Here is a 126,576-nt window from a genome sequence, read left to right as displayed (position 1 = left end):
GCAGGGCAGTTTTCCACAGTGGCCTCATTGTAAACTGTTCTGTAAAAACAGGATCATCACGCAAGTGTGCCGTGGGGTGCAGTGTGCCATGGGTGCGGCTTTGTGCAGACCTTAGCTGAGGTGAGTTCAGAGATCTGCTGCTCCAGGCTGCTCTTCAGGCTCTGCACACGCTCTAGTGTCTCGGTCTTCTCTGTCACAATGCTCTGCAACTGCACACAACACACACCATGTCAACATCCTATAGTACACTTCAACATCCTATAGTACACTTAGATCTGAAGCTTTAGCCATCACAATGGGCTGGAGACATCATGAGGAAAATTGTATAATCATACATTTTGAGCACATAATATTTACTGACAACTACAGAATTAAAAGTTACAAATTTAAATGATTTGTGTTTTGCAAAGTATGACTGAACATTTGAGCTTTTTTTGATCCCCACTGAATATGATGTTTTTTGTGTGTCTGTCCTGTTCCCTTTAGATGACAGATGCTCATAATACTTTACCCAGTATTCCTAATAAGTACAAGAGCATTATATTGGCATACCTGTTCCTTCTCAGCCTTGACCCGCTCTAATTCTGTCTTGATGCTAGAGAATGACGCTGTGACAGAAAGAGAGGATCATTACATTAGACCAGCACTAAAACAGTAACATTCACATGCATTCATTTAGTGTGTGCTAGATATAGTCAGAACACTGGAAATCTAATAGTCCTGTCTAATGGGAAAACAGAGCCTGAGTGAAAGTCTTACGCCTGTAGTTATGTGTCACATGGCATTGTTCTTGTTTTGAGGAGAACTGCAATAAACACTGGATATATAATTCTTAGGATATATCATGTTTTTCCTTCAGCAGAAAAACAGGTGGCCTGAGGGTGTTGTGCTGAAAAATTAGAAACTAAATATTAAAAGGGAGGGCATGTAGCCTCTCCGACTCTTGTTAGTTTGAAAAATGTATAATAATCACAACAGATCTTGGGTTGCCAGTGCCTTAACCTGCAGATAGCGCAACCATTCTTAACCATAGTCATGGCACTACCTAGAGGACAACAAAATATATTTAATAACATGCAATTAATATGTGAATAGGCTCCAGATCACTTGTACAGAAATGCTTGGACCCCACAGTCAAAAATGTTAAAGGCCCCAGCATTTAGAAGACATTCCTCATTCTCAGTATATGGACAGGCCTTGCCTCATGTAAAAGCTCAGAACCTCCAGAATTCACTCACTGAGCTGCAGAGGCTGCACTAGCACTGATTAATGATGGTACTGTGGTTTTAGTGTCAAGTCTAAGGGTCAGAGAGGCCCTTTCAACTTTATTTAGTTGATTTTAGTTGCAGAATTTGGCAACCCAAAGTGAGGAGCTTGCTCTGCTTTCTGACTTGACAGTCAGCTTGAGAAGTAAAATACTGAAAGACAAAATACACAAAGTTTTTAAACAAGTTTTTTTTAAATTTCTCACTGTATTATATCAATGTAGTAAGGGATGCTTGAATTTGTAGCATGAATTACTGAAGCTGTCATAAGCTAAAAAGGCCCAAACTGAAGTCCAAAAAAAAGATGTCCCCTTCTGTAGCACATCACATAAACACCAGTGTGTGAGTCTGAACTTGTCAAGCCACTCCGTGGTAATCAATCTCACATTTACATTAATACATGCTGTTATTTAGGCCAAGCTCTATCCATTCACTGTGAATGACCCCAATCAAGACCAATTGTAGTTTTGTATAAATAAAAGTTGAAGAGCATTATCAGAGTGGGTTAGCCTACCAAACATATTAGTCTGACACAAACTGTGGAGCGTACCTTGTAAGAAGTCTGAATGAAAAAGAATAATGAGAAAAATCAAAAGATGAGACAGAAAGACAGAAGGTACATGTGTATTAGGTGTGGTGCATTTACTGCATGTCACAAGGTACTACAGACTTATATACTTCAGTAAAATGAGTAAACAGTTTACCTGGCATGTCCAAACTGATCTCTCTCTATTTTTTACACCAAGGGATATCAGTCAGGTCACCACTCCCACTCAGATGTTTATTGCAGTGATGCTGTGTCACTGGTGAATCTCCCAGAGTTCAGATATGCATGATTGACAGTTGGATTAGCCAATTAGGGACACACATGGTCCATCCATATCAAAACAAACATGGCTGCTTACGAGGTTCATTTTATTTCTTGTCTGTTGTATTCCATCAGTGCTTGAGTCGTATTTTTACAGAATTAAGTATTAAGTATTGTCATTCAAGGTGACAATGGTATTTACACTCCCCACCACTGTAGCTCATTTTATAGTACATATGACAGGTTAGATAATTTTGGTTAAGTTTAGAATTTGACTTCCATAATTTCTTCCAAAACCTATTTAATTCATGCAATAGTTTTTTATATGCCAAATAAAAATGACAACACCTTAATTTTGTTTGATCAATGTGTTCCTTGCTCTTAAATTGTCTCATGACATATGTGTATTCATGACATATATACTGATAAACTAGTACAAGAACCACATTTTGGAAAATGTTTGTAGAGATCTAAAGTACAGGGTTAGCCGTTTTTATGCAGAAAAAAGTTACATGATAGCTACATGACTACATGATAACTTGCCTGATTCTTTCAAGGAGGCGTGACCCTACTTTGGATCCCCGAATGCAATTTTTATTTGCATCTAAACTGACCACTCTACCAATGACGTTTATGTCAAGAGCGGGATTCAAACTATCAACCTTCAAATTAGTGGACAAATGCGCCAACAGCTGAGCTAATGTCAAAAAAAGAAAAATTCTATAGTGTGTGGTGGGCTTAAGACAGGAGATTTTCTTGTTTGTGGAGCTCTAACTATAAATTCACAGGATTTGAGAACTTGTTCAATGCAATATACAGTTTAAACCCTTTTGTTGTGTCTTGTATATTGGCAGAGTGGTCCTCACCCATCTCCTCCTTGTAGCCTTCAATCTCCAGCTGCAGAGTGTCCTCCAGGTTGTCCTTGAGGCACTGCTCAGCCTGGATCTGCTCCTTCAGGAAGAGGATTTCGGCCTTCAGCTTCTCCTCCAAGTGGTCTGCTGAGGCGCGGAGGGTCACCAGGTCGCCACGGAGACGCACCACCAGGCTCTGCAGCTCCTGGACAAATTCACACAAACATATAGGGACCAGGTCAGAAACATCATCAGAACAGAACCATACTTTGCAATGACATCAGGCTGAGGGTGTTCTACATATATCTCTATTGGCAGAATGTTCAGCAGGTACCATGGTGACACAATCCACACAAAAAGAAAAAAAAAACACTAAATGGACTTAAACAACACATTTTCAAGAGCCTGTGATCAATACGAGCATTCATGGTCATGTTTAGATGTTTGATTTTCAAGAAAAAAAATTGTTGGGTAATGCAAGCTAGCTTGTGACTGTAATTTTATGTGTGAGAGACCATTGAAGTGTAATATAATCTGGAAAGTGAACCCAGGAAGGTGTTGTATTGTTTTCAATGGCCTCTGCTCATTGGCGAGACAATTTTCTCTTCTGCATGACATCCTCAATACAGGCTAGTGCCTCCCACCCATGTGACATCAGAAACAAGCAACGCGTGACCAATCAGAGCGATCACTGCTAGAGTGGAGCTAGCATGGGCTCATAGCGGGGCCAGGCTAAATCTTACAAAGCTAAAAGGTTTTAGGCACTTTGAAAAGTTAACATTTTAAAATGTTCATGTTGTAAACATAGAAAATAATCCCTTCAAAATCAGCCTTTTCTTTTCATGCCCTGTTCATCTAAAGGGAACAGGACAGACAGGCAGTTTGAATTCCCAAAAAATGCATTGCGCGCTATGAGAGACTTTTCTGAGCCCAAGCTCCGAGCAGCTGCAGTACCGATGCAGCGGCTACTAGTCAAACTCACACAAGGACAGAGGAGGAGTGTCTTATCCAGTTCTTTTTACAGATCCATGTGAGAGCCACAAATCATCTCATCTGTTGTAGTTCCAACTAAGTCATCTCTTTCTGGTCAGAGAAACAGAACTTCTAACAGAGTATTACTTTCAGTTTGTATCACATCTCCAGGGAACGCTGATGACATCAACTGAAAAGTATCAACAGGAGCCAAATGTTTTATATGGTGTTTTGTCACTGGTGTAATGGGTATGATTGTACACATGGTGGCGCTGTTGGCTGAGTTATATATGGGCCAGGGGAAATGGGTAGAGAGCAGGTGTTGACCCCAGAAGGGCAAAATATTTTTACCACTTTAGTGGAGTTTTATTTGACACTGTTTACATGCACGAAAAACTAAAGCAAGTGTTGTCTCACACTCTGAGTGCCCCGCATTAACGGGTCTGGAGTTTTAGTAATTATATGTCAGTGTACTAGTAGATTGCCAATTAGAACTGCTGTATTTTCTTGTTATGATAAAATGTATGCCAGTGACACATGCCAGAGGTCCTTGTACCCCTGGTTGGGAAACACCGCATGAAACAACCAAATTAAAACAATCTTTGCCCCAAAACCTGCCAAACCCTCTCTTGCCCCACTTTATAGCAGGTCAAAGAACTGAATAGGTGTAAACGGGGGTCTATAACAATATATTTTCAGACATGCAGGAGCTGCATTCACAAGTTATTTGCTCAACGCAGAACAAATAAGCATATTGAAGTTTAATTTTTACTTTAATGTAACAGAGCAAAACAAAACAAGTGTTTGGTAGAGAGTCTAGTTTGTCACGGCTGTTGATCTAAAATGAGCGAGGACATGTCCACACACATGTCTAATATTTTCCTGGCTGATTCTTGCCTTGTGCAGTTGAACGCCTCTCTGTCTGCACCTAATCCAAATTGGAGTACACTGTTACATACAGGGGGCATCCAAGTACATACCGGCTTCTCTAGATGTGTTATTGGGATCTTTGAGATTTGATGTTCCCGGGAATACATGCATTTGAAAAATCGATTTTCCTGGCGTGCATGTAGACATAGTGACTGTTGTCATGTTTGGTGGATACAAAGCCCACGGATCGTTGTATTTTACACTGCTATGGAATAAACGGATGATATTTGCAACTTTAATCCCTTCACAATATGAGCCTGAGAAGTGCTGGCATGACTGTCCTGGACTATTGGTGGTGACTGTGTTTCTGTATACAGGTGGTCTTATAGAGAGTAGAGAATGTCAAACTGGCAGTCAGTGGTTTGAGCATGAAAACACTTTGTGTGAATCACAGAGTGGGAGGGCGCGAGTGGGACGAGGTGAAGGGAGCCAAACTGAAGCTCAACTTACAAATAGATCCCGGTGAAAATGGTACAACAATATCAAATATAGGGCATATAAGAGCAGTTGCACCAATGGGTGTATTTCTGTAGAAAAGTAGACACAAAATATGACCTATTATAAGTTAAATTTAGTGTGAATAATTTAACTGGCCTAATCCAGTATAAAAAGGAACTGGAAAGGTACTGACACAGGTACTGAAAAAGTACTGATACCTGCTGCATGTAACAGTACAATCCAATGTACATTAGGCACAGACTGGGAGAGGCATTCAACTGCACAAGTATACAGCCAGGAACATATTAGACCTGCGCTTGAACGCGGACTTGCTTTAGGTCAGCAGCAATAATAAGCTACAGTCCCTGCACAGCACAATAGCGAGTTTTGTTTTGGTCCACTACGTTAAAGTGAAATTAAAAACTACCGGAGCTTCAATTGCTAGTATTCATGGTGGATTCAAAAATGTGACACCATACTGGCTGATGGGGGGCCAGAATTCCCTATTAATGATGGACCGTGGTCCACTCTGAGGGCACTGCAGTTACATTATATTTTGCCTTTCACAGATGTTAAACCTGATCGTTTCTATTAGTGAATAGACTCATTAACCTTGTGTATTACAAAAATCTGCAATTTACCAATATTCATTTTAGATGCCCAGCATCTGTGTATTATTGGCTAGTAAATAGTTATGATCTCACATGAAACCCAGCAATCTGTTTATTTCTGTATTTATAGGTGTGTTTATATGCATTTATATTAGCATTTATAGCTGCAAAGTTTGTGCTAATGCTAAATTACTAAACATATCTGAACTTCTTGTAGCCCCCTCTTCCCACCTATTTGGTAATTTGATCTGCTGTAGACTGGGACAAGAGTGGTCTGAAAGCTTTTGGGGAAAAAACTATTTGAATGTTGTTGTTTAGCACACTCGGAGTTCTCTGTGCAAGTAAACGCAGTAATGACCGTTGTGGTGACAGGGCACTTACACTGATGGAGGTGGGCATGCTGAAGTCCTCTTGTTGCTGCAGCTCTGTGTGCAGTCGGTGTTTGCCCTGCAGGTTTTCATTGTCTCTGTGCAGACGGCTCATCTCCTCTACCAACTGCTCCCGGGATTGCACCAGCACACTCTGAAAAATAATAGATTTGCCAGCTTTGTGGTGACATTACAGTGGCTTAAATAGATTTTCTGGAAACTGATGCTAACCTTAAAAGAGATGTACCTGAGCCTGTACCCATTTTTTCCCCTGGATGTGAGCAAAAAGTGTCTTCCCCCAGTATCGATATATTATACAAGCAGCTCTTTAGGTCAAAATAAGTCTGCTGTGTACTGTCTGCATCTAATTATAAAGCGGTCTATTTTTTTTACTCATTGCAGTAAATAATTAGGAATGCATAAGGCAAGTGAGGGATAATTTTAGATCACTCCATTAAAATAAAGTAGTTCAGTTTTTCCAATTTTTAAGACTGTAAAAATCAGGTACAGCATTTTACTTCCTTACTATAATTACTACTTGCCTAACCTTAACCCAAGTAAAGCCATAACTTAAAACCATGTTTGTTGTCCCCATGAAGTGACTGTATAGAGATTTCAGTCCCCACAATGTGATGAAGACCTGCCCACACACACACCACCAGACTGGAACACAGCACATGAGCGGAGGCTCATCCTTCAACAGTGACTCACATTGCTACAGTTAGCAAATAAAAGTTTGTACATTTGTCTGGAGCAATGCAATTATTATTTCATATAGAAAAATATATTACTTAAAGTGCATATGACAGTGAATAGTTCACTCAAATTTAGTTATCACTGTATGTAACGTGCTACTAAAATTCATACCTATCATTTTTCTATTTTTTCTATTATTTTTTCTATTTTCTATTGTTATTTATTTTTTTGATAGGTTTACTTGCTGGTTGGACTGATGTGTGTGATGTGTGTGATATGTAGAGGTAAATCCACAACTGTTACCGATCAAACATAATGTCAGCAAGGGGCAAAAACATAAATGAATATTAGACTATAACAAGAATAAATGACTGCACCTTTATTTTGTTAAATTAAAGTTTTAACTGTCAACTGTATTTTTACACTTTTCTTCTACACTTTTTTTCCACAAATTGCCACTCAACTGATGTAAAAATATGATGAAGTATTACACAGGTACTATCCCACCAAACCAAATCATGATTAGACAAACATGAAAACCTGTCACATGCACTTCATGTATAATAAGGCTGGCTGGAGACTGACCATCTGCTCCTGTGTGCTTCGCTTAGCCTCGTTGAAGGCCTGCTGTAGTGTGCCCAGCAGAGACTCGGACTCCTGCACTCTTTGCGTCAGCGCCGCCACCTACAACGAACAACAAACAGCACAACAGTCAGGAGGAGGTCACGCAGACCAAGGGTCAGGAAGAGAGTGTCGCATGACTCTGATGGAGTCCAGATGTCCTGCCTCTGCTGTGTGAGGATCATGTGAGGTGAGGAGAAGTCAGCTGACTACTTACAGAGCGGAGACACTGCTCCAGCTCAAATGGTGGATACATTCACAACTTTAAATAATTACTGCTTATTATTGCGAATTCTCAGTGGACTTTGCTATCAATTTAGCAAAACTTTGAAATAATACTTTTATTTTAAAATGTTCTAAAAGGATACAGAATCTACAGAACACCAGTGATAGTTGCAAAACTAGATTCTACAGTTCAGATTAATTCACTTAAATTAAATTAGGCCCGAGCCAACTGGCCGGGGCTATTGAAATTGCTCAGTTTCTTATTATTATCATGTGATTCATTCTCATGGAGTGATTTTTACATAAATTTGAAGGATGATCAGGAACGGCAAAAATCCTGTTGTGTGAATTGGACAAAGCCGAGACGAGCCTAAAGCAACAAACAGGAAGTCAGCCATACTGGACTGAAATTTTGAAACTGAAATTAGTCCCAGGTTTTTTACTCAAATAAGTAAAAACTTGGTCCACACCATAATGAGACATGGAACATTAATAATCATCACAGGGTTTTGGATACTCTTAAAGGTTTTTATTTAGCATTTGGGGGAAAAAAAACATGCTTTTGAGTAAGCTTTGAGTTTTGGGAGTAAATGAAAAGTAAATTAATGCCTTTTCACTTCTAAGAATGCTATTTACTAGTACTTGTGCTTTGTTTTTTTGCACAAGATCTTAATAATAAGCTTTTACCAGTCTCACACTGCATGCTTTTTTAGTTGATTAATCGATGCACAGGACTTCAGTCGACCAAGAATTTGTTTAGTCAGATACAACACTAATTCATATTTAAATATTGTATTGTTTTAGATTCTCTAGCATCAGCACATTAAAATGAGGTCAGGAGGATGAATTAGTGAGGGTTGAATTGTAAAATGCCACAGGAGCACAGTGGGACAGAGCTTCTCTCCCCAGGTCAGTGCTGATTGTCATAAAAACATATGGCATGGAGTCCTTTGAACAAAGCAGCAGATGGGTCTTGCTGTTCACTGTAGTAAATATTCCACAGTGATTCTGCTGCTGAATCAGCTGTGATGGTCCAGGGAGCAGCACCGCCAGGACCATGACACAAGATTACCTACACTGCGTCACCATGGCAACACTGCCTCAGGGACACGTTCTGATCTGCGCTCACAGTATAGTCCAAAAAGGAGATGTTATGTACTGGTCTGGCTTTGTAAAAGAGAGGGTATTATACAAAATTGTCTTTTTGTAACTTTCTACTATGTTATAACATTGTTCCCTTGTCAAAAACATACTTGAAGAGGTTTTAGATGTCATCCATGCATGTTTGAGTATTTTAGCGATCTCTCCTGGACACTATTCAAACCCTCCTTATGGTTAGCAGTGCAATTCTGTCCAATGCTCAGCCCACGTCATTCTTGCTCCCACATGGCCATTTTTCATAAATTTACAAACGCATGATACAAAATGCACTACAACTTGACAAACCTGATGCAATGTTCAGTAGTTTCAAACTGGTGACATGGTGATCTATGGGGTATTAACTGCTAAGACTAACATTATAGTCCCTTGCGCTGCAAGAATAACTGCAACTAAATTGCAATTTGAATCGACACAATTTGTAAATTGTCAAGGCTGCAGTTTTTTTTAAGTACTATAATTTTCTCCACAAACAACACAATCTCCTGTTTTATTCTACATAAAAACTGCTAACCCTGTAATTAAGATCTCTACAAACATGTGCTGAAATGTGATTCAGATTTCAGTATTTTTGTCTCCTGGAAGAGTGTGAACTTTAGTATTAGTATTGGTATTACTATTAGTAAAACATAAATCACAATACTTGCCATAAAAACTACAGTTAGAATTATTTTCCAAATCATTCAGCCCTAATTGGTATAACTTCAAACAATGTACATGTATAAAGATGTGTCATCTTTCATCACCCAGGATTCTCTCTGTACAAAGCTGCAGTAATTTTATTATCCAAGTTCCCCCACATCACGTCAGAGGACAGCTGGAATTGTACACACCTAACAGCAAGGCCAAATTTATGCAGAAGACAATACAGCTCTGAATGGAGCAGAGCACCCACACCCAGCCATTGACACAAGTGTAAAACTATGTGAGCAGAACAGGCTTCACATGACCTCATCGTGGCTCGGGTTCAAAAAGGAGGTGAAAATAATGTGTACTGTTTTCATATTTTGAGAAAGCACAATTATTATGGTGTAAAGTCTGATAGGGATGAATTACTGATGAGGCATTAAAGAACACATTATTACAATACATCATTATTTTTTTGACTTGTTAACCATGTTATATTGTTGCGCTCTCATCAAAAACATACCTAGAATTGTATTTTGTTTCATTCACATTTGTTTCATTAATTCATTCACACAAAGTAGTCTTCTCTGAGCCTCAAAAAAGCTCGGCTTGCTTTTGTTCAGTTTAGTTGCATCATAGATAAAACTCTGGACTTCTCCTGCACAGTATTGAAACCAGGGCCCTCCACATAATTTTATGTGGCCCTCAACATGGTAAATTAAAATGTATGATGGTTTTAAAATGTCATTTTATTAAGAGATATGTCATTACACAGCCATATTTTTACATCTATGCAAATGAATATGCAATATTTGAAACATGAATAAGTAATAAATACAGAAACAGTTAATTAACAAGTTAAAAAAGTAATTACATCTATTTTACATCTGGCCCTTTGAGGGCAGCCATTTTGCTCGGTGAAAATGTGTTTGACACCCCTGCACTAATGACACTACTGCACATCGCATCAGGTTTGTGAAGTTGTAGTGTATGGTTTTGTATCCTGATCTTATGTGTTTATGAAAAACTGCCATGCGAAGCAGGGGTGACAAGGCTTGAGGGCTGAGCCTTGTAGAAGCTCATACAGCTAACCATAAGGAGGTTTCGAATAGAGCTGAGAGAAATTGCAAGATACCTCAAACATGCATGGATGAAGTCTAAAACCTCTTCAGGCATGCTTTTTGATGAGGGAACAATGTTATGACATGCTGGAAATTCCAAAAGTCAAATTTTCATAAAACCCCCCCTTTCAAAAAAACATTAGCCTCATCGGAAACATCATCACACTGTGGAAATAAAAACTACAAATACAGATACTGATATAGTGTCGTCCAGAAAAATAAGGGTTGGGTGAATCAATTCATGTAGACCAGAGGTGTCAAACACATTTTCACCAAGGGCCCCCTCAGCAAAATGGCTGCTATCAAAGGGCCAGTTGTAAAATAAATCTAACTCATTTTTCAACATGTTAATTAACTGTTTCTGTATTTATTACTTATTCTAGTTACAAATATTGCATATGCATTTGGCTAGATGTAAAAATATGGCTGTGTAACTGTGTATCTCCTGATAAATTGAGATTTTAAGACCATCATACCTTTTAATTTACCCTGTCGAGGGCCACATAAAATGATGTGGAGGGCCGCATTTGGCCCGCGGGCCTTGACTTTGACACATGTGATGTATCCCGTCTACAGAAAGCTGTTGGCTCCAAAGGTCTCATAATGTCTGTTCTATATTTACTTGAAGAATAAATAACACGTCACATATTTGGATAAGCTGTGTCAAAAAATATCAGCTTTGAGTCTATGTAATGGTATTAAAATAGAATGATGACGGCACAATGCTACTCTACAAAGTTTAACTTTGTGTACAAGCGCAGGAGGGACAGTTATTTACACCAAAGTTCAAGCCAAAGTTCCACCCAAAAATGGTGTCATGATGCACATTTGAGAAGACGATATGGCGACTTAGAATACTGTAGGTGACACCCTCCCCTTTAGCAGCCTCTAGTTAAAATGCTGCATTGTAAAATACGATGACTGATGCCAGTTCTTAGTGTGCATGTTTTTATCTTTAAAACATGCTGCGTTAGCCCAGATCAGGAAGCGCTCACTTGTCCAACAACAATTTGTGTAGCACAATACACAGCAAAATCCCTGATAGTGATGGAATAAAACAAATCTAACATGCAGGTTATTGATTAAAATGTTAATAATAAATGTGAGGAAATTATATTCACTCTGGTGCTACACCTGTACATAAACAATTGTTAAAGAATATTTAAGCAAAAACAAGTCCACTGATGAGATGGGTTACAATGAGGTTGAGTCCAAGCAAAAATGGTCTTGCTGCAAACCTTAGCTGTGGTCTCCTCATTGCCCAGTTTGATGGACTCCTCTAGGCTCTGTTTCTCTGTCATGGTCCTCTCCAGCTGGTCGTTGGCCTGCCGGAGCATCTGCTGCAGTTTCTTCACCTGGGAGGGAGTCAGAGTAGTGTTTAGGATGGTCATGTGAAGTGAGACATGTTACAGTATGAGATCTGCTTTATGAAATCAAACATTCTGAAGTAAAAAAAGAAAGCCAAAAAGAGCCAAAATTCAGATTGAATATAAATGAAAATTGTTATTCAAAAATTGTCATGATCATTATTTTTAGCTCTTATTATACTGTGACCTAAATAACCTAAATAATCAGCATTTTTGATTAATCTAATAAACTTGACATTCCTGTTTCAGACAGAGACACTCACCTGGTCGCGCGTGTCCGCCTCCTGTCCCTGAATGGCCTGGAGCTGCTTCTCATAGTTAGAACACAGCTCACACCTGCGGCCAAGCTTACGGCCAGCGTTCTTCAACTGGGAAAGAGACAGACACTATTTTAGATGCATTCTTTAGGTCTATGCCTAAGTATTTCAGTAGTTTGTTCATAAGGGCCATTAACACATTTCACAGGTGGGAGAAACTGAAATAGCTAAATGAAAGGTATAATGACAGCAAGTTTTTAATATATTGCCCCCATGTCTGCATAGGGTCTTATTTTGTGTAAAAGCTGCTCACCCTGTACTATAGATAACTGTGTAATCCCTCAGTCATCCAGGTCTGATCTATCGCAAAAGAAAAATAAAATCTCTCAACTCGGCAAAAAGTTGTGGGAGTGAAGACGTTTCGCTGCTCATCCAAGCCACTTCTTCAGTTCTGGTCAGATTACTTAAGAGAACAATAGGCCTAGCCAGGATGCTAACAGGTGTGAAATCACTCATTAGTGGTTTGAATGACTATGTTGAGTAGAACTCAGGCACAGAGCACACTTAGGGTAGCACAATAGACCTAGCCTACAAAGAGAAACCTGTAGACCATAAGTTTTGAGTTTCAGTGTAGTTAGCTTCAGGTAAATACAAGGCTGTGTCCACCAGTAATCTGACCAGAACTGAAGAAGGGGTTTGGATGAGCAGCGAAACATCTTCACTCCTACAACCTTTTGTCCAGTTGAGAGATTTTATTTGTCCAGTACTATAACTCTACAAACATGTTCTGAAATGTCCCTGTGTGTCAGATGTCCTCTGTGTCTCCATATGGTCTTATTCTGTCTAAAATTTGTTAACCTTGTACTTTATATCTTTGCAAACATGTTGTGAAATGCATGGGATTCTTGGATTAGTTTATTAACTTTTTCAGACGTTAATATTTTGGGGAAAGTTTATAATATGCAATATGAACTTAATTAGGATTTTAAAACATATTTTTTAATTGTCATAACACTAATAATTTAAAAATGCATATTTTGCCAAAGTTGTTCACCCCTGCCTTAGGTTGGCAGGGGTGCCACAGCCACGTGTTAGCTTCTGTTGCTATGAACAGCGCTAAAATGTTACATATTTGACTGTTTTATTTTATGGTGCAAGTTGAGATAAGGCAAGTAGGTGATACATTTTTAAAACGTAACTTCTGCTAACATTTTCCTCACCTTAACATAATCATGTTCTTATCCTTAACCAAACCCTAACCTTAACTATAACTATAGCTGGTTGTGTTGTTCGGTGTCATACCTCTTGCTGCAGTAGGTTCCACTCGCTGTCACTGACCAGCCTGTAGCCTGCAGGGAGCAAGTAGGCCGTGTCAGGGGCCTGGGAGATACTGGAGAGCAGGGAGGCCGTCTCCTCCTGCTCCGGCGTCATAGCTTTGATGGCCTTCTCCTGGTCTTTGGTCAGGAGAAAATGACTGGCGGTCAGTTTGATGGAGTTCAGAGAGGACGCATCACCAAAACTACTGTCCGCCACGCCGTCCGCCCCCACCAGAGGGCCAAAGTCCGACTCATCTAGGTGGCTGGCGGACTTGGCTTTGTGGTTGTGCCCACCCAGGCCTTGCTGAGGTGAGGTGGAGGAGCCCAGGCTATCTGTGGACTGCACCCTCCTCAGGCTGTCCTTGTACGGGTCCACTGGCGTCCCCGCTCCCACGTCTGTGTCCAGAGAGTGCATGGAGCCGTGTGCACTGTGGTTAGCCTGAGACTGCAACACAGATTTATTTAAAATGGTTCAAACTGGGAGTGGGAGTGTGCTTACCGTTTGAAATGGAACCATTCAAAAGAACCAACTCGTTCAAAAACATCACATCACTAGTCTGTAGCTTCTGTATTAGTTAACTAATTTAATAATAATTACCTTAAATATTACCAGAGAAAATGCTATGAAAATGAAACAGATTATATTTTAGTCTTTTTTCTTAATTAGCAGATTTTACTATACAGTAGGGATGTCAATATTAAGTGTTTTTCAATTACCGCAAACAATTTTGGCCACGGTAGGTTAATCATAAGGGTTTTAGAAGCTACGGAATGGAGGGCAACTCTAACTCAACACTCGAAACTCAAACATTTGATATTGTGACCTCCCTACTACAATGCATGATGTAAGATCAGGTAAAGGCCCTTTTACTTATAAGGCACAGGATAATGGTGATTATAGTTAAAACAATTTTAACTTAGCAAACAGACAGAGTGGAGCATCTCACAAAGGACTGCCACATGACGCACCTCCTCCACGCTCAAAAACAGCTCCTCCGTGGGCTCCGTCATGTCTGCTGTGTCCTCCTCGTGCAGCTCCTTTACCAGACTCAGCCTCTGCTTCTCATCCTCCTCCTGAACACAAACAAGTGCTTTTTTATGCACTATTTCTATTCATTTTCTAACACATTGCCCTTTAAAACTGAATACTTGAAAATCTGACACTAATCGATACTAAAACTAGTATTGAAACTAGATACTCATTTGTACAAGATTCAATACTAAAAGTCACATTCACAGGACAGAAATGAACCTTTCCTGAATAGCTTTAGAATGATCCTGAGCTGTATCGGAACAATAATAGACTGTGTAAAGAAGTGAACTAAGGGAGTGTGGCATCACCAATAGTGTTCGGCTCTAGCCAAATGAAGCTCATCAAAGCTAGCAGTTATAGGGGCAAATTTGGAGCCAAGTCCGACTGCAAATATCATAGCAACCACAGAGCCTTTCCGGAGCAAAAGTAATGCTCCTTCCTGCCTGCACCTCCAGTTTAGCAGAGTAATGCACTTAGTAATGCTGTTAATCAAACCTGTTGCTAACGCTAGCAGGAGCAACCTTTGGTAAAGAAGGCATCTAATTTGTCTGTTATTAATGTTCATATCGTGATTTATGCACAAAATAGCAACATAAAAAACCCTTAAGTACTATGATTTAATGGTCAGATTCACTGGTAATTTTCCCCATTTTTCCAAAAATGTTTATGCCGAGAGTGGGATTCGAGCTGTAGACCTTTCAGTGGATGAACAATACCAACTGAGCTACTACAAATACCTGGTCCTTCTGCTTCATCTCCTCCACCTGGCGCAGCTGCTCTGAGGACAGCACGCTCTCGATCCTCTGCATGTCCCTCATGAGGAGCCTCTGGGACTCTAGGAACTGGTCGTTGGCCCTCTGCCACGTATGTTTGAGCTGGTTGTGCTGCTGCCGCTCCAGCTCTAGCTTATGACACACTGAGCCCACACAAAAAAACAGGGTTAACATGAGAGCACTGGCCAGGGCTCTATCATAAGTGCCTGTGAGGAGGAGACCTTCATGTAGGCCTGTCCTAATAAAAACTAAATCGACTTGTCACTCAATATTTGCTAGATGAACAATATTTTTTCAGGCTCCATATTTACTGCGTGTACCTTTTCTTCACATTAGTGTGAAGCTTTTCCTCAATATGATGTAGTATTAGGCGTGTATGATGACATTTGAGTTGAGCTTTAGATGGTCCAATACAGGACATCAGGGTTGCCCAAACTTTTTTCTCCGAGGGCCATATCTCAAAAAATATTCGACACGGAGGACCACAGACCAGTGGTCAACACAGTGAATAATTCAGATGGGTGCATTTAACAACAGTTTTGACTTCTTACTTTAAAAAAGACTTGAAATATTAATATTATAACAATGCAATGTGATGTGATGTTATTTAGGTTATATTGGTAGGATTACTCAAATTTGCCATAAAATGTACTGATTATGATCAATTGGGCCACATTTGGCCCCCGGGCCATAGCTTGGACACCCTTCACTTACATGATACATTATAGATACTAGAAGTACTTGAGTGTTTCATTGTACTATTTATATATTACTGATTACATTAGGTTTAAAGTGTGTAAGACAGGTTTTGATGACTTTTGACTTAATTTGGTGAGATAATAACTGTTGTAAATTTAAATTCACACACACAAAAATAATTCTGATACTTTAAGCATCGTTTCAACAAAATAAAGGTCTTTTCTTGTACTTTTTATTTGTCAAATAAAAATGGAGGTGTATTTTATAGGAGTTTTGGCCCAGTGTACAGCATGGTTGCTAGGTAACAGTTATGGAATTCCCCATTGTGGTGGTTTGATATTTACAACTAGTAAGATATGAAATCAAAAAAATTGTCAAACTGGGAAAAAAAGGTTTTTTTTTGAAAAATCTTAAATATAATGATGTTTTAAAAGTAATGATGTTTTAGTAAAATGAGTAGTCTAACCTGGCATATTCACTTTAATATGATGCACTTTTACTGTGATTATCCTGCTTTAAGGTTATTGTGAAAGAGGCATAAATTGATTTCAGTATTATCATTTCTCATGATATTTTCAGAATTATATCATACTTCAAAATTTGGTATACCTTCATGAAGCTCTCTGCGCAGCTTCTCTGCGTCCTCCTGCAGCACAGACTTTTGAGTGTTGAGCACTGCCACATACATCTCCAAATCTGTGCGACACGACTTCTCTGCCTCCAGGACATGGTTCAGCTCCTTCACCTGACAATGCAACATTACATTTCCATGTCTTTAATTTGACACCATTATTTAAGTGTGTTGCATTAGAGCTACAAGGTGAAATTCAATCAAAATTGCAATTTGAATGGATTCATATAAGATTGTATGGTCTAGAACTGACCTTTGAGGCCTCCAGCTCCTTGACCCTCTCCTCAGATGAGGCCAGTTTGGCCTTCAGAGCAGCAATCTCCTGCTCCATGGGCATCACCACCGAGCGCAGTTTCTCTGCATCTTCCTGGGCCTATAACACATTTTTACATTACATCCATACATACTAGTACTAGTACTAGGACTACAACTACTGCTACTTTGGTAAGGCAAACAAAGGTTTGCCTTTTTTTTAGTCAGAGGAGGGCAGACTGGTCACTAAAACTGGAAGAAAGCTCAGATTTAGTTGATGTATGCATTAAGTGCTGCTATAGTACTTCAGGTTAGTACGGTTACTTCATAGGCATTTATTCTGTGCTGTAATACTTCATGAAGCATTCTGTCTTCACTCAAATTTGCAGTCATGAAAGAGTGTCCACCCCACAATCATGCATTCAATAACGGAGCTTCTGTGACTCCAGTCTGTGCAGCCTAAGAACTGGTACCTTCTTCATCTCATCCTCCAGGTTCTCCTCCTCCTGCCCCCCTATGAGGCGCCTCCTCAGGTCTCCCATCTCCCTCTCCATGGTCTCTCTGTATGTGTTCCACTGGATCCGCTCCTGCTCCAGACGCTGGTGGAACTGCACCTCGTATTCACGCACAGTGTCTGGAGGAACAACAGTCTGAATGAAGTACCGCTATTTCATGAAACCAGTGTAAATTTTATATTTTTATATATATATATATATATATATATATATATATATATATATATATATATATATATATATATATATATATATATATATATATATATATATCTTCCACAGTATAGCATAAAAAGAAAAAATCTATCCAAATTGACAAAGTTCAAAGTATGGTTTTAACTTCCCATTTCCATGGAGTCATGAAGATGACATGCCACCTCCAGAAACATACATACCCATTCCTACTAGTAACCCCAGCAAAGTGTTTTCAAACCAAAGACACACGCATATAATGGAACACTTTGGGGCTAACCGATTTCAAACTTTCAAAGGTCCTATATTACACAAAATGAATTCTTGTGAGCTGCAAGCCAAATTACAATGTTGTGACTGCCTCAAAAACATAACAATGTGTTTTGTTTCATTTATACTTGAGTAATCCTGGATTATTACCTTGTCTACATCCAAAGCTCAAAATGCTTGTGATGTCATGTAGTGGTACTTTTCAAGTTAAAAGCTACGTTTTTACCTTAAGTAGAGATTGGCAATTTCAGCGCTGAAATTATCCAAATGATTCTAGTGAAGGTGTATGAAGTTTCAAAATACAGTGGAGCAATTTCTGTATTACTACTTCATGACATCAAACTGTTTTGTGTGTAGGGTTTGCATGTTAAACATGTGTGAATGAAACAAAACACAACTCCAGGTATGTTTTTTGATGAGGAACATTATAACTTACACTACCAGTCAAAAGTTTGGGCACATTGTTTCATATATGTTTCTTCTTTGTTTCCGTGATTATTTACATTGTAGATTCTCACTGAAGACAACAAAACTATAAATGAACATGGGGAGTATAGTAAACAAAAAATGAACTGTTTTAGATTAAAAAATAAATAATAGCCACCTTTTGCTTTGATCACTGCTTTGCACTTTTGGCATTTCTTGACCCTGACATGGCACACCTGTGATGTGAAAACCATTTCAGGAAACTTAATCAAGCTCACTGAGAGAAAGCCAATGGGTTTGCAGCGCTGTCAACAAAGCAAAGGATGGATCCTTTGAAGCTTTGAATATAAAAGATTAAAAAATGTTTAGTTCAGTTAATTCAATTTTTTTCTTTGCTACATAATTTCATGTATCTTACTTCATACACTTCATACTTCAATGTCTTCCGCATGTATATAAGATGCAGAAAGTAGTAAACATAAAGAAAAGAAACAATGCATGAGAATTCCTCAGTCATCCATGCAGTAGCCATAGCATAAGAAAATTCAGTTCTGTCAGCTGGACTATTGAATGAGAAGTTTTGGCTGGTATGTTTCAAATCCAGAGTGCTGTGTACCCTTCATGATGGCTTGCAGAGATGCCACCTCCTCCTGCCACTGGCTGCGGACCTGGTCGATGGCCTCCTGTTTGGTATTCTCCGACACTGTTGCCACGGCTTTAATGGTCTCCATCTCGGCCCGTGCCTGCTCTAGCTGCGCCTGCACCGATGATAGCTCCATCTGAGAGGTCTCCAGAGCCAAGGTCTGCCTCTTCAGCTCCTCTGCACATGCACACACAGCACAGTCACATAGCAACTCAATACCTTTTGGTCAAAAGATTATTACAAGATAATTTTTATCTAATCATTATTATTAGTGACACTTCTTTTCTCGAGTGACATGTGTTGGAGTCCATTTACCGGTACAATCCAGATGATGATTCAAGGGCCTGTACCATAGACTGTACATATAAATGGACATAGCTAATCTGCTAGCTGGTGGGTTTCAAATAGGATATGATTATGGGCTGCGCTTCCAGCTCCATCAATTCTGGCTCCAAGTCACTTTACAGTCAAAAAAAGCTTGTCCCTCTCTCTGTAACTGCTGCTGTTAGGCTCATCATTGGGGCCTTAAAATGTTCATATTGACCCTTTCTACATGATCCTGGAATTTCTATTTCACTCTTGTGTCCGTCACTCAAGATATGAACATTAATAAGCGTCAGCTGCCTTCTTTCCCTGAAGTCGCTCCTGCTAGCATTAGCAACAGGTTTGATTGACAATGCTGCTAAACGCCCGCTCCCTGTTAAACCACCGGTGAAGGAGGGAAGGGGCGTTACCTTCCACAGCTTCACTCCAGATGGGCTCTTTGGTTGCTATGATACTCGTGGTCGGAATTCCAAATATGGAGCCTGGCTCCAAATTCGCCCCGTAACCGCTATCCGCGATGAGTTGCATTTGGCTGGAGCAAAACGCTATGAGTGATGTCACACTCACTTAGTCCACTTCTTTATACAGTCTATGGCCCGTACGCAAATTTTTCCCATGTATCTGAGCAGCATTTTTATTTCCCCAGTACAGATACACTGCCTGGCCAAAAAAAAGTCACCACCTGGATTTAACTGAGCAAATAGGTTGGGGTTGCTCAAGTTGGTCAGGTTTAGGTTCAGCAACAGTCTGTGCTCAAAGAATGAGGTCAGCTGACACCTGAATATACTGAATGACCAGGTTATTCCATTGATGGATTTTTTCTTCCCTGATGGCACGGGCATATTCCAAGATGACAATGCCAGGATTCATCGGGCTCAAATTGTGAAAGAGTGGTTCAGGGAGCATGAGACATCATTTTCACACATGGATTGTCCACCACAGAGTCCAGACCTTAACCCCATTGAGAATTTTGGGATGTGCTGGAGAAGGCTTTGTGCAGCGGTCAGACTCTACCATCATCAATGCAAGATCTTGATCTTGCATTGATGATCTGAAAAATGAATGCAACACTAGATGGAAATAAATCTTTGGACATTGCAGAAGCTTATTGAAACAATGTCACAGTGAATATGTGCTGTAATTAAAGCTAAAGCCAACAAAATATTACAGTGTGTGACCTTTTTTTAGTGATGACTTTTTTTTGGCCAGGCAGTATATATTGTATAAGCAGCTCGTGAGGTCAAAATAATTCCACTGTGTGCTGCCTGCATCTTATTAGAAAGCATTTTCTTGTCCAATAATCAGGAAGCACATGTTAGCATGCCAGTTGATGTTAGCATTACCACCATGACAAAACAATGTACTCAATTTTTCCCCATGTAAGTACAAAATGTGCCCACCCCAGTATAGTCTGCATCTAATTAGAAAGCATTTTATTGTCTGATAATCAGTAAGTGTGCAATTTGTGTGCAGAGGCTTGTTCTAGAGTCTTGTGTGGCCTACCTTCTTTGGAGAGGTACAGCTCCTTGAACTTGGCCCTCTTCTGGTTGAACTCTGCCTCCAGCTGCTGTTTGAGGCGGAGCAGCTCAGCCCTGTCCTGCTCCGGCAACTCTGCACAAGTGAAGGGAAAATGTCAGTCAACACAATATACTGCAATGAAATGTTTTTTGTTTTTTTTAATCATCATTGAGGAATCATCTCTAATAGGTTGGGCTCACATGACATAGCTTAAGGATGGCCCTGATCTCAATCCTATTGAAAATGTATGGGCAGACCTGAAAAGGCATTTGCGAGTGAGACTGCCTACAAACTTGCTAGTTTTGTTAAGTCTGACAGTTTAAAGATAATGGTATTAAATACTAAGGAAATGTATGTAAACATCTGACTCTGAGAAAGTAATGACATTTTTTCTTTAAAAATCAGTTCAATCCTTTCATTGTTCTGGCATTTAGAAAATAGAAATCATTTTGGTAATCATAATTGACCTAAATCATGAAAGGTTTAGTCTGATTTCATGTCAAACAGTGAGAAAAAGGCATATGTGTCTTTTCATATAGTGTATGTAACCTTCTAGTTTAAACTGTATATAATATATCATCACATTCTAAAATGTGAATGCAACCAATTGGGAATGAGCCAAATGTGGATGTTATACTTATTTCTTATCAATTGCCAAAACACTTAGATGTATTTATTTAGAGCACCATGTTACCTTTTATTGTTTTGAAAATGCTATATTTGCAGAAAACAACACATTTGCGAGTCCCTTTGCTTCCCGTCTCTCCCCCTTTTAGCGCGCTCACAACACAATCAGCGGCATCCCACTAATGAAACTACTGCACATCGCATCAGGTTTGTGTAGTGTATCTTTTTGTATCCTGCTTTTGGACATTTATGAAAAACTGCCATGCATCAACATAACTAACATAAGTTAATTTTGAATAATACTTCCTCTTGGGGAAAAAAAAATCCTCTTTAATATTGCAACATAATTTGGCACTATGACATTCCTACAGTCAGTTTGGGGTCTGGGCCAATGTTCATCACATGCTCAAAGTCAATTATTTGTAGTCTTTTCACAGTCAATCCTAAGAACATTTACATTTATTTACCAGTGGTAATTACTGAACTTTGCACTGAGACATACACACTATAAATGTTTACATGAGTAAATTGCTACAAAAAAGTTTGCCTGTTTCATGTTTAGGTTGCAAGGCATTGATACATCAGCTACCTGCTTCTGGTACCTGCATGAATGCCCACCCCGCTCTACAGTTCAACTGTTTGAACATTTCTGCTTTCCAAAATATACACTGCATTGAGTATGTAAACTACAGGCCAGCGTGTAGAGGAAAACAGTAAGTATATGAAAGTTGAAAAAAATATTTTATTTGTTATAGATTCTAAAATAAAAAAAAAATTTTTAAAACAATAAATCCAAATTTTCAATTCATGCTGATAAACATCTTTGTTCTCTTTTCCAGACGCCTGGATGCTTTAACAGATGTTGATGCTAGCTGGTGGTGGAGGAGATGAGGATGGACTCAACGATGGCAGTGTAGAACTGCACCATCATCTAAGCGGTCAGCGTGGCTTTCCACAGCTGCCGCAAGAAGTACATCCTTTATTGGGCCTTCTTGATGACAGAGCTGATGGTGGGCTCCCACTTAAGGTCCTGGGGGATGGAGGTGCCGAGGAAGCAGAAAGAGTCCAGCGTGGTGGGGAAAAAAAACAAGAGGCAAACAGTTAGGATGAAGTTGAACGTCACCTGGAAATTACTAGTGAACAAAAAAAAAAAAAAAAATAACAGTTTTAGTCACACAATTAATCCAGTATCTTCATCATTATACAGTCCACTAACTTGGTATCAATATGCACATATTATATATTAGCACTTTGATTATGTGGTATTTGATAAAGTGAGTAAAATCCTTACTGTTAAGTGATTTTGCATTGTGTAAACACATCTTTTCCTCTCAATAATGGCCCAGCATCTAGTTGGCTCTGGCTTGTGTGACTGATGTGATGTGTCCTAAAATGCATGCCAAAGTTACGATTCAGTAGCATTTGTAGACGGAGTATCTTATGAGCATAATAGCACCAGCGTTATGTTCATAATGTAACAGTAACAGTGTCAAATCTCTGTATAATAAAGACACTTGTAATGATCAATTCTTCTCTTTGACTTTTTACATCTTTGTTATCTGTGTCCCTCGACAATAACTATAATGAAGTACAATGGAGTATATGGTGGGGACACTGGACTCAAGTGCTACTTCTAATAAATGTATTCAGTTGCATAGTAATAGGTTGATGTGAATGTACTGTAAAACCATCATTACAAATATATCGTCATATGTCATGTCAAAGTGACCCTCACCATTATGATAATGTTTGTAATACAGCCTATAAGACATGTAACAGATTTCTTTATACAGTCTGGTTACACAGCTATTATGCGTGAGTGGCTTCGACATGAACTTGCATTAGGGTTAGGCTACTTACAGCTCCAGGCTCGTCTGCTCCATTTACTGTAGAAATATTCAGATTGCAGAATCAGCTTCCCAGTAAGTCCAAGTTTAAATAGCCAATATTCTGGAGGCGGTGTTTGGGATGTTGTTCCAAAGCAAATACATTTTGGTTTCATTTCTATTGCAGATTCCCAAAGTCCAACCACTCACTGCGTTTCATCTTTCAGAATAACAAATAAAGTAGTCATTTTCACAACCGAGCGCCCATTTTGTCCAAGAAGTCATGGTAAATACAAACGAGGTAGCAAGTAGTGTTGGAAAATAAGAAGTATGTTTGAGGCAAAGTCAAGCAAAAAGAATGGGGCTGGTAGAGCTTGAGCTGAGAGCACACACTGGGGGCGTGTCTGTCAGAGGAGCAGAGGCACCACTGTCTGGAGGGGCACCATGCAACATCTCCGAGATGGCAGTCAGATGTTGGCTCTCCGAAAGTCCCTCCCCATTACATTTTCTGATCTACGTTATATGTTATGTTGTTTCCTCGTCACAAACATACCTAGAATTGTGTTTTGTTTCATTCACACATGTTTAACACACAAACCCTATATTAGGCTGAGTTCTACTTTAAAACAGAAAACGCCCAGTTCCACGGTATGATGCCATGTACAGGAAGGACTCCACTGTGTTTATAAACTCAGAAAACCTTCACTAGAATCATTTGGATGATTTGAGCCCTGGAATTGCCCGTCTCTACTGAACTAAATGTAAAAGGTAGCAGTTAACTTGAACATTACTACTGCATGAAATCACAAGATGGAAAAGAGCATTTGGAGCTTTAGAGATGTAGACTAATAACAAAAGATCACTCAGACATATGTGAATGAAACAAAACACAACTCCAAATATGTTTTTGAGGAGGTAACAACATTATAACATGGCTTAACGCTCACAAGAGTCAATTTAGTGTAACACAGGACCTTTAAGAATAATTAATTAACTATTTTATTTTCAAGTCAAGTGTACAGATGTTGACATGTTTTCCGGAGCTTATGTTTCTAGACAAAGACAAAGTGCACTTTTGTCCAGACAGATGAGTGGAAACCTTTACTTTGGACTATCATGTGACCACAGTACAGAGCTACCACACACCCAGCTACTATTACAACTCAGAGCATTTGAAACAATACATACATAGAACATCTGGTTGTTAATTCTTATACAGAATAGATAAAAAATGGTTTTATAAAAGTATTTATGCACATTTGTGGTCCTATATAAGTGCCTTGTTCGTATTTTATCAAACCTACCTGAAGTCATGACTATCAGGTTACTGAGTAAGCATTGGAGCTATGAAACAAGGCTGCAGTTCAAATTTCACTATTGATTTCTTGCAGGAGCATTTAGGCTGGTAGCATTGGATGCAAGCAGCCTCCTGGTTCTTTGAGGCTAAGCACCACAGTTCACTGGTCTCAGGCAGAGACATACGGACAAAATGAGCTCCATATGATCCAGGTTAAACACTGACAGGACTAGCAGGCTAACAGTTAGCATATCACAAAGTCAGACCCATGCAATACACCATACGCAGAGGTGGGCAGAGTAGCCAAAAAGTGTACTCAAGTAAGAGCAATATTACTTTGAAAAAATACTCATAAGTACAAAGTATGGTCCAAGAAATTACTAAATTAAGTGTAAAAAAGTAAGAGTTGGTGATCTCATTTATAATTTGAACTGAAAAAAGGAAGGACAAAATAATTAATTCATACATAAAATCTGGCAATAAGGATGACATAAAAATGAGACAAACCAAATCATGAAGGAGCGGTGCAAGAAACAAATTATTTCATCTTGTCAACGTAAAGCTTTTGTCACTTGTCAACTTGCTCAAGCAGTAATACCGTTACTTCAATAAAAATATTACCTACAAGTAGGAGTAAAAGTATGCGGCTAGAAAAGTACTCTGAAAAGTACAATTTCTTTAAATGTTACTCAAGTAAACGTAACTACAGTACCACCCACCTCTGGTCATTCCATACAGCAGTTAGGATTAAGGATTAAACTAGGATTTCCAACAGAACTAGAGACTAGGACTATGATCAGCTCAAAGCAAATTTAAACCAGGACTGTTAGTGAAACCAGGACTTTTTAATAAGATCTTGCACTGGACTACACAAGGACTAGACCAGATCCACTCTGCACCAGGACTACCTCAGGTCTAAACTAAAACTTAACTAGGAGGACTAAACCAGGACTACATCAGGTTTAAAGCAGGGCTGAACCAGGAACCAGACTCTCAAATCTCAGATAGGCAAAAGTACATATACAATGCAGGTCAAAACCACAACTAAATTCTAACCTTTGCAGGGTTAAAGATGGATTAAACCAGGACTAAGCTACAACTAAGCCAGGAGGACTACATTATGTTCAAAGCAGGACTGAACAAGGAACCAAACTCAAATCTCAAAGTAGACTGAATGATAATAACGGCCAAAACACAACAAAGTCCTAATCTTTTCAGCATTGACGATGGATTACACAGGACTAAACTAAATAAAATGTAATGCTGGAGTAAACCAGGAGGACTACATCAGGACTACATCAGGACTACATCAGGACTACATCAGGACTACATCAGGTTCAAACCAGGACTGAACCAGGAGCCAGATTTAAGACAGGTCTCAAATAGGACAAAATAAAAGATAATGCAGGCCAAAACTAACCTTTGCAGGGTTCACGATGGATTAAACCAGGACTAAGCTAGGTTTAAACGAGAACTAAGACAGGAGGACTAAATCAGGACTCCATGTTCAAAGCAGGACTGAATCAGGGACCAGACTGAAGCAGGTCTCAAATAAGATAAAGTAGAATAAAGGATAATACAGGCCAAAACCACAAACAAATCCTAACCTTTGCAGGGCTTACGATGGATTAAACCAAGACTAAACTACACAACATTTAATGCAGGACTAAACCAGGTCTAAACCAGGATTAAATCATGTCCAAACTACGACTTATTCAGATCTAAACTAGGTCTAAAGCAGATGGATAACATGATGGAGATTAGGTTTTCGCATATTTAGTGTATACGGCCGTGGCACGTTTGGCTCTGCCCAAAGCTAACCCAGAGGCTATGGAGAGAGACGATGCACTACACGCTAGCTACGATACCGAACATGCAATGAAACAAACAGATTTTGCAAACAGATCGGGATGCAAACGAGCTAACGCTAGCAGGTGGCAAGTTGTTAAATGCCTAACGCGAGGATCTGACAGCCAGTGACACGTCGCCTTGAAGATGCTAATGCTAATGCTGTCATGGATGCAGAGGCCGCTGGATAAAGTGCCCCGGTTTGAGGAGGTCAGCCCGGGTAGAGGCGTTATTTACCGCCATGGTGGGTCGACAGGGTAGATCCCGAAGCCTCCTCAGCCATGGTGTCCTCCGGGGGCCAGGCTGTCACCGCTGGGGCTAGGTAACGTGAGCTAGGAGTGTCCAAACAAACAGGCTAACATCACAGCTACGGGAAAGCTAGCGCGGCAGGACTACATGCGCTTCCGGTCAGGCTTTCATAATAAGGAAGAAAAAATAAAAATAAAAAAATCATGTAATACTTTTGTAACACAAACATAATACATTTTCACATGGTTGTGTGGGCAGCGCAGGTTGTGTACACTTTATTTACGGTAGAAAATGAATATTCTAATGCTACTACATTTTGTCATTGCCTGTAGAGGGCGCCCTTTGGAGAGCATCTTAAAGTGCATATGACAGGTTGGACTACTCATTTTACTAAAACACAGTTAAGAGCATTTTATTTATTTATTTATTTATTTATTTATTTGTATTTCCCATTTTGGCAATATTTTAGATTTCAAATTTTACTTCCTGGTTTGAAATCATGACATCACACAAGGGCATTCCAAAGCTGTTACTTAGCAATGTAGTGCACTGACCCAAAACTCCTGTAATGTACACAGAAATTATTTGACACATAAAAATATAAGAACATACATTTTGTTTTGAAATCATGTGTAAAGTATCAGAAATATAGGTTTCTTTTGTGCCAAACGTTTGGATATAATTCTCCATAGTGTGATGTCATTAATATGAAACTATCTAAAATAGAACTCTCTACTTCCAGTAATTTTCAACATATTTTTCAACTTTTCTTCATAAATTAGAATTTTTGAGACCAATTACAGATAATACAGAAAGTGCTCCAAGTATTTTTAAACTCCATACAATTTCACTAGAATCATTTTGATGGTTTCAGCCGTAGGATTGCCAGTCTCTGCTGAAAAAAAGGTGAAAGGTCGCTGTTAAATTGAAAACTACCACCACATGACATCACAAGGAAACAGAGCATTTTGAGTTTTGGAGATGCAGATAGACTAATAATCCAGGATTATTCAAACATGTGGGAATGAAACAAAGCACAACTCCAGGTATGGTTTTGAAAAGGTAACAGCATTATAACATGGCTAAAACCTTATTAAAATACATTTTGTGTAATATAGGACTTTTAAGGTATCTGTGCTCTTCATTTGATCCAAACTTCAATGACGCTGGGACAACTTGCTGCAGCAGTGAGGAATCATAAAGCTGGAGGTGTAGCTATTGCTATTGTGCATGTTCTTTGGATAGCTTCCACCCTCATTGTGTGAAGGAGAGGTTCTGCAGGTATTTCAATCTGCTGCTGTTAGACTATACAAAACTGCCAGCTCTGTATGTCATCATCATGTCATCAATCATTAGTACCAATCAATACTGTAGTAGTATAATGTGAATTACCACTATACCACCAGACATCCTCATATACCGTACATTACACCCCTTGTATAATACTTTTTGCTTTACTTTTTTACCCGCTCTCTGGTGTCACTTATAGTTCAATGTTATATCTTGACATTTAAATGCAAGATTTAGTTTTTGAAATTCCAACTGTAATGCTGATTTATTCTTAATAACAAAATCATTGGACATAATGGTTAAGTTATTTATGTTATAATATTGTTGTTTTGGTTCTCAAGCGCATTATCCAAGCAGAAAGCAGGATGAGCCTCACATGAGTCTCTCATTTGAGTTGCCAGTTTCAATGCTGAAATCCGTTTGGTTTAAATCTAAAATGACTTTCTCTGATCTGAATGGTCACTACCTAAGCCCCAGCACCTGCAGCCATTCATTAATTAATCAGTGCTAGTGCAGCCTCTGCAGCTCAGTGATTGAATTCTGGAGGTTCTGAGCTTTCACAGGAGGGATGTCCTGTGCATACTAATAATCAAAATAATTTTATTTTTGTCAAAGTGTCAGATACTTCCAAATATTACACAAGTAAAACCTAACAATGAAACATTTCTTAAGAAAGCTTATCATATAAATATGAAACAGTGATTTTTGTGTCATTTCTGAGTAAAGCACATAATAGCCTCTCCTATAAAGTGAACTGCATGTTACTTTGCATTCTCAACCCTATAGTTTTCACATAGTTTTTGTTATATGAGCATACCGTTGTTTCAGCTTAACTATACAAGCTGATGTGAAACTAATATGAATTCTAATGAAGTTTATAAGGCTCTCAGAGTCACAGTGGAGTCTGGAGAGTGAAGGCGGTTTGTTACTATAAATGGAGCTTTTTTAAATTGCTGGCACATTTTTTGATTTTTTTAAATCTGAAACTAATGTGTTATTATGTTATAGGTTAATCCTTATTGTCCCCATAAGGTAATTTTTCCTCTGCATTTGACCCGGGGAGACGCGGTCTGGAGGACTAAAGAGTTGACTGAGGGGACAGGCAAATATGTGCAAATAGTGAAAATGCCAAACAAATTATGGAAAATTTGCTTATGCTGTTTATTTGTCTGAAATAAATGCTTGTTAGTAGTAATTTCATGGCTTGTGTATTCGTGGGTATTTTTTATACATAGAGATATCAGTCTGGTAACCACTGCCTCATTCGCATTTCAAGCCATGCTCAAACATGAGTGACTGAAACTCCATGTATAGGTTTTTGGTGCAAAAACAATGTTATTGAATGGGAAAAGTGACTATAGCTGAATAAAATATGATGCAGTATGATTCATAGCTCAGTTATTTGTAGAGAGTACAGGAAGCAGGCTGGTTATGGCCAACAGAGATTAGGCTTAAACAACCTTTATGACCAAATAAGGAGGCAATTTATTTAGTTATGTTCGCATATGATTTCACATAAGTGTTACCCTGGCCTAAAATGCAAGATCATCCGGTCAGAGGGAGGAGGATGTGTACAGGAGTTCCCTACACATGAATGGTTTTATATGGACTGACCTACAAGAAACTTCTTGATTGCATTTGACAGACAAAAAAGGGTCATCAAGTAGTGTGATGCTGTCTGATGTACTGCTATGGGTGTGTGTCTGACTTCGCACCACCAGGTGTGTGTCTGACTCCACCCTAATCAGAGCAAAGGTGTGTGATGTCACAGGCTCTTAAAATGCAGTGGCAGAGTTTAACCATAGTTAGCAGCACACACTAACACTAACTGACCCAATTTGCAAAAAAAATAAAATAAATAAATAAATAAAATTATAAGGAACACTGATTAAAGGTGCAGGCAGCAAAGTTCCTTGGTCTACAACTAAACAGCTTATAGCTATGGACCAGTGCAGCTGACTAATCTGTTCCCAAGAGACTGAGAGAGAGAGACCCATCTTTAAAAAGGGGAAGTGCTGACTGGTCTCTAACCCGTGCAGTCGCTGGCTCAGAGCAGAGCTGTGTAGCACAGTGTGTGCATCCAGAGAAGGGGCCCTGCTTTCCTGATTTGGGGATGGCTGATCTGCTCAGGGACTACCTGTGGCTCTGGGTGATCTTGGTGGTCCTTTTGCTCTCCACCATCATCATCCTGCTCTTCATCTGCCTCAACAGGTGGATCACCCGGCAAGGTATGGGCGTCCATTTGCACAACAAAACTGTTGCGGCACACAAAAACAGAAGCTTAAAGGTGCACTATGCAACCTTTCTGGTGAAGGGTGTGTGTTTATAGAAATCATATTATTTTGTTGGAATGTTACATAGTATGGTATGAAACATCTAATTCCATGGATACACCATCAGGCCAGGTTAAAGGTGTAGTACTTAATTTTTACTGTCCTGTAAAATGTGAAAAACAGAACTAGTTGATTTTAAAATGCTTTTCATAATTTCAGAGACCAGAGCAGAGGTTTGGCACCATGATAATGCTAACAACAACTACCATGCTAATGCATACGTCCTGATTATCGGACAATAAAACACTTTATAATTAGATGTAGCCAGAACATAGTGGACTTATTTATTTTTACAATATATCTGTAATGGGGCAAGACACGTTTATGTCAAGTAAATAAAGAAAGTGCCATAGGGAAGATTGTTACAGGTTTTAGTTGCATAAAGCTGAAACTCTGATTCCCCATGTTTAGTCCTGACTCTGGGCACCAGCAGGAGGCCGGACCCTGAAGTCCTCAGAGTGTGAGATAGTTCATATGGCACTAACATGTCAGAGATGTACTTTGGTGTTAGGCCATGGAGAGACTTGTTCACAAGCTGCTTTAAAGTCTTTTCCCTGAGTCACAGGAGCCAGTGCAGAGACCTGAGCACAGGACGCATGTGCTCGTACTTCCTGATTCTAGTCAGGACCAAAGCAGCAGTGTTCTGGGTGTACTGCAGCTGTCTTAACGCTCGTTTGAAGAAGCCAGTGAGCAGGCCATTACTGAAGACAAACGCATGGATAAGTCTCTCCAAGTCTGAGTTAGACAGTATACTTTTGAGTTTTGCAATGTTTTTTACATGGTAAAAGCTGCAGATGTTATTGATTTGATTTATTACGCCTAGATTTCTAGCCTGATTTGTAGGTTTTAGAGTGACTGCTGACACTTTCTCTATGTTTCTGTGGGCCAAAGACTCCAGACTGAAGTGACATGTTAAATATGCAAACGAGTGGTGATAGCAAACTATTGAGCACAGACTTCAGAAATTTCGTGGGTAACACATCAAGGTAGTATGTAGATGAACTCAGACTGGTGACAATCTCTTGGACACTTTTGTCAGTAAGAGGTGCAAAGTGAATCAGCTCTAAATGTCTAGGTGGCTGCTGGGTTGTTATTTGTGTTGTGAAATTGATGGCATTTTTAATGCCCTGAACCTTGTCATTAAAGAACAATGCAAACTCATTGCACTTAGATGTGGAAATTAGTTCTAATGGCAGTGGAGCTGGAGGGTTTGTTAATCTGTTTACTTCTGCAAACAGAACGCGAGAGTTGTTACTGCATCTTCCATGTCCGAAAAATACCTCTCCCTTGTTCTACATAAACTGTGGTTGTACATGTGCATCTTTTCTCTGTAAATCTCATAATGAACCTGGAGCTTTGACTTGCACCATTCCTACTCGGCCCTTTGGCACTCCCTTTTTTTTTTGAGTCATCATTCCTCCATGGCGCTTTCTGCTTATCTTTAACCATTTATTTTAACCTTCATCGGAGCAAGTAGTGTTTACAGTTTTTGTCAACACACTGGATTGTCCCTCAAAAGCAAGATTTACTGTCTTTGAGTTTAGTTGTACATGCTGTATACTTTAAACATCTTTAAACATGTGAATCTAGGGCCTGTCTTTGAGCTGTCTCTCTCTCTCTCTCTCTCTCTCTCTCTATATATATATATATATATATATATGTGTGTGTGTGTGTGTGTGTGTGTGTGTGTGTGTGGGTGTGTGTGTGTGTGTGTGTGTGTATGTATATATATATATATATATATATATATATATATATATATATATACACACACACACACACACACACACACACACACACACACACACACACACATATATATATATACCATTGTCTTTAAACTGTATGACTTGGGTCAAACTTTTTGGATATCCTTCCTCAAGCTTTTCACTGTAGTTTGCAAAACTTTTGGCAAATTCTTCCCCACAGAACAGTTGCAGCTGAGCCATTTTTGTTGCTCACCCATGACTTTTCAGGTCTGCTCATAAATTTTCAATAGGATTGAGATTGTGATTGCCATTCCAAAATATTCACTTTGTTATCTTTAAGCCACTTTATAACCAGTTTGGCAGTATTCACATTCATCTCCTTCCTGAGTGGTCTGATGGCTGGACATTCCCACAGTGTTTATCCTTGGCATATGATTGTTTGAACAGATGAATGTGGCACCTTCACATGGCATCTAGAAATTGAACCCAAGGATGAACCAGACTTGTGCAAGTCCACAATTCTCTTCCTGATATCTTGGCTGATATCTTTTGACTTTTTCCTGATGTTACACAAAGAAGCAATGTGTTTCAGGTTGTGCCTTCAAATACATCCACAGGTGTGTCTCTAATGAACTCAAATAAACCTATCAGAAGATGCCCAAGACATGGTATCATCTGGGTTTTACCAAACTGTTTAAAGTCATAGTAATCTTATAATATGTAAACTTCTGACTTTGAAGAAACTAATGAAAAATGAAAAAAAAAAAAAAACAACTTCTGGTTTCAAATGTACACATTATCATCTTGGGAACTGCTGTAAAAATAGGAAATACATCAACAACACTTTTGCAATAATGTAATTTGTGTTCTTGAAAACCAGACCTGACATTTACACAACACCCCACTAGACATAAGGCTGTGTGTGGGCCTGTAAACATATACTCATTTCATACACTACCAGTAAAAAATGTGGACATTCTTTTCACTTTTGGTTCCTCTTCATTTCCTCGGTTATTTACACTGTTGATTGAAGGCATCAAAACTATGCATGGACATATATGGAATGTAGCAAATAAAAATAAATTCAAAATAAGTCAGAAGTTGTTTTAGATTTAAGATTTTGAAAAACAACCTTTTGGTTTGATCATTGCTTTAATCTTTTGCCATTTCTTGACCCTGAGGCACAGCTGTGAAGTGAAAACCATTTCAGGAAAATTCATCATGAAGCTCATTGAGAGAAGGACAAGTGTTTGCAGTTTTGTCAACAAAGGGTGGCTAATTAAAGCATTTGAATATAAAATATAAAAAATACATATATTTAGAGTTATTTCACAAATTTTTTTCTTTGTTACATAATGTATTATATCTTGCTTCATATATTTGGTGTCTTAGGTGTATATATCTAAAATGTAGAAAGTAGTAAACATAAAGACAAAAAAGACTTGATACTCAATACTGTAGACAATAGAATGTGATTTTCAACATTAAATGGCAGTACTTTCTTTTATATTACGTCTGTGTAATCCCTCAGTCGTTCAGGTAGGTTCCGTAGTGGTCCACGGGCGTATACAAGTCTACGTGGTCTTACAGGTTTAAAAAGAGCTAAAGTGATTGAGAAAAACTGTAAGAGACAAAAGGAATACAGGAAACTAAGTCGTCTCAGTTCAGTTGTGATCGTTCTACTTCTCTTTCTTTCTAATCTTTGTCTACTTCTGCATTCTCATCATATCTCACATCTGGTGCTATCATTTAAAAGCCTGTGAACTTTAGGGTAGACATTTTTTCCGATTGTGTTGGCATTTTTTCTGTAAATAGAGAAGAAGAGAGAGAGGGAGAGAGAGACATCCGGAGAGGGAGAGAGAGAAGGAGAGAGAGAGCGTGCTAGGGTAGTGGGGAGAGAAGGAGGGAGAGAGGGAGGGAGAGAGAGAGAGAGAGGAAGAGAGAGAATATGGTGGGCAGGGGGAGAGGGAGGGAGGGAGAGAGAGGATCAGAGAGAATATGGGGGACAGGGGGAGAGAGGAGGGCAGAGAGGGAGAGAGAGAGGGAAAGAGAGAGGGAGAGAGAGTGTATTGGGGGACATTGGGGGAGGGAGAGAGAGAAGGAAAGAGAGAGCATGGTGGGGTAGTGGGGAGAGAAGGAGGGAGAGAGGGAGAGAGAAAGAGAGAGAGAGTATGGTGAAGAGGGGAGAGAAGGAGACAGAAAGGGAGAGAGAGAGTATGAGTGGGGGGGTAAAAGGAGGCAGACAGGGAGAGAGAGAGGGAGAAAGTATTGGGGGCATTGGAGGAGGGAGAGAGAGAAGGAGCGAGAGAGAGTATGGGGGCAAAGGGGAGAGAGAGAGAGAGAGCATGGGGGTAGTGGGGAGAGAAGGAGGGAGAGAGGTAGGAAGAGAGAGAGACAGAAAGCATATGGGTGCAGGGGGGGGAGAGAAGGAGGCAGAGAGGGAGGGAGAGAGAGGGAGAGAGTATTGGGGAGCACTGGGGGAGAGAGACAGTGAGAGAGAGTATGGGGGGCAGAGGGGAGAGAAGGAGGGAGAGAAGGAGGGAGAGAAGGAGAGAGGGGAATTTGTTTTAAAAGCCCTTCTAGGAACTGGTGTTGCGAATTAGCCGTGGCTATAAACACTGTGATATCCGCATCAGATTACTGGACTGTTAAATTGTTAATCTATGTTTGTTGTATTTGTCCTTATTTAAATAAACAATATACAAAAGGTGTGATTTCTCGGCTTTGACCAATCAGTATCAAGTATTCCTCATTTTTGTGATTTTCCGGTCGCTTTTAGGCGTTACATGTCATTTGAGAATCTCCTAAATCATCAGCTATATTTTCAGTTGTGTGGTTTTTAGCGTTATCTGAACAGTAACACATTTGGACCTCAGTCTCTGAATGAAAAGCTGATTCATGTAGGTTTGCACTTCAGAGGTCTTTTACACCAGTGCTTCTAACAAATCTTCATGTTGTAACTCCTGTGTGTTCTGCTGTGTTCTTTGTGTTTTTAGTCTATGGACTTTGTGTGCAGTGTTATGACCTTCTTTACCTTAAATCTTTACTTGTATTGTTATGGATCTATTTGACCCAACCTTTGTAATGCCATCTGTTGTTACTCACGGGTGTATCTTTTGTTTGTTGTGTTCAGGATCCTCGAGCGACTTGGACTAGACTAAACTGATACGATTGTTTTAATGGTATAAATACGCTGTATCTATGTTTATTTGTCATCTCAGGGTGAGACGACACTATTAGGGACAACAGCTCTTTCACAATGGTGCACAATTGATTCAGTAAACCAAACTTTTTGATTCAAGACAACTTCTCTGTTAATTTTTAAAATTTTTACTATTAGAAATTCCACAACATCAGTATTTAGGCAGAAAGATAATAGTACATGCAAAGAGTGTGTTACATTTGTAATCTGTCAGTGTGTGTTCAAATAGTTGTACACTGTATTTTCGGTGCTGCAAACAGTGTTAGTCCTTGTTTAGAGTCGTCTAAATGTAATATGTCCTTCTTCCACAGGTAAACTCATCTTAGGACTGGACACAAGACCACCAGTGAAGTTTGAGTAGGTCGTGCTTTGTTTACTCTACTATTTGTTGGTTGTTGAGCATTCCTTGACATTCTCTCTTGCCTTTAGAAAATACCATAGTCCCATCGTACAGAGCGTGCCCAGTCTGAAACTGTCCACTCCTCCTCTGCCTTCAAGAATACAGTTTGAGAATGAAGGTATGACCACTCTCTGTCACACCATAGTACATCAGGAACTACAGTGGAGTTTGTAGTGTGCAGGACTGTTGAGCTCTATCTACTATCTAAACCCGTCAGTACATAGGGGGGTAGAGTAGGCACAAATTGTACTCAAGAAAGAGTAATGTAACTTCAAAATAATATTACTAAAGTAGTAGTACAAGGTAGTGGTAAAAGGGATTACTCAAAAAGGAAGAAAAAGTATTTAAGAAAACTATTACTCAAGTAAGAGTAACTTAAAGAGTAACTGCCAGGACATAACATCTGAGTTGTAATTTAAAGTTAACTTAATTAGAAGGGCAAAATATGAAATAATGCACAAAGTTTGGTATTTTCCAATGATACACACAAAAATGAGACAAATTAAATCATATCTGAAGGAGTGTTGCAAGAAACACAAATGTCCAAATCATTTCATATTGTCAGCATAAAACTTGTGGGCTTACAGTGAGCAAAGGTTACTCAAGTAAATGTAACTGAGAAAGTGCAACTGTGTATCTCTGTGAATATTGGGACTTTTTGGGTCTTTTATATGAACATGGATATGGAGCTAGAACTAAACCATTTTAGTTCTGGTTTCATTTCTATGTAGTTATTCCATTTCTGCTTTTGATTAGTGACTACAGTGATGAAATACTGAGAACTTACTGATGCATCACCCCCACCACCCCCAGTAGACTATCCTTATATTAGCAATGAATCTGTATATTGTATCTGTCATGCATTTTTTATATGAGTCATGAATCTATTTTCTGGTCTCTCAAGGTGCCTTTTGGCCAGATGTCCCTCAAAAAAGAGAATTTATTTATTACTTTCCGGTAATATAAATGTTAAAGAGGGGTATTATGCAAAGTCGACTTCTTGAAGCTTTTTACATTCATTGGTCCTTTACCAAAAACATGGTTGAAGAGTTTTTAGATGTCACCCATGGATATTTAAATAATATTGTGATCTTTCCTGGGCACTATTCGAAAGAGACTCAGCCCACAAGCCCCATGTGACGATTTTCCATAAATACAAAAGCATGATACAAAAATTACACATTACAACTTCACAAACCTGACGCGATGTGCAGTAGTTTCATTAGCAGGATCCACGCCGATTAGCCTGGTGTGTGTCTGACTCCACCCTAATCAGAGCAGAGGTGTGTGATGTCACAGGGTCTTAAAATGCAGTGGCAGAGTTTAACCATAGTTAGCAGCACACGCTAACTGACCCAGTTTGCAAAAAAAACATGGCTAGGGAACACTGATTAGACACTGAAGATGCAGGCAGCAAAGTTCCTTGGTCTACAACTAAACAGCTTATAGCTATGGACCAATACAGCTGACTAATCTGTTCCCAAGAGACAGAGAGTGAGACACAACTTTAAAAAGAGGAAGCGCTGACTGGTCTCTAGTCCGTGCAGTTGCTGGCTCAGAAAAAGGAAATTTATCTCAAGGGACTTTCTGGTAAAATAAAGGTTAAAGAGGGGGTATTATGCAAAATAGACTTCTTGGAGTGTCCTACATTCATTGGTCCATGCGTATTTAAGTAATCTTGTGATCTTTCCTGGGCACCATTCGAAACCATCCTTGTGATTTGCAGTACAATCCTGTCAAACGCTCAGCCCACAAGCCCCACATGACAATTATCCATAAATATACAAAAGCATGATACAAAACTATAACAACAATTTGACAAACCTGATGCAATGTGCAGTAGTTTCATTAGCGGGATCCACGGCAATTGGGTAGTGACAGTGCTCTGAAGGGGGAGCAACTTAGTGTGGAGAACAAAGAGAAGGAGGACTCAGAGCATCAAAAAATAATTCAACATTTCAATAAGTTGTTTTCAGCAAATGTAGCTTTTTCAGAACAATAAACGGTAACATGGTGATCTAAATATGTTATGTGGAGTTAATGCCCCATAAAAGTGTAATACCCCCTCAATAAATAAAGCTCCTGCTCTCTGTGCGCTTAATTTCAGTGGATCAGAGCTACGAGAACCTGGCAGAAGAACCAGACTACGAGGACCCTGATGAAAACATTGGTCACAATCATGAGTTGGACCATCACAAGTCTTTGCCAGACTATTTGAACCTGGAGAGTGAACCTGAGCCTTATTGTCCTCAGAAGGAGGAGCAGAAGGAGGAGGAGGAGGAGGCAGGAAACAGTGACTACGATGACATCACAGCTGAGGACCAGAAGGATGAAGATGAGGATTACGATGATGTGGGATAAGAACAAGGACTTCTGGGATATGGAGTCTTCTGAACCTGCTGCGTCTATTGACAGTGTTTTGTAATGACCCTGTATTCTTTAAAATGGGACTAAACACCTAAACTCCACCCACAACCACGTTTCAAATAGAACTTGGGCAGTACTTGGAAGACTAAAAAGGGGAGAGTGAGGTCAGATGCAGGGCGGGGTCTGAGGGTATCCACACTTCAAACTCCGCCCCTGCAGCCAGGTGTTTGTAATCAGAAACGCCTAGTTGTAATCAGGGAAGTCTTTCATAATGTCACCAACTACTTGAAATAGCACAGGTCACTGGAGGCAGCACACACAGGCATTCAGATGTTTTTGACCAGAAAGCTGCACTTTTACTTAGTTTGCACAAAATTTGCCAAAAAAAAAAAAAACTTGGGACAGTAGATAATGCAATTAAAACACCATATACACACTTTAACAGCAGAAAAGTGGATTTATTGTTTAGTTTTACTTTAAGTTAAGGTGGCAAAGTAATTATTTTTTATCATTTCTTAATAGATATTGGGTTTTGTCATTGCTCTTGTATTTGCCCACCTAAGTATTAATTTCAGGTAGATGTGGTATTTGTAAAAAGGATATCCATGTCACATATTTTTTATTTTTCCTTTAGGTTTGTTGCATTTTTAGTTTTCTGAGAGAGATATTGGAGCTCTTTTTGGGGCTTACTGGACACTGAATAAACAGGTGAGTATATTTTCATAGAGTTGTTGATAGAATTGATATCAGTGTCTGCGAATCTGTTGGTGGCTAAATAATTGTAATTGATATTATAGTATTGAGAATTCCAATAGTAGTAGTAGTACCTCCAGGCTGAGATCTTTTGTTCTAAAAGGTATTTCCAATGTGCTTATTGTCATAGTTCTTACTTTTAAAAAATGTCTTCCCTTAATGTAAATGCTATTGATGTATCTTCATGTTTAACTGCAATAAATTGTTGGGTATACACTGAGTAAGTTATATTTACAGTATATTCTTTGAAAGTAATAAGCTGGATTTCGATACTAAGGAAAAGACTTAATACCTAATACTGATTCTGATATTGTGATGATAAAAAACCCCACAAAAAACAAAAACTCTTTATTTAGACAATAGTGGTCCATGGGCGTATCCTAGTCTGTGTGTCTTATACTTGTTCTGATGCAGCTCAAGATCATTCTAAAACTATTCAGGAATGGGTCATTTCTGTCCTGTCAATGGGACTTTTTAATATCAATACCTGTTCAAATGAGTATCTAGTTTCGATACTATCTTTGGTATCGCGTAGTTTCTGATTTTCGATACCTTTGACAACTGTAAAAGTGATTGGAAATTGATGTTTTACAATAAACCTTTCATAACTTCACATTTGTTATTGGTCATGTTCAAAACCAAAATAAAATTTTTGTCAACACATTTTTGAAATAGTTTTGTACCTTTCAATGCATATTCATCATTCCACAAGTGGCATATATGGGGAAGGTTGTGCTTGTAACACATGAACTTGCTGATGAAAGTTAGCTATTTTGATTGTAGTGTGTTGACCTTAAAGGACCTTAAAGGTATTGCACAAAATTGACGCTTGTGACATTTAAGCAATGTTGTAATGTTAATACCTCATCGAACACATATCTGGAGTTGCGTTTTGTTTCAATCACACATGTTTGAGTAACTCTTTGACCTTCAAAGCTCAAAATACTCTGTATGTATGGAGTAAGGTCAGATGTAAGATGTATGGAGTTTCAAAACACTTCCTGTATTACCACATGACATCACACTGTGAAACAGAGTGTTTTCTGTTTAAGAGAAGAACTCAGCCTAAATAAGCAAGATTTGTGCATTAAACATGTATGAATGAAACAAAACATAACTCCAGGTGTGTTTTGAATGAGAAAATAACATTATAACATAACAGAAAAAATAATGTAGTATGGGCCCTTTAAAGTTACATTTCAAGGTGAAATGTAAACCAATGTTCTATAAAAAATATATTGATAATCTACAATAAAGAGTCATGTTTTCTTACACACTCCTGATTCCTGAAGCCATTTGGTTTTATATGTATTCCATGTATGTAGCTCCAAATTTCTTCCAGTGTATGTTGTAGTGTGGTGGATACACTCTCACATTTGACCCATAAGGTCACTAATTCAAACCCAGACTCTGGCCCTTTGAAATCATCATTAAAGGTGCTGTACTACTGTACCATACAGAACTAGTTCATTTTAAATGGTCATCACTGGTCCAAAGTTATTCCTCACTTACCTTATTCATTCAGAGCACACTAATTATTCACCATGAGCTCTGAATTGCTTCCATTTTCATTGCCAAATTCCAGCAGATGGCGCTTAACCAGAGAGCGGTCATTCATTATTATACTGAATACTTAGCCAGCAGGTATTGTCCATGCACACAACTCTTTCTAAATTATCCAGTAGTTTAACCCAGAAATGTATTATATTAGATCTTGATAAATAAAGTAGCCAAGTAAAGTACAGTGTGCCTTACTCTTTTTGCTGTAACAATATATTTTTTCCTTTCTGATATAAATTCTGCTTTGCTTAGTCGCATGATCAGGATCTTTAAACAACACTTTGGATAAAGAGCAATATTTAGTAACTGTGGAGCAGTGGGATGATTCATTCATAAAACAAAGTTCATCCAAATTCGGCTTACAGGAGCGCCAATATTTTCTCTTTTGATGCATAACGCCTCCTACTGGACACATCTAGTGTAGCGTAATAAAGACATTGTCATCCCAAACATAGTATTATTGAAATAAGTATTCCTCCTTAAAAGTATAGCATGTACCTTTCTGGAGGTGGCACATCATCTACGTGATTCTATGGAAATAGAGAGTTAAAATCATTCAATACAGTGGAATATTATAACCAAAGGAACAACATTTACTTGGAAACAAGCAGAAGTCAGGTTTGTGGAGATGCCAGGCAGCTCAAAAGTAAAGATACATTTCCCCCCATTGTTTTTCAGCAAAAAACACAAAACAAAAAACATGCTTTTATTACACTCTGTGCTATTATGAAAATTATAAACTCGCTTGGTAAAATAGAAACTACATTAACTCTAAATCTTACATGCAGATCCTAAACCATCAGTAAAATCTAAAAGAGCTACACCAAGTCTAAACCAGAGGTAATACAAACCAGGTCTAAACTGGGAATAAGTCAGATGAAATTTAAAGGCACAGTATGCAACTTTTTCTAGGTAGCAAGCCGCCTGTATGATTCCATGGGAATAGAAAGCTAAAACTATACTTTGGAACATTCTTCATGGAAACAGGTTGTATGCCTTACCGTGGAAAATTATAGCCAAAGGAGCAGCATTTCCTTGGACACACCTGGAGGCCCTCCTCCAGACCAAATGAGAGTTAAGGTTGTGGAGATGCAAGCCTGTCAGGACACATGTTAAATGCTTTAGTGCAATAAGCACACCCAGAGAAAGCTTAAACTTATTTTTTTAAATTAAAATAAGTTGCATACTGTAGCTTTAAAGGCCTATATTCTATCATTACGCACAGTAAATTCCGTCTTAATATGCATCTTTAGTCAAACTCAAGGCTCTGAAACAAAACCTTATGACAAAATAAATGTTATTTTAACTGGTGTGAAAGGAGAGGGGTGGGGGTCTTCCTGCACGTGTGGGCTGAAGTCTCGCGAGCGGATGTCCCGTGCGTAATGCGTGTGTCTTTACTGCATGCTGCTGCTGCCGTGGGCTCCTCCACCTCCACAACCGTCCACAGCACAGCCAGAACCGCATTCCGACGCGAAGGAGCGAGCGATATGTGAGCGCGGCACGGCACGGACGTCTCCCTCTGCTCGTTAACCCGCATTTAGGAGCACAATGTCCGGCGTCAAAGAGGCGAGTACGTGCCCCGACGGATACCGGGAGTTGAGCACGGAGGAGCTTCGGGAGCTACTGCGAGACGACGGCAAAATGGACCAAATCATACGGCTCAATGAAAAGGTTGGTGCTGGTGTCCTGTCGTATGTCTGTCTTTCTTCCCTACACGAGCGTGGCTGTTTACCGTGGAATGAACCGGCACTAAAGCAAGGCAAAACCAGAACTTGGTCAGTACTAAACAAGGTACAAACAGGGACAAAAACTGAACTAAACCACGGCTGTTGAACGGAGAGTAAAATAGAGTAAAATAATCCAGGTATAAACTTCTATCTGCACAACCAGGACCAAGTCAGGGAAAAAACTGAACAAAAGCAGGACAAAACAAGGACAAAACCAAGTATAAACCAAGTATAAACCAATATGAAGCCAGATCTATAAATTCTGTGTACGGCCCTGGTTCTGTGTCTGCCCCTTCCTCACAAATGCGGAGAAGAATTCATGCTTCTACATTTGCACCTCTGTACGCGCTTGTTTTTACGCCGGGTTATTACCAATATGTTTTTGTCGTTTCGTGCCAAAATCGGATTTTGTGGGATCAGCGTATCGATTGTCTGCGTGCGTGGCGGCGGCTCGGGTTTCCCTCGTTCGCCTCATAATGACAGCGCTGCGCCAGATGAGCTTTTTGCAGTTTGGAGAGAGCGGAGTGCAGGCTGCAGCCGTGCGTTCGTGCGTGGGACTGTAAGGATGTATGCTGCGTGCACGGGGGCTTATTTGGCGCTGTGGTTGGACGGGAAGCATGTTCACGAGGTCCTGCACGCGCCGTTTGTGCTGGTGTCCATGCACCACCACCACCACCACTACAGGGCTCTCCACGCACTTTAGACTGTAGTCAGGGAAAGTTGGAGAAATCTTCTCTCAGCTGCATTGTTTAAACTTCATAAATGTGGTGAACATTTTAACTCCTATTAAAGCTACACCTGGAAATTTTAGTGCTTGCCTGGAATGTTCCACAGGATGGCATGAAAAATATCCATTTCCATGGATCCACCAGACTAGGTTACAGATCAGACCTGTGAAGAGGTGGGCTCGCTCACAGTAGAATGCATGTCTTACAAGGTATTATTGAGAAATAAAAACACCTGCCATTGAATAAATGCATGCAAGATGAACAAGTTAAATGCCAAACTATGGAAAATTCCAAGCGGGACAAAATAATTACCATGGAGATAAGCAGGTGGCGGATCCTCAACCAGAAAAATTATAATACACCTTTAATTTATAATTTAAACTTCTTTGGGTTATTAACTACCAGCACATAACATGTTTAGGTCACCATGCTGCCTTTTATTGTTTTGAAAATGCTATATATTCACTGAAAACAAAGTATTATCATATTTTATAAGTTTCACTTTAATTTTTGATGCATCTGAGATCGTCCTTCCTTTGCTCTCTGTGCCAACTCACTCCCCTTTCAGAGAGCTATCACAACACCATCTGCATGCATCGCAGCAGGTTTGTGAAGTTGTGCACAGTTCAAATACATTTCATGGCTTCTATATAAAATAAATTAAATATATTTAAGATTCATGAATGAAGACAAAGCAGACTTAAAAAAGTCCAGTTTATGTGAAAGCTCAGAATCTCCAGAATCACTCACTGAGGTTCAGGTAGTGACCTTTCAGACCAGAGAGAGTTCTTTTAAGGTTTAAATCATCTGGATTTCAGCCTTGAAATATAAATTGTTCACAACAAAAGCTATATTTGATTTGAACATGTTTACCTCACACCTGGGGACACAGTTTAAGTTTATGAATTTTTAAATATAAATTTTAAATAAAACTCTTACATACATTCTTTTAGATAGGCTAGCCATTTACTGTGACAGGCCTAAGTCTAAACAAGGTCTAAACTAGAACTATTCCAGGGCTAAACTCAGACAGAACCAAAATACCAAAAGCTTTGTTTAGGTTGATAGAAACGGTACACATTAGCTGCAGTGTCTCTTCAGTGCTCGTCCATGTGCTCGGCTGGTTTTACGACGTCACACAGGGCGGCCATTGTTGGGCTGGGACAGGGACAGGGAGGGTCTTGTATTGATCTGAACAAGACCACACACTCTCTTTTGTTTTCTGAGGCATATGCAAAGTACAGTCATAAGTACAGTCTTTAAGGACTACAGAAGGACGAGATGTCACACCTCAGGCATTAGCGTTTCAAGTACGTATAGTAGGTTTTCTAATTATAACGTGGTTTTATTTATCATAATTTTACATCAGTTAAGTGGCAGTTTGTGAAAACAGAACAAAAAGAAAAAGTACAAACATGCAGGAAGTAGTGGTGAGTTCTAAGACAGAAAATTCCATCCAACATGCAAGGACAATTTACACACAAGAAACACATTTTAAACACAAATTAAGTTCAGGAACACTTTATTGCTTTGTGCAGTGACAGTATCATAGTCTATGAGGTCTGATTCTGATTATTCCCTACGGGCAATTCTGATCCATCCTTCATTGCCACTGGGGCAACTCATCAGGAGCAGAGGGCACCACAGTGCTCAGGACCCATCTCTAAAGCTTGCGCTAGCCTTGGTTAGGACTATGTTAACTAGAAGATTTGCCCTATTGTGTATGTTTTTGGGTTGATGAGGGAAACAGGAGTGCCCGGAGGAAACCCACCCAGACACAGGGAGAAGCATGTAAACTCCACAAAGAAAGATCCAGGCAACTTGTGCTCAGTGAAATATCCCAAAGGTGAATTCACTAATGCTGAACCTGATCATTTCTATTAGTGACTAGAAGCTACAACAAAAATCTGGATTTCAATAACATGAATTTTAGCTTCCCCCATTTGTATTAATTAATATTGGCTTATAGAATGCTGTGAAATCATCTGAAACCCAGCAATAGACCTACAGTTGCACAAATGTACTGTCAATCAACCAATGCCATAAGAAACTGATGCCCTCCACACACTGCGAGATGAACGATATGGGGTAGTGTCACTTACTGTTTCTCCCACTCCTTTACATTAGGCACTGACTAGGAGAGGCATTCAACTGCATGGGGTAAGAAACCACTGAGGAAGTATTGGGTATGTGTTTGGATGTGTACTCACTCATTTTAGATCAGCAGCAGTGATAAACTACAGTCCCTCTACTGCAGACGTGCTGTTTTGTTCCGCGACGTTACAGTGAAACCAAAACCTACCTGGGCTTCAAAGTATTTATTTGTGCCGCACAGACCAAATAACTTGTGAGTAATGCAGTTCCTAGCATAACAGAGATGGATAAGATACATCTCATTTAGGCTTAAGTATTTAATGTGTGGTTATATGTCTGATAGTCTTTTTTTTTTTTTTTTTTGCCATTATATCTGCAACGTGTTAGTGATAATGCTAAATTACTAGACACACCTGAATGCGTCGGATCCCCTGTTTGTACCTATTCTGTTCGTTGACCTGCTGTAGACTGGGAGAAGTGGGCTGGCAGGTTTTAGAGCAAAGACCATTTGAATTTGATTGTTTGCATTGGTTTAGATTGTTTCACTCTGTTTCTCTGTGCATGTAAACGTAGTGACTGTCATTGTTGTGGGTTCCTTTCATTCAGTCCTTAACGCTATAATCCCAGTGATCCCGGCTCTCCCTGGTCTCCCTTCACACCCCCTCTTCACATCCTCTGTTTAGTCTTCAGCCTGCGCTCCACCCAGAACCAAGCATACATCACAGTCTGCACATCCGCCTGCTGGGATAAGGGCCTTTCCACTGTCTCTGGAGGTCTATACAGTTTCGCTAACGCTAAGCTAAATGAAAACAGGAAGTGGCTGTTGACAGTATTGGTTAATTAAAAAGGCACATAGCTTATAGCGGTCCAAGAGCAGTGACACCCCAGCTGTGGAATGTAGCTTATTGTGGTTACTTGGCTTAATTCATTCAGTTCAGGTTTAGATTGAGTTGACTTTCACATGTGACACGGTTTAGTTCAGATTTAGACTGGGTTGAGATTCATACTTGTCCTGGTTTAGTCCAGGTCGAGTTTCCTGGTTTAGTCCCAATTTTGATGTGTCAACGCAAGTGTGAACATAGCCTTATTCATGGTTTTGTCCCATTTAGACAAAGTGCAGACAAATGCTAGCTGTGCAAATATGTCATTTTAATTGAGACTTAATAGTTTTAAACCATTAATGAACAACTTTTTTTTAAAGGCACTGTACCAGATTTTTACTGTCATAAAAAAATGAAAAACTGAACTAGTTCATTTTAAATGGTTTGCAGGGGTCCAAAGTTATTCCTCACTTATCTTATGCATTCAGAACAACCTAATTATTCACTCGATGAGTTTATAAGCACTTTTCACAACTTTCTAGAACAGTAATACTAACAACTGGCATGCTAACAGTGCACTTACCGTTTCTCTGAAAATAAATCACTTTGTCAGTAGATGCAGACAACACACGGTGGACTTATTTTGATCTCGAGACAAATCAAGACAAATTTCACTCAAAGATATGGGAGAGAATCGGGTACATTCCTTTGGGTGAAGTAAAAAAAGAATATATTGCTTGTATCATCACTTCTTTGTTTTATAAAGTAGCATAGTAGTAGTGGAGAAAAGCAATGCATTTCAGTATAATGTCTACAGGTTTTATAGAATGGTCATTTGATTTGCAGTTCAGGTTCATTTGACTATGTGTGGATCCCCCAAGCAGCACGGAAGCTTCACACTTGGATAAATATGCGACAGACTGGCACATGTGTGGTTTGTAAAGGCGTCTGTGGAGCACTTGTAAACATTAAAGTTAGCCACTTGTTGTGAGAAAAACCGAACCTTCGTCATCTCACAAGAATGGTCCAGTGGCTGTGTTCCCACCAGACCAGAGAGACTGAGGACATGATCATATAGTTAAAGAGGAGGTAGTACAGTTCTATAGGGTATTCATTATTAACAGATGGAATCACATTTAGATCCCCATGTTACCTTGTATTGCGTTAAAAATGCTATATTTGCAGAAAACAACGTATTAATATGTTTAATTAGTTTCAGTTTTGTTTTTCACTCTGAATCCCCCGTCCCTTAGCTCCTCACCCCTTCAGAGTGAAATCACAACACAATCAGCGTGCATCTGGCTAATGAAACTAATTCGCATTGCATCAGGTTTGTGAAGTTGTTGTGTATTGTCCTCTATCCTGCATTTGTATATTCATGAAAAATTGTTGTACAGTAGCATGGGTGAAGTAGGCTTGAGTAGTGGACAATCATACTGCTAGGAGGGTTTGAATAGGGCTCGGGAGAGATTACTAGATCAAGCATGCATGGATGACATCTAAAAACCTGGCATGGCATGTTTTTGATGAGGGAAAAGCGTTATAACATGGTAGAAAGATCCAAAATGTCAATCTTGCATATGTTTGCCATGCGTGTTACATATTATCAGTACTACACCACAATTTAAACAGCCTAAAATGGACTAAACAAGAAAGATTAAACTGGGGTCCAAACCAGGGCACCAAAAAGGCCAAAATAGGACAAGGACCGTCCTCAAAACACCTTCTTCATACCACCAGAGAATTCCTGTACTGCCAATGTACGTCTACTGCAGATTGAGAACCGATGTAGTGGTTAATTGGCTTTGGCCCCACTCTAAAGGGCAGTGCGTTATTGGCTGTAGCGTTGTGTCCTGCAGCTCTGGGCTCCGGCTGCTGGTGGAGGTACTGGGCCTCTTCTTGATGAGTTTATCCCCAGGGGGTGGCTCTCTCCCGTGGCTGTGCTCATGAGTCAGTGCAGGGCTGCTCCAGTGATGGGGGAGGCTCTAGCAGTTTTCTCTCTGATCGTGAGAAGATACCAGAGTTTAGACTAGGGCTATATGATTTGGGATACATTTGTGGGCCTTCCTATAGATTTTAAACAAATATTGGTTATTGAACGCAGCAGCAGGCCAAATATCTGATGTATCTATATTGGCCCATCCCTATTCAGTAATAGGATTCTGTTCACACTTCACATTTTCAACATGTCGAGAAGAATTGACAAAAAGACTGGAATATGAATTGACAAGCAGAATCACTTCATTTCAGAACATGTTTGTACAGATCTAAACCACAAGGTTAGCAGTTTTTATGCAGAATATGACAGGAGATTTTGTTGTTTGTGGAAGAAATTATGGTATTTAAAAAATTGCAGGTTTTGCGATTTGCTAATTGGGTCCATTAAAATTGTGATTTCGATTTGCGATTAATCTTACAGCCCTTGTTTAGACGTGAGACCCAGGCAGTGAAGGCATATACAGGCTGCTTTATGTGCTGACCTTCACTAGTAGAGATGGGCCGATATGGTTTTGATATGAGCAGCCGATGACCAAAAAGCTCTGTCGATATTTTTTGGCCAATATGCAGGGTAAATTTTTATAGTTTCCCTGAAAATGTATTTCAAATTACTTCTAACTTGGCTTTACTAGGTATAGATACAATGTCTAAGAAAAACTAGCATGGTAACACATGGGGGATCCATCATCTGCTTATCCCATAGAGGTAATGGAGCACAACAGTGACCGCCCTCTCCAGTTTCGTAAAGAAATTTTCCATCCATAGACTTTAAACAAAATTCAAATATTAAGAGTTCCAAGGCATCGCGGAGGCTAACCAGCTACGTGCTAACTAATACCCTTAACGCGGTTGATTTAAGTCCAAAAGGTACATTTAAAACAAAAGATTTAGAAAATACTTTAATAACTTGACAGTTTATAAAGTTTCAGAAACAGATTTTGAATACAATTATAGTCTTATTAGTTACCACATTGATTTAGCCCTGAGCAAGCTTTCAAACTTTTTATATTATGTTTTTTTTCACAAAGTCCCTGAGAAAAATTAATTGGAAATGTGGCCGCCCACCCCTGCTGAACCGGGGGTGGCTTGTTGCCTGAGTTTGAGCATAACATGTGTACGGCAAATGGAGAATGAAATTGATGGCTACGGTTACAAGCTCACCATAATTTAATATCCGATTTCTAGACCGTCATCTTTTTTTTTTTTGCTTTTTGCCATGTTATAATGCTGTTCCCTCATCAAAACCATGCTCGAGGAGGTTTTATGTCATCCAGGCACGTAATCTAGTGATCTCTCCTGGGCCATGTTCAAACCTTCCTTGTGGTTGGCTGTAAGATTCTGTGCAATACTCAGCCTACGTCACTCATGCTCTCACATGACAATTCTCCATAAATATACAAAAGCATGAAAACAGAAGTGTACACAGCAACTTGACAAACGTGATGTGATGTGCAGTGGTTTCATTAGCAGGATGCACACTGATTATGTAGTGATGGCGCTCTGAAGGGGAAGTGAGTTGGCATGTAGAGCAAAAGGAAAAAAAACAAAAGACAAACACAAAAGTGAAACTTTAACATGTTAATACATCCTTTTCTGCGAATAGTATTTTCAAAACAATAAAAGGTAACATGATCTAATATGTTATGTGTTAGGAGTCAATACTCTATAAAAGTAATGTGCCTCTTGCATTTTTATGAATCTCTAGCGATAGCATCTGTGTATATTCAGTCCAAACATAGAAATGTGTTGCTTATTCTTTGTTTGGCGTCTGTGCCAAAGCCTCAATAGGTGTCAAAGGAGGGGTCAAATCTGGCTCTACTGAAACCCAGTCTAACTCCACATTTGTTCCCACTCAGGGTTTGGTTAGTTTCAACATTTCAAATGAGATGTTCTATGTTGGGCAAGTCCCTTTTTTGGGCTTAGAAAGCCTATTAAAGTTGATACAAGGTTTATCACCATTCTAAAGAAAATCACATTATAACATAATGGGATCTGCTTTGGAATACCTGATTTATATCTGATCTGGTAAATGTATGGGATTCTTGTATTCACTTTGCAGTTCAAATTTCAGTCATCTTTTGATTGTTAATTCTCCTGGATGTGTGACCTGAATCCGGCTGCAGCACTTTTTATTAGTCAGACCCAGGACAGCTGTGGCTATGCAATGTAAAGCAGCTTTTAAGAAATGCAAACATGTCGGCGCAAAATGTGCTCGAGCTGAGAACCGCTCCTAGGAGTTCATGAGGCACACGACTACCTCATAAAATGACTATGCAGAGAGTGTGTATGTGTGTGTATATGTGCATGTGTGTGAACATTGTTGCAGTAAATACTTTGATGCAGAAAAACCGTCAAATTGTGCAGATTCCTCGACCTTTCAGTGCAGCTGCTCTGCTCCTCTTGATGAGGCGTAAAATGTGGGACAGATGCCCGTGGCGGAGTGGACCAGGGCCAAATGTCATTTCATTTCATGCACAAAAGCTGCTATGATTTAAGTGCCAGGATGTTTGTCCAAAATGTCCATTTTGAGAGTGTGTGGTGTCAGTGGAGGAGCAGAGTGTCAGTTCAGGGCAGAGCACAGTGCACTTCAATAATAAATGGGTTGGTGTGGTCTGGTTACAGTGATATTCAGACTACATCACACCTCCCACAGGGACTGACTGAACAGCTGGGTGTTATACACAGACAGGACATGGCAACAAGCATTACGTATTAGGTACGGGTGATATATCTGTTCAAGTATCTGTATTTGGCGATATCGATACTTGATGTCGATATTTGATACTGATCTTTTTTTCACTGCCCCACTCTTTGTTTAAACATATAGCCATATAATGCTTTTCTATTTCAATTTCAAATCATTAGTCTGTTCAAACAGAGCACAAATATGTTGGGTCACAGGGCAGCAGTCTAAGGGACTTCCAGACTTCCCTCACCCCAGACATGTCCTCCAGCTTCTCCAGTGAGATCCCAAGGCGTTCCCAGGCCAGCCGAGAGATATAGTCCCTCCAGCGTTGTCCTGGGTCTTCCCCAGGGCCTCCTCCCGGTGGAGTTGGCTCCTCTCGACATGGAGGAACAGCGGCTCTACTCCCTGCTACTTGTATCCGTGATCTTGTCCTTGCTGCACCGATCCGCATGTCAATCTCACACTCCATCCTTCCCTCACTCGTGAACAGGACACCGAGATACTTGAACTCTTCCACTTGAGGCAAGGACTCACCATCCACCCGGAGAGGGCAAGCCACCTCACTCTGCCACTCCACAGGCACTGTTCCCAACCGCCATGCGATCTTGAAGAGGCGTGTCAGCCAAGACAGCCCCGCAACATCCAGAGATTTGAGGTACTCAGGACAGATCTCGTCTACTCCCGGAGCCTTGTTACCTGTTAAAAATAAAGTTTGTCTTTTGCTATGGATCAGACCTGGATGACAAAATTAAAAGCTAAATTGCGATCTTTACTTGAACTTTAGATTAATTTGTGGGTATGGATTTTGAAGGTGAAATATCGGCCCCAGCAGCAGGCCAAATATCAGATATTGGTATCAGCTAAAAAAAAAAAGAAGAAGAAAAATCCATATTGGCCCATTCCTATTAAGTATGAGGAGAGAAGGCACGTGTGCCGACTTAATCAGGAGAATCAGTTCAATCAGAAATCGGCACAAAATTTGCAGTACGCACCCTGCCCACGCAGTACGCACCCTGCCCACGCAGTACGCACCCTGCCCACGCAGTACGCACCCTGCACACGCAGTACGCACCCTGCACACGCAGTACGCACCCTGCACACGCAGTACGCACCCTGCACACGCAGTACGCACCCTGCACACGCAGTACGCACCCTGCACACGCAGTACGCACCCTGCACACGCAGTACGCACACACATTATATAAGCAGACTTGGAGTGTGCCTGGAGATGTGGCACAGATCAGTTCATGTTCACTTGACTGACACTGGTAGGTATTTGATCTTGATTCTATTAATTGCACATCACCATAGGGATGGAATAGTAACTCTGATTTGAGTCTCATATTGTAATAGTCCACAATATTGTTCTATCAGATTACAGAGACCCTGGCCCTTTGCAGATTTCTTTCAATACAAATGAATCTTGATTATCCATGGAGCAATATTGGACCCCACCCTTCATTTGAGATGTTGACTTATTCAAATTCTAAAACACACTTGTGCTGTAACCTGAAAGTTGCTAGTTTGAATCCCACCACAGTTAATACTGTAGTTGTGACTATGGGCAAGCAATCCTGAACATGGGTAGAATTATTAGTGATCAGAGAGAATACAAGCCACCTGTCTGCCCAGGGGCAGCTGTGGTACAAATGGAGCTAACGCCTCAGACTGAAAGTACAGGACTACTTTAAAACTTGTAAATATTATCCTTAAATAATTCTTGAATTACATTAAAGGTGTGGTAACTGATTTTTACAGTCTTAAAAATGTGAAAAATGGAATGGTTCATGTTAAATGGTTTGCTGTGGCCTGAAGTTATTCCACAATTACCTTATACATTTAGTCGGATGTGAAAAGCACATAATTAGGATGCTGAGACCAGACAGATTTTTATGCCATGACAGTAAAGCAAACAACAACTAACCTGCTAGGTGTTAGGTGTAGACAGTACACGGCTGACTTTTGACCTCAAGAGCTGCTTATACAATATGTCTGTACTGGAGCAAGACTCAAATATATGGGAAAAAAACAGATACAGTACCTTTTTTAACAGAACTTTTCTGTTCAGTTCCAGGAGCTCCAGGTGGACCGGGAGAACCTTCTGATGACAAACCGTAGCCTGGCGGAGGTGAGCCTGGCCCAGAGACCGCGCCTCAATACAGGCAAAGTACAGCTCGCAGACAAGTACCAGGAATTGTCCAACCTAGCAACCTCATGCTGGGACAAACAGAGCCAGCTGGGTGAGTGGACACAACCCGCCACACACACTCATTAGGATTCTATGTTTTGTGGGGACATAGCATAGATTTTGGAATCCTAACTTTGGGTGAGTAAATGGTCAGAAGAAACAACTATGACATGGTTAAAAGCTTTGAAAAGTCAATTTTACAGTTATAGGTCCGTTTTAAACAATGTTGTTGATGTAATATTGAAAGACTTGCAGTTTGGCAGTATGCTTCGGGTCATTGTCCAATTGGAAGACCCATTTGTGCCCAAGCTTTAATTTCCTTGCTGATGAATTCCACATATAAGAATTTGCTCCTGCAGCAAAACAACTCCACAACATGCCACTGCCACCCCCGTATTTCACAGTTGGGATGGTTTTCTCAGGCTTGCAACCTTCCCCTCTTTTCACTCCAAACGTAACGATGCTCATTATGGTCAAACAGTTAAATTTTAGTTTCATCAGACCACAGGACATGTCTCCAAAAATTAAGGCCTTTGTCCCTGTGTGCATTTGCAAACTGTAATCTGGCTTTTTATGTTTCTTTTGGAGTACAGTGGTCCCTCGGCTCACTTTTTGCAGTCTCACTGTTTCATGGATGGTTTTTTTTGCGCAATTTTGCATGCTTTTTAAAAAAAAATTTTTTTTACAGTGTATGAAAGTGCATTGTGTTCTGCGTCCTGATTGGCTATGGGACGTGGTGTGTCTCCTGTACAGTACAGAATGCATTCAGCTAAATTTATGTAACCTTTCATTTTTTTGACGTATATAATTTTATGTATTAACATTTATTTGGGTATTAGTATTTTATTTATTACTTTGTAATTATTTTATTAACAATGAATATTATTTATTATATTATGTTGGATACATTATTTACTTTCTTCTACATTATTTACTTTCTTCATAGTAATATTGATTCCTACTTAATGCTGTGGTACAGCGCATTTGAGGAGCGCACCGATAAAAGTGTAACAAGAGTGAACGCGCACAGGGCACGCATGAGATGAGTTAAGTTGTTGAACAAAGATGAGCTGTACACTGTCCTGCTATGTTTGTCTATTTAAGCAAGGAAGACACCAAGAAAATACATCATATTAAATTGGACTGTAACCCGCCAAACCACAGCCTCAAGAGACTGGAGAGAACGATATATTAGGGATACATTTACATAAATGTTCAATGCTAGCAGTGCGACTCTGAAGTGCTGTATGTTTGCAAGTTTTCTCCCTGACAAAACCCACAATGTCGATTAAACGTTCTGCACCAACAAAGGCACTGAGGGAAGGTAGAATTTACACGGCTGTAGCGCTCCATTACGGAATAAATTAATCTTCGGTTCGTCACATAAAGGAGGAAAATAACATAAGGACGACAGCAGCAATAAGTTTTAACAAGGATGCAAAAAGGGCTGTAAATTCCCACAACAAGACCATCATAAGGATGGCGTCTGCTTTGACTTTGTGGATCAGTGTGGATCCTACAGTGCCCTCGTGCAGTTGTCAGTGTGACAGTGAGTAAGATTTGAAATGATATATTTTAACAATTTCACATATAAGATGCATCTAGGTATAAATCGCACCTCCCGACAAACTATGAAAAAAAGTGCGACGTATAGCCTGGAAAATAGGATATCTCAATTACCAAATCACAAAAGCTTTACTCAAGCAATGGACAAAATATCCTTCCTTCCTGGTCCTGTAGTTTAGACATCTACAAACATGTTCTAAAATGTATGCAATTCTTGGATTAGTTTAGTATTGGTTTAGTAGTTCAGATTTCAGTCTTCTTAGAAATATTATTACTCCTTGTCCTGAGATTCCGAATTCACACATCTCCAATACTTTCCAAAGATGTTAGTCTGGTCTTTGGTGAATCTGCCCGAGTTCAGATGGACAAAGTTTACAGATGGATGAGCCATGGATGGATTCTTGGTCTGTCCTTATCAAAACATACATGGCGGCTTACCAGGAATAAAAGGGGAAAAACATAAACACAGAATACTAAAAAACATTGCAGATTGGGGACCAATGAGCTTATTCGGGTCACCTGTGTCACTGAAGAAAAAAAAAGTAATTACATTGTGGGGTTCTGTGGGGTGTGTGCGATAACTTGCAAGTAGTGCAGTTCCTAGTTCTACGTAATTGAGCTTATCTGTTTCAGCAATTATAGCTGCAAAGTATTGTTGTCATGATACTTACTTACTCTGTTTTGGTACTAGGGAATAGACTCAATACTCAATACCAATTCTGATACTACGATGATAATAAAAATAATATGTGATTTTCAACATTAAATCAATACTAAAACTGGTATCAAAGTTTTAGTATCTGATTTTCAGTAGTTCTGACTGCCCTGCTTTAGTACTAATGCCAAAATACTAGGCCAACCTGAACATCTTTGTAGACGCGCACACGCACTAGGCTGGTGGTCAGGAGCGGTCAGGAGGTTGGACAGCCAGCAGAACCAGGGTGAGTGATGGAGCTGGAGCAAACATGGCCTTGTCAGAGATAATGCTTGGATGGTATTATTACTGTTGGCTTTGGTTGAAGGCACACGATTACACAGCGTTTTGAGTGCGCAGTGATGCGGTCAGTGCAAGGGCCAGTGAAGCATGGGCGTATTGTGATGTCTGAGCGGTCAGTGGGGCGGAGAATAGTGGTTATCATCAGAATATGGTCAGGCAGAAATATGACTGAGCTGTCGAATGCAATGAATGGTGACTCATCAAATATGTTCCAAGTCATCAGCAAGCCCCTTCTAACTATCGGGCTGAAGATCGGCGGTTTAGTCCCTACTGCACTGGATATTGCATTTTATGCCAGGGAAGCTATGGCACAGAAATATCGTACTATCAAAATTACTTTGGAGCTTGTCAAATAGAATGGATTTTGAAGGAAAAAAATATACCCTACCTCATTTAATGAAATCAACTAGTTGTGTCAAACAAATCTATACACATTGAAATTACTGCGGAGGGGTAAAAGTGCTTTGAGATAAAAGTCGAGTGTTTTGAGTTAAAAAAGTCCAAGGTGGCTTAGCTCCCTTAGTTTTAGTAGTGTCTTGATCAAATTTGCCACTTGTAAGCCTCATTGTTACTCATGATAACTCTCTTTGTAACCATAGAAATGCTTAATTAGACAAGTATTTAAAACTTACTCAAGTAAATATTAGTAAATACTATGTAAATGTAACTACTTATGTAGTTAACAATGCCTAAATAATACATTATATAAAACGATGCACACATCCTAGTGTAGATGTCCATACAGATACATTGTCCTTCCTTGTATCACTGTGCATGTGTCTGGTCCCAAAGGCCAGACTGCCTCCTCCGTCCTGCCTCATATGTGCTATAGTGTGGCATATTCTAATGAGAGCTGCAGAGGAGCGTACAGAGGGCATGGCCAGACCCACTCGGGGTTAAATCCACTCTAGCCTCCTCTTCCTCTCTCCTCCGCCCTCATTGCTTCAGTCAAACATTTAGCCAGCGCGTCTTTGACACCCGGGGCCTTTGTGGAGCTGTCACTGTTGCCGTCTCATTAGATTTTGGCTTTTCCGGGCTTCAGCGAGTCAGTGAATGCCCCAGCGGGATGGCACGACGGTCATGGAAACTAAACGGAGCTGAGGAGAAGGCAGCAGGAAGCTAACAGCGATGGCAGTGGAATGTGTGAGTTTTGTGTGGGACAGAGGCTTCGGAGGAGGTGTCTGTAAAGCTGATTGGTGGGCAGTGAAAATAAGAAGGGCAAGTGTATCAGACGGGAAGATGACTTGTACATGTGGAAGCAAGTTTTAATACCTACACCTTAAAGCCCCATCGTATGCCATAAAACCTATCTATCTCCATGGTCCAAATATGGTTTTAACTTTCTATTTTCATGCCATCTCCAGAAAGTTGCAAAGTGTTGCTTTAATTAGCTGTAATAAAGCATGAAGAAAGACTTAATTCATAATAAATTTAAGAATTATTCAGGTTTAGTAACTAACTAAATGTAATGTACCTGATTTTTACGGTCTTAAAAACATGAAGCAGAACCATTTCATTTTAAATGGTTTGCAGTGGTCCAAAGTTATTCCTCACAGAACAAGAACTCTTATTGTTCAACACAGAATTGAACTGAATTATTGAAGCAGTTATTTCAATCTTGAATCAAACTCTGCAGTCACACAGAAGGTAAAGAAGTCACAGCTGCCCTGTGACTGACAAAGCCACGACTGGCCTTGTTGCTTTGAGGCACTGTAATTATTATATATGTTACATAACATGTACATATACATGTCATTGGTTAAAAAAGTCATAGATAAATTACAAATATGGGTTAGAGGTTTTACAAACCTTATCTCTTCAGTCCGGTTGTTTCCCAAGCAAAATGAAAATAGCAAAAGTGATACCACTTTTCAAAAATGGAAATAAACAGTTTCACAAATTATAAACCAATTTCACCGTTGCCTCAGTTCTCAAAAATTCTAAAAAAAAAAATTCATTTCTCAGCTAGAGAAGTTTGTTGACAAACATCAAATAATAAATGAGCAAAAAAAAAAAAAAACCTACATCCGGCATATGAGAAACTAAAATAGCCAAGAGCCTCACAGTTATAAATAAAGCAAAACAATATCTTGATCACACTGCACATTATACTGCTCACTGGTTCTTCCTTATTTCATGTATTGTGTTGAAATATGGGGTAATAATTACCAATGCTCAACTAAGCCATGATTCTTATTGCAAAAACGAGCAGTGGGATCATTCACAAGGTTGTTTTTTTAGGACATGCTCACGATCTTTTCATCCAGTCCAGATTATTAAAATTTCCCGACCTTGTAAAATATTATACTGTAATTATGTTATTCTAAGCCTTCAATAAATTGTTACCATGTAATGTGCAAAAGCGTTTTGTCCTTCAAGAAAGAATTTATAATTTGAGTTGATAATCCAGGCATACTATAGAATGACATCACATTCTTGATGGAAGAAGGTTGTGTTTGCTAAAGAAAATATAAAGCAAGAAAACCAGAATAACATGAAGATAATAGAGATTTTTGGAGAACAGAGCAAGTCGATCTAAAACAATAACTCAGACATAAAAATTATAAACAAGCTAAAGCCAGGTTAAGCATTATGCTTAATGCTTTTAGGCATTATAGAATGCCTAGGGATTTAGGAGAAGTATGAAATTAATCAATCTTATCTTACTTTGTCTAAATGCCTTGAAAGTTGAGAATAATGATTAATTTCCTACTTTGCTTTTGACAGAAAGTCTGACATAAACAAGTGACAGGCAAAGTTGATAATATGGCATTCTATAGAAATGACCAGGCAAAGTGTGTTCTTTTGGTGGAGCTGTGGAGAGCATTAGTGATGAGTTTGTGTTGTGTAGGCCGTTTGTTTTGAAATGATATGTTTTCTCTCTGACTGAGGGGATCTAATTTAGCGTCAGTAAGTCCTAATATCCTGCCCTGGTTCATTAGAGATGTCGGTCAGTGATGGCAGGTCAGAGGAATGCTGGACTTCCTGTGTGGTCATGTGATTGAGCAGCAGGAGGGAATCAGAATCAGAATCAGAATCACTTTTATTGATCCCCGAAGGGAAATTCTCTTAGTTACCAGATGCCACAACCACAAGATAGAATTTAAGAATAAAAATAAAAAGTAATTTAAATAAGAATAAAATTTGTGCAATAAGAATAGGTGTCATGCAATAAGAAATAAAGTGTCAGTGTTTCTAAAAGTGTCAGTGTTAAACAAATAAATAAATAGATCACCTCACAAAAATCACACACTATTTACATCTATGTACAAAGTGGAATATTGGAGTATTGAAGTGTTTGGTTACAGAACGGAGTTTAACAGTTTGATGGCGACAGGCAGGAAAGATTTCCTGTGTCTCTCAGTGGAGCAGCGTGGCAGTAACAGTCTGTGGCTGAACGAGCTCTTCAGATTGGCCAGCACCTCGTGGAGGGGGTGGAGGGGAGAGTCCAGAATGGTCCTGACTTTGGTCAACATCCTCCTGTCCGACACAACAGTCAGAGAGTCCAGCTCCTCCCCCACAACATGACCAGCCTTCCTGATGATCTTATTGAGCCTATTAGTGTCCCTCACGCGCAGACTGCTGCCCCAGCAGACCACAGCGTACATGATGGCACTGGCCACCATAGACTCATAGAACATCCTGAGCATCGTCCTGCAGATGTCAAAGGACCTCAGCCTCCTCAGGAAATAGAGGCGGCTCTGGCCCTTCTTATAGACTGCGTCCACGTTTCTGCTCCAGTCCAGTTTATTGTCCAAGTACACTCCCAAGTACTTGTACTCCTCCACCACGTCCACACTGACCCCATGGATGGAGATGGGAGTCACAGCCACTTTGGTCCTCCTCAGGTCCACCACCAGTTCTTTTGTCTTGGTCACGTTGAGTTGAAGGTGGTTCTTCTCACTCCACGTGACAAAGTTGTCCACAACAGTCCTATACTCCCTCTCGTCACCACCGCTGATGCATCCCACCACTGCAGAGTCATCAGAAAACTTCTGAAGGTGGCAAGTGTCACTGCAGTAGCTGAAGTCCGTGGTGTAGAGAGTGAAGAGGAAGGGAGAGAGGACTGTCCCTTGTGGAGCCCCGGTGTTGCTGACCACTCTGTCTGACACACAGCCCTGTAAGCGTACATACTGTGGTCTTCCAGTGAGATAGTCCACAATCCAGGACACCAGGGAGTCCTCCACCTGCATCACCGCCAGCTTCTCAGCCAGCAGAGCCGGCCTGATGGTGTCAAAGGCACTGGAGAAGTCAAAAAACATGACCCTCACAGTGGCAGCCGGTGTGTCCAGGTGGGGGTAGACTCTGTGGAGTAGGGTCAAGATGGCGTCATCTACTCCGAGATGGGGCTGGTAGGCGAACTGGAGGGGGTCCTGCAGATGTTGGACCCTGGGCCTCAGCTGCTCCAAGACGAGTCGTTCCAGAGTCTTCATGATGTGGGAGGTCAGTGCCACAGGCCTATAGTCCTTGGGGTCGCTGGGGTGCGGCGTCTTCGGGACAGGGACGAGGCACGATGTTTTCCACAGCAGGGGGACTCTCTGAAGACTCAGGCTCAGGTTGAAGATCAGGTGCAGGACACCACTTAGCTGAGGGGCACAGTTCTTTAAGACCCTGGGACTCACTCCATCAGGCCCTGGAGCTTTGCCAGCCCTGAGTCTCAGCAGCTGTCTCTTCACCTGCTCTTCAGTGACAGTCAGTGTGGAGGTGTCAGGAGGGGGAGGGGTGGAGCTGTCGGAGGTGTGAGCAGAGTCTTCCCCTGGAGATGGACGGGGGAGGGGGGTGGGGGAGGCTACTGGCTGGAGATGGTAGTTGCCTGCCAGTTCAAAGCGATTAAAGAAGATGTTGAACTCATTGGCTAAGTTCACATCCCCCTCAACGCCTCTCCCTCTGGTCGGCTTGTGTCCTGTGATGGCTCTCATGCCGCTCCAGACTTCCCTGATGTTCTTCTGTCGGAGGGGTGGGGGTTAGTAGAGTCTTGATCTTCTGATATGTACAAGAGTTTCATACATTTGAATTTTTAGTGTCAAATCCAAGTACAATTCATACAGCCTGTTGGAAAAATACATAAAATAATCTATTCATAAATTTAATTCCTGACATGTTGAATAATTTAGATTTTATTTTTTGTATTACAAATTTTTCACCTAAACTAGAGCAGGACTGTGAAATGTCAGTTCCAGAAACATGCAATTTGCCATAGAGATCCCAGCTCCATAATCATTAGTTTGTGAAAACTACATGAGATCTCTGAACCATTTTGCTGTGCCAGTAGAGTGTGGGGACCTGGACAACATTTGAAATCTTGGTTCGATCAAATTGTATGCCAGATTATTTTTAAAGCCTTAAATGCATTTTCAGCCCCTCGAAACCTGTTTTAGACCTTCTGGCATTTAAGTAAGCAGTGTTTCCACAGATTATGGGTGTTTCTCAAGTAAAAATTTGTAGATTTAAGCCAACATCTCACTGCTAACTGCAGTGCTGCTGAAATAGCTTTTATGACAGTTCAGGTGCGTACACATGCCGTTTGCTTCTGAGACTCCAGAACTCTCCAGCACTTGACCTTCTTTTGTCAAATCTAAATGAAAAAACATGGGGAAAAATCTAATTTTGTTACATCAATTTTGTCTTGAGAAATCTTGTCCCATTCCTATTTGAGAACGTTCACTGCCATAACACAATATAAACTTTTGGTCCCAGGAACCTTCCTGCTCTGATGAAACAGCCCAGCAGTTCAGATGTGTCCAGTGATTTAATGACAGCTCGTAATCAAATCATGCCTCACATGAGAAGGTGACACTGTCTCACACTCTATTTCTGCTCCTCTCTGTAGCTGCATCTAATACAGGTCTGCAGTTCTGCAGAGCTCTAGTAACAGGGTTACAGGTGAAAGTCTGTGGTGACTTTTGCGTTGTTTTAGAGAATTTCAAAATTTCCAAACTAAACCAAAGCATGAGTGATAGGTTTATGGATTGACCAGGACTAGACCAGGACTAGACCAGGACTAGACCAGGACTAGACCAGGACTAGACCAGGACTAGACCAGGACTAGACCAGGACTAGACCAGGACTAGACCAGGACTAGACCGAGACTAAACCAGAAAAAAGTGAAGAGGCCGGGTCTAGGCCAGGTCTAGGCCAGGTCTAGGCCGGGTCTAGGCCAGGTCTAGGCCAGGTCTAGACCAGGTCTAGTTTAAGCAATGTAAAGAGATCTTATCCTGATGGAAGAAGAAAAATAATGAAAAACATGACTTCAAATGGATGACAATACAATGCATTAGAGCAGTCATATCTTCTGTCCTCACATTTGTGAAGTGTGTGTAATTGTACAACTTATGGCGATATGCAGGTAATTAGGATAAAGGAATCCGAGGTTCATTCCAAACAATCTTTATGTAGATCCAGAATATTTTGGTGATACCCTGGTCTAAAAGGCAGTTTCACTACAGTCCAAAGTCAAATCTCTCATGATCAGAATCTTTTTAAGAGAAGAAACTTTGAAACAGCTCAACCATGGAAACTGTTTCACTGAAAAATATGCAGCATTGTGTTTGATTGAAATTAAATTATCATATTTCCTTTTTGTAGAAAGTAAAGTTGACATATACTAATTCATACTTGTACTACAGCATGTTTTATGAAAATTTTGTAGGACTTGGATAGATTAGGTAGTATGTATTATCTCCATAGAGAAATGTGTCCTCTACATTTGGCCCATCCTTCAGTGTCTGCAGTTATCCTGTCAGGAGGAGTGGTACTTTGGTCAGGAGTACCTAGCTGGAGGACTTCCCATTATATATTTATATCATATATTTTATTTTTACAAGTTGACCTATTAATGTAGTATTATCACTATAAACATGAAATAGTTCACTACACTTCAACGAGGCCTGTTACAATAAAACTTTGTGAAACAGAACATGTTGCTATAGAGAAATATTCCGATAAACAGCAATATTGAATCTACTTTATGCCACTTACACAATACAAAATAAAGCAGGTTTATCCCTATAAACCATATTTAAAAATACAGAATCATTCAAAAGCCTGAGCTACAATAAATAAATAGCAGAATGAACCAATAACTCATGCTGTGTGTTACTTTTTCATCTCCACAGCTCAAATCTTACTGTACTAAATAAAAAAATGCCAGAAACATCCCCACTATTGCAACAAAAATATACACAGGATAAATGACCCCCAAAATGTATCATTCAAGCTGAAACTATAAGTCGATACAGTAATTATGGTGACAGGCCAAACTCCAAAACATATTAACATTCTCTGATCGTCAGTATTGTGCAGCCTGGTTGACTGTTTGGAGAATAATTATCTCTATTACAGCTTTAGATAAGTGCTCTGTAGCCCTCTTCACCCCGCACTCATGTAGCCAACAGGATATTTTCTTGTTAAAGCATGGTCTCACCGCAGGCATGTCCACTGAGAGGACACAGGTGTGAGAGAGGGCGCCTGAGATCCAATGTCCCCGAGCATAGACCGATCTGCAGCTGAGCAGGCCTCAGTTGAGGAAAGAGTCAGTGCATGAAATAATAGAAAATTCCCCAATATTATTTAACTCGATGACTTAAATGACTTAAAAATGCTGTAACTGATTTTTTGCTGTCTTAAAAACATGAAAAACAGAACGCGAGTAGTGATCCAGTTATTCCTCACTTCTTACTTTATGCATTCAGAGCATTCTTATTATTGACAGCGATGAAATTACAAGTGCTCCTCACAACTCTCAGAGGCCAGTGTGGAGTTTTGCTGTGACGGTAAAGCTAAGAACTACCATGCTGACGTGCACTTGCTGATTGTCTTGTACCTCTGTTTATCCTGTTCATATGCTGCACATGTACATAACAGTCAGAGCCACTTCCTGTAAAAAATAGTGCTGTAGGCCTTTTAAAAAAATGTTATTATACTTCCACTGTGTTGTTTATTTTTAATAGTTATTTATATCGACTTTTGAGAACCTTTTTTATTATCTCGTGCTGTTCTCAAACACTTGAATTTCCCCATTGTGTGATAAAGGCTCTTATCTCAATATATCTGCTCTGGGGCAAGACCAATTCTCTTTATATACAGGGGGAAAAAATCATGTACAGAGCCTTTGAATCAAAATAAATACATGTATTAAAATGCACAAATTCAATATTAAAATTAAATAAAAAACACTAACTTTAACATTAACTATAATTACTTCCAGCCCTGCTCTGCAACGCTGATGCTGAATAGTTTTTTTGCCCCGGATATGAATACAGTCGTTCTTCTATTGTTAAAACATGTGGCGTTATTACCTTACCCATTTAATGTCCTGTTATGTGACAGTGGGGGACGTTCTCGCTACATTGTTTGAACTTGAATGAAATGCTCCATTCACAAAACCACAGGCCGCTGTAAAGTGACCCGACGCATTCCTTTGTGTTCTCCTGTTCCACGTGTCACTTTGAACTCTGGGACTTTTCCTGTGGCCAGAGGAAGAGGAGGAGGAGAAAGAGGGAGAAGGTGAGGGGTAAAGGGAGGGAGTGAAAGGGGGAAAGGGAGAGCGAAAGGGGAAGGCAGAAGGTGAGGGCTAAAGAGGGGGAGTGAAAGGAGGAGGGTGAAGGTGAGGGATAAAGAGAGAGTGAAAGGGGGAGAGGGAGAGCAAAAGGGGTGGGAGAAAGTGAGGGCTAAAGGGAAAGAGTGAAACAGGGGAAAGGGAGAAGGTGAAGGATAAAGGGAGCTTGAAAGGGGGAAGGAGAAGGTGAAGGATAAAGAGACAAAGGGAGTTGGGGAGTGGAAGAAAATAGAGGGAGAGAGAGAGGTGTGAGGGATAGTGCAGGAGAGGTGGAGGGCATAGGGGGCAGATATGAGGCAGAGCGGTGGGAGAGAAAGAAGGGGGTGGAACTGTGAGGGAGAGAGGGGGTTGGTGTTGGTTCCACCTTCTGCCATCAGAGGAAGTGACTACAGAGGTTTGAGGCTAGAGGGAGAGAGGTCACCTTGAATTCAGCCAAAGTCCAACATGGGAGAGGGGGGATGACATGGAAAATAAAGGCATCAGTTAAACGTGCTGTACCTGATGTCTTAAAAATGTGAAAACAAAACTAGTTCATTTTAAATGGTTTGCAGTGGTCCACAGTCATTCCTCACTTACCGTATACATTCTGAGCATCCTGATCACTCACCACAATGAGTTTATATGCGGTTTTCACAAAGCGGAGTTCTGCTGTGACTGTAAAGCTAACAATAACTAGTATGCTGACGTGCACTTTCTCATTATCAAACAATAAAAAGTTTTATAATTGGATGCAGACGGTACACAGCTGACCTATTTTGACCTCAAAAGTTGTATACTTATATCTGTACTGTATACTTATATTTTTCTCAAATATATGGGAAAATTGGGTACAGAACCTTTTAAAGAAGATATATAAAGCATTTCTTCTAGTATCTACTATTAAACTTTCATATTTGTCGATCATCATTTTACATTTGGGGAATTGTAAAATGCAACAGCTAAATGATAAAAAAGGTCCATTGATTTCATGATCAAAACATGCTTTTTATTGTTGAAAAGTCAAAATTTTAACCCTACATGTATGACCCAGTATTTTAATTTTTTGAGTAATCGCAAGGAAGTAGACAGCAGGGGGTGGAGTTAGGGGTTAGGTGAAAACAGACATTTTCTAAGCACTCAAGTATCAAATGCAGGACAATACAGGATTAGTCAAACAATTAGGAAGCAAGTACTCGGTTACATTTACTTAAGTATTTTTTTTAAAGAAATTGTACCTTGTGTGTTCAGAGTACTTAGCAGCATACTTTTACTTTTACTGTTACTTCAATAAAAACATTACTCAAGTCGGTGTAAAAGTCTTGGTTCCTTTCCCCACTGTGAGTAAAAAGCAAAAGCTTTATGTTGACAATTTGAAATGATTGGAACATTTGTGTTTCTTGCACCGCTCCTTCACATATGATTTAGTTTGTTTCATTTTTGTGTCTGTTTTGAAAATGTTATGATTTTGTGCATTGTTTAATGTTTTGTCTTTCAGATTATATTAACTTTAAATTGTAAAACCGATACTCTTAATTTTGTAATATGTTGGACAAGTTTTATGTTCTTCTTCTTGAGCAATGTTATTTTGTAGTAATGTTATTCTGACTGCAGTTCAGTTTTTCTCTACTATAAACCGCTCTGGATGAGGAAAAGCCATTTTAACAGAAGCTCATAAAAGTTGATTGTACAAAATGTGTCCCCTTTAAGCAAGTCATTTTTTGGGGGTTTGATATCTGTGTCGATGGAGAAGTGCAGTTACCTTAGCAGAACATTTTGAAAAATCACATTTCTCCTTCGTTCCATTTGTCTGTGTTAAGGAGCCTGCCAAGATCCAGTACTACTCACAGGAGTCACTTAAAAAGACTCCATCGCTCTAAGCTGACTGCAGAATGGGCTAAAGGCTTACTCACACAGACCTGTCAAGTGAGTGCTCCCTAGTCAGTATTTAGGGCAGCTGTAAAGTGGAGTGCTTTGTGTAGTCTACTGTTTAAATGTGATTTCCCAGGAGGCAGCAGACTAGTGAACAACTCAAAGACGTCCATGTAATTAATGCCTTTTCAGGGCCAAACTGTTACATTGGGATGTTACAAGCATACTCCTGTTTTTGACTTATCTATAAGCACATTAGATACGCCACAATTTTTTCTCCATAGAGATGTTTTTGCTTTGCCTCGTATGTTCTACCGTATCTATGGCATTTTATAACATTGCCTCATCAAAAACATGCTTGAAGAGGTTTTCTATATCAATATCAATATCTATATTACAATTGGCAAAATTAGGAAATTGTAAAAAGTGAAATTTTGAATAAATAGAATGTCCGAAATTTGTTATAGACCCTAGTAATTGTCCCATTCCTAGTTAAAAGTCCTTGTTTTTCCTCCGGTCCCTTATCCATAGCTGATTGTCCTACTGCCGGTGCCCTGTGGAGCATAGTCTGTGTGGAGACATGCTCTCAGGTTGTTTGCAGGACAGACATATGGGACAAGGGGAGAGGGAAGGGATGGGGACGGCATCCGGCTGCATGACTCCATGGCTAATTGTGAAAACCCAGGACACATCCGTTGCACTACCCTGACCTATATGGGAATGCTCCGCCTTTCTTTCCAATCCAGCCTAGTTAACGGCTTTCACAGGCATTTGTTTATTTAAGCATGCCTATTTGACCGTGGAAATGCATACATGATCAAAAAGGAGTGAAGAGGGGCAGCTTTTCTAGTCCCACTTCTTAATGATTTTATCCTTTTAATTAAGACTCCAGGTGATTTTTTTTTTTTTTTATGCATTTTTATGGTGATGAAATGTTTTTGTTTTTTTTATCATAGCCCTGGGCAATGTTGACAAAAAATTAGTAAAAATCAGCTACAACATATTTTAATTTCTTAAAAACTGAACTAGTTCATTTTAAACTGTTTAAAATGGTCCAAAGTCATTCCTTACCTAATAATTCACCTCCCCTTTGGTCCACTTTAGACATCTCAAACAGGGCAGTACGGTTCACGTTAGACAGTGTAGACACTTGCGACCCATACTGATCTGCTTCAAAGTGAACCAGTGGAAACAAAGCTTTAGGATGCTAATGTGCACTTCCTGATTCTTAAGCAATAAAACACTTTATAAATGGATGCAGCACAAAGCGGACTTATTTTGACTTCAGGAGCTGCATAAAATGTATCTGTACTGGGACAAGAGAAGTTTTGATCAAATACATGGGGGAAAATCATAGAGAGCCTTTAATCAGGTAATTTTTTTATAGTGAACAGTATGCTCAATAGTCTAATGTTCTCTAAAATTATCCCTTTTTGACCTTAAGTTTAAGGTGCACTTAATTGTCCCGGTGGGGAAATTTGTCCTCTGTATTTGATCCATTCTTCAATGACACTTGAGCAACCTGTCAGGGGCAGTGAGCGCCACAATGCTGCACCCTGGGGACCCATCTCCACATTTGGAGCTAGTCTTGGTCAGGACCATCTTAGCTGGAGGATTATACCTGTACGTTTTGAGGTAATATCTGTATTTATTTCTTGTGTGAACCCATGGAGCTGTACGAATGCTAAAAATGTGATGTTGTAATGTCCATATTAGCTGGAGGCCCAGAGGTTATGGATGGGTCTATGTAGGAGTCATGTGATCCTTGCCCACAGGAAGTGATATATTCAAAATACATAAACGGCACATTGTTGTGGTTTGCGTGTGACCTTTTATTGTCCTTCTGAGCTAACTGCCGCAGGGTTGGGATTAGCATGTTTATTTCCGTGGTGTTTGTTGGGTTTATGTAGATAAGTCAGATGATGAAGTAATTAAAAGTGACATTTTGAAACAATGCAAAATACAAAGTTGCAAGCATATTGGCTATTGTTCAGAACATAACTTTTCACTGTTGTATATTTAATCAAATGTGGGATCGGCAAAAATTTAAATATTGGACAAAAATGGATATCTGGGAATATTGGAAGTTGTATATTGCACATTCTTTGGTTTTCATACCTTTAAGAGAAAATCAGGTAAAGCACCTTTTAACTAGGATTGCTATGTCAGGTATTGGCGATATTGGTGATGATGGTGTAAAACGGTCCCTCGACTTCAGATGCCTGTTCTTATATCAACGCTGTGTCTCCAGGCTGCATGTAACTGGCGGTGTGTGAATGTCGGACATGTCTGATCCTGTTGAGTGAGTGTAGAGATGCAGGAGTCTATGAGAGCATTGTGGAGGTATGTGCGGTGCAGTGGTACTCCGGAGCCCAGCCGGTGCTGTAGTTCTCTTGTTGTGTTTTATGGAGTGGGGGAGGGGAGGCGGAGGAGGGGTGTAATACTGAACAATGCTTCCAGTGTATTTGTGCACTGCTGCTGTCAGACAGTGCACAAATACATTGCTTTGATGATGCCTGCACTTGGATTTAAAAACATAAGGTTCAACGTTGAGTACAGGAACACAATCTGTTCAAACATCTGCATATGGTACTGAATTCACCTGGAGAGGCCAAGATGGATACATGTGATCGGAGGTGCAAGAAATGGTTATTTGGGGCCTAAGCACTAGTGATAATGAAGAGGAGAACAGGCTGAAGAGGCTGATGGTTCTGCTGCTGCAGTGGACATATGACAGATGGTAGGATGATTGAGCAGTGGCAGAGTGTATTTCTATAAATGGCTTAAGAGATGATTGGTTTAGAGCAGGGGTCAGCAGTCGTTAACACCCAAAGAGCCATTTGGACCCGGTTTCCACAGGGAAAAAAAACAGCCACAAATACTTTTTGACATCTAAAATGAAAATAACACTGTATACTGTATATTGTTTTTTTTACCTTTACATTAAATAATCTGAGTTTTGTTTTTGTTTTTTTGTATTTTTGTCATTTCTCAACTCGAAATGGCCCTTAAAGCTGCTCAGGGTTTAGATGCCAGAGAAAAACATCTGTTCCAAGAGCTGGACAACCTCAAGAAGAAAGAGACCGAGAACAGCACCAGGCGGAGAAGTTAAGATACTGATTAAAACAAAGATGATTATTCTCGCTCATAACACTCAGATGGAGAGAAAGGACAAAGAAACCGAAGAACTCCAAACTGAGCTCGACAAATTCAAAGAGGAGAATGGACTTTTAATGAGAGAGTCTGAGAAACTGAAATGTACCATTCAGTTAAAAGATGGAGAGATGAACCAACTTGTGGAAAAGCATAAGGAGGACAAGTTAGAGGTCCTTAAGAAAATGAAGCTGATTATTGAAGCTCATAAAACTGAAAATGAAAGAAAGGACACAACAATCCAAGAACTCCAAACTGAACTGGATCAAATGAAGGAGGAGAGAGGAGCACTTCGAGACCAGTCAGAGGAGCTGAAACACCAGCTTCAATCCAAAGGTGGCAATATTGAGGTACTACAGAAACAGGTCGCTCAAATTAAAGACATGTTGGAGCAAATCCAGGAAGATTCCTTCCAAAAATCTAAAGAGTGGGAGACGGAACAGCAGAGTTTCCACAAGGACATTGCTGTTCTCAAATCAAAACTGCAGGAAAAATCTTTGGAGAGTACACAGCTGATGGAGCAGTACTCTGAACTGGAGTGTGGTCTTTCAAACCTTGAAAGTGACATGCCTGCTCTGGTACAGTTCTTCAATGAAGTGGAGATAAAACAAAAAGAAGAGGCTGAGCAGAAGGTCCAGATGCTCCAGCAAATGCAAAACAAAGAGGCACAGGTCCGAAAGATGGAGAAGGAGAACGATGCCATTTGGAGGACCTGCGAGGAGCTGAAGGAAGTGCTGAAGAGGTCAGAAGTAAAGTGCTCCCTGCTGATCGCAAGGAACATTGCACTAGAGCAGGAGGTAGAACAGAAGAAACAACTTGAAACTGAACTAAAGGAAGACAACTGTTTTAAAGACCTGCGAGGAGATGAAAGTAGAGCGCTCCCTGCAGAGTGAAAGATGCCAAGTGTTAGAGCAAAAGCTGAAGAGCACAGAAGAACAGCGCTCCCTGCTGGAGGAGATGAGCCGAGCACTGGAGCACGAGCTGGAGAAGAAGAGAAGGAAGTGGCACAGGAGACTGATCTAGACCCTCTCTCAACCCCCCTCACTGTTCTGCACATGAACAATAAAGCATTGCAAAAAAAAAGTTACATTAGCGTTTGAGTTTTTGTTTCATTTACACTGAAATCTATTCATGTTTTTGTTCTGTTTTGAGTCAAACATTATTAATAATTGGTCTAATTACATATGAATGTGTCCTGTTCCCCCACAGGAACAGCTGTTAAATATATAAATACATTAACACTTTCCTATACATTCATACATCCTCACATACGTGCACATGCACACACATGCGCACACCTTTACGTTTTGTATAAACAAATATAGTGTGTTCCTTGAAATCCATGAAGTGCTACAGAGACTTCTGCTCTTGAGCCTCTGTGCACAGCGTCTGCAAATCAGGACTGCAGGCTGTCGTCTGTGAGGAGTGAGTGGTGTTTGTTTTTAACATTCAAGTGTGGCGCTTATTTTGAACAATGAAAAGTAATACAATGTAGTTTTATTTTAATATTTCAAGATCATAATAAACTAACACTAATAAAATACACTTCAATTAAATATAATTTATTTTCCCAAGACACACAGAGCCGCAGTATAAGGATGAAAGAGCTGCATGTGGCTCTGGAGCCGCGGGTTGCCGACCCCAGGTTTATAGGAATGGGTAGCTAGCTCCGATTGGTGTCTGATGGTAGAATCGTAGACTTACTATATTGATATTTGACATATTTAGGCCATTAACCGCCATCTCTGAAATAGAAAGTGAGTGCAATTTGGTTCACACTCAGTTATCTATTGCCCCTCTCTCGGTAACTGCTCCTGTCATTTTGGTTTTAAAATGCTTTTATTAACCTGCTTTATATCTTGATTTAGGGACAAAATAGCAGGATCATGTGAACATTATCTGCATGTTCACATGATCTCCTAGTGGAAGCATCAGGTTTGATTGATAGGGTTGCTAAGTGCTGGTCCCCTGCCACACCAGCAGTGTGGGTGGGAAGGGGTGTTACCTTTAACCATTTTGCTCCTGATTGGGTTTGGTTGTATGCGGTCAGAATTCCTCACTAAATATGGAACTCTGCTCCAAATTAGCTGCTATAACTGCTAGCCTCAATTAACTTTATTTGGCTGGAGCCAAACGCTGCATGGTCTAAAAGGTTCTGACAGGTCACTTGCACCAGACGTATCTTATGGTCATGGTGGATTTACAACCATATTTAAAAGACTAATAGCCTAAAAAGAAAAAAGATCCACCCCCTTTTTGCTTTTTGGTTATGGGTCACGTCACACTCCCTCAGTCCACTTCTATTATACAGTCTATGTAGAAACAGGAGTAAATGCTGTCATTGTAATGTATATGCTACAAACACTTGCTAACCCCACAAGACAGATGAGGCCCTCTTTACATACATATCAGAGGCTGGTCCGAAACATGCCATTGTGTTGTCATAATCAGTAACCACGCTTCACACCTTTTTTTTTTCAACTTTGACCTTGTCCCAAATGCTCCACAAACACAAAGATCACCCACATTAAAAAGGATGTCCGTGACTCCTAACCTCACGTTTCTATGGCAACAGCAGCCTTGGACCCCCCCCATCATTATCTCATATCTGCTCCACTATGGCCGCACCACATGTAGTCAGTGAATGTAGGGCATTCAAGCTGCTGTCACCTCCCATTACTCTGTACCACCCCCATGTCCTCCACATACAGCTGTGCCTATCTGCACTGGGAAGATAATATTGTGCTAACCTAAATGTTACAGGTGCGTAAGTGTCGCAGCTAATGTTGATGAACTGTCCATGAAGAAAAAGTCAATTATTTTATTTGTAATTTGGTTCCAGGATACATGGGTTGTTGTACACTATACTTGACCCAAATCATTTTAAAACAATATTGTAATTTTCAACATAAAATAATAGTATTTGTTTATTATAGGTCTAACATTAGTTCTGAGAAAGGTCGAAGGACAAACAAGGACATTCCAAGCTGAAGTGTACCTCGCTGCCTGGTGGAAATGGGGCTATAGTTAGCATCTTTAAGAATGGAAGCGGAGTGTGACCCTGCTGTAGCACACTGTTAAAGAGGCCATGTTGACAGCCTAGTGCTACGCATATTGTCTCCAAGGCCCTCACTGTCTACATGCAGATTTCTCCCAGGGCCATACTGACCTGCAAATGCCCCCGTGGTGAGGGGGGTGGGGGTCTGGGGGGTCTGGGGATGCAGCCTCTCACTGGGACAGGACACACTTCAGGGTCAGCACAGGTCACCCGTGTTGCTAATGTTGTCTGCTGTGTTACCCTCCCCCAAGCCTGTATACTGTACTCATGCATATTCATCAGTCTGGCACATGTCCATAAGGCTACAGTTACAGCCAGAGTTGCCAAGTATGCTGCTTTATATAGCAACTTTGGACTTCTTTTTTGGAAAGTTGCTTGTAAATTTTATATGGTGGGTTGCATTTTTGGGCTTCTTTCCAATTAGCACTTTCACGTCATAATATACATTTTTATATTCTTTTTTTTCAATTCTGTTTCACATTAATTTACTCAGTATTGGCCATATACAATCTATGGAAATGACTGAAATGTAAGCGGTTAATGTTTTAAAGAGGGGGTATTATGTAAAATTTACTTTTTAGAGCTTTCCGTCATGTTATAATGTTGTTCCCTCATTAAAAACATGCCTGAAGTCATTTTATATGTCATCCCACACCCTTTTTGAACCCTGCTCATGGTTAGCAATACGATTCTGTCCAATGCTCAGTCCACAAGCTTATGTCACCCATGCTCCAACATGACAATTACAAAACGATACACTACGACTTCACAAAACTGATACGATGTGCAGTAGTGTCATTATTGTGATGCACACCAACTGTGTTGTGATGGTGCTTGTTGTGTAACTGTGCATCTCCTGCATAGTCTTAATGTAAGGAACATGGTGGTCTAAATATGTTATTTGTTAATAACCCATACAAGTGTAATACCCTCTAAAGCAGTTATAGATGTTAAATATGCTAATAAAATATACACAGCTCACTAGTGCTTGTTGAACTGTAACACACATTTAACTAGGTTTGAGCTCGGGTCACTTGTTTCCAGCTTTTTTTTCAAAGGCTTGTTGCTGGCAAAAATCTGGCAACCCTGGTCACAGCATGATTGCTCTGTGTGGAAAATCAAGGAAGGCCCTATCCTGTGGATTATTTTAGGAAAACTGATTTGAATTTCATACTCACTCACTACTGAAGAAAGAAGCAAAGGTAGAAATGTAACAAATTACATGTAAAAATATGAAAGAAAAACAAAATGTAATTTAAAACATGCTTACATTCTGGGTACAAACATAATATTTGACATTAACATTTTTGTACTATTTTTGGCTTTGTCTGCTTGTTTGCTTTTTGAAAAATTTTAAAGGTCAACATGTGAAATTTGCATGTGGAATGTCAGCCAGGCTGATGTTATATCATTGTCAATCAATCATTGCATCAATAACTCATCACCTGCTGAGACAACGCCTTCATTTTGTAACTCAAACTTATGTATGTATGCATTCAGTAAGAGTGGAATGTAGTGTACCAAGAGAGTAAATAATGCACAAAAGTTGATGTTTTCAAAGAATAGACTACAAAAATCATATGTGAAGGAGTGGTTCAGGAAACATGATAATCAAATCATTTCATATTGTCGACATGAAGCACTTGTAAGGTTAAGGTACAGTTTATTGTCCCCTTATGGAAATTTGTCCTCTGCATTTGACCCATCCTTCCATGTCGCTGGGACAACCTGTCTGGAACAGAAGGGACCCATCTCCAGATCTTGAGCTAATCTGGGTCAGGGCTACCTTAGCTAGAGGATTTTACCTGTCGTGCATGTTTTGGATTTGGTTGACTTACTCACAGTGGAAGGGTAACCAGCACTTTTAGTAAAGATACTGTTACACTGTCAAATATATTATGACGCTAGGATAAGACAAGATAAGAGAACCTTTATATGTATCTAGTTAGGAGTAAATGTAACTGAGAACTAGACATCTTTCCCTACTAATGACACATCAATGCTACTTCTGGATTTACGATTGATAAAATGTGTTTCTAATTATTTACAAATAGGATACAGTGTTCTGATTTTGAATGTACTGGTCAAAAAATATTCCACTCATCTTAATGCTTTATTTCTTGTAGTAAACAATTTGGCATTATATCATCATTTCAGTTTACCCAAACTGCCTTTCACTTTGTTGACCTATTCTCTCCCACGCACCTCCGTGACTGTCCAGAGGAGGGCGCAGCATTAGGTTTGTGTGACAGTGAAGTGGTGTTGTACTAACTCTGTCAGAATAGTCTGTGTATAGTCCTGTGAAGGCTGAGTCAGACCTTCTTCCTCTTCTTCCTTCTCTTCCTCCTCTTCCTCCTCTTCCTTCTCTTCCTCCCCTCCTCTTCCTCCCCTCCTCTTCCTCCCCTCCTCTTCCTCCTCTTCCTCCCTGCCTCCTCCTCCTCCTACTCCCCTCAGGTCCAGAGACTAACACAAGCTGTCAGCACTCATGTCCCATCCAGACTCACGTGGAATGACCCTCCTGGGCCTCTTTACTAGTTGTTTTAAATGGACTCAAGAGAAGAGTAATGTGTAACTTGGCAAACCAAACAGTGAAGAGTAGATGAAAAAATATTGAAAATGAACTTATAATTGTTAAGACGGCATACATTGATTTGATGGGACTTGATTTGATGGCATACCAAAACTAAGACAAATGTTGTCCCCCTCATCAAAAACATAAATATTGTATATATATTGTATTTTTGTTTCCTATCCACATTAATCCACATTAATCCATTAATCCAAAATCATCTTATTTGAGCCTCAAACATGCTCTGTTTGCATTTTACCTGGTTAGTTGGATCACAAGTAAAACTCCAGAGTTCTCCTACTCACGTTTTAAGTCCAAAAACAATCACCGGATTCTACATTCAAGTTGTGTTCACAACAAGCACACAGCTCTATTAGCATAGCATTCACAGGAGATAAGACCTTTTGTTTACGTCCCCATTGTTCATTCCCGTGGCTGACAACAAAGGGGGCTCCAGTGTCTAAATGCTTCATTGGAGACGGAGGTGAAGTTTTTAAAATATATTTTTCAAAAATGGTAGGTAGAAAATATGAAATACTTATCCCAAGGTGACCAAAAAATATTATTATTTTTTAAAGTCAGATTATTGTCATCAGCATGACCTATACAAACAAAATTCATCTTTGTCATCATGGCCCAACTCCTAGAAAAAGTAGTTATAGTGACAATAGTTGAAGTAGTAGCAATAGTGAGTATTAATAGTAGTTGTATATCACATCAGAGACTGAGCCTCCTGGGCCTCTGTAGTTGTAGTTTTGAATGGACTCCAGTGTAGATGCGGGGGTGAGTGTGTGGCCAAGCGGAAAACAGCTGCAGCCACTGCACTATTGATCCTGCAGTAATGTTTACATGAATCATTCAACATTTTGGTCTTTTCATTGCCAGTAGTATGTAAATGGCATGTTTCATCACAGGGAGGTGTATTGTGCATTTTGTACTTAAAAAGGCTGTTTGTCATGTAATAAACTAACATTTGTTTGGTCCAGTACAGATGTGTTGTAAAAGCAGCTAAACATGAGACCACTTTGTGCTGTCTGCATATAATTAAGATTTTTATTATCTGAGAACTATGAAGTGTGCCGCTAGCATGCTAGTTATTCTGAGTGTTGCCATGACACCCAAGCTCTGCTCTGGCCTCAGAAGTGAATCATGTTTATAAACCCATTGTGGTGAATAATTGGGATGCTTAGAAAGCGTTAAATTGGTCAGATTCTGTTATGCTCAGAGTTAGTCAGCAGTGAACTGTTAGACGAAGCAGGTGCCTTTGGTTAACTCAAAATGGCAATCCAAATCTTCTTTGTATGTATGAATTGTTTTTTGCTACTAAACTGTGTATATGGTATTCACTTTGACTCTTGTTCAAAGTCTTTTTTTTGGCTATTTTATGGTCAAAACGCACAAGACTGTAATCAGAAACATCTGGCTGTAATGAGGGCAAAGACCTGGCTGCAGGGGTGGAGTTTGAAGTGTAAATACCTGTTAAACCAATCACACTGTTCACTGTCCTCCAGGTGCAGCCCAGTGTAGCAGCTCTGTTTCCAGTATAGGAGAAGAGCCCCACTTAAAAAATAAAATCATGGTTTTCAGTTCCAAGTTCAATAATGCCACTGTATTTTCATTCTCATCTTAGGTTTAGCTGCAGTCTGCTAATTGTTGCATACTTTTAATAAAACCAGAAGGGAAAATATGGATAACTGACTGATGCTGACTCCAGTGGTTCTGAGTGGCTCATTCCAAAGAAGATGCCAGAATATTTTGTGGTGTTTTCAAATCCAACAGGGAATAATTACTCTAGCGTCTATATCCTAGCCAAGGACCAGCACTCACTGAAATGTATCCACTGAATTCTAATGTGGAATGGTCAAACGGGGGCAAAAGCAAATTAAGTAGTGAAGACTTATTCTAGCCTACAGTCAAAGGAGCAGGCTGCCAGATGGGATCAAGAATTCTGTCCTGGCCCGGAGCGCAAGTGTGGATCAGACAATTTGTAAGATTTATTAAATTATTTATTTGTACGTCTGTGTGTGTGTTTGCAGAGGCCAGAGGGCACAAAGGCAGCGTACAGAGCGCCCAGAACATGCTGCAGGAGGAGGTGACACGGGCGGAGGAGCAGTCAGAGGTAATGAACACAATAGAAACGTCTTTATTTCAACCATGGTAAAAAAAAAAAAAAAGTATATAGAACTCTCCATCCATCCATTGTCTTCTGCTTATCTTTTCATGCTATAATTATCATTGTTTTTTAAAGTGGTTAAAAGAAGTGACTTAGGTCTAGTTCTTATGGGGTAAAGTGTATGTCGCTCACCAGTCCCGCCCACTTCTACTTAGCTGATTAGCCCAGGGCAAACTTCCTAAGCACAAACACTTTAAACTGGCTCAGACTGTTAAAGGAGACATGCTCTGCTTAACCAGCTTCTGAGTGAAGATCTCTGTCTGCCCCAAAATCCATTCCTCATGCACTTTCATTCATGCATGGTCTGTACTCCGTCTCCTGACATATTTGATCATATCAGATCTTAAACTGAAAGTGAAACCTATCTGCTCTTCACTTTGCTCATTTGTGCTTCAAAGAGTAAATAACCGGAGTAAATCCTGCCACACACTATAGGATGTGCTATAAAAAGCGCAGACCACAGACATGAAGAGAATCGGATGAGATTTTTTTAGTCTCTGCAGCGGGATAGGGCAGCAAAGAGACCTGTCTACAGTAAAACTAAAGTATTCAAAAGATCAGAGCATTGCACTTTGTTTTAGATTTAAGTCAAAACTGTTATTATTATTTGTGAAATGTGGTGTAGCAGTTCAGATACATCATTTTAATGCACAGAAGGCTGGAGACAAACTGCGCAGTATGTAGTCGTGTTTACTATCGCTAATCTACAGCACTCTGATCTTCACTGCAAGGATTTATGTAAACAAACACACGTGAGGATCTATTCTTGCCTTTTTACTTTTAAAGAACGCTTCAAACTGAATTAATATCACTGTTTTGTGGACTGTGGGTCATTATATGTGGAGGATAAAGTCTAATGGATAATATGGCTGAGAATGCTGCAGTTTAATCTTAAGAGGTGAGTAATAAAGTCACCTCATTATTTTCTGTTTCCTGAGTTTGTATTTTGCACCTCTGTGTCTGTCACTTTGTCTGCCCTTGACGCTCTGTTTTACTGGCTGTTGCCGTGGTGATGTTTTGTGGTTACAGTATGACAAAGCGTCCCAGAGTCGAACTGATGCCACTCGAGGAGCGCAGCAGATTAAAAATTGCTCACAAGGATCTAAAGTCTGGTCACGCCTCCCTGAAGTCGGGGAGAAGCAAATCGGGGATGAAAATGGGCAAATTATTCTGTAGTGCGTGACAGGCTTTACATGTCTGTTCAGCACATCTCAAATTCAGTGTAAATGATGTTGCCTATCTGTGTTTTTCAAGTGTGGTTATATGTATGATTGCAGCTATACTTGCTGTAAAAGCAGCAAAGTTTTAGTGCTAATGCTAAATTACTAGACACACCTGAATGCTTCTTAGCCCCATTTCCTCACCTATTTACTTCTCTGCCCCAAAAACCTGACAGACCTCTCTTGTCCTAGTCTAGTCTTTTTTCCCCAACTTTGTTTATTGAATTTGTATTTTTTTTTCAATATAACAAAGAAAATAAAAAATAAAGAAATAAAAGTACGCAGTATTATATTTAATGATCTAGGAAAGGTTGCTTTATCTTTTACAAAACAGTCAACTTTTTCCTCAAATGTATATACCAAATCTCCTCCATATGCAGTATATTAGTTAGTTCAGTTAAAGATCCTACATTATGAAACACTGACTCATGTGAGCTTTTCCTCATAACGCTGTTACCATCTCAAAAACATATCTGGAGTTATGTTTTCATTCACACATGTTTGAGTAATCCTGGATTATTTGGCTGTCTGCATCCCCAGCTCAAAATACTCTCCTCCACCTTGTTCAAACACACAGTGGAGCATTTCCTGTATTACCACATGACATCACAAGGTAGAATAGAGTGTTTTGTGTTTGAGAGAAGAACTCAGCCTAAATGTGCAGGATTTGTGTGTTAAACATGTGTGAATGAAACACAACACTCCAGGTTTTTTGATGAGGAAACTGCATCATCACAGCTCATTATTGAGTACCAATTAAAAATATCACACCAAAATTTGTGAAAGTGGTAAGATTTTTTTTGTGCTTAGTTTTGTTTTACAAGTACTGTAGTCCTTTAGTTGTTTAGTCGATTAATCGGTCAAAACTTTTTATTAGTATTAGCGAGTATCATTTTATTTAGATTCAAAGGATTTATATGAGACAACAGCAGAGAAGAGAAGTGGTGTTCAGTATTTTTAGGTATTTAAACGTGTGAATCATGACTTTAATCTTGTCTTTATACTAATACATTCTTTACTAGTTCTTTTTTCAGCATAAATAGTTGTTTCTGCATGAACTCCCGTGCACATATATATAGTCTCGTGAGTGTAGTTTGGGTCAGAGAAACGTAATGGTTTTGAGAACGTTTCCCACGCCCCCTTTTCAGTGAACTAATCCATCGGTAGGGCATGTCTTTATTCGACTATAGGCCTAAAAATTACAGGAGTGTTGTGCGAGTGTTGTTTTTAGAAGTCACAGGGGACAGAGTGGACAGTCTGCGACTCCGAGCCATTTGCATCCACAAACGCAACCACTCAGTTTATGATCTGTGGTTGTTTTGTGGCTGCACTGTTGCCTCCTTTATGAATCCAGCTACACTCATTTACCACAAGAGAAAAGAGTTTGTAAATAGACTTGAGCTTTTTGATTTTATAATGGTCACATATTAACTAGAGGAATGCTGATCAAGGATGCAGTCACCACGTTTACATGCGACCAGGAAAACAGGATAACTGGTGCAGTCCAAGTTAATTATCCAAATGCATGTTAACCGGGAACTACGATTGCGGTGTCATGGTTTGAGTCTACCAGATCGCAATAACACATCTGGAGAAGTCCTTATATACTTGGATACCCGCTGCATGTAGCACCAAAGTCCGATTTAAACGCATTCAACTGCAGCGAGTAAGAAATAGGAAAATATTAGACATGTGTTTGGACGTTTACTTAGGCTTTTTGAGATTAGCAGAGATGACAAACATGTTCAGTATGTTTAAAGTGAAATACGTTTACTTGAGGAAATAACTTGTAACACCGTTCGTAGCATGTCTGAAAATCAAATGATCAGCGTAAATGAGATGCCCCTTTCTATGTTATAGATTGTATAAATGGACATAACTAACCTGCTAGCCGCCGTCTTCCGAATGGGAAGTGAGCATGTGCGCGCTTTCAGCTCCATCGACTCCAACTCTCCAATTTTATTTTGACAAACTGTTGTAACTCCCTCTCTAACTGCTGCTCATCATTTTGACCTTAAAATGTTTGTATTATCCTGGTCTACATTATCCTGATGTTTTTATTTGGCTATTTTGTCCTCAAATCACGATTGATTGACTGAGTTGCTAAGTGCCTGCTCCCAGCGTGTGGGTGGGACAGGGCATTACCTTCAACAGCCCCATTGGTTGCGATTAACTGAATTCCAAATATGGAACTTGGCTCCAAATTTGCCTGTATGACCACTAGCCTCGATGAGCTTCATTTGACTGGAGCTGAACACTATGGGTGACGTCACTCACTTAGGCTTCTTTATACAATTTTACGATAAAAAGAAAAAATCCTCATATAGATCAATGTTGATTTTTGATTCCATTCCATTTAGGCTTTTCAAAAACAAAATAAAAAATGTATTAATATTGATTTCATCGACATAAACATTTTAATCTGTGCCGTTTAACACATAAAACAATTAAACTTCTTCCAGAGTCTGAACTCTGCTCCAAACCACATCACTGACTGACTGGCTGGCTGTGGAGCTCTCGATTTAAAAAAACAAAAACACCATACCATTGGCTATGAGACATGACTCATTCGCAATCTCCTGGTCTTTTGCTTAATTGCTCAGCCGTAATCATTAAATTTCTTCTTCGCACAATAATCGTAATATTATGACATCCTAAACCATAGCTCAAGGAATAGTTGTAAACACTCCTGTTGCAAGTGCATTTAGATGGCCTTGGGATAAACAGAACAGCACTCCCAGCCAAAGACAGATGGCAGAGCGGTGAGGCACAAGGTCTCGGCTGCACAGGGGCGGTAACCTGGAAAACTCAGATCTAACATATTCCACTTACGACTGGTTTAGTACTGCTGTAATACTGGTTTAGATTTGGTCCTGCCTTGGTCTCAGCTTGGTCCCAAGGTGTACTATGCAACTTTTCTGGTGCAATGTCCTATACAAACTTGTCTTCAGTTCAGTGCTGTTGGTTATGTTGCCTCCCTCTGTGTGCGTCCATGTGCACTGTGTGAATCCACGTCACGGCTACATGACTTTAGTACAGAGCACATGTATGTTTACTATAGAACACGATACTATCACACAGACTCTGTTGACCCAGCTTGGTTCAAATACAGGACACCGCAGCAGAGGGCCCAGAGCTCAGTGCTATCCTGTATGCAGCTGCTCAAATTATCCATAATTAGGGTGGCCCGGTACAGGATGGTATAACACTATTGATATAAATGCAAAATCCATATCTCGCACAGCTAAAAGAAATCATGTGGTTTGGATTTTTTTTTTTAAACTACCAATTAATTAAGTAAATGTCTAAACCTGATCATTTCTATTAGGAGCTAGACCCAAAAACTCACTCTATTACAACAAAAATCAGCAATTTAACAACATTCATTTTAGCTGCCACTCATCTGTATTAAATATTATTGGTCTATAAAATGTTGTGATGTCATCTAAACACACAGCAATAGCCCTACTGGTTTGTTTTTATAGTATTTTTTATGTGAGGTCATACAAATTTAATGAAAATCATACGTTTTTGCCAGTGCCATCCATTATACACCATTATCCATTATTCCATTATACACAGGGCACGTCTGTAGTCGACTACAGCCCTCACAGCTGCTGTTGTTGTGTCCTCAGGAGCTGCTAGAGAAGTTCATGGAGGGGAATCTGGCTCTGGACGACTTCCTGGACTCTTTCCAACGATGGCGTCGAACCTACCATGTCCGGAGAGCGCAGGCTGAGAAGATGCAGGAGCTGTCCCAGGCCAAGCCCCTCAAACCTTGCAGCCGGACAGGAGCAGAACCGGACCCACCCACTGCCACCCAGGACAACCGGGACTCCCAGCCTGCCCCAGAACCGCACAGACCCAACGGCTTCCTCCCCCAAGGCCCACTCAGAGTCTTCCAAGTGCGTTATGGGCTGACTCCAGCAATCCTGGTGCCCCACTGCCCGCTGTCACCCACCGGCAGCGCCCCATGCCACCACCCTTCTCCCACCCCGCTGCCGCCCCCGCTCCCCTCCACACACGGGCCAGCGGTGGGGTTGAGGTTGATTGGACAGCTGCCGGGAGGGTGGGCGAGCGGGAGGCCGGTCCGGGTGCAGCAGCTGTACCGACCCAGCCCCGCGCACACAGAGCCCCCCTGTCGATAAGGGTTTGAAAGACAGTTTGAGTAATGCAAGGACCGGACTACCTCACTCCCCTCCCAGCAGTGATGGACGCAGGGGAGTAGGAGGGGTGGGCGTATGAGACAAGTTGGTTCTTCCTTTACAAAAGAAATTACTGATTTTTTAGGTTTATTCTAATGCATTTTTGAACTGAAGCACAGGTTGCAAAGCACATGGCGCAGAAGACCTAAACATGCAGCAGTGTATGTCCACACTAATGGCTTTTCTGGCCACTATCAGTTTTGTTTTCTTTTAGTTTTTGTGATTTGGGGCATAATTGGTGATCACAATTAAAATCCAAGGCAAAAACTGAATTTTAATCATTTATTGAATTATTACTGTGAATAAAAAGTGAAAACATTTCATAAATGACACTACTGCGACATGAGTGGAGTGACTGAAGTGCCTTCCCTGGCAAAGTTTGAGTGAATAATTAAAATAATGGGGCCTTCCACTTTAATGTGCTTTACAGGCTTCTCAAAGTACTACACTATAGTCATAATGCCTTCACTCCACACTTGGTGGTGGTAAGATACTTCTGTAGTCACAGCTGCCCTGGAGCAGATGACATAATCAAGGCTTTTAATCTGCGCCATCAGCCCCATCACTCACATAGCTCATTCATATTAGGCAAAGTAGGTGAAGTGTCTTGTCTAAGGACACAATGACATTATGCAATGGTCCAAACGGACTACAACAAACTTCCCTTTGTAAAATTCTTCAGTGCTTTGTAAAATCATAATCTCCATGACTGATCTCAGATCTACTCATGGCACAGATGTCATTAGCAGAAAAGACGTTAGCGTGGACATGCACAGAGGCAGAGGCTGTGAAATGCCCGCTCCACTGTTTACACTGTGTCCGCTCATTACCCACAGTCCTTTGCAGCGTGCTTTATTTATTCATGTAAATCCTGTTTGAATGCCTGACTTCAGAGTGTGCTGTTGGGGATATGAGACACTGCTGCTGTTGAGAATGTGGGCTTTGTGCTGCGTTCAAGTGAGCTGGGGGAAATGCACACTGCTCCAAACCGAACAAAAGGAAAGACTGCAGTTAAGATTTGTGTTTTCACTGCAAAAAAGAATACATTGGTATTTGAGTTCAGAATATGAATATTTGAATTAGAGGTGAGTTTACAGATACAAAGCCCTTTTTGTAAAGTTTGCATGTTCTTCCCGTGTTTGAATGGGTCTCTATTATCAACCTAAAACACATGCACTGTAGGCTAACGCTATTCCTTCAGATAGCAGCTACTCCTGCTAATCTGGAGAAGGATGCCCACATAGAACCATTTCTTTGAGGTTTTTTTTTAGTTTGTTTAGTTTTTTTCCCTTGCTCGGATACTTTTTTTTTTTTTTTTTTTTTTTAAAGTAAACTACTTACAATTTGAATAAGAACATTTAGCATTTAAGATGACAGAAAAAAACTGAAACCAGTCAGTAAATTAAAGTGGGACTAAGCCTCTAAACTCCGGCCAAAACCACATTTCAAATAGAGCTGCTAAACTGAACTGTACCTGCAGGACTAAAGAGAGTGAGGGGAGAAGAGGGGCAGAGTCTGGGTATGAGGAACTGTGTAATTGGTCTAAAAGGTATCAACATTACAAACACCTAGTTGCAGGGGTGGAGTTTGAAATCAGAAACACCTGTAATCAATGCAGTCTTTGTATGATGTCATAAAGTACCTGAAATTGCCGTGACCAGTGGACCGAACACACCCTAATTTTTATGCATTTTTTACCACTACTGCAAATGTAGTTTGGAATTGCCAAAAAGGACTAGGAACAGAACAGTTTAGTTCCACTTAAAAAGGGCCTATATTACGCCATTTTCTGATCTGTTATAATGCTGTTTCCGCATCACAAACAGACCTGGAGTTGTGTTTTGTTTCATTCACATGTTTAACACACAAATCCTGCATATTTAGGCAGAGTTCATCTCTCATGAAGAAAACACCTTGTTCCTTCTTGTGATTGCAGACTAATAATAAAGGATTGCTCAAACGTGCGAGTTATGCAAAACACAACTCCACGCATGTTTTTTTTTTTTTTTATATATATATCAAAACCATTGAAATCAATAGGATTCAAATGATGACTTATGGTATTCATTTTTGCAGTGTTTAGTGTGTCTTTATACGTCTTTTATAGTATCTTTGAGTTTTTGGATTGTGGAAGCTTTAACCATATATGGACTGTCTGAGGGAGTGGGCGTATCCAAAGGAGAAGCCATGCGTGTGATTTGGAATGGTGCCACGTTCTTATGGTCTTTATGTTCCTGAATTATTCATACACACGTCTGCCTCTCTACAGGAAAATGCCTTGTGCAGCCAGTGCCTCACATGTACACACAAACGCATTTACATGACAACCGTGGCCTACATGTTACAGTATGAATATGAGCTGTCCATGTTTAAAGGATCCATATTACACTTTTCTGATCTAGGTTTTAATGTTTCCTCATCAAAAACATACCTGGAGTTGTGTTTTGCTGTATTCACACATTTAACACACAGAGACTACATATTTAGGCTGAGCAAGTGTTTTCAGCTCAAACTGAAACTTCCACATTGTGATGTCAGTTGGTAATACAGGAAGTGCTCCACTGTGATTTTAATCTCCATACACCTTCAGTAGAATCATACGGATAATTTCAGCCATGGAATTGCCAGTCTCTTCTAAACAAAAGGTGATTACGTGATGTTGCTGTGACGGTCCCATTAGCTGTCTTGCTATCGGTGGAGGCAGAACAACAATGCCCTGTGCAGTCTGACTTCTTCAGGACAGTATCCCAGCTGTGTGAGAGTCAAAAGACCCCCTTGTCCCAGTTTATAGTCCTGTGGGCAAGTTTCTGTATTTTTCGATTGCCTCCTTAATCCAGCGACGATGTTTGTTGTCCTCTGTCCCAGTGATGTTTGCTCCATCCCTTCACTGTTTCCTTCTCACATTCTGTCCTATGTTCTTTTTTCCATGAAAGCCACTGAAAGCCCTTCCTGTTTCCCCCAGGTATATTTTATTGCAAGACAGGCAGGGTTTTTCGTATATGACATTGTATTTGTGCTTCGGTTCTATTTTATCTTTAGGGTGGAGTTTTCTGTACGGTTTTACTGTGTTTATATTGTGTTTTTTCATTGCCCTTTGTACTTTCTCTGTTATACCCTAATGTACGGTGATGGTACCATGGCCATTCCTTTTCCTGGACTTTTTTTCCTTTGTTTATTGCCCATTTTTGGTGTTGGCAAGGGTTTTTGAAAAAGTTGTGGGTGTGTTTGTCTTCCTCCCACTTGTTGTGTTCACCTGTTATAATGTTGATGCAGATGGTGCTGTCGTTCTCCCTCCACCCGTAGGAAGCCAGTGCCAAAACCTGTTTAAATCAGTTGACTGGACACATCACAGTAACGTAAGCGATTCAAACTGTCAGGTATGAAAACAAACTAAACTTTGGGCTGGAAAAATTATCTATTAAAATAAAGTAAATGTAGCTGTTAACATAAACTACTGCTTCATGACATCACAAGGTGTAACAGAGCATTTTGAGCTTTGTAGATGTAGACAGGCTAATAATGCAGAACTATTTAAACATGTATGAATGAGCAAAACACAACTTCTGGTATGTTTTTGATGAGGCAGCAACATTCTAACATGGCTTGAAGCTCACAAGAGTCAATTTTTTAATGTAGGACCTTTTAGGACACAAGAAGTGGCTTTACTTTGTGGGTGGGGAGTGATCAAAATAAAAGATATTTGCAATGCATTTTGTGTTCCAGTCATATTACGATTTATGGACATCAATTGTAGAAATTTTCACTGTTCTAAAGATCAAATTGATGTTTTGAATTATTGAATTACATTGTTTTCATTTGGAGTCAAGCGTACTAGACATCAGTACTATAGTTGACAAAAATAAATGTATGTTGTTTTCGTTTTTGTTGAGTTAATGGCACTGCAAAACATGTGTCTTTACTGAGCAGGCTTGCTTCTCCACAACCTGACTCTTACTCGGCCTGGAGGGTGCTTCCATGGAAATGTTCTTCCTTTGGCTATATTCCACAGTATGGCATAAATCATATCTATCTCTGTGGTAAATGTTCCAAAGTATGGTTTTAATTTCTAATTTCTTTCTAAATCGATGGAAGCATGCAGGTGATGTGCCACCCCCAGAAAGTTACAGTGTGTACCTTTTTAAAAAGGTAAGCAAAAGAGCCAGAATACTTTTTGAATGAACCTTAAATGTAATGTCTTCAAGGCACTGTACCTGATTGTACTGTCCTAAGAACTTGAAAAACACAAGTATTTCATTTTAATTGGTTCCAAGTGGTCCAAAGTTATTACTCACTAGCATGCTCATGTGTACTTCTTGGTTATCTGACAATAAAGCCATATGGCGGACACATATCTGTACTAGGACAAGACAAATTTTGTTCAAATACATGGAATAAAATCAGGTACAGAGCCTTTCAGCATCTTCAAATCTCCATTGGTTTAACTTTAGGTTAATTGACCATTATTCTCCAAGGATTTTTCTCATATTTCATAATAATTATGCATCTTGTCAATCATTTCATCAGGTTCAAATTGTCTTCCTAAAGACAATTATAAAGCCTTCGAGCAGTGTAACCAATCAGTTGTGCAAAACTGCAAGAGGAAGTCACGCAAAGGTGATGTTTTTTGGGAGCTTTTTACCATGTTATAACATTGTTCCCTCATCAAAAACATGCCTGAAGAGGTTTTAGATATCATCCTTGGATGTTTGAATAATCTAGCAATCTCCCTTGGACACTATTTGAACCCTCCTTATGGTTAGCAGTATGATTCTGTGCAATGCTCAGCAAAAAAACCTCCATCACCCATGCTTCCACATGATAATTCTCCATAAATATACAAAAGCAGGATACAAAACAATACACTATAATTTCACAATCTTGATGTGATGTGCAGTAGTTTTGACATGCCCGCCATTTGTGTTGGAGGGGAAGGGCAATTCAGAGCATAACATGGTGATCTTAATATATAAGGTGTTAACAATTAATACCCCCTCTTTAAGGTCCTATCACGTTTCTGTTGTTTCTGACTGCTCCTAATGCAGTTTGGGTTCACTCAGGGTCTCCAGTTCAGATGCATTTATTCTATATTAAACTTTGCCATGTTTCATGTTATATGTGTGTGTTTATATATATATATATATATATATATATATATATATATATATATATATATATATATATATATAATATAAACACACATACATACATACACACACACACACAATGCTTTGTATATGGCAAAGAAGGCATATTCGTGCTGTTCAAAATAGTCTTGAGTCTTAGATAATTAAAAAAAAGAACTATATTTTCTACCTCTTCACCGTAGTATTGTCCCAGTGTTATTTGGTATCACCTTGGATTGAATAAGGGAAGCAATCTGAATGGAGGGCATAAACTGAACCTACAATGCGTGTCCTGACTTAAACCACAATACTTCCCTTAGAATGGGGCTCGTACTGGCTGCTTGTCAGGAGGGTGTATGGCAGGCATGCCCAAACTGTGGCTCGGGGGCCAAATATGGCCCTCAGACCAAATTTTCTTGGCCCTCAAGCTTCCAGGTGAATTGGCCCATGTTACCTTAAATGGTATTTTTTACTGTACGTTTCTGAAAATCTACTTACTGCCCATCTAAAATATTTGATGTGTCCCATTGAGGATGTAAGCATGAATAAAGGTCTAGTGATTCAGTCTAACTTATAATAACATAGATTTTCACTGTATTGGTGACGGCCCTCAGCTATGTCTGTTTTTATATGTGGCCCTTAATGAGAAAATATTGTGGGGTTGGGGTATGCCTGGTTGTGTGGAAGTATAGGTCATGTCTTGCGTGGGATCCAGAATACACACTTCTTTAATACAAGATGTGAGTCTGGTCTCCAGTGGTTGATCACAATTGACAGGTGGTTTAGCCAGCACTAAAGTCTTACGTTAATCTGAAGTGAGAGAAATTAGATTTTGTTTAAAACAATGGACAATGGACCAATGAGCCCTGTTGTTTCACATTCTTAAAAACAAATCTGATTGGATGGTTTTGTCTGAATCTTGCTTGATTGGCGACTGAGGGCGTGGTGACCAGACCGTGGATCTATAATAAGTCATGGATAAGACGTACCCCTTCTGTTCTGGTGCTGGAGCGGCCTTTCATTGAACTCCCATAGGTGCAGTCTCGTCTAGCCAGGCAAGGTCACGTCTAGATGAGATGAAGGTAGGGGGTTGCCTGTTTGGGGTTGGGAGAGTCCAGATGTCTTGTTGGGGGTATATTTGGGGTAGTATGTTCTGCCTGATGACTGAAGTGTCTGTGTAAGTTTGCAGTACTGTGTGCCTGGATGTACTTCTGTCTGTTATTGTGTCTCTGGTGTAACTGCCTTCCCACTGGGGACTAATAAAACCATCTACATCACTGCCTTTGTTGTGAAATGCTTTTCTTTCTTTCACTCAGACATAACATACTGATCCACGAGAGACACAGCCTAACAGTTCAATTTACTGTAATAACGACACATCTGCATTAACCCTTTATGACCTGCCATAGAACAAGTCCACCAATGCATTGTTTAATTTTTGCATTCTATAGTGCCATTTTAAAGACTTACACAAATTCCATCAGTGTGTTACAAATAAGACCATATTTAAGATAAGTAATAGTGAAAGTACAACAGTAATATGCATGTGTCTGTACTGAGGAGTCTTCTTTGACCTAATTTCTCCTGGGCTGAACACGGACATACTTGTAGTGGTAGTCTGAGTAGTAGTGCTGCTGCTGTAAGCTTACAGTTATGAACACTGAAGTACTGAGGAGGAATTCGGGTACTGTCAGTGGTGAGGGAACTGCTTCATCTGTTTGGTAAAATTACAGAAAATTAGGCACTTATTTCTTGGCAACTGCAAGCTATGGAGTTGTAAAAGTCCCCAGTCGCAGGAGTACCAGTTGCAATACCAGCAGCGGTTGTAAGTAGTAGACAGTGGTGGGCCGTGCATTTCGCCCTTGGGCCTTCAGTGATGTCCCACTTACACATTACAACATCACCTCAATATAGACTAGTCAAGCAACACTTAAAAAAGGAGCATTTAACACCAATAAGCATGCATTGCATTCACAATTAAGAATAGGAAATTAAGTTCACAGATTTTATCAACTTTTCATCTTTTTTATCGATTTAAAGATGACAAACAAAATGCCACCAAAATTACGCTATGTGAGCTTAAACAGGTTTGTCCAATAAACTGCACCAATAAATATCGCCGTTTCATACAAGACACCAACCAGACAATAACAAAACAAACTATTCTTTGAAAATAAAATAAACAGATCATTTGCATTTTTTGACAATAGTCTATACAACAGCAAATAACTGAAAATGTGGCGCAACAGGGATTCCCAACAGTACAATTTGTAGCGTTTCTCAGAAGCTGTGAGCCATGGTTACCGTTCATAGTTGCTTGTCTGGAAATGATAGACAAACCCTTTTCCTTGCTGGGACAGGTTAGCTAGTGCAGGGGTTGGCCGACCTCTTCTCATAATGTCCAGCTTTTCGTGAAAGTCCCGTCTTGAAAATAGCGTGAAAAGTATATCTGCAGCCAGCTCAATCTCTTCTCCTCCTTCAGCCATTATGGATTAAAAATACAGCAATAGAAACTGGCGCCTTTCAGCCGCTTCATCCAATCACAGGACATGTACATGTCCGGTTCAGCGTAGGACTTTGTAGCTGGCCCTGGAATGCAGAATCGAGATCTGATTGGCTATTGAAACTGATTGTGTCTGTGTCTACTTACAGCGGACAGAGCCTTCTCTGTTTACTCTAAAGGCCCCAGGAAAATGAAATTTGCCTGATAACACAAGTAGCTGAAATATAACTGGATAAAAACTCTACCACAATAAACAATATTGGAAGCCACTCCACTAAGTGGATATAATATGACATAAAGAGAACAGATGGAAGCACCAAATTCATATTTATCTCTGGTAAAAGAAGTTATAGATTTTGTTATGAATGATACCAGAATTTGGAGAGGAAATGTCTTCTGCATTTGAGAGACACGTCATACAAATTAGCAGCTGTGGTTGGACCGTCCCAAGTTAGGATAGAGGCTTGTCATGCCCTGTGGTTTTTTTGGTTTCAGACCTTTATGGATTTTAAAAGAATGTAGAAAGTGCTGGCTGCTCAGGCAAGGAAAATACAGGAAGTAGCAGTGAGTACTAAAACAGAATACTTCTATCTCTGTCATCAACATGGAAAATTCCACTCAAAATTGTATGCACAAGGAACTTTTTTCAGTTCAAACATTCATCTGAAAAAATAAAGGTGTTATTATGTATTTTTATTCATTATAAATGTGTATTAATCATAACTATTTAACTTTATTTGTTCATTTAGACATGTTTTTGACTTAACCTTTTGACACAGGGGCTCCGGTGCACCTGATCATGAGGTGAAGCATAACTTTCTCACATCTCGGTCTTTGGACCAGCTCCTGTACAAGCAGTGTCTGACATCAGACGTAGGAGTACTCAGGTACAGAGGCCAAATGCTAAACAAGTGGGACTACCAACTCCACACCACTGCACATAGTTTAAAGCTATGAAAAGATTTTGCAGAATAGGTCTGCTTTAAGGTCTGTAGCATACATACTATGATTCTGTCTGAGCCCCATTCACAGAGGTGGTCCTTGTTGCCATGGCGATGATGGGAAAAAGGATTGGTGTGTACTGTCCCCCTCCTCAGAAGTCTCTGGAATTTCCTGCAGATGTTCTTTAATCCTGACATAAGAGCAACTCGACAAGCACAACAACTTCAGACAACTACTTTGATTTCATTCAATCTGCTCTTATGGGATTATCTGTAGTAGTAATAGTAGAAGTAGTAGAAGTAGTAGTAGTAGGCATAGTAATAGTAGTAGAAGCAACAGTTGCACAGTCAACAGGCAATTTATGACAACAACTTTAATTTCATTCAGTCTACTTTTCCACAGTTCATTCAGAGAGAGAGAGAGAGAGACTAAATATACTCAAAACATGCATTAATGAAACAAAAAAAATACCCTAGATTACCCCTGTTTTCAGATGAAGACATCGTAGTAAATAAATTAAAGGTGTGCTACTCAGGTGAAAAAAGTCTAATTAAATTTGTTTTCAATACATTTGAAGTACATACACTATGATACTTTCACTTTTCACATGCTTACTTTTAGAGCATTTAAAATACACTTACAATATTACTAGCAATAAATAGAAGTATAATTAACTAGAGATTAATTATACTTAGTCAGGTTTTAGTATATTTTAGTATATTCTCCAGAAACTATACTTTAAGACTTGCATAATTAATTAATACTTAATTATACTTATTGAAATATCTTATTGATTTAATATATGTTTTAGTGTAAAATGTTGTTTGCCAACAGCTTATTAACTTTCCCCAAATGAACAACTCCTTTGATGTTTTCCAGTCAAATTTTAGACCCCACCACAGCACTGAGACTGCTCTTATCAAGGTGACAAATGACATCCGCCCTGAACACTGATGCAGGCAAAGTCTCAGTTCTGATCCTGTTAGATCTGAGTGCTGCTTTTTACACTGTCAATAAAGGGATCCTCTTACAGAGACTAGAGGATCGGGTGCGCATCTCTGGTACTGCATTTAGTTGGTTAAAGTCCTATTTACAAGACGGGGAGTACTTTGTTGAGATTGGAAACAGTATCTCAGATCACACCGGTGGGGTGCCTCATGGGTCAATCCTGGGACCCCTTTTGTTCAATCGCTACATGCTGCCATTAGGCCAGTTAATATGCGACAAAAATATGTCCCACCACAACTATGCAGATGACACTCAGATCTACGTCTCACAGGCAGCAGGTGAATATGGACCAGTGGATTCACTCTGCCACTGCATCCAGCAGATCAGTGTGTGGATGTGAAACAACTTTCTCCAGCTAAACTCAGACAAGACTGAAGTCATCATCTTTGGCTACAGAAACAAAGAGAAAGTGTCAGCAGTCACCGCCAGTCTCTCTCTCTACCATTTTCAAATCAGGCTAGAAATTTAGGGGTATTAATGGACTCAGATTTGAACTCTGACAGTCACATCAAATCAATAACATCTGCAGCTTTTTACCATTTAAAAAACATTGCAAAAGCTTGGAGAGACTTATCCATGCATTCGCCAGTAGGTTACACTACTGTAACTGTTAAACAGCTGCTGTGCATCTAGAGCGCTGTTGCTTGAGTCCTGACAAGAACCAGGAAGTATGAGTACATAAGTCCTGTCTCTGCACTGGCTTCCTGTGGTTCAGAGAATAGCCTTTAAAGCAGCTATGCTTTTAAGTCTCTCCATGGAGTAGCACCAAAGTACATCTCCGACATGTTAGTGCCATATGAAACATCTCACACTCTGAGGACTTCAAGGACCAGCCTCTTGCTGGTGCCCAGAGTCAGAACTAAACATGAGGAATCAGTGTTTCAGTTTTGTGCAGCTAAAACCTGGAACAGTCTTCCTGAAGATGTGAGACAGGCCTCTTCTTTAACAATGTTTAAATCCAGACTCAATTGTTCTGTTTAGCTGTGCAAATGACTGAAAGGTTTTTTATTCTGCACACTTCCATCTTAATGTTCATTTTATGATGATTATTTATGTTTTGATTTGTTTGTATTGTATTTGTTTGGTTTTTTACTATGATTTTAATGTATTTCTTATTCTTTAAAGGACTTTGAATTACTTTGTGTAGGTGCTATACAAATAAACTTGCCTTACCCTTATCTTTGGTAAAGATAGAATATCTGTGTCTGAGATCAGACTTGGCTTCTGTATTTTGGACAGTTATTTGCATGGCAAATAAAAACAAAGTTTGTTTTAAGGTAGTATGTCTACAATATATTTTTGGTATGCTTTTAAAAAGTTCATATTTGAACTGCAATTATAATAAATTAAATAACTATATATTTGCATTGATTTTAAAGTATACTTATAATATATTTTCATTATCCAGATAAGTATTATAGTAACATACTTATATTAACATCTATCTACATTCATTATATTTGGAGTAATGTACTTGAATAACATTTAAGACCAACTATAGCTGTTCCATTTTAACAAAGCTTTAGTATATTTTATGTAGTTAAGTTGACTTAAAATTGTTCTAAAATTTATGCGAAAGAGACTTTAATGTATTTCCAGTTATTCCAAAATAACACAATATATTTTGGATTTTTTTTTTTTTTTAAAGTACAACTTTATTTCTTTTTTACCTGGGTATGCACCTTTTAATGGGGGTCCACCATTTGTTTATCTCTTTGGTGATGTTATTGCTTTGCTGTGTGCCCCATTAAAATGCTGTTAAACTTTAATCTCAGTTCAACTTTAGGTATTTTAACAACTCAACAATTTCTTGAATTTTTCTTTTTGCCTTTCCACAGATCTGACTTGTAACTTGGCATGAACCATGACCTAACCAATCAAGACTAAATCATGACTAAGCCTGGACTGAAATGTGTGGACATGATGATCCTCGTGTATATCCTCTGAGTAAACAAGACCATGAGTTAGTTTGTGGAACTGAGCAACAAAAGGACAGACAAATGATACTTTGCAACTAATGTCATCAACATTCCCTGGGTTTGTGATGCTAACTTTAGACACTGCTCTGTCTGAAGCCCTGTTACTCAAATTAGAGTTTAATCTGACCTTTATTTTAACACCGTCTGACCAGAAAGAGTTGATTTACCTGGAACTACAACAACGAGCTGATTTGTTCTGTTCAACAAGTCCCTCTTAAATAACATTGCATTAGCCAACAGTTTTTCAGTCACTCTCACATTTTGTTGAAAATCAAACATCTAAACAGGACTGTGAATGCTTGTATTGATCGCAGGCTCCTGAAAATTGTATTTTTACTTGAGTTTTCAGAAGGTTTTAAAACTTTTTTGCCAGTGTTGATAATGTGTGCAGTGTCTCTCCATGGTAACTGCTGAACATTCCATCATAGACATACATGTGGAACACGCCCAGCGTTATGTCTCTGCAAAGTATCAATACAGAATTAGTTCCTCTATCTCAGTGTGGTTTGGACCTTGATGGAGCTGCAGGCCCCCCAAATGAGGACTTCAAATTGCACATAAAGATATACTTGAAACAGAAGTATTTGTTCATTATACATTGATCGGAAAGGGGGTTTGGGACCAAGATTTTTGAGTGAAATTATAAACCAGTCCCTATATAGTGTAATGTTACATAATGCAGAATACCGATTGTTCTGAATACTTGGGGCTTTACGGGGCACCATCTGTGGACTACGCCCCACACACAGAGTGGTGAATTATTCAAACAGCAGGGAGCGGCCACACCCTTTTCCTGTTTCCTTTACGGTCCTTTGTCTTTGTTCTGCCCAACACTTCTCTGAGCATCCAACTGTGTTACAGTGTGTCCCCTCATCAAACGCACTATCTTCTTCAGGTTAAAGTGAATATGACAAGTTCCTCATTTCACACAGATGATTATAGTTCATATTTTGCTAATGATCTTCAGTCATTTCTCTTAGTTTTACAGTTATGAGAGGTTTATAAGTCATTGTACTTCCTGTTTGGACACGGGCAGCAGATGTGACATCTGTAGAGGTAAGGCACTATCAACCGTACTGTAAACAAGGTCTTATATATGCCATAGTTATGATAAAACATGTTGACAAATACAAATATATGGTAACACCTTTATTATATTACATAAAGTACAAACTGCATTTTGGATTGCTTTTTTGTGTTACTTACATAGACAGAGACATTCCATTTTAAAACTCTGATACTACCTGTATTTTTCAACTTTGTTATTCAACTTAACTGATAAAAAATGTTTACCAAACCTAATAGCTTAATTAGAAAAACATGAACTCTGTCACGTGCACTTGCATTCTCACATATCACCATTAGATGCTATCTATAGTACTTATATGTGTATGCATATATATATATATATATATATATATATATATATATATATATATATATATATATATATATATATATATATATATATATATATATATATATATATATATATATATAAAGGTAAAAATACAAGTTAATGAGGAAACAGCTTAAGTTTATATATATTTTAATTAAGCGATTACCTTTGGTAAACATTTTTATATAAAGTCGGCCACTCAAACCAGCAGACATGGACATCTAAATCATGAATTATAATGAGTTGAAATCATGTCGTACACAGTGCTTCATTAGTGTTACAGCCCCAGTCGTGCTCTGGAGCCTGTGATCTCATTGTGTGTGTGTGCATGCTTGTGTATGTGTGTGCGTGTTAATGTGTGTGGTGTAATTAAAGCCTGCAGCTCCATTCTGTGCCATCATTAATTCATCTTGGTTCTTCATTAAGACGTCTTGAGTCACAGAGGAGTCCAATCTGCAGCTGTGTGTGCGCACAGGCCACACCACATAGCCATACCCAGTCACATGACCAGACCAGGGTCTGTTTTATTAAAGATGGGGTATTACACTTCTATGGTGTATTAATTGCTAACACATAACATACTGTATTTAGATTGAATGGTAAATCGAGAGCTTTGCCTTTGGACTCCTTCACCACAACAGTCTGATACAGGACTGCATCACTGCAGGTGAACCGATCCGCCTGTCAGTCTCGTGCTCCATCCTTCCCTCTCTCATGAACAAGACCCCGAGATACTTGAACTCCTCCACTTGAGGTAGGGGCTTTCCGCTCACCTGAAGAGGGCACCACCTTGTTCCAGTCAAGAACCAAGGCCTCAGATTTGGAGGTGTCTTGTTGAGAGCATCCAGCTGAGGTGGATCGGGCGCCTCCCAGGGGAGGTGTTCTGGACATACCTCACCAGGAGGAGGCCTTGACAAAGACCCAGAACATGCTGGAGGGACTAGGTCTCTCATCTGGCCTGGAAATGTCTTGGGATCCCCCTGGAAGAGTTGGAGGAAGTGTTTGTAGACGTAATTACAATGTAAACAGAAAAGACATCTAAAATCTAAATTAATGAGAAAAACAAACAAATAAACAAACAAACAATGAGACAAATAAATCATAAAGAGAGTCACTGAGGTAGTGTGGTTTTTTTGTTTTTTGCCTTTTTATTGTCCATTTTGCATAGTAAATTGTTGTATTTCATTTATAAACACTTTCATCTGATCCATGTTATAGTTATCCTTTGTCATATCTCCTTATTTCCCTATAAAAATTTTGTCTGAGAATATTTTGTTAAATAATTTTTAAATTTCACACTAGGCCTGTCACAATAACATAATGTGAAGTACAGTATATCACTACAGATATATACTGTGATAAACAATAATACTGAAACTACTTTATGCCACTGCTACAATAAAAATAATGCAAGATAAACCTAGTAAACCATTTTAAAATAGACAATGTCATTAAGGCATTAGCTGAAACAAATGCATAGCAATAATTAGCCATAGTGACTCACTGAACCTTTTACAGCTCTAATGTTATTGTATTACAAAAAAAAACAAACAAAAAAACGCCTAAATCTCGCCACTTTTATAAAGAGATTACACACACAATAAACACTGAGCCCCAAAAATATATAGTTCCATTTTTCATATATTGAACAAGAATGATAGGCCTATATGACACCAAAATAAACAGTTTTATCTACATTTTGAACAATACCTCTTTGCGTGAAACATTCATTTTTGACCTGTATCATGCTCATGCAGGACTTCGCTTCAGTTAATAAGGACATCTTATATATTGATTTTCCAGAGGCTCAGGTCACTTTACCATTTACACTCTCCTGGTGTCATTTCTGTATAGTCACAGCTGCCCTAAGGTAGACTGGCAGGAAACATGGCAGCCAAAATTTAATCTCAAACATTAATAACATGAATTAGGCCTAATGTTTGGATGACCCACAAGTGTTTTGCTTAAAATGCATGTAAGGTAAGAGTACTTTTTCATCAAAACTTAGTTTATGTCATTACATTTTAGGTTTTGCCAAGGTCTTGGGAGCTATGTTGTTGGGGGCTTCATGCCACTGGTAGGGTCACCCATGGCAAACAGGTCCAGGGGGACAGAAAATGCTTCAGGCGTGTGGGCTTGCTCATTACCCCTCGGTTCAGCCGCCTTGCGTTGGAGTTCACCCCGATGAATGAGAGGGTCACGCCTTCAGGACGGGGACAGGTCTCTCACTGTTGTGTCGGCCTATGGGCAGCAAATGTATTATAAACAATACACTGTTTTATTATCTATACCCTTGGAAGTAGATTAAAATAACATCTATTTTACTTACCTGAGTTCTTTGATTCAATGTTTGTTAAATATATAATGTTTTTATAACGTAATGAGTTTTCTATGTTATAATGTTCCCTCATCAAAAATATGTCTGAAGGTTTTAGACATCATCTTTGCATGTTTGAGTAATTTATCAAGCTCTCCCAGGTCCTATTTAAACAGTTTGCTGTAAGATTCTGTCCAATGCTCAGCCCACAATCCTATGTCACTCATGCTCCCACACGACAATTCTCCATAAATATGCAAAAACATGAAACAAAACTGTATATAGCAACTTGACAAACCTGATGCGATGTGCAGTAGTTTCACTGGCAGGATGCACGCTGATTGTGTTGTGATGGCGCTCTGAAGGGGGTGTGACTTAGCACAGAGAGCAAACGAAGTGGGAACTCAGCGTGTCAAAAACAAAAATGAAACTTATAAAACATGTTAATACGTCGTTTTCAATGAATATACGATTTTCAAAACAGAAAAACTTAACATGGTATATATTGTGTTAGCAGCTAATACCCTATAGAAGTAAAAGTGATTGGTTAGAATGGATCTCTGCGGCCCTCTGGTGGTCAGGGCTGGTGTCACACTTCACAGCTTGAATTACATTTTTACACCTCTGAAAGGACATGGTGGATGGCATTACCATTTTGTATGGAGTAACTGTAGCTTACTTTCTAGGTTTGGACTATAGGACTAAACAATGTCAGTAATTTTAAGTTAGTTTTCATCAACATTATATTTTTGATGATTAAAAACAAACCAAAGCTAATGGACAAACTTTTTCTTTTTTCCATGATTATTTACATTGTAGATTTTAGAGTAGAGTATATAAACAAAAAATAAACTGGAATTGGAATATAAACTGTATAAAAGATTTATTTAAGTTATTTCACCTTTTTTTTGCCATATAATTCCATATAGCTTGCATCTATTTGATGTCTTCTGTATGTATATAAAATGTAGAAAGTAGTAAACATAAATAAAGACATCTTTGAATGACAATGTCCAAACTTTTGACTTTTGGCACTGTAAAAAAACAAATGCATCATCAGACATTTTTGTACGCAAGGGTATAGTTCCCAATAATTATTATTACTGTTTAGGCTTATTTTAAAACTACTGTCTGGCTGACAGCTCAACTTTCCATAAACTAAAAAAATATGGTGAATGCATTTGATTAAAAAGACACAGATACAATAATAATAATGGGACTAACATAAATCATCCCGTCCTCTGTCCCGGAGCTCTGGAACTCTAATATCCCAACAAAGCCCAGACTGCTTTGATCTTTCTCAGAGGCTGGCTATTTGTCACAGAAAGGTAAACACTACTGAAGCCCGTTGGTGAGCAAAGCCCACTTGAATTAGAAACAGGACTAAACCAGGTCCTGGACAAAAGTAGCACTATACCACTCCTCTACAAGTCCTAAACCAGAACTAATCCAAGACTGATTACACTAACCAGTATAGTAGTAAATGTATCATCCAGTGTTGTGTCCTTAGGCAAGACACTTACACCACCTTGTCTTAACTACCTTGTTGGTGGTAGTCAGAGGGACCAAAGGTGCAAATTGACAGCTCCAGGGCAGCTGTGTACAATAGTAGCTTATGACCACCGAGTGTGGAGAGAATAAATAATGTACTGTAAACCAGCTTTGGGTGTCTTGAAAGGTTCTATAAAAATCCAGTGAGTAATTAAGGCCAAATTAGGCAAGGCAAGGTAAGTTTATTTGTAGGGCACAATTCATACACAAAGTAATTCAAAGTGCTTTACAGAATAAGAAAGACATTAAAATCACACAAATCAAAACATAAATAATCACAAATAATCACCATAAAATTAACATTAAAGGAGAAGAGTGCCAAATAAAAACCTTTCAGTCATAGCTCAGTCCCCAGCTCCGTCCTGGGCTGTCCTCTGGCCTCAGTGCAGGAGGTGGGGGACAGGAGGGTCCTGGCTAAGGTAATTTCTATGCTGGGCCATGAGACTCATGGCCCAGCAGGATGCTCTGTCTGCCCTGGAGAGCAGCTTCAGTGACAGACTGATTCACCCTCGCTGTGTGAAGGAGAGGTTTCGCAGGTCTTTCCTTCCTGCTGCTGTCAGACTGTACAATGAACACTGTTAACACTGAACATGTGTCATTCATCCATACCTATGTGCAATACTTAAGTCATTTTACGAAGATGTTATATTAGAGTCTATTTTTAGTTTATTTTTAAGTAGATTTTTAAAATTATTTTAAACTATTTATCTATTATCTTGTTTTGTTGCATGTACCATTTTCCTTCTGTTCTTTAACTGTGCGGTACAATACTGGAATTTCCCCACAGTGGGACTAATAAAGGCATATCTTATCTTATCTTAGATACACAGCTAAACAGAACCGTTTTGAGCCTGGATTTAAACATTGTCAAAGTATGTTTAGTCCTCACTCTGGGCACCAGCAGGAGGCCGGTCCCTGAAGTCCGCATAGTGTGAGATGGTTCATATGGCACTAACATTGTCATAGTTCTACCTGTTTGCTTGTTTTTTCCTCAGTCCGGCTCCATTTTTCAGCCTATTCCAGCCCTTCTTTTGTTACCTCCCTGGTTTCCCAGCAGCTGCCTCTCATTGTGTTAATCAGCTCAGGGCAGCCTATATATACTGCTTCTGTTCAGTTAGTTCTTGCTAGATTGTTGAACAGACAAAAGCAACTATCAAGCCCTGTATTTGTATTACCCAGCTGAAATTCTGAACGTGTGTTTCTCTCTGTTTGAGTTGCCTGTCCCCTTTTTGAATTCCCAGTCTTGGATGAGGTTTTCTTTGATATTAAATAAGACTTCTTTCCTCAGTTGTTTATTTACCTGATTTACCATATTCTGAATTACCTGTTAAAAGGACACCTTCTGATGTAGTTTCTAAGACCTTTGGTTTGCTCACTTTGTGTTCCATTTGAGTCCACTTACCTGTATGATAAACATGTTGGAGATGTACTTTGGTGCTGGTCCATGGAGAGACTTTTAACACAAGCAGAGCTGCTTTAAAGTCTGTTCTCTGAGCCACAGGAGCCAGTGCAGAGACCTGAGCACAGGACTTACGTGCTTGTACTTCCTGATTCTAGTCAGGACCAGTCAGTCAGAACACGGAAACAAAAAACAAACTAATTCAAAGCTTGTTTTATTTGAACTGTTTCATGTGACTTCATCATAAAGCTCATTGAGAGAAAGCCAGCGTTAGTGTAGAGTATATACTTTAAGCATTTGAATATAAAATATAAAAATATATATTTTGTTGAGTTATTTAACCGTTTGCTACATAATTCCATATATCTTGCGTCATATTTAATGTCTTCTGTATTTATATCAAATGTAGAAACCCTGACCACTATCCTACCATTAATGCAATGCGCTGACGGTGTGGAGCCTTTATGCCCGGGCACACACCTGACCCACAGGTCACTAGCTAGCAGATGACGGCACTAAGGTAAAGGCAAAATCACTGATAATGTGATCTACCAATCAAATGAAAACTACATGGGAGCACGGAGGGATGAGGGAACAACACTGAGACAAGTAAATGAGGTCGGAGAACATTTTTACACAGTGTCAGCATGTAGACTGGGGCAAAGTTTTGGAGCAAATGTGATTTGAATTTGGTTGCTTAGTTCACTTGGACTTCTGTACATGTAGATGTAATGAGTGTCCCATACTGACTTTGTACTTTGTATGTGATGAATGACTATCCATCTGTAACTCACTGTCCACTACCTGATCTTTAAATATTGATTTATTTTATTTTATCATGGCAATAATTCCCCATAGAGAATGAACTAAACTGTAACTAGCCGGGCCCACTGCAGTATGTAAATGCAGTACTGAGCATGTTGTGTGAACTGAAGTAACAGGAACCTCAATTTTCCTAACTTTGACCAGGGCTTTTAAATATTTTAAAATATTGCAAAACACTGTACAAGACACTGTACAATACCTTTCCCTATGCACTGTCAGCCATGTTTTTCAACACCTTATAAGGAAAGCTTTTTACTGACAAATAGGTCCCACGCTGTGTATCCAGGATACTCATGTACAGGGATGTGAGTATATCCTGGTTTCTCTCATCTCATACATAAACAAGGAAAAAAAAAAAAAAAGAAAGAATACTGTCATAACCGGAATAAGACCCAAAACCTGGATACTCCAGCACATATAAATGTGCTTGTTTTAGAGTTTGAATAACAAAGAGATTGTACATTAAAAGTCTTATATTGCTCAAGGTTCTACATTATGCACAAGCTTTTAGCCATGTTATAATTTTGTAACCTCATCAGAACATCCCTGGAGTTTTTTTTATTCACACATTTGACTAATCCTGCATTATTAAGATGTCTACATCTCCAAAGTACAAAATGCTCTATTCCACATTGTGATGTCATGAAGTAGTAGCTTTCAAGTTAACCGTCTTTTAGCTTTTGTTTAGTAGGAATTGGCAATTCCAGGGCAGAAAGTATCCATGATTCTAATGAAGGTGTATGGAGTTTAAAAATACAGTGGAGCACTTCCTGCATTACCACGTGACCTCACAGGGTGGAACAGAATGTTTTCTGTTTGAAAGAAGAACTCAGCCTAAATATGCAAGTTTTGTGTGTTAAACATGAATGAATGTAACACAACAACTCCAGGTATGTTTTGTGATGAGGAAATATTACAACATAGATCAGCGTAATATGGGCTCTGTGTAAACCTAAAGCTGAGGACCTCTGCACAGGGACTAGAGCACAGAGGGGGACACAGGTACAAAGCACGCTTACCTGATGCTGTGAGAGCAGTGCTGGTCACTTTTCACTTTGTGCTGGTCACTTTGTGGTGGTCTGGTCAGCTGTAGCAGAAGAACGCACACAGAGAGAGGCTCACTCAGTCCCAGTGAAAGCACAGAGTCTGGCCTCAATGAGGAAATGCTGACTGTTATTTACCAATCCACTTTACTGCTGTCCCTCCCACATGCAGAGGTGGGTAGTACTCCATTACATTTACACAGTTACTGAACACTTGTGTTTCTTGCACTGCTACTTCAGATATGATTTAGTTTTTCTCATTTTCTGTCTATCCTTTAAAAATACCTGATTTTGAACATTATTTAATGTTTTAATTTAATTTGATGTTTTCATTTTTTGTTTGTTTTCATATTACATTCACAAATTATAAATCAGATGTTACGGGCTGTCCTCTCTCACTGGTTCCATTCATTGTATTTATGGACAGAATTTCTAGGCTCAGCCAGGGGCTCGTGGATGTAAAAGCCAAAATGGGTTTCTGGGTGGCTGGGTGCACCTTTAGAGATAGGGTGAGGAGCTCGTCACACATGAGTAGAGCCGCTGCACCCACACGTCGAAAGGAGTCAGTTGAGGTGGCTCGGGCATCTGTTTCGGATGTCCCCTGGATGCCTCCCTGGGGAGGTGTTCCGGGCATGTCCCACCAGGAGGAGGCCCTGGGGAAGACTCAGGACACGCTGGAGGGACTATGTCTCTCAGCTTTTTTGGGAACGCCTTGGGGTCCCAACAGAGGAGCTGGAGGACATGTCTGGTGTGAGGAAAATCTGAGTCCCTGCTTAGACTGCTGCCCCCGTGACCCGGCCTCGAATAAGTGGAAGAAAATGGATAGATGGACTTTTTTACTCTTACTTGAATAATTTCTTGGACCTCTACTTCGAATTTTTCTACCTTTTCTACTAATTCTTTTTAAATACATAAGAAATCACAGAATACATAGACAATATGTCAGTATGATGGAAAGATAATCAAAATGCACATTTGCACAAATTCACATAGTAATCATAATAATCATAATCAGATCACATGCATTCTTACATAAATGTAAAGTGGAAGAAAACATACTTTATCAGCATAGGTCACACTAATGAATAATGAAGTTCAAAAAGTCAAACAATCCCAGGTCAAACAAAATGGCTAACTTTGTATTATTTACTATGATTTGCACGATATCAGTTTGTAAAATGCGTTGCTTTGTTGAGGTAGTATGGAAACAATGGAAAATTAACTCTTATCCTTTGCTCCGTTTCAGTGCATATCAACATAAAAATACTGTTAAAGACACCATGAGCTTACTTGCCTCTCCACAGATCTGGCCTGTGACTTAGCCATAGCATGAAGCAGACTCCACAAGAAAAGTTGCACATTGCGCCTTTATTAAACCATAAAAAAAAAAAAAAACAACACACACACACACACACATTTGTGCAACAGGGAATATTTTAAAATACAAATATTGCATTGCATTATTCATGCTTTTATTGGTCTTTGCTTTTGAATACCTTTACTTTTCGTGTTTTAGAACTTCAAATAAAGCTAATGTATAGAAAATACACATTGTTTTGCCTCTACTAACAGCAGAGGGAATTGCCATGAAAAGAACAAAACAAAACTGAAGCTAGCTGTTAAGCAACATGCCCCTACATGCTAGTATTAGCATGAAGTTGTAATTAATGCAATTTGATGGCAGAAATTCTCACAACGATTCTAGTATTGATTTATGGACTTTAAAATTGTGCAGAATTTGTACCTGTGATTTAAGAAAACCTAAAATATATCAAATACAGTGAATCTTGCAAACTAGCAGTAATGCTTGTTTTGAGGTGTGAACACACCTACTGATAATGCCATATATGGGATTTGGATATTGTTATTTTTTTCTCTGGATATATTTAGACTCAGGGCATGTACTTGGTTCCTTTCATTCGCGGGATTATGTGCATATCCCTGATGTCGTCATGCTGCAGCAGCCAGCACAGGAAGCGCTCAGTCCCCATGCCCCATCCACTGGTGAGGAGGGGCTTGATCTGCCTCATGCTTATGTACCATTTGTACGAATCCTCGGGCACAGCATGGTGTCTGAGGGAATCTTGTACCAGAGCTGGTGAGGAATGACGTTCTCCTAAACCTACTGTCTCACCTAGTCCGATCAGGAGATCTGCAGCTTTGGCCTTTCTTCTTCCTGAACTCTCAACATATGCTTGGTAAAAGGGAACAGCTAGGTGGTCCATTTCAGTTAACCACACTGCGCCACCAAACTTCTCTATCAAAAGATGCTCACCTTTTCGGGTGAGCTTTCGACCAAATTGCGGTTGGCCGTCTTGCACCCACTCTAGGCAGTCAGGAGAGGTCATCATGGGAATGGCCTCGTCCAGTGACACCCTTGGTAGTGAGTTCTTTCCTTCCAGCTTACTGAGCAGAGCTGTGGTGTGCGAAAGGCTACCTGCTGTTTTGAGAATGATATCGGAGTGCTTTTTCAGCATGGCTTTGGTCAGATGAGCGATGTATCCCTCTGCAATGGAAATGGCATTGTCCATATTGCCTAGCAGTTCACACTCGACATGGTAGAACTGGTTCAAATGTGTGTTGTCTGGATCTTCCCCTCTGAAGCTGGGAGATATATAGTATGCCCCCGGAAGATCATCCTGGAATCGAAGGAAATATTCGAGGACGAACTGCATGGAGTCAGCCAGATAGACGTCATGACCTAAGAGGTTAATCGACACGGGCTCAGAATCTGAGCCAAGACCCATGGGTGAAGAGATGGTGTCTGTTGTCAAAGGCGTAAGGGCGTATGAGTACTGGCAGTTGTTGTGGAAATACTCTACAGTGCTGTGGAAGAGAGTATTTTGAATTTGGAACAGATTACGGTACCAGTCGCTTTTGATGGCGGTTGTTGCGTGTGACTGGGGGAGCTGCCATGAATGTGGAGGACGGCACTGGGTGATTTTTGCGTGAACTGTTTTCAGGTTGTCTAAATCGGCACATGGACCATCAACCGATGATACATATCCGGGGTAGGTTTCGAAGGATTCCACTTGTATTTTACCTAGCTTGGCATCATTTGGAGCAGACAGCAGAGGAATCAGCTTAGTGTGAGCATAGTCAATCTCAAATCCTTCAAAGATCATAGCGACAGCTCGTGCTTGCATCCCTTCTTGGATAAGTCGAGCTACCTTATAAGTGGCCAAGATCAGGGCCTTGTAGTCAGCATTGTCTAGACTGAAGATGTCGCTTGGCAGAGGTTTCCGTGGGACTATGACTGTGCACCCGGGGGTGTTTGGGTATGGGGTCAGAAATGCAACATGAGAGCTGTCTTCCCAAACTCTCCACTGAGGCTGCACTCCACGGACAATGCGGCTGAAGAGGTCATCATAATCGGGGTCGCCATGGAAGTCGAAGCAAGGCGGGGCGTTTGGTGTCGGTAAGCCTTTTTTAATCCTAGTCTGGACTTTGGTTAGTTCTTCAGAGTTCCATTTAGGACCACTTTTTGATGTACAAAAACCAGGGTCGCAAGTGTGGAATTCTTCATCGGCTGCTAGATGAGGCTGCCACTTTGGGGAGAGACCGTGTAGAGGCAGCAGTCTGATTTGTGCTGGATGGTCCTGTGATGGGTAAAAAACAAGAGAACACCGCTGTGCTGCAAACCTCTGACACAACATCTGTGACACAGTTTTTGCCGCCTCAAGCATGACCATATAGTCAGGTAGTGGTAAGCTGAAAATGCTCTTTGCCCCGCTTAAGGCTTTTCGGGTCAAAATAGTTGCGCCTGGTGTCCAAGGGTTGGGATGCAGGTATGCCACAAGCTCATCCGATTCCCAAATTGCATGTGAAACACTTTTTATGGGCCTAAAAGCTTCCACTCGAGGAATACCATTTATCATTGACCCCACGAACATAACACCAGCATTAGTTTCTATCACGGTATTACCCTTGCGGTCAACAGCGATGACCCCTGCACAAACTCCTTTTAGGTTATCCTCTATCACCTCCCTGCAAGCTTGTCTGAGACTATACCCTTTGTTGTGGTAGAGACTAGCTATTTTTTGTGCAACTGACTGCCTGAGAAACATGTCACCATCACCAGAGCAGGAGACTGCTAAGCTGTTGTCCGCATACACGCCTGCTCCAACCACTGCGGTATCCCCAACTCGTCCCTTTAACTTCCCCACAAGCCCACCGGTAGAGGTTGCAGCAGCTAAATCCTGCCCTACATCTAAAGCTACTGCACCTACAGTTTGAGGGTGATTGTTTTTCTGGTAGTTGTCATTACTGAGCTTGGCTGTCAGTTGTCCATGCCTTATATAGGTGTGGAAATACTTGGAATCAACTGGCTTGTCCTTCTCGCCCTGCCCCTGCCAAAACTCCTCGGCCCCCTGTCCTACAAGCAGTGCATGCTGGCATTTATCCATAATACTCCTGGCTGCTTTGATTGGGTTCTTAACATGCTCTACACATGCAACTGACCCTGACTTCATGGATCTGCCATCTACAATGCTAGCTTCCAGTTCATGCTTGCCTTCCTTGTTGAATACAGAGCCTTTTCCAGCATTAAACAGGAAGCAGTTCTCCAGTGCCTCCACTGACCTCTGAACGGCATCTACACTCTTGCCACCTTGTTGGAGAACCTGAGATCCAACAGTTAAAGCTGTCTCTAAAGCAAACTCAATAATGCTGACTACTAAGGGATTCAACATCATGTCCTCTCCAGCCCCCCCATGGATTAACAACTTGTAGTTAGGACTGGTGTTAAGGGCAAAATCATGATTGTTTTGCTTAATGTTGGAACTGTGTGTGGAATCTGTGTAACGAAGTTCTCCATTCATTTTATCAGTTTGACCCTTTTGTAGAAGACATTCTAGAGCCCCCATCTGACAGGCAATGGAATACCTCAGCGCTATGAGCTGGATTAATTGCAGATTTGACTTCATATTTTCCTTGAGATTGTCCAAGGTCTGAGTAAAGGTCCCTTTGGCATTCAGGAGAATGCGAACTCTGTCTTTCTTTCCAAAGTATGTTACTGAGAGCTGGTTTTGAGCATAAACGTTGCCAACAACGCACTCCACACCGTCCAGCAGTGTACCTGAGAGATACACAGAGGGGCAGCCAAAGGGGTCGAAGAACCTCCTCAGAGGGTTGTCAGAGGGCAAGGACCTCCGCAGAGCAGCCAGGTGAGGGCCCACTCCTCGCCCATTTTTAGTGTTTTTGATCAGGGCTTTGTGCTCCAGAAATGCAACATGGAACAGCTGTAAGAGTTCTGAAGTACACTGGACTGTGTTATCAGGGCTCATACTGGAGGCTATCGCATCAATCAGCCTGCGTGAATGGCTGGTGAGTGAGTAAGTGGGGTCACATCGGCCATGTTTATAGTGGCGCATATGGGTGGGTGTGACCAGGATGTGATTGGAAGCAGACTCTCCTTGAGTCTGCCTTAGGGAGAGCTGCAGTGAGAAGGTGATCCAGGCGTCATACAGGCCTCTGTGCCCACTGAGGGTAGCTAGCACATCAGGATAGGAGGGCAGATCGAACGAGAGAATGGGGTAAGTGCGTTTTCGGTTTGAACTTGGTTGGTATTTCACACCTTCTAAAGGCAGTGTTAAAGACACTGGCACAACAGAAGTGACAGAACCATTCAGGTTTGGAGAGTCACCATGGACTCGACTGAAGTCCACAGTCTCAGACAGATCGTAGATCCCCTTAGCTACAAGACAGGCTACCATCCCATCCACTCCAGTGTGCTCAAACAACATCCCAGCAGTGCTGTCCCGGAAAACCACCAGGTTAGTCACCTGTAAAACAAAACAAATGTGAAATATAAAATGCACCTTAAGAGTACTTAGCTCAGGCTTGCTCTCATACCTTGTCATAGTATCGGAGGCAGGGCCCCTCCTCTGCTCCCAGCCTCACTGCATTAAGGATGTCAGCCAGATCTGTAGGTGCGTTCCTCTCCTCCAGACTGAGAGCGAGCACAGCGCTCTCCATAACCTCCATCGCCTCTGCAGCTACACCCCCCTGGCCCAGGATCTGCTGCCTGATACCTGCCCAGGTCTTACGGTCCAGACCTGAAAGGCTGCAGACCGTCAAAGCTCCATTGTGCTCTCCAGCACAGGGCTGAGCCATCACCTGGGCCAGCTGACTGTAGATGTGAGTGAAGGAGCATGCGCTCATAGGCTCCTCAGGGCTGGGACGCCACAGTATGTCTACAGGGAAGACTCCAGCTGAACATGTCACTATAGCATGGAGGCTGTCCGGGTAAACCTGTAATACACCATTACATCACGTGGGTGACCTATGCCTCAGTATTCTAGCGCAGCTCATAAAGGTTTACCTTAAACTGGTCTTGGTCTGTACCAGGGAGCCTGCAGGCAGAGAAGGCCTCAGATTGTTGTGTGCGCTCCATAGCAGCATTTCCCTCCAGTAACAGAGGCTCAGCGCACAGCTTGGCTGCAGCCCACAGCAGCCCGGCCGCCCTGCTCAGCTGGGAGCAAGCCTTCTCTTTGGCGGGCAGCAGGACCACTGGCAGGGCCGTGGAGGTGGGCAGGGGGTCAGCACATGACAGTAAGGCTTTCTTAAACTGCTCCGTCACCCAGTTCTCCTGGCCGGCCGCTCTGCAAGCTAGTTTCTGCTGAGCATCCTCCAGTAGCTGCCTCTGCTGATCCAGTGTGGTTTTGTACTCCAGGTACAGATCAGGAGGGAGTGTGAGCTGCAGCACCCGCCCCACCTCCTGCAAGGTCATATCCAGCTCTGGGATGGGATAGTCCAGGAGGTTCATTCTGTCAGGTATATGTCTGAGGAAAAGAGAGAAAAGAATAAGCATGTGCTGCCATTCAACAAAATTACCTAACCATACAAATATAAATACAACTTACAAAAAATACAAAAGGTTTTGCAACATGCTATGTGAAAATGGTCCTGTGATCCTTCCTCTATCCTGCTCACCACACATACAGCTATATGACTAAACTAATCTAGTTCATCACCCTCAAAATGTTCAATGTGTTTGAACTTTTAGCCACTGATGACTGGAACTCATTACATAACACCCTTAGAAAGCATGTGAAAGACAGCAATGTCATGAATGCATAGTAAACGTAATTATATTCTCAGTATTCCTCAAATTCTCTCACAATTTTCCCTAGCTCAATAATTTTGGTGATTTGTATTTTATTTCCTGATTGGACATGGGCAATAGATGTGCTATAGCCCACGTAGAAGTAATTCCACAAATGTTACTTAGCAATCATCAAGGGCAGAACTAACTAAAAATACTCACAATATTGTAATAGGCACTGACCATTTTACTCACCATTTAATGTTAATCCCTGTGAGGTTTTTCCCTGGTCGTGCTACGGAGAAATATTGCAATAAACAATAATACTAAAACTACTTTATGCCACTGACACAAAGCAGGAGGGTCCCAGTAAACCAGTTTTTAAATATACCGTCTCATTAAAAGGCCTGAGCTCCAACAAATAAACACCAGACTGAACTAATGATCAGCCATAGAAATTGATTCTACGGCTCAAATCTGACCTTCTTACATAAAAATGGCAAAAATCTCCCCATTTTTGCAATCAAACTGTGTACACAATAAATGCTGAGCCCCAAAATATATTGTTCCAGCTTTCACATTTTGAACGATAAGTCGATAAATTAATTATCGTGACAGGTCTAATTGAGTGGTACTGAAATTGTGTTGTATTGAATAGCAGTAATATTAGATTGAATTAATAACCATATTATCAGCATAGAATTGGACATCACAGACTGTGCAGGTAAGGGGGTTTGATAAAAAATATAAAATAAAAGGACCAAGTGAAGAACCTTGCAGTACAACTCTCTGTAGTGGAAAAGTTAGAATAGCTGTCTTTAAAGAAAACTCACACTGGCAGTGATAAAGGTATGAATTAAACCAAAGGAGGGGGGACCTGTCAAAACCTATACAGTGAAGCTTATCCAATAATAGATAATGGTCAATATGACAAAGTGGGCCTTTGTCCCTTAATTTCCACCATAATTTTGTTTTTTTCACATTTGTTCATTGCCAATAATTTTTCAATATCCAACTAATAATAACTATCCCGGCTTTGTTTAGTTTTTCAGTTAGTTTACCTTTAATTTAATCACCTGTTACTTCAAAAATATTTTATTTGGTTATATTTAGTCAGTTCAGTTTAATACATCCAGGTAGTCTTACTTGACTCTCTGTTGTTTGTTTCAGTGTCTTTGTGTATATGTTTCAGTGTTTAAGTATTTATAGTTTTATTTTAAACACTTTGAGTTAAAGGGATTTAGGCCCTCATAAGTCTGCAGTGTATGATAAGATCCTGCCAAAGTTGTACCTACTATACCTGTGAAGTAAATGGTGTTTACCTGGGGGAGGTGCTTCTGGTTGAGAGGGTATATAAGCAGGGCAAGTCAGGGAGAATCAGCTAGCTGGGTATATGAGGTTATATGAGGCATATGAGGTTTTTATTTTCTTCTCCTTAGTTTCTTAATTTCTGTTGCTTTTGTTTTAGTTAAGCATCTTACTTTATGTAAATATGCACTCTTTTTCCAAGGTGGCCTGTAATACATTTTTCTGAGTCTGCCTCCTACTTTGACCATATCAGGCCAGCTTCCCCACAGTCTACCATATCAAAATCTTTAGTAAGGTTGATAAATAAAGCACCATTAACATATTATTGTCAACACCAGAGAAAATATGGTAACATGATAACAAGCTTAATAAACTTGGCTTCAGTACCATCTGGACCAGCACTATTATTGAAGGCTATTCCCTGTTGTACATCAGCCAGGCTGACCATTTTAAAGGAGAAAGGAGAAAGCACATGTCTGCTGACTGAAAGCATTTTCAGTAACATTGGGCTCAGTAGTGCTTTCATTACTAGTACAGTCAATTTTTTCCAATAAGTAATTTGCCTAAATTGTTTTGGATTTGAAGTTATTTGTTAAACTGTTATGAGAGTTATTTCTAGTTTGAGTAGTACAGATGTTTCTTAAGCATCTGAAAACATCCCAGTCAACAGCCAGGTTACAGCACCTTCAAGTGGCCCTGGAGCCAAAGAGGACTGTACCGCTTTGGGATATAGTTCCTCCAATCAGCCTACCACTGTAGACAGTGGAAACACTTTTAGACTGTACCAATCCACTTCAAAGTTAACCAACAGGAATCAAATAGTGCATCTTTAAAACCTGTTCCTAGGTCACTGTAAAGCTGAGTCTGATCACACTACAGTACTGTTAATACACAGCACACACTTATTCTGATCTGTGCCATTGTTCAGGATCATATGATCTCACACAGCCTGGTCCAAACCTGATCCAGCCTGGCTCAGGCCGGGTCTGATAACCACCTCCGTCTGCTCACACGTGAAAGCACTTACCCAGACACACAGTTAGACTGCGCTTGTCCAGGACCCATCTGCAGTGTGATCAGTCGAAAATTAGATTCTCCCCTGATTGGGCCCTGCAGCTCCACACAATGTCATCTGTCTGAGGATGGCTCGCCCTCAAGGACAGTCTTGTGATCCCAATACATTCAATCAATTGCATAATACTTCTCATTATTTCACCACTCAAATTGATAATAATCTACAACTCTTCAAATTGAATGCTGAATAACTTCTGAATCCCAGGACCCTAGTACCTCTAAAGTAATCTTTGCTAAATCCAAATATTAATGACCAATGGCCTTGCCTTATTTACTATTAACATCATTTTAGAATTTTAGACATATCTGTTTTAGACATGTTAAATAAAAAGATCTCTGTACTGAAAATTACTAAAAGTGCCAAAACTATTATGCAAGACATACCAGACTTTCTATGTAATGTTTGTAAATGTATAAATGTATAACATTGTGATGTTACGAAGGATTCTCTGACCTAATCTAGAACAATGTCATCCAATTCAGTTTAAACTATCTCTATTCTTTACTCCATCAGTGTAACCCTTCATGTCCTCCATGTGTTTGACTTGTGGAACCTAAAGCTGAGAGCCCCTGCGTAGGGACTAGAGCACAGAGGAGGGGGACACAGGTACAAAGCAGGCTTACCTGATGCTGTTGGAGCAGTGCTGGTCACTTTTCAATTTGCTCTGGTCACTTTATGGCAGTCACTTTGTGCTGGTCACTTTGTGGCGGTCCAGTCAACTACAGCAGAAGAACGTACAGAGAGAGGCTCACTCAGTCCCAGTGAAAGCACAGGGTCTGGCCTCAATGAGGAAGGGCTGACTCTTATTTACTAATCCACTTTACTGCTGTCCCTCCCACAGACGTCCTCTCTGCTGCCTCTGTCACTTCGGCTGCATTCTGAAGTTACAAAATGACATCGCATTAAATCAAACGTGTGTCTGCTTATTACTGCTCCAGTCACCTGAGTAGAACCCACGTGCCCTTTTGTCTTTCCACGTTATTGAAGATGACCTCTCACACCACAGATGGAATTATGTTCAACTTGGTCCAAAAATGAGGACGGGCTTCTTCTACAGTTTTGTGACTGCAAATAGGCCCACAATTTAAATCTATGATCAAACTCTCAGACAGAAGACAAACGACATTAGAACTCCTTGGATGATCCACCATTTTTTAAAGAAATCTCCAATAAAAATGTGCTCCAGTGTTGCACCTGATTGTTTTGCTAGTGACTGATTTAAAAGTTGCACATTGTAACTTTTCTGGTGGGAGATTTGTCACTTGCAGTATGGCATTAACCTCATTTATTTTGAAAAAGACTGTGAAAAAAAAAAACAGTGAGTTGGGCCGTCTCTGAACAGATGTGACGTTTCTCCATGGAGACAAGTAGAGTTATTAAGGGATCACATCTGATTTGCAGCTTTTTTCCATTTGTTCATCAAACAAGAGACACTTACCTTTCAAAATGTCATGTTTAACTGCAAACTGTGTCAGGTATGTAAATGATGCAGTAATAATCTAACATAACACAGGATTACCTGTGTGTATATCTCACTAAGTGCCGGCCACTGCAAAAGCTAGCTTTGCATAGCCTAGCTTCTTACTTCAACCTCCTTTGTCCACTTTCTGTTACTGTTATAGCCATAGATCTGTGCTATATCCTTGTTAACTTTAAATGACTGCAATTTATTTTTAAAGTGAGATGTATTGTTGCAAAAAAGAGGAAATTGTAAACATGTTCATTCTTTTATTTAATCTATTATTTATTTATTTTTTCAGTTGATGGACTCAAACGTAACATCACAGTTAGCACAATCCAATAATACCATACTGTGGAACCTTCCAGGCCAAGCAATAACATCTCCATGGAAACAAGTAGGTGGTGGGCCTTCCATCAGATAAGTTCCATGGTTTACCTTTAAAAGCATAAACCATGTAACACTTAAATGTACTTCCTCATCTTTACTCCTCATTTTTTTTAGAAAAAAAAACAACCCAAAAAACTGATGCCATGAAAAGGAGAAATGAAACATCCTGAACGCCCTGTTCTTGATCAAGCATGGTCACTTCATCATCACTCAATTTAGCGTGACCCAGGGTGACTAATGTACCATCTAAATCATCAACTCAAGGCAAAAATTTTTAATATACCAAGTCTAGGAACATGGTTTAGGTAAAATCCTCAAGCTAAGGTAGTCCTGACAAAGCCTAGGTCAGGCCTATTTAACTTGTGGCCCAAGGGACAGATAAGACATTCTAATTGATCTAATGCGGCCCGTGACATACCTTCTAAATGTTTAAATATTTTCTCTTGGTTTCACTAATTCTGATTTATACCTAGATTTATTTTATACTCGGGTGCAAAAACAAAAATTCATGGGTTTCCTTCCTGATTAGAAGGAAGGAGGACCTTTCCCCATTCAAAAGACACCATATTATAATTTGAATTGCTTAATTGCTATGACCACGGAGGATGGTTCTCATAGCGTGAAATCCATGAATAGATGTGGTCTTTGGAGCAGATGTAGGTGAGGATGTAGGTGAGGAAGCAGGTGGCAGAATTCTGGATGTATTGCAGTTTCTCCCATGCTCACTTCCTATGTGGAATGTGGCGGCTAGCGGGTTAGCTATGTCCACTTATGTATACAGACTATGGTACAGTGGGGAAGAGGGGACTGGTGTGGCCATCAGTGGTATGGTTACGGTTCCTATTTTTCCTGATCTTGCTTTCTGGGACCCATTTTAAGGGAGATATTTCACAGAGCTTTTTTTTACACTAAAATCCAGTGTGATTATTTTTTCATGTTGGAATGAATGAAACTTTTATTGCCCTGAGAGGAATTTGTCTCACACACAAGAGCACTTAAAATAACTTCTTAGAGGGAAGACATCTAGAGAACACAAAAGTGAGATGTTAAAATAAACAGTGGTGGAAACGGTATTAAAATTTTGTACTCAAGTAAAAGTACAGTTACATGGTTACACTAATTAGTTACACTAATAATGTGCTCAATTACAAGTACAAGAACTGCTGCCCTAAAAAACAGGCATGAAAAATACTAATGCTAAATTTCTCGTCCAGGTCTGATCCATAGCAAAAGAAAAATATAATGTCAACTGAACAAAACGTTGTAGGAGTGAAGATGTTTTGCTGCTCATCCAAGCTGCTTCTTCAGTTCTGGTCAGATTCCTGGTGGACACTGCTTTACTAATGCTAAATAGTAAATACTCAGCATATAGTTACAATTTTAGGAGCATTTTAGATCACACTTTCAGACAAACTTGATCAGCCAAAAAAGTGCAAAACAAACACAAACTCCAGGTCTGTTTGTGGTGAGAAAACATTATAACACAGATCAGAAAACAGTGTAATATGGGCCCTTTAAAATATAAATCACAAATGTAATTACAATCACAATGCTTATCTGAAAAATCCCAATTAGATTTCTTTCCTAAATGGACATGTATATTGCGTTACATCTTGGTAATGTCTGCTGTTTCCGTGTCCACCTCTATCACTTGAAATCCAAGGTTGTCAATGCCTAGCTTGGTGTGGTTGGTGAGATTTTGTTCACTAAGGCAGTTGGTATTCCTCTGCTCCACTTCCGCGCTGAAGCAAAGTGCACAGTGGGGCGTGCTCACCGGAACGCTCTTGGAAAAGTTTGAAAAATCTACACAATACTTCCCGGTTTTGGTTTTGGAGATGATTGGCGAAAAAGTGTGCCCCCATTGTATCTCCTGAGGGACGTAGGAAGTGCGGACCTGACAGGAAGAGCTAGTCGATTCTGCAGTCCCGTCGAGGAAAACTACCAATTCGAAATCCTGCTGCGGGAGGCTATCTGAGGAAAGTTCGTAAAAGGGACTGGACCTGTCGATCACATGGTACAGGGTCAATGGGCAAACAAAAAACAGGTTATCTTTTCCTGCGTCAACTGCGAAGTCTACATCCACCTGGTCTAGAATAATCGCCTCTTCATCCGGCGTTAACGAAGTCCGTACGAGTTTTCCGTAAATGTGACTCCCGATTAGCAACGTCTTCCGAAGATTGGCTACCCTGATCAGGAGGCACAGTCGGCCTTTTTTCAGGCAAATAACAGCGGTATTGCTGAACGTCACAGTTTTTGCACGTTTTTTGGGTAGCGAGATTTTGGCTAAGATGACACCGCACATAAAGCAATTGATGAAGACTCCCACGAGAGACTGAACCATGATGAGGGCTACGGTACCAGCGCAGTTGCCCGTCAAAGCGCGTCCTCCGTATCCAATAGTAGTTTGCGTTTCCAGGGAGTATAGGAAAGCGGTGGTGAGTCCATTTACGTTGTCTATACATCGAACGTGTCCAATTGTGCGGTTTTGGCTTGCTAGGTCTCCATTGCTCTTGGCGATCCAGTACCACAGAAGACTGAAGATGAACCAGCTGCCTGTGAAGGAGATGATGAAAAGGAGTAGGACGAACCTCCAACGTATTTCGACAACTGTGGTCCACATGTCCACTAGGAAGGCCAGGCGGGCGCTGTTGTCGTACTCGATGTTGCAGCGGCCATCTTTGGAGACCAGGCGGGTGGTTTTGCGGGCACGTTGTCCGGCCGGGGGGAGGTGGCCCTGGAGAAGCTGGAACATCTTGGAGCTGAGGAGGGACAGAAGAGGAAGAGAGCACAGCTAATGGAGAGTCAGGTGACAAAGATGAGCTGACAGATTAAAGTGCATATTATAGGTAAAAACAATTTTTTTTCCCTAGTTTTTAAATATTTGTGAAGTTTATAGTTTTACTTCCTGGTTTACTTCCTGGCTTCCTGGCCCCCAAGAGCCCATACATTTATATTGAAAATAATATAATATATCAAGTTTTATTGGGCACAGGGCTTGTGTGTTTACAGCAGCCTAAATATCCCTCTAAAACAATTACTTTTGATAGCTATAGTAGCAAAATATCAACTGCTGCCTATATTTGTTTTTAAGACAGGCATAAGTGAGGGCAGCTATGTATTTACACCGGTGCAAGGACCCTTTATAATGTAAATTTAAGCCCACTGTCGTCAACTGGAACACATTAAGTCCGCCAGAAATTAAGAATAAATGTCTAGAATTAAAAAAAAACCTGACTCCCCTTATATGTTTGTCTACTGTTCTTGTGACTATGGTGGTTGTGACATTCTGGATGTTTTAAGTCTGATGTTGGTCATATGAATACAAAAACAATTGGTCAAGGTGATGAGAGCAGAGTCATAATGTTGTCAAAGGTGAATCACCAATAGCTGAGCCAGGAGGAATCCGCTGTCAGAGGCCCCAGAGACAAATTCATCTTAGGGCCCCCTGAAAGTTAGGGCCGGCCCTGCCTAGCAACCATGATGTTAAGACCCAAAACTTGTCAGTTGTTAATGATTAGACCAATAAACATAAATAACATCACTGTTATTTTGTTAAATTAAGGTTTTAACTGCCAGAAAAAAATGCCTTACTTTGTGTGTAAATTGTCTTTGGATGGAGTTTTCTGTGTTGATGACATGGGTAGAAGGATTCTTTTTTAAAACATACCAGAACTTCCTGTAATTTGTACTTTTCTTGTCAACTTTTTTCCACAAACTGCTACTTAACTGATGTAAAACTATGATAAATATTTAGAACAGGTACTATCCCACCAAACCAAGTCAGAATTAGAAAAACATGAAAACCTGTCCTATGTACTTCAACAAATGCAGTGTCCAACTTGGCTACATCTATCGACAAAGGGGGCATTATGCTAAAAATATGTTAAAAAATATTTTTTACCAAGGTACAATAAGCCATTATATTGTTTTGTTCACACATTTAAGTTATGAATACATGCTCACACTCCTTTCAACTCTATAATTTGAGAGTAAAGGAGCTAAGTAGTGAAATTGTTTTGTAGTCCTTCAACTGACTCACTATGGCCATTTTGGTGGTTATCTATTAAAGGTGCACTATGTAACTTTCATGACAGAGGGTTGGTCATCTGCATGCCTCTATTAATATGTTATTTTCTTGTCTGTAATGTTCCACGGTATGGCATTGTTGATTTTCCTTGAAGAGAAGCAGGTTGTAGTGACACCAGGCCAAGGTACAGGTCAGCTCTGTGGAGAGGTTTTCTGGATCAGGCAAAAATTTCTCCACATCAATAAAAGGTGGTACTTTCCAAATCTAGGCTTGAGCAAAAATTTTGAGGATCTAAACATCATGTGATGTCTTGTCTTTAAGAGTTTCAGTATTACTGCTCACTCGGTAGACAATGTCGGGAAGTAACTAACTCTAAAAATACACATTCAGACTAGTATTAAAGGCCCTGTGCCTGTTTTTTCCATGTATTTCAGCAAAATGTGTCTTGCCCCAGTACAGATATATTGTATGAGCAGCTTTTGAGGTCAGAATACACCACCTGTGTGCCTGCTTCTGATTATACAGCATTTTAATGTCTGATAATCAGTAAGTGTGGGTTAGCATGCTAGTTGTTTTTTAGCTTTACTGTCACCGCAAGAATGCTCGGGCCTCTGAAAGTTGTGAAAAGTGCTTCTGAACTAATTTCAGTGAATAATTATGATGCTCAGAATGCATAAAATAACACAGAAATAACTCTGGACCACTTGAAAATGTCTTAAATGTTCTGTTTTTCACATTATAAATACAGTAAAAATCAGGTATAGCACCTTTAAAAAATGCAATACAGTGTAACAACCATAACGTTGTTTTTATCCTCTATAATACAGCTTAAGGAGTAGTAGGATATTCTAAGCATTCATAATACAGTGCTCTAAGGGGCCCATGTTACGGAATTTGTTTCAAAATATATTTTACAGGAACTATATGTAGCCTGCACTTTTACTGTTAAGTATTACAGTCACAACTGAACCTGGGTTGCCAGAGTCTTAACCTGCAGATAGAGGACAATCACTCAGAGGCTGATTAATGATTGGCTGAATATATTGGGGTTCAGGTAATGACGATTAAGATCAGAGAAACTCCTTTTAGGTTTAAACCAACTGGATTTCAGCATTGAAACTGGCAATGCAAATGAGAGACTCCTGTGAGGCTCATTCTGCTTTCTGATTGGATAATCGTCTTGGAAACCAGAACACCAAATTATAACGTAAATAACTAAACCACCATGTCCAATGTTTTGTAATCAAGATCTAATTTGAACATGTTTACTTTGTATCTGGGGACAAAGATGGGTCATGTTTTTGGATTTTAAAATAAGAAAAGTTTTATATACAGTTCTTTAAATGAAGGTATTCAATATTCTATAACTAAGCTCATTTTTAAGAGAGGTTATTAACTGCTAACTTAGATCACCTTTTATTGTTTTGAAAATGCTACATTCATTGAAATCAACGTATTAACACATTTTATAAGTTTCACTTTGTTTTTGATGCTCTGAGTCCCCCCCCCCCCCCCCCCCCCCTTGTGCGTACATTCTGCTAATGAAACTACTACACATTGCATCAGATTTGTTAAGTTGCTGTGTACAGTATCATGTTTTATATAGTTATGGAAAAATGTCGTGTGGGAGCATGGGTGACGTAGGGGAGCTGAGTATTTAAAGCCTTCTTCCCATATTTAAAGCCTTCTTAGTGGAGGCTCCGAGAGGGCTTGGACATATAAAATTCAACTTTTCAGAACAAACAAAACAAAATATATTAAGTTGTTTTTGGCTGCTTTGACACTCAGAGGCGGTGGTTATGTAACACTCACAATGGGACAAAGGAACAGTAGCTGTAGCCAGTCTCACCACTGTGTTACTGTTAGGGTCAGTTGTCATGGTGATGGCTGGGTTTGTCTTCACGTGACCTTTCACATTTGATCCTAAATCTGAACAGGAACCCGGGCTACGCCCTCCGACCTCTGAAACATTGCCATACTCAGTTCCAAATGACTTTTAGCACTACTGTTGATGAGACAACTGACATCCTCATTGGAGTGTCAGTGATGGGAAGAATACTTTAAAAATTTATTAGTTACATAATACTGAATACTTTGATCAAAGGTCCTATATTATGCAAAATTGACTCCGGTGAGCTTTAAGCCATGTTATAATGATGTTATCTCCTCAAAAACATATCTGGAGTTGTGTTTTGTTTCATTCACACATGTTTGAATAATCCTGCATTATTAGTCTGTCTACATCTCTAAAGTTCAAAATGCTCCGTACCACCTTGTGATGCCATGAAGTGATAGTTTTCAAATTAACAGCTACTTTTTATCTTTTATCTTTTGTTCAGTAGTCCAATTCCAGGGCTGAAATCATCCAAATGATTCTAGTGAAGGTGTGTGGAGTTTAAAAACACAGTGGAGCACGTGACACATGGCATCACAAGGTGGAATAGAGTGTTTCCTGTTTGAGAGAAGAGCTCAGCCTAAATGTGCAGGGTTTGTGTGTTAAACATGTGTGAATGAAACATAACCTGTTTTGGGCAATAAAACACTTACTAACTGCAAGATATATGTTTATTGCTAAACTGCTGAACATTCCAAGCAAACCAGTAACATCGCCATGGAGACAAACAGATATCAGACTGACCACCAGACAAAATTACATAGTTCATCTTTTGGTACTACAAAACTACAAAAAAAATCTAAAATTCAAATTTCTAAAATTCATGTGCAATGTCTTCCCTTAATATCTTGCATAGCTGTGTATATACAATGTATTTATGCATGTTTTTGTACAACAGGAACCATGCACTGACCCAAACAAAGATTTTCTTATGTTTAACCTGTTAAAATATAATCATATAAAACATAATAAAATTTGAACATTAAAAACTCAGTGATAATTGAACTAGGGTTGTCAAAAATATTGAAAATCAGATCTCAATTGAGACAAAAACTAGTATCGACACTCATTTGAGCAGGTATCGATACTAAAAAAATCACATTCACAGAACAGAAGTGAACCTTTCCTGAACAGCTTTAGAATGATCTTGAGCTTATAAAGTATCCACATTTAGGTCTTACTATTACACTATTACACTTTTATGTGGATTTACTAATGCTAAAGTTAATAATGGTGAATACCAGTAAAATGCAGACACAGAATACAATAGTGTACATTGTTGCTCAGACTCAAGGACAGAACTGTGAGTTGCCGTTGCATGGGAGCCCATGAAGATAGTGCTCTGTTGACCAGATAATATAATATAATATAATTTTGCAGTGACTGGAGGTGTTCTACACGTATCTCTATGGTGGAATGTTCAGCAGTTACCATGAAGACACAATGCAGACATTGCAAACACTGTGAAAAAGTTTTAAGATTGTCTGAAAACTCAAGAAAAAATTGATTTAAAAAGCACATATTCAGGAGCCTGTGATCAATACGAGTATTCATGGCCATGTTTAGGAGTTTGATTTTGAACAAAAAAGGTGAGATTGACTAAAAACTGTTGCCTAATTATAATTGTAATGACTAATGATTGTAATTATGTGCGAGAGACTTGTTTAAGAGCACCTGTTGTAGTTCCAACTAAATCAGTTCTTTAATCTAAGAACTGATTTAGATTGTGTTTGCTTTAACATAGATTAAATTTAACTTGAGTAACAAAGTTTCAGCCAAAAGCAGTATCTACAGTAGCATCACACTTCCAGGGAATGTTGACGACATCAGCTGCAAAGTATCAATAGTTGCACAGTAAACTTCTGCATTTGTTATTATTGTTCCCAAAAGTGAGTGTTTACATACCGGCTCAGTGAGACCATGGACGCGCTGCTCCTGGTCTGCTCTGCTCCCTTCTCCACACGTTTAATCCACACTGAAATGCCCTAATCCCAGGCACATGTTGCACTGTGCACTGTTACACCCGAAGCACCCGTGGGCGTCAGAGCTCACCTACTCTCCTCACCCACTTCTCCAGACCCCTCCCTCCATCTCTGGCACTTCTACTGTACAGCTGCAGCCAGGCTTGGGATGTCTTGGCCCCCAGAATGCTTTGTGGGTGCGCTGTAGGGGCCATCTTGGTGCTGGAGGGCCCCGCTTTGGTTTTGTTCAGGTCCTGAGAACTTTTTGGGGGCCTTGGGCCTCACAAAGAAAGTTTCCAGTAAGTACCCTCCCCCCGTACGGAACATTCTACAGCCATGGGGCATTTGCATGAGAATGAATAAGCTGAAGTCCGGCTTTGACAGGGAGGATGGACAGAGGAGACGGGAGCATGGCAGTAGGAAGGAGAGTACTGTGTAGCTTTACACATTTAAAATAGCTAAAATTTGGTTATACTGTTGTCAGAAGGTGACACTAGTCACTCTGAATAACTCACTTCAGTTTAATGCTTCGGTCATTGATTTGATTATGTTTTTCCTTTCTTTTCTTTTCATAAGCAGCCATATTTGTTTTGATAAATATGAACCATGCATGTCCATTGGCTACTCCACATGTCACTTACACCCATCTGAACATCAGGAGACTCACTGGTGACCAGACTCACATCTTTGTAAAGTATTGGAGAAGTGTGCATTCTGGATCCCAGGGAAATTAAGTTGTATTTTTGTCCATTCACATTTTGCCAGTTTTCTTGCATCATGGGTAAAACTCCAGACTTCTCCTGTGCTCATTCCCATTCATTTATCTTTATTTGTACAGGGGAACCAAATGAGAGCACTTGGGCTCTCTTTTTCATTTTCATGTTTAAAATACAGTCAAGATAGAAAGAAAAAAACAAACAAAACAAACAATTATACAAGTCCATATAAAACATTAAAAACAGGTGCAGGTGTGTGTTTATAGAAGTTTGTTACCAGATTATTAAATTGCGACTGTGTCACCAACGTATCCAGTTTTGCTTGGAGTATATTTCATTTTTCTGAAGCAAAACAGGAACAACTTTCCCATCTCATTTTTGCTGTGGCTAGTCCTTAGCCTTATGTAGTCATGTGATCTGGTATTAAATCTTCCAGTATCAATGACTAAGTAGTCCGTAGATAAATTTCATACAGTGCTGTTCTCTTCAAACAGAGAGTGATGGCCAACCCATATTTTCGTAGAGAATACAGTGATGGGTTTCAACCCCATCACCTATAATAATACGAAGGGCAGAGTGAAATAGTGGATCCAGTGGTTTCAAAGTAGAGGCTGAAATCTGCATGTACACCACATCCCCATAATCCAGTGTCAGAGAGGAAGGTTGCTTGCTCTATTTCTTTTCTATAATTTATTGGGATACAATATTTGTTTCTGTAATAAAATGATAATTTAGATTTTAATCTGTTACATAATTCTGAGATATGTTTTTTTAAAAGATAGATACACGTAGCTCTAACTGTCAAATTGGCCCTATGTGAAAGTATTTGACTCGCTGTAATTATAATTCGTTGGTATCACATGTGGGGTTGGCTCCAAATTCGCACCATAACAGCTGGCTTTGATGAGATTCAGTTGACTAGAGTCGAACACTATGGGCATCGTCACATTCACTTAGCCCACTTCTTTGTACAGTAAACGGTAGTGACGACTCAGATCAGAGAGAGCATTTTTAGATTCAAGTCAGATGGATTTCAGCATTGACACTGGCAACCTAAATGAGAGACTCATGAGAGAATCATTCTGCTTTTTGATTAGGTAATCATCTTGAGAACCAAAATACCAAATTATAACATGAATAAATGTTCCAATGTTTTTGTAATTAATAATAAATCATCATTATAAATGTTATCAGGAGCTATTTTTGATTTGATTTGACCTCACATCTGGGGACACATTTCGGTCCTGTTTCTGGAATTTTTTCTGTCTGTGGTCTGAGCTTTTTATTGCATGTTTAAAAATCGTTTAAGACTAAAAAATCCTGTAGTGTGAGGCGGGCTTTACTCAAAGTGGGAAGAGGAACCAAATAGAACATTTAAACCATACTTTGGAACATTCTTCCTGACAATAGATAAGTTTTATATCATACTGTGAAATATTATAGCCAAAAGAACATTTCCAAACAAGCAGATGCTCTCCTCCTGGTCAGGTTTGTGAAGATGCAAACCCACACACAGTAAGGACACATGTTTTTCAGTGCAATAAACAACCAAAATGAAAGAAACATGCTTTTATTTTTGTCTATTGTGGAGATAAAAATGTACATACTAAGGCTTTCAGTCTATTTTCTAATAGTTTTTTATATTGACTTTTGAATTCCTATTTCTATTCTCTTGCTGTTTTTAAACTGTCCATTGCAATAGTGGAATTTCCCCAACGTTGGTCAAATACAGTTCAGTTTTAGTTTCATCAGACCACATGACATGTCTCTAAAATTAAGATCTTTGTCGCTGTGTGCATTTGCAAACTAATCTGGCCTTATGTTTCTTTTGGAGTAATTGCTTCTTCCTGCAGAGTGGTCTTTCAGCCCATGTCGGGACAGTACTCACTTCACTATGGATAATGACAAACACCTTCACTCTTACAAGCTTCAGGCAGCATCTTCACAAGGTGTTTTTCTTTTGTTTTTAGGTTGATATACACATTTCGGACCAAAGCACGTTCATGCTGGGTTCTCTGGGTTCTCTGTGATACAGAAGCCTTCTCCTTCCTGAGTGGTCTGATGGCTGGACATTCTCATAGTGATTATACTTGGCATATGACTGTTTGAACAGATGAATGTGGCACCTTCAGGTACCTGGAAATTGCACCAAGGACGAACCAGACTTGAGCAAGTCCACAATTCTCTTCCTGATATCTTGGCTGATTTCTTTGACTTTCCCATGATGTTACACAAAGAAGCAGTGTGTTTCAGGTGTGTCTTCAAAGACATCCACAGGTGCGTCGCTAATGAACTCAAATGTTGTCAGTAAACCAGAACCTTCCAAAGACATGACATTATCATCTTGGTTTTCCCAAATTGCATAGTAATCTTACTGTAAACTACTGACTTCTCTCATTATTCTGGCATTTAGCTAATCATTTTGGTAGTCCTAATTGACCTAAAACAGGACAAGTTTAGTCCGATTTTATGTCACAGTCAGAAAAAAGCGTATGTGTATATGTAAACCTCTGGTTTCAACTGTAAATCCTCTTCAGGCTTGTTTTTGATGAAGGAACAACATCATGACATGGTAGAAAGATCCAAAAGTCGATTTTACGTAATACTAATAATTTAAACTTCTCCCTGATAAATGCAGGTGTGATAGTAGTGAGGGATACACTAGGTGTAGGAAAAAGTCCATACCTGTAGCTCAAATGTCCGTACTTGTAGCTCAATGTGGCTGTTAAAAGTTAGAAATTGCCACTACAGTGTTATTTATTGCATCATGTAATTTAGGACCGCAGCTAACCATTATTTTAGTAGGCCACAAGTTGGCGATTAATTTTGCAACTAGTAAACCAGTCAAATGATTATTTCTATACCCAATTAAGGATTACACTGACAATAAAACAAATAAAGGTTAAAATATGGAGACTGAAGGGTTCTAAATAGAGAATATTTGTGAATAAAGTATCATGGATGAAAATGAGATTTTTTTTTTTTAACATTTCGATTTAAAGACAGGGTATTATGCCAAATCCATTTTTTTGAGTTTTCTATCATATCATCAAAAACATGCCTGAAAAGGTTTTAGATGTCATCTGTACATGTTTGAGCAATCTAGTGATCTCTCCCTGACATTCCTTACAGTTAGCTGTAACTGCTTAGCCATAAAAACATGATATGAAACTGTACACAGCAACTTGACAAACCTGATGCGACGGGCTGGAGTGTCATTAGCGGGATGCATGCTGATTGTGTTGTGATAGTGCTCTGAAGGGGAAGTGACTTAGTGGGGAGAGCGGGAGAGGGAACCAAAAAATGAAAGTGAATCTTATAAAACGTGTTAATATGTTGTTTTCGACGGCTATAGCATTTTCAAAACAATAAAAGGTAACATGGTAATCAAAATGTTGCCTAATCTAAATTGCCAAACAATAATGCAATGTAAACCAAATACAGAAGCTTATGTCCAACCAAGAAAGCATATTTTGACAGACAACTGATGTGTGGCATCCTCTAGTGGCAATAGAAGGAATAGATTGTACACAGACTTGGCAGAATTATACAAATTACTGCCAAACTGCTTCGTGACTATGTTAAAATAAATGGGCAAATTGATTGAAATGTTAAAAATAAATACTATAAACACAAGCACAAAATATCAACAGGAAATATATTGTGAATTATACCCAGTAAATGGCAGCATAAAGATACATTCTGTAACAGTTGTATCAAACACAATGATACAATTGGCACATAATTAGTGTAACATCCCTTATGCACATAACAACGAAGTGCTTTGATTGAATAATTTGTCTCATTTGGGATTGTTGATATAAGTGACTAAAAGATCCATTTCTGTGTCAGATTTTAATCATTTCATTAATTTACAAAATCTTCAGTAACAATACATCCTACAGGGTGTCATCGTAAGAAATGGGAGCAAAGAAGGTATATTTAAAATTGATTGGTTTTTTTTTATGTTTTTAAAGGACAAATGTTATGCATTATCTGTACTGTTACTGTCCTTTAAACATGGTCTTGAGTACCTTTGCTTTGGCATTTCATGTTTTAAAACTTAATAGACTCTTTGACCTACTGCCCGCAAAGGGAATTACTATGGAAAACATTATTGACAAGTAGGGTTAGCAGCATTTTCAGCAGAAGTTGTAATCAACACAATTTGACAGATTTTGATTCATGAAAAACAGCGCAGGAGACCTCCAGACTTTTACCTCCTACCTCACAAAATTTGGAAAGAGACTTACTTAGGCTTGAACAGGATTCATCAAACAAGCATGAAAGTGAGCAAAATATAACTTTCAGTATGTTTTGAATGAGGGAATGATGTAATATCATGATTAAAAGTCAAAAGTAAAAAAAAGTCAATCTTGCATAGTATGTGTCCTTTAAGACCATTTTCAATCCAGGTTTTAAGCACCGGGTAGTAATAATAATAACGGCTGTTCAAGAGAATGATTTCAGTCCTTACAAAAAAGACACAGCAGCAGAGTGGATAGCACCTTATCTTCAAAGCAAGAAATTCTTTAGTTTAGTCTTACAAGGTGTTTGCATGTTCATTAAAGTGGGACTAAACAACTAAACTCCTCCCACAACCACATTTCAAACAGAGCTGCTAAACTGGGCAGTACCTGGAGGACTAAAGGAGGG

The 126,576-nt window shown here is 39.8% G+C and overlaps 4 protein-coding genes across 4 annotated transcripts; 1 reads left to right on the top strand and 3 right to left on the bottom strand.

Annotated features, from left to right (window-relative positions):
- Positions 1-56: 56 nt before the first annotated feature.
- rabep1 (rabaptin, RAB GTPase binding effector protein 1) lies at positions 57-26,901 on the bottom strand. The gene is made up of 16 exons (XM_033977755.2): positions 26,743-26,901; positions 20,893-21,000; positions 19,039-19,242; positions 17,493-17,653; positions 17,021-17,140; positions 16,746-16,881; positions 15,402-15,580; positions 14,601-14,705; positions 13,618-14,076; positions 12,322-12,426; positions 11,930-12,046; positions 7,525-7,623; positions 6,257-6,397; positions 2,940-3,129; positions 553-608; positions 57-209 (listed from the first exon to the last, which is right to left on the bottom strand). The coding sequence occupies exons 1-16, from the start codon at positions 26,786-26,788 to the stop codon at positions 57-59; spliced, it is 2,379 nt and encodes a 792-aa protein (XP_033833646.1). The 5' UTR covers positions 26,789-26,901.
- Positions 26,902-41,711: 14,810 nt separating this feature from the next.
- Positions 41,712-86,186, top strand: vps37d (VPS37D subunit of ESCRT-I). Its single transcript, XM_055226936.1, has 4 exons — positions 41,712-42,039; positions 52,491-52,662; positions 76,395-76,477; positions 81,387-86,186. The coding sequence occupies exons 1-4, from the start codon at positions 41,917-41,919 to the stop codon at positions 81,897-81,899; spliced, it is 891 nt and encodes a 296-aa protein (XP_055082911.1). The 5' UTR covers positions 41,712-41,916; the 3' UTR covers positions 81,900-86,186.
- Positions 86,187-103,904: 17,718 nt separating this feature from the next.
- si:ch211-256m1.8 (uncharacterized) lies at positions 103,905-108,825 on the bottom strand. The gene is made up of 3 exons (XM_033977753.2): positions 108,368-108,825; positions 107,899-108,297; positions 103,905-107,828 (listed from the first exon to the last, which is right to left on the bottom strand). The coding sequence occupies exons 1-3, from the start codon at positions 108,809-108,811 to the stop codon at positions 103,938-103,940; spliced, it is 4,734 nt and encodes a 1,577-aa protein (XP_033833644.2). The 5' UTR covers positions 108,812-108,825; the 3' UTR covers positions 103,905-103,937.
- Positions 108,826-114,928: 6,103 nt separating this feature from the next.
- Positions 114,929-121,188, bottom strand: kcnj1b (potassium inwardly rectifying channel subfamily J member 1b). Its single transcript, XM_033978800.2, has 2 exons — positions 121,149-121,188; positions 114,929-116,081 (listed from the first exon to the last, which is right to left on the bottom strand). Exons 1-2 carry the CDS (start codon positions 121,163-121,165, stop codon positions 114,929-114,931), a joined length of 1,170 nt encoding a protein of 389 aa, XP_033834691.2. The 5' UTR covers positions 121,166-121,188.
- Positions 121,189-126,576: the final 5,388 nt, after the last annotated feature.

Source organism: Periophthalmus magnuspinnatus, chromosome 14 (genome assembly GCF_009829125.3).
Source record: "Periophthalmus magnuspinnatus isolate fPerMag1 chromosome 14, fPerMag1.2.pri, whole genome shotgun sequence".
In the NCBI taxonomy this organism is placed as follows: Eukaryota; Metazoa; Chordata; class Actinopteri; order Gobiiformes; family Gobiidae; genus Periophthalmus; species Periophthalmus magnuspinnatus.
The sequence above is the reverse complement of the archived record's forward strand: the minus strand, read 5'-3'. Positions and strand labels throughout refer to the sequence as shown.

Bases quoted from the DNA above. Each gene is read 5' to 3' on its own strand.
- rabep1 (XM_033977755.2), bottom strand. From the start codon at position 26,788: ATGGCTGAGGAGGCTTCGGGATCTACCCTGTCGACCCACCATGGCG. The intron at 19,243-20,892 runs GTAGGCCACACA...GTGCATGTGCAG, and splicing joins GCTGTACCTCTCCAAAGAAG to AGGAGCTGAAGAGGCAGACC. The intron at 14,077-14,600 runs GTGCGTCATGTG...TCTGTGTTGCAG, and splicing joins TGTTTTTGAGCGTGGAGGAG to TCTCAGGCTAACCACAGTGC.
- vps37d (XM_055226936.1), top strand. From the start codon at position 41,917: ATGTCCGGCGTCAAAGAGGCGAGTACGTGCCCCGACGGATACCGGGAG. The intron at 52,663-76,394 runs GTGAGTGGACAC...GTGTGTTTGCAG, and splicing joins GGACAAACAGAGCCAGCTGG to AGGCCAGAGGGCACAAAGGC. The intron at 76,478-81,386 runs GTAATGAACACA...TTGTGTCCTCAG, and splicing joins GGGCGGAGGAGCAGTCAGAG to GAGCTGCTAGAGAAGTTCAT.
- si:ch211-256m1.8 (XM_033977753.2), bottom strand. From the start codon at position 108,811: ATGAACCTCCTGGACTATCCCATCCCAGAGCTGGATATGACCTTGCAG. The intron at 108,298-108,367 runs GTAAACCTTTAT...GGTGTATTACAG, and splicing joins CAGACCAAGACCAGTTTAAG to GTTTACCCGGACAGCCTCCA. The intron at 107,829-107,898 runs GTATGAGAGCAA...TTTGTTTTACAG, and splicing joins GCCTCCGATACTATGACAAG to GTGACTAACCTGGTGGTTTT.